The sequence below is a fragment of the Emys orbicularis genome, chromosome 7 (assembly GCF_028017835.1).
Source record: "Emys orbicularis isolate rEmyOrb1 chromosome 7, rEmyOrb1.hap1, whole genome shotgun sequence".
NCBI classification, from domain to species: Eukaryota; Metazoa; Chordata; order Testudines; family Emydidae; genus Emys; species Emys orbicularis.
The window spans coordinates 111,959,451-112,103,629 of record NC_088689.1 but is presented as its reverse complement, the minus strand read 5'-3'; the positions used below and the strand labels follow the sequence as shown (position 1 = coordinate 112,103,629).

Genomic DNA, 144,179 nt, shown 5'->3' with positions numbered 1-144,179 from the left:
ACTAGTGGCAGTCTTGACATTTCTTCTGGCATCCCCATTCTAAGCACCGGTAATGCTGCAAATACCGTGGTAAAATTAAATGTGATGCTTTAAAGCCCCTCAAAGGCAAATGCTCTGTCTTCTAGTTTCCCATTGTGGATATTATTGACATCCAAGGACCTGCGAATTAAAAATACAGCCATTGCTTCCCCTCCCCCAGATATGACATCAAATTCCTTTTAACCATGCAAGCAACAAAATGCTTTCTGCCCTTTTTCAAGGAATGAAAGTGGAGGCCTCTGCTCTTTGTCTAAAGGCGAAAGTGTTCCCCAGGTGACAACCAGTGGGTTTATCTCTGAATGGCAACTTAAATGTCACCTTGACACAACGCCAGGTACTCAGATGCTGTTGCTCCCACACAGGCACAAAGTGTGACTCTTGCTCTTACGTGCCTCTCTAGTTGCTAGCTTTGCCAGTGGTTATCTTTGGGGAGATAGATTTCTGTGTGTCTGTCATTGCCTCCTTCATGACAAGTCATATACCACCCTGGCCTAAGCTGTCAGAGATATAGATCACTTGATAAGCAGACACTTCATGAGTTTTTCTTGACAGACAGTACAGATAGCGGATTACTAGTATATCTACAAAACAACAGCTCATTGGCCTGTGTGCATCAGGCTAATAACTAGCGGAGGGCCGAGGAGGCCATGTTTTAGCCCAGTGTAGAAACGAGCTACAAAGTTCAGAGCCAAAGCTGAACCTCCCAGAAGTCTGTGGTCACTAAGATTTAGTGATTTGGTTCAGGCCCATCCATCATAAGAAGTGCTCAGGGCAGTGACCAGAGACTGCTGAGCCCAGTTACCTGTGATTGATGCAGACATACTATTATTCCACTTTCACGACCAGAGGTCCTAGTCTGTTACAGAAAGGCAAAGTCGGCCAGAGAGAGGCAGTAGAGAGAGTACAGGTGCTTTTCCGGCGCTAGGCCAATTTTCTACAGGGCACCTGAAAGCTTAAAATGACATGGAGGAACAGAAAGGGAGAGCCTGATTAGATCAAGTATATAAACCAGCCGCATGTTGGCCCTATCAGTAAGCTGTCCTGCATTAGCAAGGCCAACAAATTGAAATTCAGTTACCATATGGATTGTTTGCTTAATAAACAGATTTAATGTACTTTGGGGGGACACCATCTATGGTACGCCGGGCCATGAACACAGTGCGCTAGTGAATCTATCTTCCAGATGCCCTGTGCTGGGGTCTCACCACATGGAGTAGCCTATCACAATAATTACAAAGCAGCAACACCATTAACCAAGGTCCAAATGCCCAGATACCTTTGCTAAGAATGGTCCCTGTACAGGTGATTTAACAGGCTGCTGTGGAAGTAAACTACACTCCATAGTACCATTGTTTTAGGCTGACCAGGCACTAAGGTGATTACAAAAGCACAGAGTAAGTTGTTCAATCAAATAAGGCTCCAAACACTGGGGTCTATTGCCAGGTTGAAATACCATACAGCCATCAAGTGATGGGGCAGTGTAATAAGCTCACAATAAAGCATAGTTTATTCAACAGCACTCTGCTGTAAATCCCTGGCATTGGCAAGCTGCCACACCTATTGTATCTCCCATCTGAACCCATATGAGCACACTCCAGCAGCCGTTGTTTAATTTACAGGCAGCCGGTCACTCCTGCACTGTCCATTACCAGCAAGGAAATCCTCATTATTTGTACTAAATATTCCAACGCCCCCTCTTTTTGACCTTATTGCCTTTAATCTTCCATGCATCTGTTCCCAATCCTCTCAGCACAACATACCCGCGGACATGCCGGCAGTTATGTCCCCCACCCCAGCACTTACTCCTGAAAACACTTTCTAAAGGCCACATGCTGAGGGCCTCACCCAGGCCAAACTCCCCTTCAAGTCAATGGGTCAACGCGAGAGATTTGTAATTCCCAGAGACTTAATGATGCTCGACACCAATCGGAGTTTGGGCTTGTGTGAGTTTTGCCTGAACAAGGGCTTCGGGGTTTGTCCCTGAATCTGTCATTTTCATATTAACAAAAGTGGGGGATTAATAGCCTGGAACGGAGCTGAGCTGTGAACATATCCGGCGCTTCATTCTGCCAATGCTCCTCAACTCTGACCTGCAGCGCAGCCTTCCCGCCCAAACCGACCTCACACCCAGCTTTGTGAGTGTAACTTCATTCTGACCTACAGCACCCCAACTGTTCTAACGTGGGGCTTCTCCTGAACAGAGACTTCAGACTGCCTCAGAAAAGATGGTGGTTTTGTGATGTGTACAAATGTAGACCAATTATTGTCATTTGAGATCTACACCGGGAGCACAGCTCTCGAGATGTGCAGGGATTACTGATTAAAACACAGGGTTAGAAATCAGAAGAGGTAGGTTCTGTTCTAGCTTTGCCACTGATTTCCTGCCTGACTGTAGCAGGGTGGACACCTGCTCCTGCCTGGAAGGGCCTGGGATAGCCCAGGGAGCAGGCAGCGTGAAGGCTGAGCTGATTGGGGGAAGTGGCTGCAGCTGGGGCCATGCCCCAATCAGGCTTCAGCTGGCCGGTATAAAGAGGCTGGGAGCCAGGAGCCCAAGAGTCTCTCTCTGCCTTCAGAGAGAGAAGGGCCTGGCTGTAGGGAGCTAGACACAGGGTACCTGTAGTGGAGCAGGGCTGGGGAAGGGCTGAGGAGCTGGGGAGCTCCAGCCTGGAAAGCCCCAGGCTGTGGCCTAGTATTAGGTCAAGGAGTACTGGGGGTTGCAGAGGGCAGACCAGGGCTAGGCCAAGGCAACCTTGCCGATGATGAGTGGCCTATACTGCAGTCTGCCCCAGAGAGTGGGGGCTAGATGGGGACTGGCAGTGGCCTAGTGCTGAGGCAAGGTGGGGATAGTGGGTGGGGGTTCCCCAGGGAGAGGAGACCTAGCGTGTGGGTACTGCCAGGGGGCAGCACCCAGAGCAAAGGGCACCGGGGTCCTGGGAGGGACACGGGAGCCGAGAAGGAGAGAACAAGTCGGATCACCGGCCTGCAGAGGGCGCTCCAGAGGCTGGTGAGCTAAATCCCTGGACGACCAGCAGGAGGCGCCGCAGGGGTGAGTCCGGGACCTCCTACACTGACTATGAAACCAACTCCCTGCCTCAGTTTCCTCATCTGTAAAATGGGAATAACACCACCAGTCTCACAAAGGGCCTATAAGGCTTACGAAGGTTTGCAAAGTGCCTTGGAACTCTTGGATGGCAATGCTATAGAAGGGCAAAGTATTGTGTTAACTCACTATGCCACATATAGCTCTCAACCATTTAAAAAAAAACCAGGCCCAGATTTTCAAAATTGCATGGGCAGAAAAGCCAAAGCATGCAAGCCTGGTCACTGCATCTGCCAATGGCCAACGGCTCAGCTGCTTGCACATAATTTGAGTGCACTTTTGAGCATGCAACTGTGCTCCCATTTTTTTGACTGTCAGGGCCATGCAGTATATAAACCAGTGGGCGCAATGGTACATTATGCTCACAAATTACAGGCTTGCACATCATTATCATGACTGCCAAGGCCATGGGTATATTAGTAAGCGATAAGCGTCAGTGAGGGAAGATGAATGCATGTGTGTCTCAGCAGCAACGATGGGGGGAGGGATAGCTCAGTGGTTTGAGCATTGGCCTGCTAAACCTAGGGTTGTGAGTTCAATCCTTGAGGGGGCCACTTAGGGATCTGGGGCAAAATCAGTACTTGGTCCTGCTAGTGAAAGCAGGGGGGTGGACTTGATGACCTTTCAAGGTCCCTTCCAGTTCTAGGAGATGGGATATCTCTATTTATTTATTTACATTTCCAGTTCCCATCCAGTCTTTTTGAGCAGTGGCAATTCTATTTCTGGAAGTCCACAGCCAAATTAAGCCGTCTCACTCTAAACCCACTGATAGCAGAAATGTGTGTGTCCTAAAATGTATTCTAGATGTTGATATTTACTGGATATCAGAAGAAACGTCCTGTGCAGCTACAATAGACTCACATCCATAATACATACACACGTCAGGATGGGGAGTCAGATGGGATTGGTATCTACTATAATAATGTTGGGGATACCAGCAATGTTTTCTCTAGTTAGCAGAGGTGAATGTGAGCTGGTACGCCGTGCCGTACCGTACCGGCTTCCCCAGGCGGCAATTTAAAGGGCCTCGGGCTCCCAGCAGCAGCTGGAGCCCCGGGCCCTTTAAATTGCCACCAGAACCCCGCTGCCAGAGCTCCCGGGTAGTGGAGGTGGCCGGGACCCCCGGGGGTTTGGTGGCGATTTAAAGGGCCCAGGGCTCCGGCCGCCACTACTGCCCCGGGCCCTTTAAATCGCCGCCCGAGCCCCACTGCCAGAGCCCTGGCGTAATGGCAGTGGCGCTCTGGCGGCGATTTAAAGGGCCCAGGGCTCCAGCCACCGCTACCGCCTGAGGCCCTTTAAATTACCACCAGAGCCCCGCTGCAGCTTTAAATGGCCCCTAAGCCCTGGGGGTCCCAGCTGCCTCTGCAGCTGGTAGCTCCAGTGGTGATTTAAAGGGTCCGGGGCTCCTAGCTGCCACTACTGCAGACGGAGCCCCGGGCCCTTTAAATTGAGATTTAAAGGGCCTGGGGGCTCTAAAGGCCCCGCCTCTTCTGGTTGAGGCCCCGCCCCCTGCTCAGGACTCCGGCGTATCGGTAAGTCCTTTAAGTTACTTTCACCCCTGCTAATTAGAAACATTGTAAAGATCTTTTTAGACTCTGGCTTCATTGTGTATTGCCTGGGAGGCACAGAAACTGAATAGAGTGATTCATTTTGTGTGTGTGTGTGTGTGCGCGCACCAGAGATTCAACATGTTTGGTTCCTGTGGGTGTGCTCTGGCGAGGTGAATGGTTCGGAAGTAAAGATTTGTGGTCCCTGAGTCAGATGTTCAGGTTGTGACCTGATGGAGACAGCACCCAGAGGAATGCAAATAAAATGATTTATCAGGGAAATGTACAAGCAACTCACGGCTTAATAAAATCTCTTTCCTAATGGATATACCTGCCCAAACGTTAAGGGCTAGATTGGGCTTAAGCCTGCATGGGTGAGAGAGGGAGTGTGGGTCTTCCCAGCTTTGTGCTCCTGAGTCGGCACTAGTGACAGTCTTGGCCTTTGAACCCCTTGCGGAGGAGGCTGGAGCTATGGCTAAGCACCAGGCAGTGGAGCTAAGCTGTGCAGGGTAGGGAACTATATGCTACCCCTTCTCAAAGCGAGTAGCAGGGCTGCTTTGGCCCATGCTTCCCCTCAGATGCCCCCAAGTCAGGCCCAGTGACTCTGGGAGCTTCCGCTGGGCTCGTGTACCTGTAGAGCGCACCCTTCCTGGCACAGGGGCTGTGACGTTGTAGCTACAATTTACCCCCTAGTTGTCTCTAGAGCTCTGTATTTTCTACTGTAGTTTCTTTGGAGTCCCCTCTGTGTGCCAGTTGGGGGATGACCTGTCCCAGTGAGTGGCTCATCTGAGCTGGAGATACATTTTTTAACCTTTATGGGGTGTTCTAGCAGCACGGAGTAGCATCTGCTTGGGTTTAAGGGTCTGTCAGCATTTCCATTATAAACTCTGTTTTACAAGAGTTTATAATTTAATTGTAAAAATGTGCTCCAGGCTGCAACTTGGAACATGCGGTTAGAGTTCAGCAGCAGAGAGCTGTGAAAACATTTCATAAAGGCACCTTGTCTGTCCCTATGAGACAAAAGGAAAGAAGGAAGGGCATTCAGATTGGCTATCCCTCTGCCCCAACCCACTCCTAGCAATGCCATGGGAAAGACTAACCTTGAACCTCAAACCTGATTGAACTGAGCCATGGATTCAGTGTTCCACGTGTTAGGGAACCTCGGTACTGAGTGGGTCGTTGGCAGGAGAGATTGAACTTGGGACCTTGGGATTTTAGCACACGAGCTTCTACTGCTTGAGCTAAAAGAGCAGTGTCTGTCGGCCCAGGCACTAGCAGGCTCATTGAGCTCTATGTGGCCCAGCCACCATTAGAGAGGGACAGAGTGCCACACTCTGGCATGGATTATAGTATTCTTGCCAGCAAGTTAAAGAAGCAGGGGCTGGATGAATGGACTATAAGGTGGATAGAAAGCTGGCTAGATCATCGGGCTCAACGGGTAGTGATCAATGGCTCCATGTCTAGTTGGCAGCCAGTATCAAGCGGAGTGCCCCAAGGGTCGGTCCTGGGGCCGGTTTTGTTCAATATCTTCATTAATGGTCTGGAGGATGGCATGGATTGCACCCTCAGCAAGTTTGCAGATGACACTAAACTGGGAGGAGTGATAGATACACTGGAGGGTAGGGATAGGATACAGAGGGACCTAGACAAATTAGAGGATTGGGCCAAAAGAAATCTGATGAGGCTCAACAAGGACAAGTGCAGAGTCCTGCACTTAGGACGGAAGAATCCCATGCACTGCTACAAACTAGGGACCAAGTGACTAGGCAGCAGTTCTGCAGAAAAGGACTTGGGGGTTATGGTGGATGAGAAGCTGGATATGAGTCAACAGTGTGCCCTTGTTGCCAAGAAGGCTAACGGAATTTTGGGCTGTATAAGTAGGAGCATTGCCAGCAGATCGAGGGACGTGCTCATTCCCCTCTATTCGGCATTGGTGAGGCCTCATCTGGAGTATTGTGTCCAGTTTTGGGCCCCACACTACAAGAAGGATGTAGAAAAATTGGAAAGAGTCCAGCAGTGGAAAACAAAAATGATTAGGGGGATGGAGCACATGACTTATGAGGAGAGGCTGAGGGAACTGGGATTATTTAGTCTGCAGAAGAGAAGAATGAGGGGGGATTTGATAGCTGCTTTCAACTAACTGAAAGGGGGTTCCAAAGAGGATGGATCTAGACTGTTCTCAGTGGTACCAGATGGCAGAACAAGGAGTAATGGTCTCAAGTTGCAGTGGGGGAGGTTTAGGTTGGATATTAGGAAAACTTTTTCACTAGGAGGGTGGTGAAGCACTGGAATGGGCTACCTAGGGAGGTGGTGGAATCTCCTTCCTTAGAGATTTTTAAGGTCAGGCTTGACAAAGCCCTGGCTAGGATGATTTAGTTGGGGATTAGGTCGTGCTTTGAGCAGGGGGTTGGACTAGATGACTTCCTGAGATCCCTTCCAACCCTGATATTCTATGATTACACGAAGAGAGGCTGACAACGCTCACTCAGATCTCCCTATCCCTGTCATAAACTCTCTCTCCCCAATTCCTGGATCCTCCTACTTCCCTGGTAGTCACTGAAATGGTGGTGGTCTATTCCCTTCTCCTACTCTGTTCTAGGGCTAGGTGGGAAGTTAGCTCTTTTGCATTTCTGTTTGTCTATATGAGTAGAAAGGAATAGCTGAAAATGGCAATTAATTAGTCCTCCGCTGTATGCTTCGGTGGCTGCTGCATCCATCCCTTTTTCTTCTGAACAAAAGGTGCTGTGGAGACTTCAGTCATTGAAAATGCTCTCACCTAACTTAAATATTTCATCCATCCCCATTTCTCCATGCTGTTTTCAAGACAAAGGTAATCTGGCCAGCTTCCCAGACTCCATGTAGCCCCTCCTGTCCAGCCTTGTGATGTTAACGGGGTTCGATCGACTCCATAAAGATCTCTCGAGGCAACCGCTCAAGGGGTGAGTCCATCTACATAATCTGCAGCCTAAGCACTGAAGGTATCAGATGGCTTTAACATTGTGAAGATGAACATTCCTGGGGATTTGCGTTAGACCAGACAGGAAAACCGAGTGCCTAAGGCGGTCAGAACCTAGTTTGTTTATGGCAGGAGCCTTCAGACTTAAGCCAGACATGGATTGCTCTGGCAACTTGCTATGGAACCTGAGGGCTATACATAATTTATATAAAATAGAATCGAGTGCATCAGCCTTGGTCTTTTCTATATCTCTGGATGGAGTATTGTATGGTGGGCCCTGTAGTATCGGTGGGCCATACCTGTTTATTGAAGATGAGGACTACTGAAACCTACTTTATTATACAAATAAGAGACACTCTTCTGGAATCCCGTCTCACCCAAAGTTTGGATGCCTCTGACATAAATAAAAGCAGGATTTCAACTAACCCAAGTCAACATATGCCGAACAGCTTGAATGGAGATAACTTGGATCACAATGGAACCTTGCATGCTAGGATCTGTAGTTGCTGTGAGTTACAGGTTGGCATCAATGTAGGGTAGCTGCACTCTGTCTTGTGGCACTACATAGTCTGCAGGCTGCCTTTAGCCACCTTTGTTCTGTAAAAATTCCTTCACTGTTCATATTCAAGGGAATTCATGTGTTCTGCCCACCAAACATAAGAGGAAAGAGAAAACACACATGACAATTACAGGGGGAAGGGGAGCCAAACAGTCCAAGCAACAATAACTGTGATGGGTTTTCTCATTTTGCAGATCTGAATCTATGTGCATTTGGTCTCATTCCTAACTGCTTTATGAGGCATCTCAAGCTGTGTAAACAGTAATGCAATAATGGCAGCTCACAATGCACTTATCACAGCCGATGAAGAATGGCCTACCAGCCAAGCAATATGCTCGCTCTAAACGATATAATGCTTCTTGCAGACAGGAATATTAATCACCCTGGGAACTGACAGGATCTGATGGAACAGACTGTTATTAATACTATCTCCCCTGGAAGCATTTGCAATGGTAATAGTAATTTTAATAATGCCTGGACAAAATAAGCTGGGTTGGGCTGTTTCACAGCAAATGGGAATTATGAGAGCGAGAGAGAGGCAATACATAAATACAATGACTAATTCATGAAGGGGCTGGGCCAGATGTCCCTGCTTGACAGTTCAGACATGGCTAGGAGGAGGGAAACCTTTTTTTTTTTTTTTTTAAAGGCAGTATTTGTTTCATCAATCGTTGAAATCTCGTTAAAAGTATAATTCAGTTATCATGTTCTTGTTGCTGTCCAGAGACTGAATGTATTAGAGAGACTTTATATACAAATTCTGCCACGGGCAATTTGCTATTATTTTATTATTCTAATCTGGCCGGTTCCCATGGAGCCTCTGAAACCAAATCATATCAGAGGAAGATGAATATTAATGACGCTTCTAAACCCTCTCGCTCTCCCAGGAGGCCTAATAAAGGAATGGAAGCATGTGCCTTAGGTCAGCAGAGAGCACTAGGAAGTGTCCTCCATGGTGATAGCATTGGTTAGCGTGATTACTCTTTTATTTATTTAGTGGCGTTGCTGAGCACGGGGCTTTCTAGACAAGTGCCCTGACCCAAAGAGATTACAGTGTAAATAATGAATTTATGAGCTAAATAATGAGGTACACCACGGGAGGGGAAGATGGATGGTCTCCTAGTTAAGTCAAAGATTGGGGCCAGGAAAACGGGATTCAATTCCTGCCTCTTCCTCATACTCCCCAGGTTTTATGGTTAGTTGTTTTACGTCCCTGACTGGATGAGCATAACTGTTTTAATCAGCCATTGGACCCTTGAATCTCTCAGGAAAAGGGGGAAAATAAACAGGGTTATGGATAATTAGACATTTTAAAAACTTTACCTGTCTGTGCCACACTGCTTTTGACTGAAGAGACATCATTCCTAGAAAAATTCAGCTCGTGTAAAATGTATGTTAGATGCACAGAAAATAATTGCACACACATGTGCTGTCCTTGCTGCAAAAGGTAAGATCCTTATTTAATCGTCTCTGTGCACAGGCTCTGGAACGGTGTTCCAAAAACCCATATGCCCCTCTGGCTTGTCAAGCAGCATCACAGCCCATAAAAAATATTCCAGATATGTAACTGTCTCATCACAGTTGCCCACACAAAGCCAGCTGTGTGTTACTGTGTGAACTTAGTGCTATGATTCTTGTCATCTAATGGTTTCTGTACCAGGGCTCTGTTGTGGGGTTTCTCCTCATGCCTTGTTAACCAGGATCCCATTCACAAGGAGAGCTGGCAGGAAAAAAATTGTTGAAAGAGTTTTCGAATGGTATTTTCCAATAAACAAAACTGAATTCTTTTTGTGAAATCGTATAGAGTTCGACAACACTTTGTTGAGAAAAAGCACTGGGGGAAAAGTTTGGAAAATGTCTAACTGTCCCATTTTGACCTTTTCTGAATCAAGAAAATTTAGATTTTTTTCATTTCGAAACAGCTTTCATTTTGAACTGTATTTTATGTAAAACATTTTAAGAAGAACAAAAAAACCTTTTGACTGACCCCAAATTAATTTTGAGGGGGGGATTTCAAAATGTTGGTTTTTTGTCCCATTTCAGGGTTAAAAAAAAATTCAAAATACCTACGTTTTTCAAACAGTTCTTTTCACAAGTACACCGAAGTGCTAGCTTTTTGTGAGCTGATCACTAGAATGCTCTTGGGACGCACACATGAAAGGGGCACAAACTTGGACAGAGTGTGAATATTTCTGCACAGTATTTGGTGGTGGCTGCACAGTTTATAGATACAGAATTCTGAAGACTTGGAAGATACCACTCCCCACCCCCTTTGCTTTGCTCAGATGCTCAGCCTTCCACTGAGCTGTGGTTTTGCAGTGCCACCGTGCAGAACATTCGGCAACTTTCCACCACTGCTCTGTGTAGCACAGTCAAGGCTGATCACCTTGTAGATAGAGCCCGACTCACGTGATGGGTTCTGAAATTAGGGTGACCAGATGTCCCGATTTTATAGGGACAGTCCCGATATTTGGGACTTCGTCTTATATAGGCTCCTATTACCCCCCCCCACCCCCTGGCCCGATTTTTCACACTTGCTGTCTGGTCACCCTATCTGAAATCAACCTCAGCGAGCCGTCTTTTCCAATAGAATAATAGTGTGATCATATTGATCAAAAAATAAAATGGATAATGGATTGTGCTGGCTCTGTGTACTCAAAATATCCTTCTAGTCAATACATTAAAGATGCAGACTAAATGCAGTGTGTTCTTGCCAGTTACACAGCCAATTCAATATGCTACCACGTCTTTCATTAGCCTTCATCACTATGTCTAGCAAAGCACAGGCACAAGGGGTGCTGTTCTCAGCACTCGGTAGCTGAGCATTTTTTTCTCCTTTAGTATACGAGACTAGTGTTATTAATGGATCTGAGTTAAGGTGACATTGCAAAGTGCAAGGCTAGTAATTAAAGAAAAGGACAAGTGCAGGCTTATCTCTCAAATGTCCCTTTTTCAGGCCCAACTGTTCCCACCTTCTGCACAAATGTGGCTTATCCTCAGTTTTAATGCTGGAAATTGTTTATATCGGGCATAAAGAATCATGGCACTGAGGTTTTAGAAGGAGCTGTCCACACCAATGGTAGGAATCATGCAGCATTGTAAGTTTCCGGCATGACATTTTTTTGTTTCGTCTGTTTGGGGTGTTTGTCATGCATTGCACCCCATATTTGGGACTTAGCAGGTATAGAGGCAAGTACAGAGATAGGAAAAAAAGAAGTCAGTAGAGAGAAATGCTTGATCAGCAGCATGTTACATATTAGTTAAGGTTGCCATTCCAGCATCCCTTCCAGTCTTTTTCAGGTCTGAAAGTAGCCATTTGTTCTTTTGCAATATTCATCATTTCACTTGGTGCTTCCTCATTTGGTTTTGCCACTCTTGAAACTTTCCCATATTTCAGCATGAGGGTGGATTTTCATCAGCATTGAATTTTGAAGATTTCTCTCAAAACCAGGACCATTTTGGTATTAGAAAAGGCTCATTTTCACTTGGAAATGGGCCTGTTTTGGACTGAAAAATCTCAGCATTTCACACTTTTCCCGGAGGTCGTCAATTTCGCAAAATGGAAACAAAACACAAAAATCCCAAATGTCAGGGTTTTCAACTTTCATTACAAATATTTTATTCAGTCCTCATTTCATGTTGCCTGTTGTTCAAGACCACACTGAGAGACAACAGAGAGGCAGTTTTGGGAGGTTTCATATATGAGGGGGTGTGGTCTCTGATGGATTCTCCCCATCTGTAAACATGCAGGGAAAAGCAGAATAAGTTATGGCAGACTCAGGCCTGATTCTCAGCTCACAACAGCTTTACATTGGTGTCACTCGGCCGGGCTGCCTTGGACTTCCTCTGACTTACATGAACATAGAGCGAGAGCACAATCAAATCCTAACTCTGCACTAACTTACATTGCTCTTCCCTCTGCGCCATGGCGCACCCTCTGTCCCTGAGGGCCGGGGCTGTGCTGGGGCCTCAGGGATCTGAAGGAGCCAGACAGCAACGTGGAGATAAGCTGCCTCCTTGCAGATGCCTCTTGCCCATAGCAGGTCCCCTGAGGCCTGCAGGTCAGTGACGGAGGTTGACTCCGTGTCACTGCCCTGGGATGAAGTGAAGGGAGGAGAAAACTGCCTCGCCTCTCCCTATCCATGGAAGAATTAAAAGCAAACCCTGAGAAATTTGCCCTGCCCAGGTGGAAATATTCCCTGGAGGGGGGAATGGGGCTTGTAGATTGTAAAGTGCAAGACAATATTAATGAGATAAAAAGAGCAGAGTGTCTGCGGCACTTACACCCTGTGCAAACCCGTTGTCTTCCAGCCAGACCTGCGCTGGTGTTGGAGCCAGGCACTGTTCACAAACATTTGTCTCCCCATACATCCCCCTTCTGAAATGTACATATGCCTTCTGAATAATAAATGTGAATGCCTGCAATCTGAAGCCAGTGCATGCCAGAGCCAGTAGCTCCCCTCCAACCCGGTGAATGAGTCTCAGATAAATTACTGGCACTTAGAGACTAGGGGGTGCTGGAAACATGTCAGAATTGACTCCCCTGACCCCATGTTCACTGTGCTCAACTTTTAAGTAAACTTGTAGTGGCCTCATAGTCCCAACGGGGGAGTGTATAGATGAGATGGATGGGCATCCACCTTGCCTCCTTCACCACTGTATTTGAGCACCACAAACATTCATGTATGTATTCTCACTCCACCCCCGGAGAGGTTGGGAGATTTTATCGATGGGAAACTAAGGTGCAGAGTTTCTAAGTGACGTGTCTACGGTCCCACAGGAAGGGCTCCCAAATACCAGTCCAATGTCTCATCACAAGTCTATCCTGCACCTCTCTACAGGATGTACGCAAAGTCCCTACTTCACATTCTTTATCCCTGGGTAACAGAAAGTGACTAGTTTAAACAGGGATTGGAAAAGCAGCACACTTGGCAGAAAAGAAGGAGAACATTTTACTTATTGATCTGCCGTAATGTATTTTCCCCCCTGCCTGTTAAGCACAATTGCCTCACAGGGAGTTTCTGTCTTCTAAATGAGAGAGGCAGTTTAATTAGTGATTCCAGCCTACCACAGCCCTTTGCACATCGTCTGCTGGCACCAGGGGGAATAAAAGCAAGTGTGTTGAACTGAAATTAATTGAAACACATAACCCATGCCCCAAACACCGATAGTGCCCAGGAAGGTGCATTCGTCCTGCTCCAGTGGGTTCACTTATGATCTACCTGGAAGAAGCAAGAAAAAGAGACTCCCACAGACCTGTGAGCTTTCTGAGGAATTTCAAGTGGTGACAACTTTGATACACGTTAAGAAATGTGGCTAGGTCGCATATGCAAGAATTTATCTGCTACCTGATCTACCCCCAGTTCCTACTCTGATCAAATAGAGGATAATCACATATGCTAGTAGAAACAAGGCAATTAAAAGTCACAGCTGGCCAGATTTTGTTCCATCAAAGGCCACTGTGACACCTCCCCACGAGCCAACTCGATGCACCTGTTTTGCAAAATTGTGTCTGGATATAAAAGCATAAAGTCATAAAATCTACAGAGACAAAGAGGTGAGGTAATATCTTTTATTGGAGCAAATTCTGTTGGTGGAAGAGAAAAGTTTTTGAGCTCTTCTTCTACACAGAGTTCTTCTTCAGGTCCTGAAGGTTATAATGGTTGTAGATTTGATGTTTGCAGTATTGCTGTAGCTGTATTGGTCCCAGGATATTATAGAGACAAGGTGGGTGAGGTCATATCTTTTATTGGACCAACTTCTGCTGGTGAAAGAGTCACCAGCAGAAGTTGGTCCAGTAAAAGATATGACCTCACCCACCTTGTCTCTATAATATCCTGCGGACAACAGTTACAACAGCTCTGCAAACATCAAAGTGGCAACCATTATAACCTCTATTGAACAGTGGGTTTTTAATCAAAGTGAATTTTATCTTACATTTTTCACATGATGTCGAGTGGTGGTACAATCCCACAAAGCAAGACATCTTGGATGTGGGGTTCAGCGATCACTCAGCACTTAAGGTGCTTGCAAGCTCTGAGCTTTATTCTGTGCCTGCCTGGTTCCAACTACCTGGGCATAACAGCAACTAGCGCTTCATAGCCCTCCATGCAGACTCTGCCAAGGAAACTTGGCCCTTAAAGGCCAAGTCCCTGATACCATACTGGGGTCTGCGGCCCCATGCTGATATGCACCCCAATAGTGCAATACAACAGGATCCAACTCCCAGTGGCTCAATGGGAGTGTCTCCATTGACCTCAGTAGAACCAGATTTGGCCCTTGAGGCGAGAGGGCAAAACTCTTCAGGTTGCACTGTGATCACTCTTATGTTAAGCAAAGCTAAGCCCATGCTATGAAATTCAGACCCAGATCTGCCCTTGTCTCTAGTTCAAGAGTATTTGGATTTGAGATTCTGGTTTGGGAACATTACTGGGATAGGCTGTATAAAGAAGGTATGTTATGCAGAGAGTCAGCTGATTAGACAGATAGAAGCCAGGTATGAATTACCTTTCTCCAAGTCTAATGGGTTCAGATCCAGGGCTCTGGGCACTCCTCTTAAGTGCGAAACCTTCAGACTGTGAAGAACACCATTTAGATTTCACTTAGACAAATGTGGAATCACTAGTCACTCCCCCTTTGTTGGTCACACAAGCAATAGACTGTCTTCTCCTCCAATGGAACCTCCCCAGTGTCCCCTCTGCCAATCTCAAAAGATCTGGAACTGCATCCTTGAACTTCAGTCTGGGTTACCTACTCAGCCTGTATCATCAAATGAGGGCTCAAAGAAATAGAGATAGGGAACACCGCTATCACACTGATTGGAACAAGCCCATCCCCTAAGCACCAAGCAGAGTGTCCTGTATCTATGCATCTCTCAACACCAGCCAGGCATCGTTGACAACTTATTACACAATGTATTAAGATATTGTTGCTTCATAAATAAGAGCGATAAGTCTACGGAGCTGAGAGTTTCTTTACCTTGCAGTAATTTATTATCCTATTATCACTCCTTGCAAATGGTCTGCACTCAGCACTTCCTTTCTTGTAGCCCTGAAATACTGCAGTGCTTTTGCAAAGCTTAACCATCGGCTATAAACTCGATAAACTGCTGCGTGCACTAACATGGAATTAAAGCCTTTATTTGGGTGATTTATTTTAGCCACAGATGTGACAGAGGAGGCCATAAAAATTATCATCAGCTTGTTTTTATTTTCTTCTCATACTGTAACACTTGCGATGATTAGTTGGGATATTAAATAGAGGGGGTTTATGATTTTTGACCCTCAACTAAACACAGGTGACCCAATAAAACTGATACACTAAATAGTGACTGTGGCAGTTTTTACAGCCGGCATTTAAGCCACTGCTCAGTTTAATTGGCCAGCTGCGTGCCTGTACCATACGCCTGATGTAATGAGGATAAACGGGTGGACCCACAATGTTTCTGTGCAAAAGATTAGCAAAGGGATGGGAAGAAATAGAAAAGTAGTATGCAGTCTGGGTTGGCAGCATTAGAGCAGGAAGTATAGCACAGGGAAAACAGGGAGTGATCATACAACTCAGAGCCCGTCGGGCTTAAAATTCCAGTTCAAATCCAGTAGCTATCAACAATGACCAGTTGCTGGCTGGGAAGGAAAGCAGAAGGAGAGAAGTCAGACCATGAGTTTTAAACCACCCAGAACTATTCAGTGAATGACTTTGAAATGTCCTGTGAGTTTGGGAGGCTTGGAGAAAAGATACTTCGTTTGGCTTTTAACACCCATCATTAGTGGCAAGAATTACACAGCGTTCCAGGTCTTAGAAAAATCAGGGATCCATTTTACCCTGTTACACCAATGTAACCCCATTAGTAGCAATGGGGTAGTGCACATATTAGCTAGGGCAGAATTTGGCTTCGTGTGTTCCATTGTGTTCCAGGTCACTGAGAACCGTTAGTTAAGATTTGAGTTGGGTTCAAGCAACAAAATGTGGAGCTTGATTTGGATTTCACAGACCTTAAAAGTTTGTGGCCCTATGGTCTGGTCCCATATTGTTACTACAGCTCAGAATTAGATTTCAAAGGTGTTTACTGGTCACAGTCAGTATGGCTGGCCACCTACCTGTAACTAGCCACAGTCCTCCAGAGGGTCACCCATGCATGCACTGGTTTTCATTTTAATCATGGGGTGAATTATGTGAGGGCTCTTCTTCAGTCAGTCCAATGTGCTGGTCCTGAACATACATGTGGCTCTTTCCTTGCTTTACATAACAAACAGCAATTTTTATTTGTCCTTCCTTGCAGGGGAAAAGTCATGTAGCCAACTTCTAGAGCATAAAATATAAACTTTCCCTGAACATTCTCTAATGAAGGAGAGACTTTTAATAGTCAGGGCCAGTAGCAGTTAGTTTGTTCCCTGTGAGCTGACCTCAGTTTTCATCATGTAATGGGTTAGCATTGATATATGAATGTGTTTATGCCTTGGAATAATGGCTGAAGGCCTTGAAGGACAATAATAATATAACCAAGCATTATAAATAATAAAGGGACATTGTAAATAAATCTGAAAGTTTGAATGAAATTCCCAGAAGTCTACAAGATTCAAGAGGCCTCCACATAATGTCGTGCTTTGCTCCGAGAGATCAAACTGAATATGAATTAAAGAGACAGAGCTGTGTACATAGATGCAGGCAAAGCTGAAAATTCCAGATCCAAATCTGTATTTTGAACTTCTCTGAGTTTGTGGGGGGGATTTGCATCAAGGGTTTTAGCTTGACTCATTTTGAAGATGGGAACCAGCTGAAAAATTAGATCTAGAAGCAGATTTGATTCCCAAAAGTTCTCAAAGTTCAATTGTTCAGATTTGGGGGTGTCTGAGTGGGTGGTGACAGGTTCTTTTCTAAATGAAGTCAGATCCAAACCTGATGACTCACTTACATGTTCCATGTGATACTTAGGGCCAAAGAGATGTTACTTTGGTGATACAACCTACTTACTATGGGCTTGCTCACATTAGTGATGTGTCAACCTCCCAAGGTTCAGTTCAAATAAGCATCCAATAATCTGGATGCAGTTGTGAATGCCTTGAGTTTGGAAAATTAAAATCACTTTCTTACAAGCCTAGCTGGCGGCATTCCCAGAAAAGTGGCCATTATGATACATAATTTTTTTAAACACGGGACCAAAACCTTTTTGCAAATGTAAAGAAATCACACATAAGGAAAATAATGGTTGAAGTAAAATTAAGAGCCTCCAAAATCCTACGGCTTGAATTTTTCATACAGTCTTGGTGGTTCCATAGGTGGGCTATTTCTAAGTCAATACTTGGGTAATGCCCCAGAGCACAGTGCTGCTGGAGGGGCCAAGTATTAGATACAATTTATAGCCAAGCCGCTGACAGCTTGGGGTCATTAAAGATCTCACCGCAGGTTCTGCAAAGATTGGCATGTTAACGACAGTCTCTTGGCCAAATTTTCACCTAATTCTGCCTAATTCCCTCCCCCTTGCCATTTCCGCTGGATGCAGTATTCTTCTTCACTTCTTGTCTGTAAGGGGGCAGACTCACCCTGCGGCGCCTCCTGCTGGTTACTCCGGGGAATCAGCTCAATCCAGCCCAGAGCACCCTCTGCAGGCCAGTGATCCACCTTGTCACTACTGGCTCCCGTATCCCTCCCGGGACCCCAGTGCCCCTTTCTCTGGGTGCTGCCCCCTGGCAGTACCCACACACACTGGGTCTCCCCTCCCAGGGGAACCCCCACCCACTAACCCCACCTCACCTCAGAATAAGGCTACTGCCAGTCACCATCTAGCCCCACTCCCTGGGGCAGACTGCAGTATCAGCCACTCATCATAGGCAAGGTTGGGTTTGGACCTGCTGCCTTGGCATACCTCTGGGCTGCCCTCTGCGTGGCCCAGCTGCAGCTGCTTCCCCCAATCAGCCCAGGCCTTTCCTTCCCCAGCCCCAGCCCTCAGCAAGCTTTAACCCTTCCCAGGCAGGAGCGGGTGACCGCCCCGCTACACTGTCCTAAACGCTTGTGTAGTGTTAAACAGCTTCTGTGTTCCACCTCAGGAGTCCTTACATTTCAGTGCTGGATGATCCTTCTTGTATCATTACTTTTCTCTGTTCCCAATATTTCCTCCATTATCCACAATTATTTTTCTTAAGCTAATCTCCTTCCTCAGGGCCCCTTCCTGAACAGACAATTTTTCTTAGCTTGTAACAACCAAGCTATTCCTCCTCTATTGCCAGCTTCTACCATAAGGCACATTTAATAAAGGCACTTTGTAGAAGAGTGTCTGATATGCCGTGTATCGTCAATAAATTCAAACATAACTCAGACTGTAAAGGTTGCTTAGTGTTTCTGGGAAGGCTGCTAGTGCACCAGACAGTAACATAAATCCTGTTATCATTTTGCATAGCAGGACAAATGAATTCCTTTTGCTTTGCAAATTAGCCAAGGACGGTATATCCTGGTAATTGACATTTATTTAGTAAGCCCTCCCAGAATGTCTATTGTTTAATCACTATGCAAATCACACACTTAGAAATGACAATTACATTTCATACTCCTCATTTGCCCCGTCTGTTTACATAAAGGTCTTTTACAGACTCATTCCTACCTATTCATAATGCAGAGTCAGCATCTGTCTCCAGTATCAAACTATAGATTTCTGGGTTTGCTATCTCAGCCCTTTCAATTTGCATTGGTCAAGGAATCATAGCAATCATAGTACATTATGATGATGATGATTATTATTGCACCGTAGGTAAGGAAGGCAATCTGCAGACATATTGAAAATGATTGGTCCCTGCCTAGAAGGGTTTACAGGCTTAGATCCTGATTGAGTGCTTGCTGAAGTCAATGGAAAGACACTTATAGAGGTCAGTGGGCATTGGATCAGGACCAAATAATGATTGGTAGGGCCCTACCAAATTCACGGTCCATTTTGATCAATTTCATGGTCGTAGGATTTTAAAAATTGTAAATTTCATGATTTCTATTTAAATCTGAAATTTCACGGTGTTGTAACTGTAGGGGTCCTGACTCAAAAAGGAGTTGTGGGGGGGTCTCAAGGTTGGTTGTGGTACTGCTAGCCTTACTTCTACGCTGCTGCTGGTGGCGGCACTGCCTTGGGAGCGGGGCAGCCAGAGAGTGGGGGCTGCTGGCTGGGAGCCGAGCTCTGAAGGCAGAGCCGTCGCCAGCAGCAGCATAGAAGTAAGGATGGCCTGGTATGATATTGCCACCCTTAGTTCTGCACTGCCGCCTGCAGAGCTGGGCCATCAGTCAGCAGCCACCACTTTCTGGCCACGCAGACGGAAGCGTGGCAATACTGTGACCCACCCCTAAAATAATCTTGTGACCCCCCGCAACTCCCTTTTGGGTCAGGACCCCAATTTGAGAAAGGCTGGTCTCCCTATGAAATCTGTATAGTATAGGGTAAAAAGCACACAAAAGTCCAGATTTCATGGGGGGAGACAAGATTTCATAGTCCGAGACGTGTTTTTCATGGTCATGAATTTGGTAGGGCCCTAATGATTGGGTATGGGGAGAGGATTGTTTCTTCGAGCTCTGGACACAGAGAGGAACCTCCACATGCTGATCTCATCCCTTCCAGATGCAGGAGGAATTCATCTGTCCCCATGGCATTGTCCCCATCCGTCACAGACCCTGCTTGTGACCCTCCACAAGTCTGGGACTCCTCGTGTTGGGAGAGAGTGGGATTGGGGGTGGGCTGGTTGTGTGTGGGACATGAATTGTTCCCCCACCAACTGGGCAGGGAACACTGAAGTAAACAAATCTTGCCAAAGGTTTCATTAGCCTTCTTGTGGATTCTTTTCTGAACTGGGTGCCCCTCCTCCCCACGCCCTGGGGGGAGGGGATGGGTGCAATTCCAAAGGCAGTGACTAGCAGAGGGAGTCTTGGAAGCAAGGTTCCATTAGGGCCATGTTCTCAGGGCCATGGGAAGAGATGCGGGGGGGCACCAGCCGAGGTGGAGGCACAGATACGGCCCTAGAGTCTGGTGGATCTCCCTATATAGCCACAGATATCCACATACCCCCAAGGAAGAATTTGAAGGAAACTCCACAAAGTGAACTCAGCAGACTGCTTCTTTCCTGTGGTTTTCCTGTGGTAGGATACAGTGAGGTCCACACTGAGTGAGCTGGATTCATTCAGCTCAGTGGTTTGACTCCAGATTACACCAGAGTAACTGAGAGTAGGCTCTAGGCCAATGTGTCTTTTCAGATAAAAAATGTTTTTAAACAAAAAGATTCAGTAAGAGCCATTTTTGATGTATTAAAGCAGCAAAAACTAACCTTTGCCATTTCACATGCCTTAGCTATTAAGTAAAATGTATCAGGCAATTCCTCAGGAGCAAGAATGTTAATTATTGAGCTATTATGTTATTAACTTGTTTTATTTCACTCTATCCAAATGGATCAAAATATGAACCTATGGCAGTCTAGTAACTGATATTACAGTGAACAGTGGATTACAAATATGATAGACTAATATATAGATGGAGAGATAATACTTGAATCTGTACAGTTTTGTCCAGGGCTGGCTCCAGCTTTTCTGCCGCCCCAAGAGGCAAAAAAAAAAAAGCCGATCGGCGGCAGCTCAGTCGTGTCGCTCCATTTTTCGGCGGCACTTCGGCGGCGGCTCAAAGAGGAAGAGAGGGACTGAGGGACCTGCCGCCGAATTCCCGCTGAAGACCCGGACGTGCCGCCCCGATACCGGACGGAGTGCCGCCCCTTTCCATTGGCCGCCCACAGCACCTGCTTCCTTTGCTGGTGCCTGGAGCCAGCCCTGGTTTTGTCTATAAATGGGAATTTCTCTATGGCTACGTTTGACTCTCTGGATGCCAATTAAGCAGCATGTACCATCAGCTACTTAGTTGTACCGGGCAGATGTGGTCATCTTTTGGAAATTTCTTGAATTCATTAAGAAATAAGTAGGTGCCTCCTAAAGGTTCTGCAAAGTGACACTGGTACCAGGACTTCCCAGTGTGTGAAGGTGTTTGAGCAAAGCTTTCGTCCTTCTAGCAACTCAACGGTGGTGAAAAAGCAATGTAATGAGGAGCATGTCTGCACAGTGCTGCTGGGGACAACGCTCCTCTTTATTTGCCTTTTACTAGTCGACAGTCAGCAGGTTACATAGAATGAGGATGTAAAGCCCACAAGTTTCAACATGATTAAAGGATCGAAATATTTACGTAAAGCAAAATCTAGATAAAAGTTCCTGCAGAGTCCATTAAATCAGATTATTTTTTTTATCAATGATTTGAAAGTGATAGTACTTCCAGGGTATGGATTTCTACAATTATTGCTCAACTGGTAAAAACAGAATTCTGACATATACTAACAAGGCAAGACACAAGTTCTTTTGAGCTGTGGCATCGTGTTTCCCCTGGAGAAATGTGACACTTTATTATTGCATTACATAATCTCTGCTATAAGGAAAACTCTCTTTAGTATTTATATATCAAGTTAAGTGTGGGCAGCACACAGGATCAGGGTCCAGGAATTTCTCGTTTTAATCCCAGCTCTGGTGGGATGTTCAGATGATGGGTCTTTGGCCAATGATAAAGATAACTATAACTTAACTCACAACTGTTCACTTCATAAGGATTTGTAGTTATTCACCAAATGTCAATAAACTTTGATCACATGTAAAATAACATTGTACGAAGAGCAACTGCCAGCACTGCCTGGCTCCTATCTGCTCAGCCAGAGAAAAGGTTCCTTCTTGCTCACTGTCAGAGCAGTTTCTGTATGGACCACAAGACGCCCTGTGTGAATATGAGTTTGACTCTGGATGAGTTCACAGCTTGGGCTGGTGCAACTGCAGTTCCATTTTTTAAAGCAATAGCATAGATCCATAGGGTTAGAATGGACCGCAAGGGTCCTCTAGTCTAACCCCCTGCCAAGATGCAACATTTCAGAGCCATTTGCAAATAAAATAAAATAAAATAAAAATGAAATCATAGGATTGTAAGAAAAACAAACAACTCCTCCCTTCCCCCCAGAACAACAAGCAACTCATTTGGAAATAAATATCTGCATTGCCATGAATGACTGAGGCTTATGTAATTGCTTCTTCACAAAAGCTGCTTAGCAATCTTTAAATTAAATCCCTGTTCTTCTTCCAAAAGACATCAAAGCTTCTGACTCCCGCCTAGCTCACAGTGAGGTGTGTATTATTGGCTTTCCTCCATGGCCTCGACCATGTAAAAGCTGACACTAACATCAGCTACACTAGTTCATTTACAGTTGATATTTCATGCATCAGCAAAGCCATTTTTTCACAGCCTTGACTCTCTGTCCAGGTGGATTTATGACATGCTTTAAGTTAGGTTTGTCTGCATTTTTAAGTACCACATCTGAGTGATAAAAAGCTAACATTGCTGTAATTAGTTTGTCTGTTTGCATGGAGGGGAGAACTGTGCGAACCGCCTTCGGCAAACCACCCTTAATTTATCTTTAAATATTGACTCGTGCTCTTGCGAGGCTTGTGTCATCCCAGAAACAGTGGCCCCATGTGCAGCATTTTGTGGCCTAGTGGGGCTACTTCAGAGATTGCAAGGCTGGGACAGGGAAGGCGGGGCATTGAGGGAGAGAGCCAGAGGCACCCTTGAGCTTTGCATCGAGTGCAGTAGTTGGGTTTCTCTGTAATAATTTTGCCCTATGCAGACTCTGGCGTGAGGCATAAAAAATTCAGTAGCTGAATAGTTAACTTCCTTCTGAGCTGTCCCTGGAAAGGTCATTCGCTGCATAACTGCTTACTTCTCTGGATCTGCTGGATGGTCGCCAGCCCTCCCGCACCGCCACTAACATACACATTGACCAGATGCTGTCTTCAACCAGAACACACACAGCCTCCTATGAAATTTGAATGAGCACGAACCACTGATATGTAGTGGTAGTGGTGCAGAAATAAACATGGATTCTCCCTCGCTGGTGGTTTTCTTTTCTTTCCTCTCCCTTCTGCTGTTGTGATTCGGAGATGCCAAGAAACCCATCCACACCGGGGTTGATTGGGTGTATGCACGATGCAGTTCCCATATCAAAAGAGACATTCATGAGGGATATGGAGTGCAATCTGAAGCTTGTATTCATTTAATTCCCCCTCCATTGCTGATGCTATTGGTTGACCTTTAAGTCAAGATGGGCCTCAGCTCTAAACTTCAAAGTTTTGGGGGGGAGTTTCAGATCCAGGATGTGGGTTTGCATCCATCTTTCTCTCTAACCATCACAGTCATCAAAGGCACTTATTCCTTTGTCTTGCTGTGCTGCTCTCTTCTACCCTTGGCTTTCAGATGCACAGAGGTGATGGTAGTAATAACAAATAATTAATTAATAATACATCCGACATTTATAGAACACTTTCTATCCCTAAATTTCCCATGGCACGTCACCAGCTGTATATCATATATATATACCACCAATGAAATGCAGCCAGCTCTGGGTTGGAGGGCAGCCGCTGAATGGATAATCAGGGAACAGCACACTGTTGGAGTGGAGGAGAGGGAGAAAATAATACCGTGGTAGAGTAGATCAGCTTTCCATGCTCCAGGCTTTCTCCTTCTGCTGTGCCAATTTAGCCATTTTGCATGGTGACTAGCCCACTTGATTCTCTCTGCAATGATGGAGAATCTTGCCTCAAAACTGGATCCATTCACAGAGTTTTCTCTGTGCAGGGAACATGAACCTATCGATGAGCCTGATTCTCAGAGCTATGTAGAAGACATCCTAGAAGGTGTGACTCAATGGAAATAAAGCCATGTTGGCTTATGCTCAGTGAGAAACAGGACAAGAAAAACCACCCAGTGCTTCCCTAATGGGGAAGGACCAAACCAGGGGGGAAGGAAATATCACAACTCTAAATGGGTGTTACAGATATGTACTCTTCTCATTGCTGAATAGGGAGCATGGCATCTCGCCACCCACAGGCAAAGAGTCCTGGCTCCTCACACCATATATATGGATATTCTTTTTTTTTTGGCCACCAGTGGGTGAGGCACTAGAAAAGACATAGACAATTAACAGCCCTATATCTGGTGATCACACTTTACCATGTGTACATCCAACATGTTACTGCTGCTGAGACTTGAACCAGGACCTTCACAAACTAGGGATAGCAACTCTACCAGATGGCCAAGCCACAAGTGAGCCTCTGCCTGGCTGACGTGGTGGCAGCTGTGCTGAACTTGTCTGAGCTGGATGTTGCTGTGTGTCTTACACCTCTTTGTCCAGGAAACCAAACTGGCCGATGAGTTAATTTACATTGTACATTTCCTGCCACACAGGTGATATACGGTGTATGTAGCGGGTTCCCAACCATGAGGATTTCAGGGAGAGGACAGTGCTCATGCAAGAATAATAGGGTAAAACAGAGGGGATCTTTTGCATCATTCTCTCCTGAGTAGAACCCTAAGTAGGATGAAAGCTTTGTTTGCTCCAGGAGGGGGTTGTCAATAAGAATGAATAGCAAATCTGACATTATGGACTATAGATTTCTACTTCCTGCATTAGACTTAATATAGGTCAGAGTTCTTGTGGAGCTGACCATCAGCCATGCCAATGATTCCCAAGGCAGCTTTTGTAGAAATTGAATCAATTCTGTTTACTCATTTCTATAGTGTCTTTGTGAAGAAGTTATCCTCTTCCTGGAAACCAGGGCACCAGGATGGGACCACTGCCTAGCAAAGTGAGGGGGAGGAGACTATGGGCTACATCCCCACGGGCATGGTTCCAATGGAGACGCACTATTGGCATCAGCTGAGCATCTCACCCTGCTTCATATTTTGACTGAAGTGAATGAGCAGTGAGCAGAACGACACTGGATTCTTCACTCAAGGAAACTCACAAACATGTTTCTGTTCCAGCAGCTTGCTAGTTTCTTATCTTCTTCCTTATCCTCTCTCATGCAGTCTGTCTGCCTGATACACCAGGGCCTCCTGAGTTCTAATCCCGTGGCCATCCCTTGTGCTTTTGGGATGCATTCCACAGTGGAATCTACATTCCCTCCCTAGGCTCTGTAAAGGATTCACAGATTCGTATCTCATTTACTTTACAATACTATTCACTATTCAGCTACCATTAGACACCACACTACAGCATGCACAGTGGCACACAATGCTAACTGCATAGAAATGTGCCAAGGATGGTTTCCCAGGCTTCAGGAGAGGCAGGGCCAGCAACAGGGGAAAGTGTCAGGTACAGTCCCACAGGTTCCCTGTGGGTGTCCTGATGTCAGGGGAAGAGGCAGGAGCGCCGCCAGCTTTTCTGCCGCCCTAGGCGGCGGAACCGCCGAAATACCGCTGCGGTCGCCGCCCCCCAAATTGTAGTGCCCTAGGCGACCGCCTAGGTCGCCGGCCCTGGGAAGAGGGGGTCAGCAGCAGGGAACTAGAGACAGCCTCAAAGAGAGGGAAAGGACAGAACAGGGACAAGAGGAGTGGAAAGAGGCAGAGGAGAAGAGTCAGACTGAAAGGTCAGGGAACGACAACTGAAACACTACTAAACGACAACTGAAAAACTACTAAACGTGGCAACCAAGTAACATTCATGCTTGGCACTACCCCTCCTACAGATCAGTGTCCTTTCAGGTACCTCCTCACGGATATGCCCCAAAACCAGATTCAGGATGCTGCTGTTTGAAGACTGGCATAATAACGTGGTTATAACAAATACATGTGTAGAATGATACTTTGTTGGAGGACAGCTTGTTTGTTGCAAAGTTAATTTTCGTAGGGCATGTCAAAGGTGCATCTTGCTTACTCTGGGTAGCCTTTGCCTGGGCTGGAGGCATCCATCTTTCAGAAAATAGATCTCAAATCAATAGTCTTCTAACCTTTGGAGGATGATCCAGGGATGTTGATGAATTTGGAACAATTGTCGACGCATAAGAAAGCTCTAATTACACTGCACTAACTGTGCAACTAAGGTGGAAATGTTTGCATAATAAGGCCCGCTTCTTGTGACTCCTTACCCAGTAATGTGAAGGTCCCGCCCCGATGTGGAATTTCATATTCATAAGCATGCCGTTATGCCAAGGAATTCAATATGCCTGTCAAGAGCTGTGATTTCAGTCCTGTCCTCATCCTGGTGTTGTTTATCCCTTCAAAGAATGGCTATTTCTCAGCTGGTTTATATGGCTCTCTGAGCTCAGGGCAGATCACACATTAATAACACTTTGCAGGTATGCAGCACCTATGTCTGAAGATGCCAAAGCATTTTAAAAACACTAATTAAGCCTCACCACACCATTGTGAGATAGACATTATTATACCTGTTTTGCAAATGGGCAAACTGAGGTATAGAGACGCTAAACTGCAAAGTTTTCCAAATGCCAACTGATCTGGGGTATCTCCATTTTTGAGTGCCCAAGTTAGACTCCAAGGTGTCTTGGAGTGGACGCTCCAAAGCACTGCCTGCTTTTGAGAATTTTGGTCCATGTGACTTGCCCAGTATTATAGAGTGAGTCAGTTTCAGAGGCAGGGATAGAAACCAGGAGTTCTACCTTGCAGGATGTTGTGAGGCTCCATTAACTAAGGGCCAGGAAGCATATTGATAGACTGAAAAGTGCTACAGAAATTGCCAAAGCTTATTTATTACAAAAATGACAAGATCAATGTCAGTGTATATTGGATTTCTGTGGGATGCAGGTAAACTCGGCCCTTTAAATCCGGTGACCTGACAGGTATAACTTCAAGGACACACGATTGGTCCCACCGAGTGCTACTCAGGCAATGTGTCATACTTGACCCTCCTCAGTCCCTGGAGATATGTACCAGCTCTACTCCCTACAGAATTTTTCACCGCACCCTCCACCTTTGTGTCCCAACATTGGTCAGGTTATTAAAAAACAAAATGAAAGGAGAGAATTGAGTCACATATGAAAGTTTGGACCCCCTGGCTCAGAAATAAACCCACATGACATCAATTTAAAGGGAACTCCTGCCACAGCTCCTAGAATTATTATAGCAGCTTAAACATTTCACTGATTTGTTGCTCTGTTTTATTTGGCTTCCAGCAGAAAGGGTCAGCCTAGATTTTGCCCCTGCAATGTGCTGCAGCTTCTGCAAGATGTCTTGAGCCTTTCATTTCTGATCTGATATTTATGAGGGGGATAATGCAGTGGCTATGTTCACTGAGGAAAGATGTATCGTGTTAAGAATGCGCAAAGGAGATTATTGAGCAAGGGAAAAAAACGGCACAAAAAACTCAGCAGGAAGAGAGAATTATGCTGTTTGCTACTTCACTATACCAGTCCTCACAGAAGACCTCTCCCTGCCCCCACCAAGAAATCCCCACATCTCTTTGATCTTGCCTAGCAGAGGAGGCTGGAGACATAAGTATTTTACTCTTCTCGAAACTATAGCCTAATCCCTCTAGTACATTAGATTTGACAGCTATCGTTAACCAACCAAACTGGCTTAGCTGCAAAACTGTCCTCCACCAAGATGCACTTGACAACGATCTGCCAATATGACCCCAAAAAATAAGATCTAGGAAAAGAAATAACCATTGCGGAATGAAAGGGTGAAGGACCAGGAGTCATTAAAATTCACAGACACCTCACAGCCAATTTCATGTGGCCTCCATCATCATTATATATATACTGCTGCTGTTGGGGCTGTTTCATTTCCTACCGCCTGATCTACTGGGAGATGAAGTGATTATCAACAGATAGAGAAACATGCTGACACCTTGGTTGTTTTAAATGCTCCATATGAAGCGGAGCCAGGGCTGAGCACTTTAACCCTTGGTGAGGATGGCAAGAGCTGGGAAAACATACTGGGACAACAACCATAATAATACCTAGTTCTCGCATGGTGCTTTTCATCCATTGATCTCAAAGCACTTTTCAAAGGAGGGAGAAATTGAGGCACATAGGTGAAGTGTCTTGCTACAGGTCATCCAGCAGGCCAATGGCAGAGCTGGAAATAGTTCCTAGCGCTTTTGAGCTCCAGTCCAGTGCCCCACCCACTGGAGACACACATTGGGATTGGCAGAAATGGCGGACCAGAGAATGTGCATTTTATTTTCTAAATGAATGACTTATTGTTTTCCAGTGATGTGCAGTTCCATCATGCATTGTAATTAATAGATAGGGCAAACTGAGGTGGGTGATTGCTAAAAGATGGTCTGGAGTCAGATGCTGAACCTCTGTGACATTATCTAGTTATCAAATGCAAAACTGCTATGACTATTACCTTGATCATTGTATGTCCAGGAGATGATTTGAGATTGATACACAAAGTCCCTAAGTAGTTTCAAGCATTACTATTATGTAATTTTCAGTTTCTTGGTCATCTTAATTTCTATGTCAGAAGACAGGAATAGGTTATATCATTTTGCACTCATCTAGCATCTGAAGGTCTCAAAGTGCTTTGTGAAGGTTGCATTATTATTTGCATTTTACAGCTGGAGAAAGGGAGGCACAGAGAGTTAAGTGACCTGCTTAGCATCACACAGTGAGTCAGTGGGGCAGGGTCAAGCTTCCTGACTCAGTATTTGCCTAAACAAAAAAGTTGCATCAGTGTTTGAAAACAGATTTAGTTAAACTGGTGCAAACCCTCTGCAGACCTCTTTTTGATTGAAACCTGATTTATTTTGATTGCGCTTAAGTTGCTAAGGAATCAATTAATTGATAGAAACCATTCTTAAACCAGAATAAGAGTGTCTACACACAATGAGTTTAAAAACACACCTTTATTTAAACTGAGGCAAGTTTTTATGTAGGCCACATCATGGGTCTCCTGACTCCTACTCTAACCACAAAATATGCTGCCTCTAGGATTACCAGACAGCAAGTGTGAAAACTCGAGACAGGGGGTGGGCACTGGAGGGTAATAGGAGCCTATTTAAGAAAAAGACCCCAAAATTGGGACTGTCCCTATAAAATCGGGACATCTGGTCACCCTAGCTGCCTCCCACACTGCACCTCAGAATTATGCTGCTTTCATGTCCATGTAATGTTTTAATTTAACCCTTGTGACTTGAATTCACAAGGGGGTCATGTTTATTTGTAAAAGACTCAGCTTGAATATCTGATGTCTTTTTTTGGGAGCTTAACCCTCCCCTAGCAGGGGGACACAAGCTATGATCTAATAGGTTTTATCCATCTCTTAACGTCTGTAACCCTAAAATACAGGTCATTTTCCAGAGTATGATGATTAGACAGGATGAGGTGTTAGATTCAGCTCCTGAGAAAATGCCATTTAGTGGTGCTTGGGAGAAGCAACGCATAATCAGGAGTTTATGCATAAGAGAACAGAAAAGCAATAGATTGTAGTTACACTTGGGACCATAAAGGACACCCTGGCTTCAGGAAACGGGATCTGTATATAAGCATCAGGTGAAAATGAGCAGCAAGGAATGGCTCTGCCCTGAGACGTGAAGTCTCATTGTGGCATTAGCATTATCAGCGAGGCTTCAAAGAGAAAACATCTCCATGGAGCGAATTGGGTTTTAATGGATGTCCCCTGGATAAAGCATTTCCATTTCTTGTGGAGTTCTCTCAGTAAAAAAAGGGAACATGAATACAAATGGGCAATGCAGCGTGGAAACATTTTGCTTCTGGTTTCAGAGGCTCATCATCAAGGAGTGATGGACAGCCACAAATCAACCATGCATGCCTCGTATAACTACAGTCTACGTGACAGGCACACGGGCGTTGGCAGAGAACAGCTGCATTGGTTATACATGTAATTCACCTGGCTATGTCTCATATAGTGATCAGGGACTTGTCCAAATATCACAGTACAAATCCCCTTAGTTTAGGAAGTTGAATGCAGTGTTTCATATCTAAGTACTGGGCATGATCTGAAAACAGTCGGTCTTTTTATAATAATACTCCCCATTAGAGAGAGAATTGATATACCCCACATGTGTTATGAACAGCGGGAATGTTTTTTCTGTGAAGTGTGTTACTAACAAATCTCTGTTATACCAGTGCAATGTTTCAGAATCCATGGGTTTGTACCAGTGGCTCGGAGAGGAGAATTTAGACCCCCATTGTTTACTTTCTATGAGAGAAGACACTATTTTTGCGATTTCTTTGCTATTATTCATAGATTTGCATTACTTCTATGGGTTGCTTTTTTATGCAACACATAGAAAATCGATCACATATTTCTTGATGCTTATTGGCAAACTTCAACAAATGTGGGGTGGGAGACTTCCTCACAAGCTTGGCCTCTGTATACTGCTGCCTGAGCAAATGCAGGAAGGATGGCCCAATAGTTAGGACATTCACCTAGGCCTCAGGAGACCTGCGTTCAATTCCCTGTACTGCCAGACTTCCTGTACGACCTTGGGCAAGTCACTTAGCCTATCTGTGCCTCAGTTCCCCATCTGTTAAATGAGGATAATAGCACTGCCCTACCTCAGAGGGATGTTGGGAGGATAAATATTTTAATGATTGCAAAGTGCTCGGATACTCTAGTGATGAATACTGTATATGTACCTAAAGGCATGTCTACACTTACCTCTGGAGTGATTGATCCAGCGGGGGTTGATTTATTGTGTCTAGTGAAGACGCAATAAATCGAGCGCTCTCACGTCGACTCCGGTACTCCACCAGAGTGAGAAGCATAGGCGGAGGCGACAGGGGAGTGGCAGCAGTCGACCTACTGCAGTGAAGACACCGGTAAGTAGATCTAAGTACGTTGACTTCAACTATGTTATTCACGTAGCTGAAGTTGCGTAACTTAGATCGATCACTCACCTAGTGTAGACCAGGCCTTAGAGAGCTATAGGGATTGTGGCAGTCTTGCATCTGTGTCCAGGGTGGAGCTGAGAGGGGGCTTTCAGGGAGCAGTGCCTGAGCTAAATTATGGAGGGGCTGTTTCAGCCTCCAGAGTAGCCTGAATATCTCTGGCAAAATTTTGTGAAGCTCCCTTTGCCCTTCCTCCCCCAAAGATGCAGCCCAGAATCTTAGCCAGCAGGAGTGGTTGGTTTTTAAAGAAAAATTCTCATTCATTTTACAACAATGTTTTTTTCAGGTTGCCTCCTGACACAATAAATAAAAAAGGAAGCACCTAAAGAGGAGACAGAGAAGAAATTCAGCCAATCTCTAGATTCAAGTGGACATATCAAGTGCTTGATGGGACTAGCCTATGAAAGAAAATTGCCTCGTCTTAGGCTACAGATGAAACAAGTTTGGTGGTTTCAGCTCAAAGGACTTTATTGCTCATTCCCAAACCACCCGACTACAGCTGGACATGAGCGGGGGGCTTTTTAGGACCTGAACATCATGGTGAATTGCAGGTGAGGAGAGAGCATTGCAGAGTTGCTTTGCAAGCCCGGGCAGCTCTCTCTGAGCTTGTAGGCAAAATCCTCAATGTGCTGGTTTTTGGAACACCCAGTCACAATAGATGGATGCAATAGACTGTGACATTGGGAGATCCTGAGCCATTATAATCAAATATACCAGAGTGGTTAGTTGGATTATTGTAATCCATTTCTGTATTCTGAAATAGAAGGGAACTTGGGGTAACTTCTAATAATCCATCCTCCAAACCATTTCCTCTTGTATATGATTAGCCAATTTGTCAGCCGTGTGACTCCTGGCTATTGCCTATCAAATCAAATTAGAAAGTGGCACTTTGTAAAGCAAAATGCTTTCCTACCTCCTGAGTGGTGAGAGCCTCTAATGTGTGCAGTTCACTTAGCATAGGCTTGGTGCATTGCTAGAGAAAAAATGTATTTGTTTGTTATGAATGGATGCAACGTGCACCATTAACTCAGAACTGGCTAACCAAATGAGTAACATTAATGAATGTACAAAGGTGGATGCCTGTAATATCCAGGAAAAAGAACAGGAGTACTTGTGGCACCTTAGGCCTGGTCTACACTAGGAGTTTATGTCGAATTTAGCGCCGTTACATCGAATTAAGTCTGCACCCGTCCACACCACGAAGCTATTTAGTTCGACATAGAGGTCTCTTAAATTCGACTTCTGTACTCCTCCCCAACGAGGGGAGTAGCGCTAAATTCGACATGGCCATGTCGAATTAGGCTAGGTGTGGATGGAAATCGACGCTAATAGCTCCAGGAGCTATCCCACAGTGCACCACTCTGTTGACGCTCTGGACAGCAGTCCGAGCTCGGATGCTCTGACCAGCCATACAGGAAAAGCCCCGGGAAAATTTGAATTCCTTTTCCTGTCTGGGCAGTTTGAATCTCATTTCCTGTTTGGACATCGTGGCGAGCTCAGCAGCACTGGCAACGATGCAGAGCTCTCCAGCAGAGATGGCCGTGCAATCTCAGAATAGAAAGAGGGCCCCAGCATGGACTGATCGGGAAGTGTTGGATCTGATCGCTGTGTGGGGCGATGAGTCCGTGCTTTCCGAGCTGTGCTCCAAAAGACGGAATGCAAAGATCTATGAGAAGATCTCTAAAGCCATGGCAGAGAGAGGATACAGCCGGGATGCAACGCAGTGCCGCGTGAAAATCAAGGAGCTGAGACAAGGCTACCAGAAGACCAAAGAGGCAAACGGATGCTCCGGATCCCAGCCCCAGACATCCCGTTTCTACGAGGCACTGCATTCCATCCTAGGTGCGGCCGCCACCACTACCCCACCACTGACCGTGGACTCTGAGGATGGGATATTGTCAACGGCCCTTCCTCGGACATGTTAGCGGACGGGGAAGATGAGGAAGAAGATTAGGAGGACGAGGCAGTCGACAGCGCTTACAAGGCTGATTTCCCTGACAGCCAGGATCTCTTCATCACCCTTACAGAGATCCCCTACCAACCGTCCCCAGCCGTTAACCCAGACACAGACTCAGGGGAAGGATCAGTCAGTAAGTGTTTAAAACATCTAAACATTTATTTTTTACAGAACAGGAATATTAACAATATTAACAATGGGTTTTGCATGATTACTTTGCCCTAGGCGCTTAACGGTTCAGTCCCTGGCAGTGCAACTACTAAAAAAAATCTAACAATGTCCGGTTTAGCATGATTGTTCTGCCCAAGCCGCTCTACTGTTTAGTCCCTGCCAGTGCAGCTACAGTAAAATCCTGTCTATATGTCCGGGGATAGAGCAGAAATCCTCCATGGACATCTCCACGAAGCTCTCCTGGAGGTAATTGGAAAGCCTTTGCATCAGGTTCCTGGGGAGAGCGGCCTTATTGGGTCCTCCGTAGTAGCAAACATTTCCACGCCAGGAGACAAGCAAGTTCTCCGGGATCATTGCCCTGCAGAGCATGGCGGCATACGGCCCTGGTCTTTGCAGGCTTTCCCGAAGCATCCTTTCTTTCTCCGTCTCTGAAATCCTCATCAGAGTGATGTTGCTCATGGTGACCTGCTTTGAATTAGGTAGGGGAATGTTAGTATTGGGACTGCTTGCCTGTTCCTTTACAGAACTGTAACCGGCGGTTTACAGCCACGCGGTGGAGGCGGGAGAGGGGCAGCATACAGGGATCTTTCCCTGGGACAGCCGCGAGGGGGTGGGACAGGGCCAGAGTTCATGCTTGGCCGATTGCTGGCAGCAGAGACTGGCATTGCTTTCAATGTGAAAGGAGGCCAGTGGTACTACTAAAGTTTTAAGCAGCCACAAGTCTACGGCTTACCATGTCGGCCTGCTACACAAATTCCGGTGTCCTGCCCCGCTTCTCTGATGTGCACTGCAAGACCCCAGGCACTGAATGCGAAGGCCGAAAATTCGACCTTGTCCTGAGTGCGCATGTGATAGGTGCTGTGCATGGTCTTGTTCACAGAGAAAGACTATGTTCTTTGTTCACAACGAAATTTATCTTTCTGAGGAATTCACTCCCTTTTTCCGATTCCCACAGCTGCGACTGTCTCCCAACCCATCCTGGCATCACACTCCCAGAGGCTAGCGCAGATTAGGCGTAGGAAGAAGAGGACACGGGAGGACATGTTCTCGGAACTTATGGGCTGCTCCCGAGCCCAGGCAGCCCAGCAGACCCAGTGGAGGGAGAACTTGTCCCAAATGCACCGATCACACATGGAACGGGAGGAGAGGTGGCGGCAGGAAGACCAGCAGGCGACTCAAACGCTGCTTGGACTAATGAGGGAGCAAACGGACACGCTCCGGCGCCTTGTGGATGTTCTGCAGGACCGGAGGCAGGAGGACAGAGCCCCGCTGCAGTCTATCTCTAACCGCCCTCCCCCGCCACCAAGTCCCATACCCCCCGCACCCAAAGTCCAAAGAAGGAGGGGCAGCAGAGTCCGTGAAAACTCTCACTCCACCCCTGCAGACTGCTCTACTACTAGAAGGCTCTCATTCCCCAAAATTTGACAAGTCCTTTCCTTCCCGCCTCACCCAAGCCCCCGTCCAAGTTTCAACCCCCAGTTTCATGTGTAGTTGCTAATAAAAAATACGTTTCTGTTAATTACTGTTTCCATCATGTTCTTTTAGAGGAGAGTCTGTCTGAAGGGGGGGAAGGGGGTTGGTAATTGGACAGGACAGTCACCTTTACCAGGGTACAGAGGCGGGGGCAGGTTCAGCAGCAGGGCACACACACATTGCAGTCACTAGTTACCCTGGTCAGTCTGGGAGGTGGTTTTAGTGTTCTGTGGTGGGTGCGGGGTGCTCTGTGACTTTGTGGCGGGGGAGGGCAGTTACAGATCTTATGCAGCGGTCCTTATCCTGGATCACAGAGCCACGCAGCAGGGGATCTGTAACCGTCCTCCCCCTGCCACAAAGTCACATAGCCCCCCCACACACAGAGTCCCGAACAGGAGGGGTGGCAGGCTCTGTTGAAACCACCAGTCCACCACTGCGGAGCCTGTCATTCCTGGAGTTTAGAAGCGTCATTTGCATCACTACACTACACCCGCTCCCCACCACAGTCTGCGTCCCAGTTTCAACACTTTCCCACGAAAACAGTAATAAAGAAAACGGTGTTCATTAACAAAATTTAAGTGATTTTATTTTTAAATGTGTGTTGTAAGGGGGGGAACGGGGTATGTAACTGGAGAGGATACTGAACATTTAGTGGGTAAAGAAACGGGGGCAGGTTCAGCTTCTCTGTACACAAACTGAAAAGTCACAGGTTACCCTGCTCACTCAGGAACCTAGCTTTCAAAGCCTCCCGGATGCACAGCGCGTCCCGCTGGGCTCTTCTAATCGCCCGGCTGTCTGGCTGGGCGTAATCAGCAGCCAGGCTATTTGCCTCAACCTCCCACCCCGCCATAAAGGTCTCCCCCTTGCTCTCACAGAGATTGTGGAGCACACAGCAAGCTGCAATAACAATGGGGATATTGGTTTCGCTGAGATCACAGCGAGTCAGTAAGCTTCTCCATCTCCCCTTGAGACGGCCAAAAGCACACTCCACCACCATTCTGCACTTGCTCAGCCGGTAGTTGAAGAGTTCTTTTTCAGTGTCCAGGGCGCCAGTATAGGGCTTCATGAGCCAGGGCATTAGCGGGTAGGCTGGGTCCCCGAGGATGACTATAGGCATCTCCACATCCCCAAGAGTTATTTTGTGGTCCGGGAAGTAAATACCTTCCTGCAGCCGTCTAAACAGATCTGAGTTCCTGAAAACACGAGCGTCATGAACCTTGCCCGGCCATCCGACGTTGATGTTTGTAAAACGTCCCCTATGGTCCACCAGTGCTTGCAGCACCATTGAAAAGTAGCCCTTTCGGTTGATGTACTGGCTGGCCTGGTGGTCCGGTCCCAGGATAGGGATGTGAGTTCCATCTATAGCCCCACCGCAGTTTGGGAATCCCATCGCGGCAAAGCCATCTATGATGACCTGCGCGTTTCCCAGGGTCACTACCTTTGAGAGCAGTACCTCAACGATTGCGTTGGCTACTTGCATCACAACAACCCCCACGGTAGATTTGCCCACGCCAAAGTGGTTCGCGACTGACCGGTAGCTGTCTGGCGTTGCAAGCTTCCAGAGGGCTATGGCTACTCGCTTCTGGACAGTCAGGGCTGCTCGCATCTGGGTGTCATTGCGCTTCAGGGCAGGGGACAGCAACTCACAAAGTTCCATGAAAGTCCCCTTCCGCATGCGAAAGTTTCGCAGCCACTGTGATTCATCCCAGACCTGCAGCACTATGCGGTCCCACCAGTCCGTGCTTGTTTCCCGGGCCCAGAATCGCCGTTCCACAACATCAACATGACCCATTGCCACCGTGATGTCCTCGGCGCTGGGTCCCGTGCTTTCTGACAGGTCTGTGCTACTCTCAGACTTCAGGTCCTCACCGCGGTGCCGTAGCCTCCTCGCCTGATTTCTCTGCATCTGCCTCTGGGAAAGGTGGATGATAAGCTGCGAGGTGTTGACAACGGCCACAACTGCAGCGATGGTCGCAGCGGGCTCCATGCTCGCAGTGCTGTGGCATCCGCGCTGTCACTGACCAGAAAAGTGCGCGAACTGATTTCCCGCCGGCGCTTTCAGGGAGGGAGGGCGGTAGTGACGGACGGATGACGACAGTTACCCAAAAGCACCCTCGACACATTTTTTTACCCAGAAGGCATTGGCGGCTCGACCCAGAATTCCAATGGGCAGCGGGGACTGCGGGAACTGTGGGATAGCTGCCCACAGTGCACCGCTTCCAATGTCGACGCTTTCCCCGTTAGTGTGGACTCACAAACACATTTATTTGAGCATAAGCTTTCGTGGGCTACAGCCCACTTCATCAGATGCATAGAATGGAACATATAGTAAGAAATATATATATACATACAGAGAACATGAAAAAGTGGAAGTAGCCAGACCAACTGTAAACGGCTAATTAATTAAGATGAGGTATTATCAGCAGGAGAAAAAAAAACTTTTGTAGTGATAATCAAGATGGCCCATTTTAGACAGTTGACAAGAAGGTGTGAGGATATTTAACATGGGAAATAGATTCAATATGTGTAATGACCCAGCCATTCCCAGTCTCTCTATTCAAACCCAAGTTAATCTATTTCCCCATGTTAACTAACACGGCTGCTACTCTGAAACCTGTAATATCCAGGGAAGCTGCCCTTCATGTTTCGCAAACAGTCCATCCCCACCCACTTGAAATGGATCTTGTGTGAAACTTGGCATATATTCTTCAAGGAGAAGGCTCTATTTTTTAGAGTTTAATCAGTTTGATGGTGACATCCAGCTCTATGGTTTGTACTCGGTGAACCTGCAACTTCTTTCCCTAAATGCTGCAAATTAGTGTATTCATTCAAGGCTCCCAATGACCAAGGTGCAACACTATCTGTGAACCAGGATGGCTTCCCACCGTTGTGTTATACTCTCTTTTTAATGGTCTCAGTCCTTGCTGAGCTTCAACCTGCTCATGGCAATAACGAGATGGGCGGTAACTCATCTCAAGAAGGCATGGGAAGTAAATCCAGATACAGAGGGCTAATCAATGGTGGATGGGAGGGTGGTCAGGTTAAAGTGCAGGACTGGGTTTCAGGACCTGTGAGGACCAGTTCTGCAACCCTTACTCACACTTATCTTCCTTACTTAGGGTGTTTAGTTCCACTGAGCAATCAATAGGACTACTCAAGTGGATAAAGGTTATATGATCAGGCACCTGGCTCTGCCATAGACTTCCTGTGTGACCATTGGCAGGACCTCTGTGCCTCAGCTTTCCTATCTGTGAAATGGGAATAAAAATATCTCTCTCTCGCTAGAGGTGGGGGGAGTTATAAGACTTAATTTTGTCCTGTTTGCAAAGCACTTTGAGATCCTTGGATGAAGGGCATTCTGAAATTGGCCAGTAGTAATGTTTATAAACCCAGCAGAGGATGGACTTTTCATCTTGCATCTCTATGGTGGCCTTAAATGGACACCCCGTTACACTATATAGTGGCCACTGAGTGACATAGCACTACTACATGTAAACACAATCAAAACCAGCAGTGGGCTGTGGGGGAGGTACCCAGCCTCAGCTAGAGGAAGAGGAGCCAGTAGATGATCTCAACATTTATTCTCACATATGGAGATGAGCTTGGGGGCTTTGTTTCCTTTAGCGAGCAGCATAACATTGCTGGGGGAAGAAGAGAAAAAATACTCCAAATGCAGATCAAAAGATTTGAGCGTGGAGTTTATTTCCTGCAAAGCAATCAGATAACGTGTATTTTGTCCAGATGGTTATGAATATTAACCATTGCTTTTGTCAGATATGAGCAATTCCACCTTTGCTTTGCATTCCTTATACGATCGGAAGAACCACTGTGACTCATAAACCAAAGACGTGTCACTGATTAATTTCCCCTCTTGTCGAATGTACTGTATGAATTTTTGAAATGTGCTATAAGATGTCACCAGGCATGAAGTGTGGCTGAGGCCTGGAAGGATCTTGTGCCCTTTGTTACAATGTTTATGGGTGATGAAAAATACAAGAGCCTTGATGTGATTATCATTAGACAGACAGAGCAATTAATTGTTTCATGCATTAGCGCAAACATCCAAACGAAATAACCCGACTTCAGAATTAATGTTGTTTTTGTTATGGTTTGAGGTGGAATATTTGTTTGTTTTTGTAATCGTGCTATAATAATAAGATTGGCTACAATTTATATTATGAGATTTGCATAACTGCTTCCAGTGCTTCGTTTTCATGTTAGAAAAACCCTTTCCTGGCTTTTCTAATCTTTGCTGTACATTGGAAACAGGGAAATCCAGAACAATTAATCCTTCAAATCTGGGAGATCAGATAAAATTGGATTCAGATCTGCACTGCCTTGGGTTTTGCAAAAATAAAAGCACCATTGATTTCCCCCTTTTCCGTTGCATACCTACCCAACAAATAAACTGGCCAGCTGTGTTTTCATTTGTCTAGCGAATGGAAGGTACATCTATATGGCAGTTGTAGGTGTGATTGCAGCGTACCTGTGCTAGCTTTAATCTAGCTAGGATGAGTTCCAATAGCAGTGAAAACATGGCAGTGTGGGCTTCCGTGCAGGCTGTATAACCCTTAGTAAGTTCTCATATTCCTAACCCGCACAGGGATCTGTGCTGCTGTGTCTTTTTGCCCCTGCAGGTATGCCTACATGAGCTACAATCGCACGTCCGATAGCAGTGCAGTCATACCCTCCATGGTGGTGAAAGGTCCTGAGGCTGACAGCATGGGGTACTGAATACTTTTGGGGCAAGTACAGCATTCAAGTGTCTTCTCCACCATCCTGCCCATGTGCCTCTCCCCTGTCCTGAAATGACTCCTTCCAAACTTGGGGAGGGTTCATCTCCATTCAGTCCCTGATCTCTCTATTGTCCAATTGAGAGGGAGGTAGTGAGCTAGTATTGTAAAGCATATACTTGTTTATAGGATGTGGACTGAAATCACTCATTTATTGTATGTGTATTGCCAAACAGCCCTCAGATGGTAATGGCATTTGCTCACTGCTGACCTGGCTGGATTTCAACCTAAAGGTGAAAGGCTCTATATGCCATTATCAACCCTGAGCTATCCTGTCCCCTCTACGCATTAATCTCTGTGACATATCCAAGCGTACACTTAGCAGTACTGCCTATTTCACAGGGCAATGTACATCTCCATCACCTATTGGTATATTCAGTTAAATACAGTTGGTTGGGTATGGGAAGCGTGTATGGGTTGTAGCAATCCCAAAGAAAGGTTAATTGTATCTAGGACCTAGACATTAATCTCCATTGGGCTATAAAAATGAAATACAATGGAGACTGTTTCAAACTTTCCTGTTCCTGTTGGTATATGAAGCAGTGAGACAATGCATTGTAATGTGGGTTCCACTGATTTGTGCCCAAGAAACTTTTGAATGAACTGTAAGATTAATGAACTTGGTGTCATGCTGGACAAGGGATCATAACAAAATTTAAATACTTTAGTGTTCACATAAGGTATTGTGAGTTTCATGCATTGCTTACACACAATCAATAGAGCAGACCAGGAAACCTAATGCAGTTTATTACTATGGACATACCAGAACTATCCAACAAAATTAGTAGCATTAATGTAATAAATGAAGATGGATCTGAACTACAATCTCAGTCTCAGACACCCTAGAACTTTGGGGATATTAAAAATCCAGATCCAAACCATCCAGATCCAGCAGAAATATGGCTGCTTGAAATCATGTCTAATAATAATACATTGAGAATAATAATTACATGGTTATATTTAGACTGTGGTTGACCTCACAGGAGCCCAGAATTAACTGTGGGCCCCATTTTCAGACTTTGGCTGTCAACTGGAAATACAAATCCTGCAGCTGGATTGCAAATCAACACTCAGGCATGTAAACTACGAATTTCCACACCTAACCCCTGAAGTGAGCATCAAAATGTGGGACATGGATGTCCAAAAGAATATATATGAAAATGGAGCTTTCCACATACAATATAGGGATCATCCACTCACCAGTGAAATTGTAGCCACCTCTAGGATGGAACATAGCAGCCTTTCTGCACACCATGGTGCAGCCTTTATATTTTTAAAAGAGGGAGAGTGGAAGAACTTCTCCAACTGAAAGGACTGGGGCAGATTACTTTTTACATAGGTGGAAGATGTAAGGGGTTAACTTCTTTTGCACTCTTAGCACTGCCCTGGTGGGCTGAAGAGAAGGTGGAGAGGACAAGCAGAAGGAGAAGCCAGTGGTTTGCGTTTGCCGAGCAGCACACAGAGCCCTGGTTTTAATACTGTAAATCTCCAACACCTCATAAATACTAAATTAATCCCTACAAATTAAGAGCACATGCCACAGCAGGATTCATTGCTGTGCTACTCAGTAGCAACTGTATTTAAGACTATGTAACTATAAGTGAAAATCCTGAGCTGGCACAGCCTGCCAGCATCATGGTCCCTTGACATGTTTTCTGTACTCCCAGTAACTTTTGTAAGAACTAATCTCAGATGCTAAATTCTCCCCTCATGTAACCAAGAGGGGAATTTGGCCCTAGATATCTATTAACAACTTTCAGGCTGCTTTTAAATCAGGGTGGCTTGAAAACAATTATTGCTTTGGTTAATTATATAATACAGCTGGGGTGGGAGAGAAACTTTTCTCCTTGATACTGGTAAGGGACACTTTCAAACCAACCCTCAGATCCAAACACACATAAATTAAGGGAAATTTTAGAATGAGATGGGAATTTGTCTCCCTGTCTCCTGAACAAAAAAACAAAACAGAAAAACAACCAAAATTAAAATCTCATCTTTTTGTGGATGTTCAAATCTGGGTCAGTATCTAGATCCAAACGTGTGTGTGTGTGTGTGTGTGTGTGTGTATTCATTCATTGTTACATCAGCATAAAGTTCTTTGGGTTTATTCAGTGTTCGGACATATAGAATCCAGCCTGCAAATCAGAAACCTCGGCTATTTTTTATATCCTGCATTCTTTAGTAAACAAGTCCCTGCTCTCTCTGTTCAACTCTAAATTCTGAAAGCAACTGGTGTGTGGGTCATCTGAATGTTCTCAATGGATTCCCTCAAATTTACAGTCTAAGGAAGCTCCATACAGTAGACTTCCACTTGGCACTAGGGTAAACGCCAGGAACTGTCATTCAACTTTAAATGGTGTGATCTTAATCTTTATGGACTGAATGATAGTAAAGTATAGCTGTGTATATTTCTAGCATATTTGTTTAGTGGAAAGGGGAAACTGCACAGTCCCAGTCACATGTCAGGAAAGTAGACATCAGGGAGTTATATAATCAAACAATGTGAAAACTAACTGCCATTCTTTCCCACTCTAGGCTCCCCTCCCCCATTTTGTCCTCATCCACACAAATTGCCATCTCCTGTGTGTAAAAGCCAAAAGCAAGAGAAAAGCCATCAGAATCCATGTCTAATTGTGAACACACGCTTACCTTAACCAAGCAAATGCAGTTATTAACCAGCCCTTAAACGATAAGTGGTGTCTATTGGAGAGACTGCCCTGCAGTCATTATGACTCTAGGGTATTAATAAAATAGTCTGCCTGTTACTCCAATCTCCTGGTTTCCATACACTGTAATTTTCACTTTATATTGAACTCCTCCCCAGAGCAGTAAAATTCCACATTGCTTTAAATGTTGTCTTTCTCTCATCAGAGTGTGAAAGAAGTGAAGCCTGTAATAAAAATCAAGATATATTAGCTTTTCTCCCCGTCCCCAAGGCTTGAGAGAGAAGCTTATTGGAATTACCACGTCAGATAGTCCAACGTTCGTGCAACAGTCATAAAACTTCTATTAGATGCAGGGGGCGGGTGTAGATATTTACTTCTGATGCAGCAGCAACCGCTGCCAAGACCTGCAGTAAAACCCAGATATTGGTTCCCTTCGCAGCACTTTGAGTCTGACTGTGTGTGAAATAAATAATGGAGAATTAAAGTGAATCCCAATAAAAAAAAGAGGATATTAATGACCCTGTTTCTTAAATGGCAGGGTTATTGAACGTGAACAGTCAAACACACACAAAGAAAATGCCTTTGGATTTTTTTGAGGGGGGCGGGGTGGGTTACTTGCACAGACCCGATGTCTTCAGGCAGAGAAGAAGGTGATAAGTTATTTGTCTGGCTTATTATCTAAACAGCAGGGTCCTCACACCTGCTTGCTCACCCTAAGATAAACTTGTGCATTTTGGCACCCGCTCCCACTCCTATGGTCGACAACGAGAGCTTGGCCATTGATATAAATGAAGTGGAATCCGCCCTTTAATAGGCACATGCTGCAAGATAATAGTAATGAATACTTGGTCCCAATTCCAAACTGCTGTAAGTAGGGACAACTCCATTCATTTGAATGGAATTGCAGCTGCTCAGTCCAGATCTAAGTTTGACTGGATGAGAAAAATCTACCATTCAGCAGCTTCTCCAAGTACATTTCCCTTAGGGTGCTGCTCCCCAGGACATTGTACTTGACCCTCTTTATCATTCCATAGCTGGGGATATGGCAAAGAAGGAAATTACTATAGGTGGGTTTGAGCCACTGAATTTGGCTCTGGATTTGGAACACCCCAAAGTGGGGCTGAGAGTCAGGCCCGTCTAGAGATATGGTCTTGCTGCAAAATGTGGCTGTGGATCAGGATTCAGATTCTAGCCCTCCTCCGCCATGAAATTTGTTGGGATATCTTGTTCTGAGCTCAATTGTAGCAATTGAGTGCAGGCGTGCACCCACACACCCATCCCTCTTTCTCTCCCAGAGACAGACAGGCAGCCAGGCAGCCATAGCCACTGTCATGCTGTCTGGAGTGGCTCACGACCGTGAATGCCAACCTCAGGGCAGACTGTCAAAAAAGCAGGGCAGACACCCCAAGTTGGTGGATGTTCTTTAATTAGCTTTCACCACCCAGTAACAAGCGTGAACTCCTAAATAACAGTCTTACCATGGAGTCACTGACAGTTCTCTTGGGCATCCCAGACTATCTTGCCACCCAGGCAAGCTGGACTATGCGACAGATGGTCCCTTACACCAAAAATCACAACAATATTCAGGTTACTCCTTGTCCCAAAGGACCAGTCACTTACCCCAGGTCAACTGGACGCAGATCTCACACGAAAGGCAGTGCCTGTAGCCAATCCTGTATCAAACTAACTAAAGATTTACTAATCACGAAAAAGAAATTTGAATTGGTTACAAGGTTAAAACAGGAAATATACACACACAAATGAATTACAGTCTTAGATTTAAAAAGGTAATATCAGCTTCTGTAATAAGCAGCTCTATACGTCCTCGAGGGCTGACCCACGCCAATCAGCATGGGGATCTCCTGCTTATGTTTAGGAATCTTTGTCCCTCAGAGCTCAGACAGCATAGATCCACCCAGTTTCTCCATGTCAGGGACTTTTATCCCCTCACCCCAGAGTCCAAGCTGATGGGTGAGTTCATGTGTGGGCTTTTCCTTCCTTAAGGGAGTTAGGGATGCAAATAAGGTCTTTGTCCTCTGATGCTACCCAATGCCTCATCTGCCTTCAGCGGGCCATCTTGTGTGCAGGACCAAGCACTTTACCTTAATTAATGCCTTTCCCCCCGTTTGGTGAGTTACACAATTACAGAGGTTTACAATGCAAACACTCAACATAACTTCATACCATGTGGTACAGATGTTATAAGCAGGATTAATACATGCAGCCTCCTACAAGCATTCCATAAAGTCTATACACTAAATGCACTCTTATAACACTACTATCTATTTTAACTACACTAACCCACAGATGATTTGCAGCTATGTATTTGTCAGTGTTCAGCAAGGCCCTGGGCCTTGCATGAGCTGGCACATGGTCTGCCAGCGTCAGCCATATTGACTGCCCTGGAGAATGAAAAAACACTCTTTATCCACACCTAAGACAGTGGCAGTGCAAGATCTACCCTTTTCTGAACTTCCCAGTGTGCCCCAGCCTTCCTGGATGGGACTGCCTTAAGGGACAAAAGAAATATAAGGTTATTTCTTCTGCTGCTGCACTGGCTTATCTTTTTATACAAGCATAGCTACTTAGCACCAGAGGTGTGCATGGTGCTGTGCATATGAATAAAACACATGGTCACTGCCCCAAGGAGTTTGTAATTTGAAATATAGTCATAACATGACAAATGATAACACACCTAGGGATCAGTAAGGGAATAAAGGAGGGTGGTTACCATAAAGTAGTTGCATCTTTGTTGACACATGTTTCTAGCCTAGTGACAGATAAGGATATTTGGAGCAAGGACAATGGGGAAGAACTTTTTACCATTTTGACCTTGTTTCAAGGTCATCCCCAAAATGCCATGAATCTTAATTAACGGAGTGACTTTCAAATACCTACTGGACAGTAGCACACATGGAAAATGCTACCCCCACACATTCACTTGCATTCAGACTCCTCTAGGTGAGGACTGAGCGAAGGTGGTTGCACTGGACCAAGAAAGCCAGTGGCAGAGAGATATAAAAGCAGATTAATACGACTCCTTTATAGGTCTGTTTAAGATACAGGGCCAGATTAATCAGAATGCTCTGGTTGTTTTGAGCCTCTCCAGTGACGCAGAGCAGCCATAAACTCAGTTTAACTTGCCAATTAAGTTGATTTTACTGTTGCTTTATAGTGTCAGAACAGCAGAAAGCCGTGGGAATTTCACAATGAATGAGGACCACAGATTATAGGTAGAAAGGCTAGAATTGGACCATGCTGTGATTTTGCAGGACTCCTCACTATATTAACATAGCATATAGATGTCATACTCCCTCCTCATCTGAGCTTTGTCTAAACCTTTACGTTGCAGTTAGTTACAAGAGTTATAATTATTTTACTGACATTTTTAACATCTAATTTGCCTCTAGCTTGGTGTATGTGGAGATAAGAATAAATGCAAAATCAAAGGAAGATCTAAAAGTCACATTGAAGCAATTGTGAGAACCTCACCTGAGAACTGGAGACCCTCAAACAGCTTAAAGGTTCAGGTCAGGTGACCACCTATAAGTTTGGGTTTTTATCCCAACTATCTGCATCTCCTGCATTTGCAAAACTGGGCTGGAAATCTCTTGAGACCAGATATTGAGAGAGTCACTTTGTTCCAACTACCATTGCACATTGAATTCAGAAGAGTGATTGCATAATTGGGATTAGTTAGTTGACTACAAACTTTTTCAGGAACCCCGCCCCCACTTTTTTTCTGTTGAAATTTGAGATTTCAATTTTAAAAATTCAGCAACATTAGAATTGTTTTTACCATTTCTAGTTGGGATTTAGAGATGGCAAGTGTGAGGGAAAGAGGACTTGTTCATTCAGTATTGCAGGGTTGTAGTGAGGTCTCTAATGTTAACTTTCAGTGCCCACCAGCACAACAGAATTCTGTAGTCTCTTTCAGTGACTCCAAATCAAATTTGCTCATTTTGCAAGTCAAAACATGATTTTTCTAATTGCTACCATAGCAATCTCCACCAGGGATCTGAAAACCAAGCTGGGTTCTTTCTGTTTCCCACGCTATTAGTAGTTAACGTTCCTCAGTCTGGAATTTAACAGGCGTTCTTGACAATGCCGAATGGAATCTAACTTGCTCTCCAGAAGCTGTATTGGCTCCTGGAGAACAGTATAAACTGCTTTTCTCCCAGTAATCAGATGTGACTTTAAGACACCCAGGGAAGGATGTATGTAAATTGAGTAAGATGGTGCCATTTTTACACTATCACTATTCTGACCATAACACACGTTAATTCTTGACATTACCAAATACATGCTACAAACACATGATCTAAAGGATGTAGGATTTCCTCTGCAGAATGGCCATCTTTTGTATATATTTATATTTCCAGCACTTGAATACCAAGGTTATAGGTGCTTTGCAAATATGATAGATATTGAAGTAAAGAATCACTGATGGTAGCTTTTCTGCAGAGCAACAATGTCCCTCACTAGAATACCTGACAGAAATAGGTCTGAGCCACCATATTCAGACCTTGAGCAAAGTTTGGGCTTTTGCTTCAGGCTAATCACTAATCTCGGACATGTTGACACCCCATATATTGTTACAGGTAGCTGAAGGGGTGAGAGAGGATGGAGGGGTCCAGTATTTTTGCTTGAGGTTATCATTGATCCTGATACAGGCTCTGAAAAGAAAGCAGGAACTTTTTCTGCCTGCTGCATTGGCAAGCTTTGTGCGTATGGAAATTAGCATTCTTGCCAGGTACATGCAACTGTTTGTCAGGGGCATATCTCATTAATCACCCAATTATCCAGACAGGCAGTGAAGCCTTCCCTGCAGAAGTCTCCATGGCTGGAGGCTGCTGTGCTCCTGCCTGGATCAGGAACACCAGTCCCACCAAGCAACATGTTCAACACCATTAGTTTAATGGATTTTCAGAAGAGCAGCAAGAATCACCTGAGGAGGCGTCTGTCTCCTTACCCCACTACTCCATCTGGCCTCACACTGTGAGTCTCCTCCCGAGGAGGTTCCTGTTCTTCCATCTTGCTATTTAAAAGAGAAGCACACATTTTCACAGCTGCTGCTTCTGGCCTGGGCTTCAGCCACTGAGGCGGGCTGTCTGTCATAGGATGCCATTTTCATATATCCTCTGCACTGGAAGAAGTTGTAGGCACAGGGGTAATATTGTTTCCTTTGTGCTGGACTGGGAACCAACAGACATGCTGTTATAGCCGATAGAGACTTCCGCTTTCTGTGACAGCTACAGATGGGCTTGAGCACCTTGGATTCCCCAAAATTATGGGACGTTTGGATCCAGAATTTTGGTTCAGGCCCATCTTTTTAGTGACAATGTAACTCACACTAAGAGGATGGCTCTTTGTATCCCTCTGGTGGCTGGACCACAGAAGAGTTTATGAATCTCATCCAACTTGTAGCTACTAAACCTGTTATCGGTCCAAATTTGGGTTGACCAGAATCAAAACTGGTTGAGGATCGGCTCAGGAATAGGACAAGCATTTCAGTTCATCTCAGCACCCACCGAGGGCCAGAGCACTCCATTAGCTGAACGCTGTTTTTTCAAACAAAGACATCTCCACCTAGTGAATGTTCTGCGGCTATAGTTGATGGGGGGTGTGTGGTTATTTAATTATTTGTTTTTAACCACAGAGTGTTTAGGCTGACGAATATAAAGCCTCATTAAGTATGTAATAATATGGTCCTGAGGACATCTGTCATATTAGCCTACTGCCCCACTCTCAGATCACGTGAGAGCCACCCATTCTCTCTCTGAAAATATTGAGGTTTCTTTGGGTTGCCAGCAACCCTCTAAGAGAAGATATTGTTGGGTCTATAACTACATTAACACAAGTATCAGAGGGGTAGCCGTGTTAGTCTGGATCTGTAAAAAGCGACAAAGAGTCCTGTGGCACCTTCTAAACTAACAGAAGTATTGGAGCATAAGCTTTCATGGGTGAATACCCACTTCGTCAGACACATCACATTAACACACTTACAACAATTAATCTATAGATGAGGTTAGATGATACTTTCACTATTAGGCCTCTGCTTTAAATCTAAGGGTATGTCTTCACTACCGGCCGGATCGGCGGGCAGTGATCGATCCAGCAGGGATCGATTCATCGTGTCTAGTCTAGATGCGATAAATCGATCCCTGAGCGCTCTCCCGTCGACTCCTGTACTGCAGCTCAGCGAGAGGCGCAGGTAGAGTCAAGGGGGGAGCGGCAGCAGTCGACTCACCGTAGTGAAGACACCGCGGTGAGTAGGTCTAAGTAGGTCGACTTCAGCTACGTTATTCACATAGCTGAAGTTGCGTAACTTAGATTGATCCCCCACCCCACCCCAGTGTAGACCAGGCCTAAGCCAGGAGACCAATCACTGAGAGTCATGACTATATGATGGCCAAGGCATGAGCTATGTCACATGAGCTCTAAGCCCAGCTCCTAGTGTGGACAGGTACCCATTTTGCAAAACCCACCAGTACTATATCTGGTTTCTTTGTCTTAGCAGAAGAGTGAGTGGGCCTGGAAAAACCAAACCACCCTCTAACCCCTAGAGGTGATTCCTCTAGCACAGAGCTGAGGCATGAGTGGGTCAAAGTAGGGGAGGTTTTCCTGCCCTTGTGCTTGCTTCCCCTGTTCTGTGGATGAGTAGAAGACTTCGTTTCCCTGTCAATCTGGTGCTTTTCACCAGCACTAATTAAATAAATTCAATTAAATAGAAAAAAAATGAAGATGGGTTGAAAAATACAACAGGAAAGTGAAATCCATACAAAGCAACCAAAAAGCCTCAGCAATTAGTTGTTTGAGATTAATATATTCCTTTGTTCTAACACAACAACAACAAGACGCTTACTATCCCCTCCAATATATCACAATACCCAAGAAGACGGTTACCACTGACAAACCAAACAACGTTGTAGAAAGAATAACAGGGACTCCTGAAGTGTTTGCTTTGTTGGGAGAGCAAATGAAATGAACGTTTCCTTAATAGAGAAAAATAGGTAACATTTTAATATAATGAGCTAATCATTATTCACTCCTATGGTATATTCATTATGCCTTATGAAGTCCTGTCATTATAATCTAGGAGCCAGGAATCCTTGTATCGGATTTCCACTGTAACTTAGCATTCATTAGCGTCACCATTATTTTAAAGTGTTACAGACATGGGACTCCAAATTTATGTTCTTTCTGCATTTTTGGCCTTTTTTTTTTAAAGGGGACACTGCCGATTTAAGTCACATAACAAATGATTTTACCTATGTAACCAACTGCAAAAATTTTAAAAATCCAATTTACTTTTCACTGTTTGTGCCTGTTGTTTGCTTTGTATACTTCTCTCAGTGCGGCAAAGGAAACACAATGAAGTCAGCTTCACTTTAGTGTATACTCCAGTTCACTTTCAGGTTCTCAGTCCTGAAAAATGTTTGTTGCACACAGAGCAGGGGAATAAAAAAATGGTTATTTAAAATCAGTTATTTTGATTGGAGTTTTAAAATATTAACAGAAACATTTCCATTGGGCTTAGAGTTATATGGCTATTTATTGGGTATTATGAGAGGTGCCGACTTCCTCTCTATCCGGGGGTGCTCAACCCCGCCTCTGCCCCAGGCACCGCCTCCACTCCACCCCTTCTTCCAAGCCCCTGCCCCTGCCCCTGTCTCTTCCCTCCCCGCCTGTTCCTGCCCCCTCCCCCTCCTAATGTCTCCTGCATGCCGCAGAACAGCTGATCCGTGGTGGGCAGGAGGTGCTGGGAGGGAGGGGGAGGTGCTGATCAGCGAGGCCATCAGTGGGTGGGAGGCACTGGGGGGAGGGGTAGGCACTGACCCACAGGGCTGCCAGTGGGTGCTGAGCACCCACTATTTTTTTTCCGTGGGTGCTCTAGCCCTGGAGCACCCACAGAGTTAGTGCCTATGTTATGAGATGGGTGTGGTGTGACTGGAAGGCAGTTAGAAAACTCCACTGATGTTCAGAATTCTAAGAATTCTGTTTTGTTTGGCATGAATAAAATATCTCACCAACTTTGTCTTACAGTTGATTCTCTCCGCCCTCCCCCCCCCCATAATACAGTATGTCAGGAATGACTTAGGTGATCTTTCAACAAAGCATTTACACACATGCTAATATTAAGCTCTTTGGGGGCTGTCCGTTCTGTATTTGTACAACGCCTGGCACAAGGGGTCCTGGTCCATGACTAGCACACTACTAGGCGTTATTGCCATACCAATAATAATAATTAAAATTAATGTGCTTAACTCTAGCCCTATTCAAAAGACATTTAAACACAGGCTTAAAGCCCACTGACTTCAATGGGACAGAAACACACTTTTCAAGTAAAGCAAGTGCGTAGATACTTTGCTGAGTCGGGGCCTTAGTGGTGGTGGTCAAAAGTGTCAGTCTTCAGACTAAGCAACAGCAATAAAAACGTCCCCACAGCGCCCCAGCAATGTGCCTCCCTGCCAGACTGGGAGGGACCCCTTGCTGGGCTGAAATAATAATTGAGTCTTTGTGTCCCATCGATCTTTGGCCTCTCAGCTTAGGGCACTTTGTGCCAATTGCAATGGTGGCCTTTAGGATAACATTACAATCTATAAATTCTAACAGATAGTTTCCTCCACTGAGGCTAAGAGAACCATGTGCTTGTGATTAATGAATCTTCTTTAACTGTCCACTATTAATTGGGGTTTTTTTTAGCCTTATTACAGCCAGTAAATCTAAGGGGGTTTAGCCCGTTATTTCTTCCACACATCTCCTCCATCCCTCCACTTTCTCCATCCTGCCTTATTGCATCCAGTAAATCTGCTTGTTTTTTTCCTAAACTCGTTACATGATTTTACATACATAGATGAGATTTCATTGTGCACCAAACCTCTTCTATTGGATTAGTGTCCTGGACCTCTCTGGGAACATCCAGTAATTGGGTGTTATTGTCCTTGAACCACCACTTTCTTTGCTTTTTTGAACATGTATGAATAATTAGCTTTCGTCAGTCATCTGGAAGGTACTCCTTTATACTGTACAGCAAGAATCAGTCAAGTCTAGTGTCATGGTATGGGAAGTCATAATTCTTAACACAACACGTACACAGGAGTCCCTCTAACAGAAGTCCTCTAGATGTGCTGTATCTTTGATGGTAGGAACTCCATTAGCCTTACCCTGGTTATTTCACTTCTTCAAATGGCTATTCCTGGCCTCCCAACGTTGCTGTTACATTGCAGGGGTGGTTGACAGCTTTCTTCACAGCTGTCACGAGGTACTATGTATCGCAATGCTTCTGGTGTAAATGAATGGCTATAAATGGGGGTGTGTATATGGTATAGGAGATGACCTATAGCCTCAAGCACAGATATGAGAGGCAAACCTTGACTCATTCTGGCACCTCAATAATGGACTAGAAGAGTATACCCAGGAAGCTATGCAGAAAAGAGTGCATCCACTGTCTGAGCTGTTCAGATTTTCTCTCAGGTGTTAGCCTTTGGAATTCTCTGCATTCTGTTTAAAAGTGGCTGGAAAGCCAGTTCTTTGTTATCTTTTAATCAGGAGAGTGGGTGTACAGCATGGCTCTTGTTTCTCTAGTGCCTTTCATTGAGCATATCAAAGTGCTTTAGAAGCATTAATTATTGAGCCTTGCAACACCCCTGTGAAATGGGTTCTTATCATCCCTGTTTTGTAGATTGGGAAACTGAGGCCCAGGGATGTTAAGTGACTTGCCCAAGTTCACATGGAGTGAATGCAGGGCTCTGGTTTTTTTAGTGCTATACATATGCATTATTTATGTCTGCAATTGCATGGCCAGTTATGGTAACTGCACGTGCAAATTATGCCTGTGTACAATTTTAAAAATCTGAGATTAGTCCTCTTGGTCCCTGGTCCTGTGCTTTAATTAGCAGACACCATTACTACAGATTCCCACAATGGTTGCAGAGCATATCAGTTGTCTGTGATTGTGGCAGATCAGGTGTCCGCTCTTGCCAAGGCTTTAGGCCTCAGCTGAGCACTGACAAATTCATTGCTGGAAATCAGTCTGTTTCACCTGTTTGTTAGTCTGGTTAAGATGGGTATTGAATTTATAAAAATGTGTTACGACTTGTAAATTACTGCATGCACTAATCTCACTTATAATATTGTTATCACGTGCTGTAAGGTAATAGTTACTTTTTTTCTTTAGGCCTGTAAAAATGTTTGTTCTGAAACTGTGAACCCAGTCAGGAGGGATTGTCTTGTAACCATCAAGAAGGCCTATCAAAACTAACTGGGCCATTGTGGGACATCACAATACAAAAATGTTGTTAATTGCCTCTTAACACCTATGAAGAGGGTAGTGCAACAGGGATTGTCCCACTATCTTGAATTCTGGACGAAGGAAATAAAAACAAGAAAAATGTTCATCTCTCTTTGCTGTTTGGACTGTCACAAGGCCAGAGCTACAAAACAGAATCAGAGATTCCCCAGGTCAACCTGGGTTAGTCCAAAAAGCCATTCAGAGCTGACAGGTTACTAGAACTCTGTCACCTTTTAAAACCATAGACTATGGTTTTAACCATAGAGATTAAAGAGCCTAGGACTTTTCAGCTTGGAAAAGAAGAGACTAAGGGGGGATATGATCGAGGTATATAAAATCATGAGTGGTGTGAAGAAAGTGAATAAGGAAAAGTTATTTACTTGTTCCCATAATATAAGAACTAGGGGCCACCAAATGAAATTAATGGGCAGCAGGTTTAAAACAAATAAAAGGAAGTTCTTCTTCATACAGCGCACAGTCAACCTGTGGAACTCCTTGCCTGAGGATGTTGTGAAGGCTAGGACTATAACAGGGTTTAAAAGAGAACTAGATAAATTCATGGAGGTTAAGTCCATTAATGGCTACTATCCAGGATGGGTAAGGAATGGTGGTCCCTAGCCCAGGGGTCGGCAACCTTTCAGAAGTGGTGTGCCACGTCTTCATTTATTCACTCTAATTTAAGGTTTTGCATGCCAGTAATACATATCAACGTTTTTAGAAGGTCTCTTTCTATGTCTATAATATATAACCAAACTACTGTTGAATTTAAAGTAAATAAGGTCTTTAAAATGTTTAAGAAGCTTCATTTAAAATTAAATTAAAATGCAGAGCCCCCCTGGACCGGTGGCGAGGACCCAGGCAGTGTGAGTGCCACTGAAAATCAGCTCGCGTGCCGCCTTTGGCACGTGTGTCATAGGTTGCCTACCCCTGCCCTAGCCTCTGTTTGTCAGAGTGTGGAGATGGATGGCAGGAGAGAGATTATGACTCATTTGTGTATATGTGTTTGCTTGCTTTAACTTTATAATAATCCTCTCATTTATTTTTCCTAGTTAATAAATCTTTAGTTAGTTTATTATAGGATTGGCTACAAGCATTGTCTTTAGTGAGAGATGGGGTACAAATTGACATGAGGTAAGTGACTGGTCCCTTGAGACAGGAAGTAACCTGAATCTTTTTAGATCATTGGTGTATAGCAACCAACTATAATTAAGTCCAGCTTGCTTGGGTGGCAAGATAGACTGGAGTGTCCAAGGGGACTGGCTGTGACGCTGTGGTAAGACTGTTATAGGGTGTCAGGAGTTCACATTTCTTACTGGGTTGGTAAAATCTAATTATAGAACATACAACCAGTCTGGGGGGGTCTCTGCCCTGCTTCTTGACAGCCAGCCCTGAGGTTGGCACTCATGGTTGAGCGCATACCACTCGCTAAATATATTGATTTTTATGCTGTTGTACTAAATGGAGGCTTGAATTTGTTACACATCAAAGATTTTCAGTATAAATAATCCAGGCTGTCTACAGAATATATGGCTGGGAGGTGTTCCACGTGGATTTGGGCTGCTGAGATGAGTTACATTTTCCCAGCTGGCATTGGTTTCTCTTACCAGAGCGCATCACTGAGTTGCACAGATTGTAAGTGTCTCTGGTAGGGAGATGCGGTGCAGCATGTCTTCATCATGGCTGATGATATCCCTTTCTCAGGGCAGCTGGCTGTGGCAGACCCAAAAGCTCTCTTGTTTCAGTCCTTGTGATTCAGGAAGCCGCTAAGAAACTATACAACACAATTCACTTGAAATCACCCTGATGAGAGGGCGGTTTTTCTTCAAGTGAAAGATGATTCTATGGGAAATTGCGTGGCTTCAGCTTTAAGGCTAACCCAAGGGGTGGTGGGTGAGAGTCTGCCTCATTTTACTTCCTGGACGCATAGTCGCAGTCCGGGTTGAGGCTCTGCTGTTAGTTTCCAGATGGAGGGAGATGCCTGGAGATAGGGTGACCAGACAGCAAGTGTGAAAAATTGTGACAGGGGGTGGGGGATAGTAGGAGCCTATATAAGAAAAAGACCCCAAAATCGGGACTGTCCCTATAAAATCGGGACATCTGGTCACCCTACCTGGAGATGACAATCCAGACAGCTGTTGGTCCTGCTGAAGCTGGGTGTACACTGCGGAATTACCCATGTCCAATGTGCACCAGAGCAGCACTCTAGATAAGCTGGAACAAAGTGTGGCTGTGGGAGGTTGCGTCACAAATTCAGAGGATCCAGAGGATCTGTGACTATATAGATCCAGTAGTCAAAACCTCCTTGAAGGGGGTACAGAGGGGAAGGGGCATTAGTTGTTATTCCAGCCCAGGAGCTTGCAGAGGGGCTGTGCTGTATTGGGGAATTCCATTCCCTTGATGTCTGCCTAGTTCCTTGCCTGAAGTCTGATTACCTGGGCTTTGCGAGGGGAAGAGATTAATTTCACCCTTCGGGAGTGTAGTTCCTTGATAAATAATTGGGCTATTGTTTAAAGGTCTGGGGATGCTGGGTTCTCCTCTCACACCAGTTTTACCCCAGTGTAACTCCACGGAATTAAATGGAGTTAAATTGATTTTACATCACTGCACGTGAGACATGAATCAGGCCTAATATCTTCATGCTCACTGCTTTAGAAAGATTACATCTTAGGGCTGAGTTTAGTAGTAGCAATCCAGTATTTTATATTCTCCGAGAGCATGGTGGGGTAGATTGTTTCCCTTTGGTCTATTGTGATTATACTGCCTAGATACCATGGTGAGTGACTCAAAAATATCATAGATAGATGATAAACAAAAGGATAATTATTCCCTCGTGATCTTAGCTATTCATCTAGATTCCTTTCTGTCCTCCTCTGCCCCACAGGATTAATCCAGGCATCAGTTGTGTAAAATCACGCAGCGTCTCTTAGATAATATGGTGAAGAAATAGACAGCTACAGCAATAAAATGTTGTTTTAATGATGGCAATTTTCTGGCCCATATTAATTTATCACACGCTCCAGAGGGCACTTTGTTATGAAGCTATTGCATCCAACACTTGCCTGCTTTATTGAAAGGTGAAGAACAAAAAAGCTCCAAGAGCTGGCAGAGGAATTTTATAACTGTTCTCACAATCTTGATAACTTGCTATCTGTATTGAATGGATACGGAAGCAGCCGCTAAAGATCACCAATGGGAGCATCAGGAGGAGTAACTCTGGCCCATTCCAAAAACAAGGAAAGGGCTCAAACTTCTGCTCCCTGAAAGGGCCCAGGAGCTGAGGTAGGTGAAGAGGGGACCTGAGCCTCTTTCTCTCAGCCGCTTCCCCCCCACATCAATTTCTCCAGCTCAGCAACATAACGAGTCCCCGCCAAGTGTCATTTCCCTCACAAAGACATCCCTGTTTCTATTCCAGTCATGTTCACCTGGTCCCCAGAATCCTTTGCATTGGCTCTAAGGAACTCCACAAATTATTCTGAGATGTAGCTGAGAATCAAGGCCTCAGATGCACATGATGCCATTTTGGGCAAGCAGAAGCTCTACAGCTGAAGAAGGGAGGTTTGGGTCTGTGTGACTCTGGTGGTCCCAGTACTACATCCCTCAGATAGGCAACCCTACTTAACTTATGCCTAAAGCCACCTGTGGCGTCTTCTCCTCAGTAGTTGTGCCCTTGGGTAAAAATGTCCAATTTTCAGAATCTGCAGTCAGAAAATTACAGGTATAATCTTTCCCATTGATACCTATTAAATACCCACTAACATCCATAGGAGTCCCCTGTAGCATTTGTTTGAACAATTATGCCTCACTCACCCCTTGTAACCAATGCTGGCTCATAAGGCTGCATCACCAAAACAGAGTCAAATGATGTTTCATCCAAGTCTGCCTCCTGGCCCTGGCTCTGGTATGAGGAAGGCCAAGAAGAAATGAAAGCTTAGCTCACTCCGCACTATTAGGTCACATTTACATATCTAACTTCTGGAAACTATTCATTGACCCCTGGAGAGCCCCAAGGAACCTGTAGGGCTGGAGACACAATTCAAAGGGCAAATTTCACATAACAATTGTCCTGAATCATAAAACTACAGCACAGTACCAGGGGAGACTAAAACTCTTAGCACACAGAAAATGTAAGATCAGTCACCACCGTTTTGTTGCCTCTGTTTACAGCCAGCATCTTCCTTACAGTATTTCCCTCTTCCTATTGGGAATGCACTGAAACAGAAGTCACCGTGCTTCTCAAGGTTCCATTTGGGAACCTTATGGTGTGGAAAAAAAATCCAGATGTTTACATTATTATTGTCATCTGTTGCTGAGGTCAAAGTTAAGAGAGGAAGCGGAGACAGAAGAAAGTGACGGAGGAAACGTTCACATTGATTTTATCTGCTTTTCCAACTGTAAATGTTTTTTCAAGCAAATCTGTCACACTGTGGGAGTGGGAGATGGTATGAAAGGAGCCATCAAAGTGAATTGTGTATGGAGAAAAGCAGACAAAAGCCCCATTCAAAGAGACTGAGGAACAGAAGAGGAGCCAACAGATACAGTTTGGGATGGAGCAGGGACGTACGAACTTTTGATGCTTATCTGAAACTCCAAAGCTGTTGAGGTTCACTCTCTCCTATTGCTAGCCAGAGAAGTAGCATTGCTATGTAATTATAGCAAGTGACTTGGAGTCAGGCTTCAAATCTCACCTTTGTCTTGATGGCTGTGTCTATGCACACTATGTCCAGGCTCTGACTCAGGTTTGAGCCCAAGCCTGTGCTTCGGTCCACACACAAATCAGTCCGACTCAGGTCAGCAAGCACTCAGGACCTGGGTCCTAGAACCCCGCTAGGGGGGTGGATCACAGCTTGAGTCCTGCTGTAACTAGGGTCCAAATCCTGTCATTCTGCAGTATGGATGTAGATCAAACTGCAGACCTGTATCAGAAGGTCTTTGTAGTGCATTATGGCCGCGTTAGCATGTCTGTGACACCCGAGTCCAGCAATTGTAAGACCAGGTTTACCATGCAATGTGGACAGACCCTGGGTGTCTTTGCGCAGAGCATTTGAATCTCTGTTTACTTCATTTTCTCCACCTGTAAAATGGGGCTAATAATTATTTCTAAATTGCTTTGCAATCCTCGGCGGAAAGGTGCTATATTAGCGCAACGCATTATTATATGCTACATAATAAGGAACAATAATGGTAATACAGCCCTGACATCCAAGCTGTACATCATGCTAGGCAGATAGAATATTATCATTTAAAAGGTCAGCACTCTAATCCAGGATCACTATGGTTGCAATGTGCGCTCTTCACATGAGCTCTTTTGGCAAGCACATTTCTCATGGCAGGGGCTTTTTATTTGTACCCTGTGTTCTATTTAAAGATCCATGTTTTGCTCCCAAGGTAACTTTATTCCTAGAGTAGAAAAAAAAATTAACAAAGGAATAAAGGTCACAGCACATTTCAGACAATGGCTTAGTACATCTCACTCTCGTGCCCATCTGCACTGTCAATCCACACAGGATACATGTAGCAGCTGGATAATAATTAGGAATTATGGCTTGGAGGGCAACTTGTAAGGCTGATGGATAGTTCGTGGCACTGATTTGCTTCCTTGCTGACACTAACAAAACACGACAGGGAAATAATCAAATGAAGTCAAGAATAAAATCAACGCAACAAGCAGCCGGCAGGGGAGACTCTTCCGCCCTGCACTCCCCTTCAATTACTGAAACACAGAGGTGTCCCCAGATACTCAAGGTTGGGTCCCCATCCTGTGCGGATCTGCGCATTCTCAACTCCCCATGGCACTTGAGGGTATTCAGCACCTTCCAGGAGGTGCTCAGCACTGGTAAGGATGGGGCCCTTCCTGGGGAGCACATAACCCTCTCCCCACACATCTGTGCTTTAGCAATGCACTCACACCCAGGACTAGTCATTTGCTTGTTTCAGTTACCTTAAGTGAACAAATTAAAGGGACTTCGTGAAAACAGAAATGACAATTTCAGAGTAGCAGCCGTGTAAGTCTGTATCCGCAAAAAGAACAGGAGTACTTGTGGCACCTTAGAGACTAACAAATTTATTTGAGCATAAGCTTTCATGGGCTACAGCCCACTTCATCGGCAGTCTCCTTATAGTATGTATGGTAACACCCATTGTTTCATGTTCTCTGTGTATATATATATATCTTCCTACTGTATTTTCCACTACATGCATCCAAAGAAGTGGGCTGTAGCCCACGAAAGCTTTTGCTCAAATAAATTTGTTAGTCTCTAAGGTGCCACAAGTACTCCTCGTTCTTTTTGCAGAAATGACAATGTAAGTCAGGGCAAATTCTAGACCTAGAAATGTAACAGAAAAAGCTTTATCTGTGATACCAATAACAGAAAGAGGAAAGAATTTTTAAAATTCTAATTTGTTTTCTTCACTATTATTGTTTCCTTCCTGCACCTCCCCCCCTTACACTTCATATAACTTGGACAGTAAAACTAAGTGGATCAATTTCATTTCCCAATCGTAATCAGTTTCACTTTTGGGTTTTTCAGCAGCCCTAAGACAATTCTGATACTCTTTTGAGTTGCAAACGATGTGTGCGAATGTTTAAATGAAATAGAAATGTTCTAAGTGTATTACGTCTTAGTAAACTACATTAGATGAGAATATTTACTACTTACACAGTTCTTCAGAGATATCCAAATTGCTTTATGTTAGCCAATTTGTATAAAACACTTTTTAAAAATCCAAAATCTGAATTGTGGTTATGTCCCTTTAAATATGATGACATATGTCCTTAATGGTCTACAGAAAAATGTTACACTAAAAAATGTGATGAAACAAAGAAATACTATAATACTCTGTGTGGGTGTATGAATGAATGAGAAATATTGATCTCCAGTGTCTGCTTCAGAGAGAAGATAAGAGTTCTGCTACTACTACTAGTTGAAGGAGATCTAAAGTGGCAGAGGGCTGTGTTTTTTGGCTAAGGTTCTGGGCTCAGTTCCCCACATGTATGGGTGTGCAGTTTATACAGTAATTGTAGCTGCTGTCTGCAGCACATGCATTCATTGCAAGATGATTTTCAATATTTGCTATTCAGCTAGGTTCATTAATCAGGCTGACCCAAAAATACAATATCTGTTCAAGATTTCTGAAATCTAAATCCCTTAGCTTGTGAAAATCTTAACCTCTTTTACTTTTCTTATAATTAGACAGTGATCACATCCATTTTGCTTCACCCATTCCTTCTTTTAAAGTAGATGCGCCTCCCACTGCTTGAGGATACCCTCTTACTCCTTTGGCTCCTAGACAAATGGACAATAGTTGGGAGCCCTGAAGGGACACTTTAATACAAGAGGAAAATCCAAATCTGTGTAATTGGTGATGATCTACTGGACAATTCAAGTCCAATAAGACAAGAGCTCATGGGATGGCAAAGAGAGAGGACACCCATAAAAATATGTATCATCTCAAAAGGATGTGACAGGATGAGATTAGGGTGGATTTTTTGATATATATATACAAAGCCAATCACTGAAGTGCCATGCCAGATTGTGTGCTTAAATGAAAGAGCCAAGATTTTTCTATCACCCCTTGTCTGGACAGATGTTCATAACAAATGTATCAATAAAAATCAAACAACAAATATTGCTAAAGAAACATTGGCATCTACAGACATTGCAGTGGCTGACTCTGAACTGGCTTCTTTGAACTGCTGTGCCCCTGGAAGCCGAGTGAATTTGATGAAATGTGCTAGAGAAAAGCCTACCTATAGGTTCTGATGAGGAAAGAAGCCTGCCTTAAATGCCACTGCAGTTGTGTTGTAGCTGGGTCAGTCCCAGGGTATTAGAGAGACTCTTCTTCAGGTCCGTGTAAGCTCAGAAGCTTGTCTCCCTGACTAACAGAAGTTGGTCCAATGAAAGATATTCTCTCACCCACCTTTTCTCTTTAAATACCGTTGTAAGGTAGCTCTCCATATGTATTTAAAAACCAGGGCACTATGCCAGTGCAGTTTGTTATGTGTTTAACCTTAAACTCCACCTCCAATCAGCTGGGAGCTCTTCCCTGATGTCCTTCCTCTTTTATCCACAGACGATGGGGCAGATTCACTTCTGCTGGCAAAGGGATGTGAAATGTCCTCCTGACAGACACAGAGGCTGTTGCACTGGATAGGAATTCTATTTCAGGGGATGGGCGGCAGCTTTAAATTCTGACCAGAGCGCCACATGGCAGGAGCCCACTGGTTGGGGTTGCCAGGAGATGCACTGAAGTATCTCTGCCAATGTGCCTTCATCCTGACCTGTATCAAACTCAGTTCTTTTCCAGTTGTGGGGTCACCCCCACAGCTCTGTCAAAATCCCTCTATCCCGACCTGCTTTATTCCTAGTTATTTTGGAGAGTCCCCTTCTCACAACTCTGCCAGGGCACCTCAGTACTGCTCGCCAGCATCTCTTGTTTATGCCAGTCCTGGGCCTCTCCAGTCATATAGAACTGAGTGTACTATCACACTGGTTGCCGGAGTATTATCTAAACAGGCTGTTATCCTCTCCTTTTTGCTTCTTGCACCTTTACGGCAAGCCCTCGGAAATGCAGATACTCAAACCAGCTTACTGCAGAGATTCCTCTATGTTCCTGAGTCACCTGGACTTGTTCAGTGTCAGCCCATTCCCCTACCTCCATTGCAAAGACATTCTAGGATGTCTTTGGACACTGGTTAAAGCAGACACGTAGTTCACATAAATCCTCAATGATTTGGTTTCTCACTGGTTCTTCCGTCAAGCTGGAATTCTCCAAGCATTGTGCAATCACCGGGGCCAGTGTACATCGGGAGGAACCTTCTTTAAGTGAGGAAAACAAGACCAAGCAAACCAAGAAGCATTTGGTGACTGCAATTTTATATTGAGATTTGAAAAGTAAATACTTCCTGTGACTAATAATCAAAATAGAACAGATTGGACAAAATGGCAGAGTAGGTTTAGAAAGATGTAGCTATGTCTATATCTCTGTACAAAGTAGATGCCTGGGGTGTCTATTTACTAGTGTCACTATTTTTTCCGCTGTCTTTTGCTTGTGCTATCTGAGGTTTTTGGTTTTTCTTCTGCTTTTGCTGCTGCTGCTCTTGCATTGAAAAGATGCACTTCATGGCTGTCAGTGTCTTTAATCTAATAAGGAAAATACAGAGAGGGTAAAGGGGGTTGAGCTGTCTTGTAGTTTGAGGGAAGGTATCTATAAATCAGATCCTAAATATTTCATATGGGAAAAATAAAGCCGTGATAGGAAAAGCACAGTTCAGCAATATAAAGATATGATACCTATTAATACAGCCTCCTTAGAAATGAACTAACTCATTTAAATGCCCAAGACAGTCCTAATTGTGTCTTATTTGACTTGACCCCACACTCCTACTCCACCCACTGGGGCTCTGATTAGAAAATAGGAGAAGACTAGATTAGTCTTACCTCTGAGGGTTGGAGCAAAGTGCACACAAACCAAATGAAAGCGGCAACATAAGGTTGACTTTAGCTCTCCGTTATACCAGAGAAACTCCTATCAAATCAATTAGTCCCATTTGAGGAGGAGTACATTAGCGTGAACTAGGGATGTGTACATTTGAGCCCACAGCATCCACATGGGGGAGTTACAGCGCAGCATTTTGGTGCATGCTGCTATTCACACCCTCATAGTCCAAACTGCGGGGCAGTGTAGACATGCCCTTAGAGCAGAATTCAGCCTCTAAAGTCTCATTTTAGGCTTTGATAGGCTCTGTGGGCTAAATTCTGTCCTTATGTATATTCATGGGCAGATTCCCATTGTGTCCAGTGGGAGATTCACAGGCATATGTCAGTGTGGAATCTGACAGAAATTTAGAGTTGGGAGAGGTCTACTGTGCGTTAGTATTCACCTATTCATCCAGAACCATTCTCTGGAGTGTACAGTCAATCGCTTTATCTAGGCTAGTTCTAAATGACTCGAGGGATGGAGTTTCTATCCCTGGCAGATTATCCTACAGTCTGAGACCTCACTGTGAGGACATTTTTACTAATAATCACCCTACACGTTATTTTTTCAGTTTCTTCCCACTGCTCCTCGTTAAATCCTATGGGCCACTCTAAACAATTTCTCACCCTTACCAAGGATTATGATGATTGCAAAAGTTCTACATATTTAGGGTGCCTAAAAGTTTAGACAACACCCCTCTAAAACTAAGATCTGCCATCTTGAACTCTACAGATGAGGGGGACGTTTCTCTAGACACACCACTTAACTTATTAAGGGCTTCAGAGGCACAAAATCAGATTCCCTTCTCCTCCTTATTGTGGAAACACTAAAAAAACTGTGTCATTAATTTAAAAATAATTAATTTGCAAGTGGCTTTTCACAAGAAAATGCAATTTTACTCCTTTTAGAAAAGCATGTTTTTTAATTCCCCAGGAGTGAATGTCCAGTCTGTTTGTCAGTCCTGTTTTAATACTGACTACCATAACATGACTGATGTAATCAGTACTGACTCATCAGAACAAGAAGATCTAAGGGTCCAACATCTAAGAGGTGATGTACCGGTCAGCTGAACTACAGGACCAAGTGGGCTCCTCCACTTCTGTGCAGGCTTTCCTCACCCACCCATAGCTTGGTAAATGCATCTCAACATCATGGCACATAGCCCCACATAGCCCTTGTTGCAATCTTCAGATCTCTACACAGGTCTGGCAGTGTGCCTCATACCTGACCTGTTTTACCCCTTGTTAAGCCACTGCTGGGCCTCTCCTAAGCAGAACATATCATTTATGCTAAATGTTGAGGCAGTTGAATGATGGACAGATATGGAAATTATGATGAGACTGCAAATAAAACAAATTTTGGGTTGACTTGAATTTGGGAAATCATAGTTATGGAAGCCACTGATGGAAAATTAATTTGGAACAGCAAGATAGCTCATCAGACCATCTAGCACCTTTTAAATAGTGGGGGGAAATTCATCAGCCATAACTGATCCCCACATCCATCCTGCCATCAGTACCAACCATCATAATTCTAGGGTGCTCATCATCATAGTATCTGAGATAATGCACTGGCCTAATGCACAAAATAATGTCTCCCTCCACTGGTTAGTTCTAGTGATTATGGAGCCTCCTACTATTTCACAGCTAGAAGGGTTCTCCTTTAGCTAACATGGTGGAAGCCCATGTTTAGGTGCTGAAAGTACCATGAAATCAATGAACCCAGTTCTTTGTGCAACGCAACCCCATTGACTTCAATGGGAGCAAGTGAGGGCATAATTGGGCCCAGTGGCAGAATACAGCTCTGTCCTTCCAAAGCTCTCATATGTATATGATGCCTCTCACAAGCAAATCTTCTACTGACTTGAGGTCAGTTTTACAGTCACTATGCTAAAGTCAACATCTACCAAGAGGTATCACACGGTGGCATGAGATCCAAATGGAATCAGTGGGTGAAGGGTGAGGCAGAGGAGAGACCCTCATCTAGTCCCTCTTCAGTCCAAACAAGGAGTGTTTAAAAGTTCATCTTCACTAACATAGCGGTGCAGGCAGAAAAAAACAAATGGCATGTTTTCCTGAGAATCTCTGTGCATCACCACATTCCCTACAGCACTTTTAAGGAAAGGTCAGATTACACAGAGTCACCTTTTCCATTAAGCTCGCCACTCCCGCTGTAGCAAATTGTCTCCTGAGTGGAGAGCGAGAAATGGCATCCTAAGCTAAAAAGACACCAATCCTTCCCTTAGCTTCTCCCTGCACCAATTTTAAAAAAAAGATGTAGTTTACAATCAGGGTTAGAGAGGAACTACCAGAAACCCCAGGAGGCCTGCAAAATAAGTCACTCCCATGCCTCTTCTTTCTCCAAAGACCAAGCCTTTGGTTTAAAAAAAGTCTTTAACAGAGGGCAGCTAATAGGGAACACCTGCAGATGTTTCAGCTAATTCCTGGCTTTTTAGGGGGCAGCCTTCCCTGGGACAGCTACTTACATCTTTAGCTTTGAGCGGGGAGCGTCTTTCCTCTTGGGCACCAAGGAAGGCTCTTCACTAGTTGTCTCCACTGAATCTTGTTGGCTCTTCAATTTGTCCTGGTCAGGGTCCTCCACAGGGATAGCACTGCAGAGACAAAAAGAATTGCATTTGGCACTGCTGACTAGCATTTCAAGAGCATGTTTGGCATTGCCAGTGGAGGGCCAGAACCAGATGTCCAGACCTGAACACAGGAAGTCTAGGGAAAAGCCAGGAGCAGAATCCAGAGTCTGCTGCCTTGACCACAAGATCGTCATCTTACATCCTGAAGAATGAGATTTTATAACTGTTATTACCTAAGCCTAAACAGCCACCAAATATTGGATCTAAAATTATCTAGCCCTTTTTTGAATTCCATCAATAGCCAAATGGAGAGGGGCAAGATGTTCTAGTAGACAGGACACTGGACTGGAAGTCAGGAGAGCTGAATTTTATTCCCAGCTCTATCACTGACTAGCTGTGTGATCTCGGGCAAGTCACGTCACCTCTCTCTGAGTCTGTTTCCCATCCCACCCTTTGTCTGTCTTGTCTATTTGGACTGTAAGCAACTTGGGACAGGGATTATGTCTTACTCTGTGTTGGTACAACACCTAGCACAATGGGACCCTGGTCTCAGTTGGGGCCTGCAGATAAACGGTAGCAGTAAAATTCAGAGTTAGTGTGTCCACGTACACACCATTTACTCCAGCGTTGTTCTTGTTGCACCCAGTTGCACCAGTTCTGAATCTTGCCCACTCTCTATCTGGTTTCTATAAAAGTGAGGGAGACTAAATCCCTGCCAGTTGGTTAAACAAAACTGGGCTTCACCATGGAAAATGGCAAAAATTTGCTGCGTCGAATCGAACGGGGGAAAAGAAAGCTTTTGCCCAAGTTGATTTTGCTTTGTTCCCAGTGAAGCACTGGTGGAAATGATCCAAAGTTTGTCCTGAATGCCCACACAGCTCTGAGTGGAATCATGCCTCAGAATAAACGTATGGTCTTTAAATGCGACATTATTTAAAACAAAGCCAAACACAGTTCCTTATCATCACTCCTTGCAAGCTGGAACTAAAACCTTACCACCCATTTCTAATTCCCTCCAGAAGCTCACAGAGGCTTGTGAGCGAGGTACCATCGTTCTGTGGATAGTGCACACAGTGCCTGAAGATTTGGGTCCTATTCCCAGCTGTGCCACTACCTCACCGTATTAGCAAAGGTAAACCTCTCTGAACACCTGTAAAATGGAGACAGTTATGTTTATTCATCCTTGTAAGGCACCTTCAGATCTGTGCTGATAAGGAGATCTGCTTATAAGTGCTAGACTTTAGTTCATTTTTGCAGCGTGACTCATGAGAACTAAGCCAGGGCCAGTAGTTTGTGGTCAGAGGGCTACTGAGGTGTGGTGTAGATTTTAGGACTGGGTAACTGGCACTGTTTATAGAAAAGAGAGCATTGGGAGGTGGGGGCAGGAAATCACATGCAAGAATCAAAGAGAACAAGGTGAGACAAAAGTCAAGTTTGGGGCTCAGTGAGCTTAACAATTTCCCTTCAAAATGCATTTTTCCTAACTAGTTCTTTATACCCTTCCTAGCCCCCAGATAAAGCAGCACTTGCTTTACAAGAAACCGAATTTCCAGAGGGCTGCTAAAGGGTGAAGTGAATAGTGAAACTTCATTACACTAAATGGGGCTGATAGCTTTTGTGTAATGAAGTGATGAGCAGAGTCCATTATGAAATCCACCTGTGATCACATTCTCTTGTTAAGGGAGAATGCATACCTGCAATTCCCTTCTAATAGTTTCTTACTTTGTGTCGTTTATTTTTCCTAGCTAAATTAATTCATAAGCCTTATTACTCACAATCCCAGCAGGTTCCTGATGTACAATTTAGCACTAGTACTTGAAACAGACCATCTGGATCAGAGGCATCAAACTTTGCTCAAGTAAAGACTGCACGGACAACTCCTCGTAGGCAGCACCCCTGTATCAGCAATTAGGTTGGCTGCACTACAGGCCTTCACAGGTCTTAGTTCTGTTGTCCATGATCTGGACACTCGCTGTAGCTTACCCAAACCATTTGTAGCTAAACACAAACCATTAAAAAATATGCTATGGTAAATATGGACAGTCACAGACCCATGCACACGTGAACCCTCTTTATAGGGTGAAATCATCAGGAATTTTAAATGGGTGCATAACGGCCTAAAACAGTGGAAACAATGTGTTTCCATTGGCTGGAGGTGGGGGAAGGGGAGCAAAGCAGCAGAGAACCTATCTGGGAAACAGTACGCCCACCTTGCATGCTGGGAAAGTGATAGCCATGGTGTCTCCTTCCAGGGAAATGGAGGCAGGGTTGGGGAAGGAGAAATGAATGAGAAATGGCCACATGGTCCAAAGACAATATGGATCTACCTTATGGAGGGGACAGATGAGAACTGCACCCATGCCTATGTAGAGTATAATCTTCGCAGGGCAGGAAATGGAGTGATTTGCATCTCTAAAGTATCACACTCTCAGTATTAGCCTCCCATAGCCCTAACACCCAGCACCAGCCATCGGCGAGCTGGCTGGACACATATACCAGGCCCTATGGTCGACATTGGGCTGAGGATCCACCCCTTCAGCTCTGCTGCGCTTTAGCACATTTCACTTTAACTGGGGTTTGCTCGGTTTTTCAGGATAGGGCTCACAGAGAAGTAATTTTTTATCCCCACAGAAGACTTACATGGTAGGCAGAGGTCTCATTCAGCTATAAGTAGATGTCTGTACACTGTAATGCATTGAAATAAGTCAGGGCTTTCATACTACTTTGCTACAAGTGGAGTTTCGCTTTACCCAAGGTCACAGAGACCCATCTAGCTGAGGTTTTTCTAAGACACCTGTCACCCTGGTATCATCTCAGCCCATATATAGACAGATTCTGGTGTATGGAGCAAGAGAGAGGGACTGCAGAGTTGCAACTGAAATTGATGAGGAAAACATGTCAAAGGAGACTCTATATCACATTTGGAGAGCTAGACGCTAGCAAAGCGCCCTCAGTATATAACATCATATCAATGGCTGCAGCTGTATAATACAATAGCAGTGCCAAGGGAGACACTGCTGTCCAAGTTGGAAGCTGGAATCTCGCTATGTCATGCCGGGTCAGAACCTGCATCGGCACTGAATGAAGGAATGCAGAGTGACCCTGCAACACAGACGACAGCAGGAGTCACTGCATCCCTCAGCTGGATGCACGTCCTTTGAGAGGCATCCCAATCAGCCTGCTTTATGAGATCCTTGGGAGGAAGATATTGAAAGTTTAGTCCCATTTTGCAGTGACCTGATATAGTTATCACATGCTGTTTTGCAGGATAGATTGTGGAAAATCACAGCTTGGTGGAGGATCTCTGACATTAAGGGTGGAAATGCTTTGGGCTTTATTTTTCACTACTTGCCTCATTTTATCTTGGCTTGTTCCTGTTAAAAAAAATGAGATTTCTCGTTGAAGTATCCATAAAGGGACTTGCAGCTCAAGCAACAGAAATTGCTGCTATCCAAGAAGAGCCAGCAGTCCACAGGTGAGACCATGCCTTGGAGCTGCTGCCCTTTCCGATCAAGAGCTAACAGCTTCAATTTCCAGTGCTCCAGCTGCCATGGCCTGTTATTTAGATACTGATGGTATCTTGGGCATAATGTAACGAGATGCTTAGCCGTGGCGATTCCTGTCAACATGGGCATGGTTAAACTGAGTCCCAGGCTGGGGAAAATGTATTCACAGGGGCTTTAGGGTTTTGTTGTCATCTTCCTGTGCAACAGGGGTGTAGGTGGGTATACGTCATGGATACCACCATAGAATAAAACCTCTAATTTCCCAGAAGAACAATATTTTGTATTGCAACTGGCAGGTTTTTCATTATTCTTGTCAGAATTTTTATTAACATTAGTATTGGGTCTTTCCAGCTAACTGCACCGACTGTGTCAATGATCATATTATGTGTGAGGCAGACTGTACCTCGGGAGACTTATGGGGATAGTGCAAAGAGAAGGTTGATGGATCAGCAAGTCTGATACACATTTTAAATGGTCAGCTGTAACCCTGCTTTCAGAGCACTGGACAGAGGCTGCCCATTTGGCTCAGACAGGCACATTCTATATGACCTGTTTATTACCAATGCCAGAGTGCATGGAGCAATTAGAAGTCTTTTACAGCTTCTTTTTCTGTTCCTTCTAACAATGTCCACATTATTCCGAAGTTGGAGGCACTGTGATTGAGAGGCGAAGACAAAGGACTGGGAGACAGAAGATCTAGGCTTTGTTCACAGATTTGCCCCTGACTGGGCTTGGGAAAGTCACTTGATAATAGAACTGGTTGGAAATATTGGAGGGGGGGGGCAGTTCTGCTGAAATGTTGAATTTTTGGCCAAAAATCATAAACCGAAATCTTTCAGATGAAAAATGAAATATTCAGTGTGGAAATGCAGCTGCTGTGTCTCATGGGAGTTATAGTTTGGGTGTTCCATGCTCCCATTCTCCTCTATAGGCCAGGCTTCCTGATCAAACTCCATCTCTCACGGTGAATCACACCCTTCACTCGAGGGAAGGCAGTACATGCAGTAAGGCCCATGGCCACAGTGCATCACAGAAGACGAAGTTTAGCTGAAGAGTTCAGCCCATGGAGGAGAACAGGGACATGTTGCAACTAAACTCCATTCAGTTTTCAGCCAAAAACAACACACTTTTCAGTTTTGGGGCACCTGTTTGATGAAAAAAATCAAACATTTCCAGAGAAAGGTGACACTTCACCAAAAGGTTCATTCTGTCAAAAACCAAATTTTCCTTTTAAAAAACAGTTTTGACAGAACATTTTTGACCAGCCATACTTAATCTCTTTACACTGCAGTTTCCCTGAAGAATGGAGATGACACTTTCCCACTGTAGTAAATTGCTTTGAAAGTCATGAATGAAAAGCATCCTATAAAGTGTTATAAAGCTGAGGAAATCCTTCATGCCAGCATAGACTCTTGCCATCTGGTATTTGCCTGAGCAAGAAATTGCTCTGTGGTTGCATACTATGGGAGAGGATTTCCTGTGGTTTTAAGCACTAAGATCAGTCAGAACTCAAGTTCTCTGAAGACCTGGATTCAGTTTTCAGTGGGCTGTGCTTTTCAGGGAAAATTCCCTTAAAATTAATGCTTGAAGTAACATCATTCTCAGGATTCTCGTGCATGGTGCTTTGAAAGTTTCCTCCAGAACACTGAAGAATGGAAGCACCAGGAAAGAAATGCAATACGAAAATGAATGTCAGAAGAAAAGAAAAGCTGGGATCAAATCAACATTGGCTTTATCCAAGAGCCTTTAAAAAGCAGAAGTTGTTTTGGTTTGATTTTGGGGGATGTCAGAAAGTTTCACCCCAATGTATCTGGAGGGCTAGTCAAACTTCCAACAACAAGAACAAAGCTCCAAATGACCCGCCTATGGACATGATTTTCAGTCAGTTTCCTTTGTTCCCTCCATTACTTGCTTTAATTTGAAAGCATTTTAACTATTAGCAAAGTTCCAGCCTGTGTCACCGCACTCAATTATTCACAGCAATGGACAGAGACATTGACGGACTGCACAGGCATTAATGCAGTTTAGGACTGGGGGCGCCTGGCTCTTTGATAATTTATTACAGCCGATTATGCAGACCAGCAGAAACTCAGGGACTTTACTTACGATAAATGTGCAATGCATAATCCATCACTACCTGAAACATTAACTGGATAACCCAGTTCCTTAGTCTCGGTGGGATTTAAGGCGCCAGTGGTTGCCTGAGACACAGTCTTGTACTGTTTTCTGCATACCCTCTCCTGGGATAAATTTCACTGTAGATGCATTCAATGCAATAGCAACACTATTGCAATATTATTAGTGCTAATAAAAAATAATAGCAATCGCACTGAGAAACAGCAGGGACCTCAGACTCTTAAAGCAGCTGAGCAAATCTTATGACTTCTGCATATTTTGCTGCTGTCATGTTGAGCCTTTAAAATATATACTACAAAATGGGCAGTACTCTAGGAAGCTCAATTCTGTCTTAGATTGTCTATTTGTCTTATGACAAAGCCATTATGTATCCACCTTCCTCTTACTTCCACTCTTTGACTTGTTTCAACAAGAAAAATATTGCTCACTTGCTATGACTTCTTAGGAATCCAAGCGGGTGGGGTGGGATATGGACCTGTCTTTAAATGTTTCATAAACAGTTCGGCTACCTTTGACCTTTCCTGAAAACTCAGTGCCAGAGATTTGTCTCACTGACCTTCAGACTGACAGGTTTTCTTTTTTTTTTGCCACTTTCTAGCATTCCTTTTCTATGTTGAATGCATCCTATTATACAAGCCTTCAGCTTATTTTCCTGCCCACTCCCCAGGCAATTCACAATGGCACGCACAGAAGAGAACACAGCTGTGGTAATTTCCTGTTACTGGCTGAACTTGGTAGCATGGTTCTGTTTTCTTGTTTGTTTTTTAAAACTACACCACCACTAACCTGCGTTAAATCCTTGGTAGACTCCAGCCATTGACTGCAGCCCTTGTTCTCTTCTTGTCTATGACAAGTCATCTTATGTTCATGTAAAACTTGATGGCCCTGACCTCTCCCCTTCTGCACGGTCCCACATCTCCAATTACTCCCACTCCCAAGTCAACTTCAGCACAACTGGAACTGAACTCCTCCACTGTCTCCTTTCTCCATCACCAAATGTGCCATTCTCCTCATTACCCATGTTTGGAAGGGCACTGCTGTCAGACTTAGCCCTGTTCATCTCCCTCGCACCTCTAGGCTGTCGCCAAACCCTATTCGTTCTTCCACTGCAGCATCTAGCCAAGCTGTGCTTTCTTCTCCAGTCCGACAGCTAAAAGACTTGCCATTTACTGAGCCCTCCTCCCTGTCTCACCTGCACCTGCTGTAGTCTCTAGGGGTCCACAGCTGAGGCAGGAGGGAACAATTGTGCCTTACATTTATACATTTTCCACACTACAGATTACTGGCTTCAGACCAGCAGAAGGGAAGGTGGAAGCCCTTAGGAACAAACAGTTGATCCTCATTCCCGTTTTTGTGAGCCAATATATTTATGACCATGGGAGGGGTTGGGTGAGGAGGAGCCACATTCCACCTCACTCTCCCACCCGTCCTTCCTCCCCATTCAGCACGTTCTGCAGGGAGAATGAATGCTTGCAGCCCCGACGCAATGTTTCTCTGCTTCCTCCCTTATCTCGGCCTCATCCGTCAGTCCGAGTGTAAGATCACGGACAAGCCCCGGTGACGTAAAATGGCTTCCTGATTCCTAAAGCTCTGCCGTCCCCGTCACACGGAGACATCTTGTTATCAGCATGCTACTGCCCCACTCCAAGAGGATGCGTGCTGAAACATGGGGCTGTCTGGGGCTCTGTAGCGTTCTGCCCCGGGGCTGTGTGAAACACTGTACAGTCTGAAATACACCAAACATCGCTACTGTGGGTCACTCCCTGGGACACAACAGCCCCCAGATATACCTGAGTCTTGTGCCATCATTGTGCCTTCTGCACAGACCCCACCCCGCAGACATCTGAGTCTCATCGCACTTGGTTAGTGCCTGGCTGTGATCTAAAAGTCCGTCCAGATGATGTTCCTCTACCATCTTTTTAATCCAATTTAATCTATCCTGTGCCTTTATTTTAAGACTACCGGGATGGCCCCCCATTTCCCTCCACAGTGCGCACAGCCTCACATGTAAGCTCCCAAATCCATTCCAAATGCACAAGGGCTGGGAGCACACTCAGTCCCGGAGGAGAAATGGGGCCAAATCTATCCCAGGTTTAGGTCCGTTGACATTAATGGAAATGCAGCAGGGACGGATTTGGGACCCGAGTGCTTTGTGTTACTCTTGACTGACCATCACCCACACCCCCAAGTCATATAGCCAAGCAGCATGGACTGGCTCCAAAGTTGGCTGCACTGAGCTCTCCTCCTTTAGAGAGGGGGTTTGCAGAATGTGTATGCTTTGGGCCAGCACCTTTCCTCACGGCTCTGAGAATGCATTTTATTAAACCAATGGGAATTTTGCTTGGAGCAAGGACTGAATAAAATATCTGGCCCTCAAATTTTAGTACAGATCAGAAATATAAGATGCCAAGAAAGAAGATGAACAACAAAGAAAGAGAAAGAAAGAGAGCACATGCACTGACCTTTTCAGTGTCTTAAAGGGAACCTGCAGTTATAGAGGTTTCAGTTACCTTAGCCCTTCAAAGGCATACATTTCCTGCAAGCAAACCACTAGTGCCCAGCAGTGAAAGGGTCAACCACCCTTGCTGTATCCATCCACTACACTGAGACAGGTTCCAGTACACAGTGTAGTCTGTGTTTCCTGTCCAAGAGCAGCAAGATTAAAGTGAAAAAGAAAACAAGTTAACACTGTTCCTGGATATTTTTGCTACCCATATTACAGACACATTAAAAATAACTTCGGCCTCCGTGGACATGACGGCAGAGAACGTTACATACCACAGGAACGAACAGGCATTAGTCAGCGGTGAGGAAGGGTTACTGTAAGAGACTGCAAATGAGCTCATACCCTTCCTATATAATACGTGCAGCTAAGGATTTTCTCATCTGGCCTAATAAACTTCCAACACCCAACACCAATTAACCCTTTGGATGCTAGATGTGCTCTTTGGGACACACAGTTTAGCATAGTGCAGCGATTGTGGATGGATCTGGGCACGTACCTCTCATTGCTAGTTTACAGACCAATGCCCGCTGCATGCACAACATGAGATATTCCCTTGAAGCACTGGAAAGAAATTTATTTGGAGTTACCTATTTTAAATAACAGCTAATGTTTAATGGTTTTCCTCTGGGATCTGTAAGTGCTTTACAAAGGTGATTCAGCATTATTGTCCTCATTTTACACATGGGGAGGTCTAAGGGATTTTATGGAGCAGAACTCTCACTGAAAGGAATTGGGCACCTAAATCCATTAGGTGCTTTTGAAAATCTACCTGGTGACTTGCCCAGGGTCACACATCAAGATAGTGGCAGAGTGGGAAATAATATTGATATCTCTGCACTGCCAATATAGGTCCTATCCGTTGGGCCATGCTGGCTCCCAGTTCAAGCAGGCTGTTACCTTTTGAATACTGTGTTTATTTGATTCATTTGTATATTTATTTCTTTATTGTATATTTCATTTATTTTATTTTACTTATAGCCGAGCTGTGGTTTTGATTTGCCTAGTGCACCTTTTGTGCATCCATTTAATTGGATTTAGAATGGGATTTTCAAAAGTATCCATGTGCACCCTGTAATCAGAGGTGTGACTGCAGCATGTGTAGACATTCACTTTGGAAGTGAATTCAGATAAACTGAATTAAGGCCACTTTAATTTGGAATAACAGCATCCACACAAGAACTTAATGCGGTTTGACTAGCCCACTTCAAATTCACACCTTTAGTTGATCTGGATTAACTTCCTTGGATGTCCCCCTGTAGACAAACCCTGACTCAGGAGCACAAATCTCATTGAAAATCAGATTGAGAGCTGCTTGAGTACATAGCCAGGGTCCTAGGCAGGCTTGTGCAGCCCGTGTTGCCCTGGCTTCACTGCTATTGTTTGCTAGATTAAAGTGACCTCTGGATTTTTCTATGCCTGTGGGCGGGGCCAGCTCCAGCTTTTTTGCTGTCCCAAGGGGCGAAGCGGCAAAAAAAAAAAGATAGAGCTGACCGGCGGCACTTCGGCGGCAGCTCAATCGTGCCACTCCATTCTTCTTCTCTCCCTCTTCGGCGGCACTTCAGCGGCAGCTCAAAGAGGAAGAGAGGGACTGAGGGACCCGCCGCCGAATTGCCGCTGAAGACCCGGACATGCTGCCCCTTTCCATTGGCCGCCACAAGCACCTGCTTCCTTCGCTGGTGCCTGGAGCCGGCCCTGCCTGTGGGGTGGGAGAAAGGGAGCAGGATTTGCCTCTAAAATCAAAGGGGCTCAGAGTGGGGAAATCCTTCCATGCGCCTGGCTTGTAGACACTGAAGTCAAGATACTCAATAGCATAACCCAAACCTTTGAGTCAGGTCCTGGAGCTCAGACTCCAGCCTTGCTATAAAACAGAGGAGAAGAGTGTTGATACTGAAGCACCCTCAAAGGCCTGGACTGTGCTTGAGGTGGAGGGGGAGGGAAGTAGGTTCCCATCCTGCCTGTATAACTGGCTTTGAATTGTAAGTGATAAAACTGCCATTTCCTTGGCATCTAATATGTCATGTAAATTGGCCAAACAAGCACACACCTGATGCAGCTTGCATGTGCCAGGCAGTTCCCTTGGGACCTCTGTGGACCACTAAAACACCATGGCTAGAGCACAGAGGCCGGAGTGGTGCAGTGAAGTATATAACTGCCTGCTGGTTACAATTTAAGGGCTACATTAAAAATATATATATATATATATTCTTCAGATATAAAGGGGGAAAAACCTGTGAAATGAATGTGAAAATATATGCATAGTAGTAAATGTCTCAAGGTGACTCCAATGAATGCATCTCCCTACCTAAGGCTAGGTCTACACTACGGGGGGGGGGGGGGGGGGGTCGACCTAAGATACGCAACTTCAGCTACGTGAATAGCGTAGCTGAAGTTGCGTATTTTAGGTCGACTTACCTGGCTGTGAGGACAGCGGCGAGTCGACCGCTGCCGCTCCCCCGCCGACTCCGCTTCCGCCTCTCGCTGCGGTGGAGTTCCAGAGTCGACGGCAGAGTGATCGGGGATCGATTTTATCGCGTCTACACTAGACGCGATAAATCGATCCCCAATAGATCGATCGCTACCCGCCGATCCGGCGGGTAGTGAAGACGTGCCCTAAGAGATACAGCCTAAAGTATGGGAGAGTTTAAGGGTTTGTCTACACAGGGAATTATTTGGGAATATCCATTCCTGAATAACTCCTTGTGTGGATGCTCTTATTCTGGAACAAGAGTGCCTTATTCCAAATCAGTTTAATTCAGAATACTTCTGGAATAAGGGCATCCACACATGGAGTTAATCCGGAATAATTATTTTGCTTTAAATTCACACCCTACCTTAATGTGAATTAAATTCTCACTGTAGACATGCCCTACCTGTGGTATAGTTCAGCTATGTCTCTGAACTGCAAGGGGGATACGATTTATCTCCCAGCGGAATAGTGGCGGGCCATTAAAAACTGCAGTTTGACTCCCAGCAGTAACTAAATTGAACAGATTCCCATTCCAAAGATAAGAAAACCCGCAAATACCAGAATAAAGGTGAACACCTCAGTGTGGCAAAAGATCCATGTCTCGATGGCAGGCGTAGCAGAGTAAGGGGTTGTTGAAATCTCGGGCAGTCGAGATGGAGATGTTCAGTTGTGGTTAAATTCTCAAATTGGCTTTGAAAAGCTCAACCCAAATTTGTAAGGCAGCCCACTGACTTCGTTAACTGAAATGTAACAACATGGCGGCATCTCCTCCACATTCCTCAACAGCATCCTTCCCAGTACATGCTAGGCCAGACCTTAGGGAGTTGTGTCTGAGCTCTGGGCATGCCCACACAGTAGGGGTGATCGATAAAGCTCTTAGTTATGCCTCTGTCTATCAAGTCACAGTGCTCTGAATTAAGGAGCTTCCAGGAACACATGAGGGAACAATATCCCACTTGGTCTTACTTTTTTTCTTCCATTATTTTTTCCGTTTAGGCTGTTTATTAACTGGAATGGCTGATAATGACTTTATCAACGCGCCCACGCTCCTTTTCACAGCCCCCTCGATTTCTCCTAGTTAGCCAGGTTCATGTCACAAACAGACCTCAGTGTGACATGGGGCCCCCTTCCCCGCACTTCCTGCTTTACCTAAATTTGAAACTCTCTGGCAGGAAGTGACCCATCTTGCAGTCGAGGCGAGCTTGGCCGATCTGCTTCAGCAGGTCCTTCTTGCTGCAGCCATATCCGTTGAAAACACAGCCCCCAAAGAGCAGCTTCCCTCCAGCGTACATCTGTTGACAAACAGGCAGGAAGAAGAAAGAGGGGGAAAAAATGCTTTGCTATAAAAAAAAAATAAAACCAAGCGTGAAAGCTTGGGCCAAATGGCTTCCCTTTCCTGTTTTGCACAGGACTCTTAGATGTTTTCACCCAGTGGTTAGGGGCTCTGAATGCTGCAAACACACTTTCTGCCTTCAGAGCAGTTAACACCATCAGTACTGACTAGAATTCAACTTACTTTTGGAGTGGAAAAGTATGGGACTGTCCTCCACACTGTGAAAGCACTTTTGCCAGCAAGGTCTCTGTGAAACCGCTCGACATTAGTGACAGCTAGATACTACACTGTACTTTAGGAATAGTGTAGGGTAGATTGGATGAGATTGTAACATACGTATGGCTGCATGAATTCTGGAGCTATTCAAGATCGGAGAGCTGTGCAGTTTGGTGATTTCCCTTCTCAGGAGTTTTTTGGGGAAAAATATTGTAGGTTCTGATTTGTGGTAGGTTTACACCCCATGAGTTTTGTTTGAGCCAATCTCAAATCTCAAAGCATTCCCTCTTCTTCCTCTGGAATAACTGTTGTAAGCATCACAGAGGCTGGAGGACAGGATGTCTGAGCAATTAATAGACGTGTGCATGGGACAAATGTGAAGCTGGTGATGTGAGTGTGTCAATACAGGACAACTTTTTTCCATTTGCATGCCTCACTTTACTTATAAGTGCTGGTTAGGAATAGAAACAGAAGCATGAAAATTCAAGATGGATGCTGTTTATATGATATCAGGTGCCTCCTAGGCCCTGTTTTCTTGAGACCTCAAGCCTAATCTTGCAGATCAGAGGCTCAAGGAAGCACTAGAGTAGTGCAAAAATTAAGGGCTATTTACATTTTCTTTTGATCATTTGTTTCAGTCTGTGTGGGTTTATTAACCCCCTTCCCCTGGAATTTAAGGCCAAGTGAACCCAAATTCTCAAAATGATACCCACTGGAAATAGCTGTGTTTTTCCTGGGTTGGGATGAAAACTGCGGCCAGCTGAAAAATAGGAAGTTTTTTTGTGAAAACTTTTGCAAAAATTCATCAATTTAACTGGGGAGGGGGATCAAAATTTGAATGTTTTCAAGCATCTCTTGAAAAATGGGATGTATTTTTCACAACAAATATTCATGAACATTTCACCCTTTTTAATCAATGACAAGTTAACTCTGAAACGTAACTTGTTTCACTGCTGACCATTTTAACTTAAACCTCCAGGTAACTGGGGATTGTGGGCAACCTTTTTAGTAATGGGTACCTCTGCTTACATTCCATGGTCTGATCCCTAGTTAGAAACCATTTGAATCCAGAGCTTCCTAGTTTTTCTACTCTAGCCCAGAAATCAGTCCAAAGCTGGGCCCAGATTTGCAACTTTCTGCAAATCTGGGTTCTAAATTCTTGGGTAAAACCCAAGCTGAACCTCTGAGTCTGCTGAGATTCATCAGTCTCTACTACGGGGAGTCTTCTAGCCCTCTCTGCAGTTTCTTCATACCACTCCAGTGATGTATATGTGTCAAAAAGGTTGAAATGGGCCTAGGGTGACCAGATGTCCCGATTTTATAGGGACAGTCCTGATATTTGGGGCTTTTTCTTATATATGTGCCAATTACCCCCCACCCCCTGTCCTGATTTTTCACACTTGCTATCTGGTCACCCTAAGATGGGCCTGTGGAAAATTCCCTCAGGAAGGGATGACATAGATAGTCCTACAGCACCACCTGTGCAACCCTGAGCACAAGGGGCTGGCTGGGTGCAGGAAGAGAGGAGTGTCTAGAGCAGGGGTAGGCAACTATGGCACGTGTGCCAAAGGCAGCACGCGAGCTGATTTTCAGTGGCACTCACACTGCCCGGGTCCTGGCCACCGGTCCGAGGGGCTCTGCATTTTAATTTAATTTTAAATGAAGCTTCTTAAACATTTAAAAAACCTTATTTACTTTACATACAACAATAGTTTAGTTATATATTATAGACTTATAGAAAGAGACCTTCTAAAAATGTTAAAATGTATGACCGGCACGCGAAACCTTAAATTAGAGTGAATAAATGAAGACTCGGCACACCACTTCTGAAAGGTTGCCGACCCCTGGTCTAGAGTATGGAGTACTTCATTTGTTGTGGAATACAGAACAGCATAGCGCTGGCTGACGGCAACTGCCATCAGTTAGAGCAGCCTTAGGATCTGCTCTAATTTACACTGGGGGCCAAATCCCTATCCTCAAAGTAGCCTGGAATATCAGAGGTGCAAAGTTATCACAAAGCTACCTTTGCACCCACCTCTCCTGGGCTGAGCATCCTGCTAGGCACAGCACGGTATCAGGCCCTTCAACTTCCACTTTCTACTTACAGCAGGATACATTCTGCAGCAGCTTTTGTGTAGTTCAGGATTTGCAATGAATAGATATATACCTGATCCATATAATATAATATATATATAATATAATATAGCCTTCACAGCCCTAGAAACTCTGTTCCCTGATTGGGGCAGTGCAGAAGAAGCAGCATTACAATTCAATACTGTGCATTCTTAATGGAGGAGAAGTGATTCTGTGGAACACAGCCCAGGGGGTAGCACAAATGAAGGAGCCACCCTGCTCCAGCTGTAGACCACCCTGGGGAGGAGATTTGGAATGAAGGTGGCAAAGACGGGTGGAGAAGTGAGATGGCAAGTGGATGTGGGGGACAACAGGTGTGGAGACCTGTAGGGTAGAGTGAGTCAGTGGATATGAGATCAGAGCAGCAGGGTGGAGACTGAAGGAGCACAATGATTAGGCAGGGGGAACGGGGTGGAGTAGGAAGACATGAAGTCAGAGCAATAGGGTGGAGGCAGGGAGTAGGTGGATATATGCAGGGTGGGATAAAAGGAGTGGAGTGAATGGGTGGAGGGTGGGGAGGGGGGAGTAGAAGGATGAGAGATCAGGATGGTGGGGCACAGAATGAAGGGAGATATGGAACGTGCATGGGCAATTGTCAGTGGTGGTTACTGAATACCACATGCTCGCTCTATTTGTACATCTGTGGGAGGAAGAAAAGGGTTGTTTCAAAGCTGAAGCTCACTGATTGCCTCACAAGTTAATTTCTCTTCTGTTCAAAGTGCAGTGTGTGGGCAGCTGGCCTGAGTTCTGAATGCCAGCAGCTCCCTCTGGCGTTCTCCGATGAAGCTCTCTGAACTGTGAGGAGCAGCAGCAGAGGGTGTAGAAAGGCACTGAAAGCCAGCGCTGATGTTAGGATTCCTACCAGCACTTTCATATCTTCTCACAAAAGGAAAGCCAGAAGGGCTCCGTGTTTAGAAAACCAAAGACATCGGGCATCTAACTACAGTATCTGGAAAAGGAGCAGGTGTATCTGAAACCAATATACCCATTTACTTGAAAAACTTTCAAGCTGAATTGCAGTGTTCCTATCCTGCCTACCCACACTTTACAATATTGGGTAGATGTTTCCATGTCCATTTGAACAAAGCTAATGTGCCACTCAATGTCTCCTGAGATAGTTATAGGCACATATCCTGATTTGTCACTGTAGATCTACCCTCAGTGTGAAAGAGGTGGGAGACATAGGGGGGTTGGGAGTTGAAATATCTTCCTCATTGCAGGGTGGTCTTTCTAAATTGGAATGAGTCTCAAAGTGCTCAAGTATTCTGCATCTCTGGCTGCTGTATTCATCAACCCCTGGAGCACGGGGGTCTGCAGGCACTGAGGGAATGCAGTAGTGTTGAATGAATTAGCTTATTACCTTGAGGCTTGAGCAACTCTGTTTAATTTGGCCTGTCCCAGGTGGCCACCTGCAAGTTACAGATGGGTGAACATGCAGCATCCTGTCTGCTAAAAGGAGCAAGCCAACCAGAGTGCTTAATGTCCCCAATGTATGATCTACATTGGCTGCCCATCAGACCCTGCACAATGTTCAAGCGTCTGTTGCTTAGCTTCTAAGCCCTGGAAAGGGGAAGGACCATGTTATCCCAGGCACCATCTCCTTTTCCACTTTTAATTGCAACAACTGCGTTCCACAGGAATGTTATGGATGATAGAGTCCAGGTTCACCATCGCAGGAGGCAACAGCAGGGCCTTGTTGTTGGAGGGCTCATAGCAAACAACCTAATTTTCACCAGGTATCAGGTTAAGCCCAACTCTTTGCATCTACAGATCCCGCAGCAAACCTCAGCTAGTTTGGCAGACATTCAGTTGACAGCTTTGTTGAAGCAGCCCCAACAACAGTCTGGTAGCTTCAACAGGGGATGGAGGACCAGGCCTCCTGGATTCTATTCCTAGCTCATTCTGTGACATTGTGTGTGCTTCTGCCAGAAGGGACTTAGCAGGAAAAACAACTAACAGGAAGGTGGTAAGAAAAATAATCAAGATTCCCTAAAAAGCAACAGAGAGTCCTGTGGCTCCTTTAAGACTAACAGATGTATTGGAGCATAATCTTTCGTGGGTGAATACCCACTTCGTCATACGCATGTAATGGAAATTTCCAGAGGCAGGTATAAATATGCAGGCAAGAATCAGTCTGGAATTAGATTCCCTAATTCATTTTATATGTTATGTGACAGTTCCTCAGCGAGTATAAAGCTGGGTAGCTCCATGTAAGTTAAAGAAGGCAATGAAGCTACACCAATGTACACCTGCTGAGGATCTGACCCTATCAATCTATTTACTCATAAGCCCCTTTCAGGGAGATACTTAATTTCCCAGCCCACCTGCAGGCAAAGCAACAGTTCAGTAAAATGACTGCAGCTATTAGACTTTTAAAAGTCCCTTCCTGTGGAGACATCACGATCTGAGGAGGGTTTGTCAGGGCTTTTGGAGCGGCCACACTCTTATTGTCCAGCCAGGACTGCATTCCTTACAAGTGTGTTGGCTATTAAGAAACAAAATTCCAGCACACCGTTTGTTCAGGAAATCTTCAGTGTAAGAATTCTTCTAAGTACGGGATAGTCACAATATGATAATCACACTATAGAATTGGTCACCTAAATTGCATGGCCCTGTTTCTACCCCCGACAGACATTTCAAGATGGCCACCTGAGCACTCCTATAGTGAACCTTCATGCAAACACACAGTCACACAGGTGTCAGCAGGTAAACCCTCTTTACCCCCAAATCTGTACTTGGGGCATTACCTGAGTGCTTTTGCTGTGCACAAACAGGAAAAGAAATGGCTTGCAGGAGTGTTTGTGGGAAAGGGCTGTGCATGATGTGAAAGGGAACTTGATTTAGATGTCACCAAATTATTTACAAAAGACTCAGAGCAGTGTTTGTTTGGCTCTGCTCCGTCTGATATTTCTTTGCTGTGGGCCTAGGCTGGAGAATTCTTCAAGTGATTAGCAAATTATTAAGCTCAGTGCTAATTACACTGGGGGTACAAGCAATGTTTAATTTATGCCAAGGGTTGCCAGGACTGAGCCCCAAAACCTCTAGGCTTGGCTGTTCATAGCCCCGGCACCTCTGGGCTTGGCTGTTCATAGCCTCGGCACCTCTGGGCTTGCTGCGTCAGTTTTGAAAGTAAAAAAAAATTACTTGAGCCTTGGCACCTAATTGCTTGAGTCCCGACACCTCTTTCGTTACCCATTAAGTACTGGGTACAAGGGTCAGGAGGCCTACCCTCAAGGAGAACGAAGGAGATGTCAGGCAGTATCTGCATCTCAGGACCAAACTCATTTCTGCTTTTAATAATGCAGCAGAAAGATAGAAACTGCAAACGTCACAAAAGGCAATTGCGTGGTTCCCATCACACTAGTACCTATTAGAGCACATGTCCACAAGCAGCCCTGTGCAAGAGGTTTGGTAAGGTGAAGCACCATTATCAGTCCATAAGAGTCAGTCTCTCTGTGACTGTCATGGAAGAGGAAGGGGAATCAGGAAGGGTCATTTAGAGTGGAATGGCCAACGTCAACTTCATCTGTTCAAATACTCCTAGATAAAGAACTCCTCCCTGCTTTCTACTCCAGCTCCAGCATTAGCTCAGCTCAGTTATTCAGCACAGCACATGATACCCACCAATGCAGTTGCTGTCAAGAGGCATTTACACATTTTCAAATGGTGGCATTTGTCCAGGAAGAAAACCAGCCAAGCAGACCAATTGACCTTTCCTAGACACTCCTCTCCCCTTTCCTGCCACCACCCACACAGGGCTTTTTAAATCCTCCCAAGGGATTTGGTGAATTTCATGGGGTCAGACATGGGCATGTGTGGGATCTGTTTACTGCTGTCAGCAAAGATAAAAAAAATTGTGGGGCAGGGACAAGGGTGTGGGAGCTGGACTTAGTGGCATGATGAGAATTGGTGCAATGTGTCACATGGAAGGGAGATTAAACAGGCATACCAAGAGCTATTGAACATCTGCCTACTAAAGCACAATTGGAATAACTGGCACTTATTCAGCAGCTATCATTCCGGGCTATCAAAGCACTTTACACAGTGGCAAAATAATATTATTGTGTCCATTTTACAGATGGAGAAACTGAGGCACAGAGAAGTTAAGTGACTTGCCCAAAGACATACAGTGAGTCGGTAGCAAAGCTGCAATGAGAATCTAGGTTGCCTAATTTTCATGCTGTTTTCTTGGCCCGGCTCAGTTTTTCTATATTTCGGTCTCCCCTAACCAGCCCTAGTTTTCTTTTCAAAACTGTAATCTTCCCCCCTCCCTTGTGCTTTAAAGTTTCTCATGTCAGACAATGATCAAAACCTTATTTTAATAATTACACTTAAACAATTCTGTCATTAAAATTTCATCCCTTCATCTAGGTCCTTACTTTGGAAAAACTTTAGCAGTAAACTCTTGGTTACACAAATCAAAGTCCTTTCATGCAAAACCATTTTGTGAAGTTCAAATGCTTCTGCAATGACCTCTGTTTTGACCATAAAATCTTATTTGCCTGTACATCCAGACTGTATGTTAACAATAAGCTTAACTGTGTTGAGGAGGTCAGCCAGTGGATTCTGGTTGCTAAAGGGAATGAATAATAGCCTTATAACCATTCTAATCCCTGGTCTTGTCTGTCCAATGAAACAAGAGTGTTACACTTCCACAGTCAGAGATTTACAAGGCTGTAAAAGAGCCATTCTAGAACACAGTAGGGCATTCATTAAAAGGCTGTCTTATACAGTCTTATCTGACTTGGCGCCTCTTTCAGTGAACCCAAATAAAAACCTGTGCGAGCCAGGACTCCCAAGAAGGGAACTGTACTTCCATGTAAATGGCCCTTCCCAAAGCAGTGGAATGTCGAGCCGTTCAATATCACGGTGTTTCTTCTGAACAAAACATGGGCCTTTGGCAAGTGAGTTCTAGTCCCAGCTCTGTCGCTGACTCAGTGTGCAATACGGGCAAAGCCCTTAATTTCTTCCTGCCTCTGTTTCCCAAGCTGCTAAATGGAGATGGTGCTTATTTCACAGGGCAGCTTGAGAGACTGGATTCATTGTAAATTGTGTGATCTTTGGATAGATGGTGCCATGTAACAGCAGAGACTGGGTGAGGGCAGGGTTTTGGCTGGATATTAGAGAGGGCTGGTGAAATTATTCACAGTCATCAGCTGATTAGGAATAGCCAACATACTAACACTGACTGGTACATTTTTGGAGTAGAACAGCTGAAGAGTCTATACTAACAGAAATTCATTGAGTGCTTAAATATTGAAGGCAAAATCCTGAAGTCCTTATTTGGTTAAAACTCTCATTGACATGAACAAGAGATTTGACCCACAGGGATTATCTAGAATATCTGATGAATACTTATTTATTCGGTGAGGTAGCAGTTACTGGTAGTGTTGAGATGGTCATGTCTATTATTTGTAGGGCGTTTTAATTGTAAGTGAGTGCTCTTTAGGGTTACTTATTTCACTTTTAGCATGTGCTTAAATGTTAGGCTAGATGAGGGCTATAAAGGCACAAAATTACCCTACAACAAAATTACCCTTGACCCTGCAACACTGGATGGGAGTTTTGCCGTTGGCTTCAGTGGGAGAAGAATCAGAATGAGTATTTCACAATAAAATCCATTACTTAGGTGAGACACGGCCACTTGTGGTCATTAAAAGCCCTTTAGGAACTTTTCATAATATAAGGATGCCAACCCCAGTGTCCTAGCCAAATTCCAGTGTGGGTAACATTCTGCCACCCTAAATTGCTACTGCAGTTTCATCCAAATATGTTATTCTTCAGTTCCTATCCTAAAGTGTTCAGTGGTCTTGCTGGGCTGTGTAGTCTTGTTCTGGTGCAAACCACCACAGAAGTGGCTTCATTTCAGGGAGGGGTAAAGTGAGTCCTGACATAGATTGTACGTCACTGTAGGTTTGTGCTCAGACAGACTAGGACAAAAGGTGCTGGATGAAGCTGAATAGCTATTGTATTGGTAAAAACAAAATAAGGAAGACTTCTACAGCCGAACAGGAATGTAACTGGTGACCAAACAGAAAAGTGCCTGCTGTTCTTCAATTGTAGACACTCTCCTGTCACACATTCACCTCCTGATTTGGTAATGTATATGGATAATAAAAGAAGACAAAATGTGCACTGGAGGAACATATACAGCATGGCCTTGGGTTCCTCTTAGAGGCATTGGATTCAGCCTTCTTGAAATTTTGGGGGAAATTCATGGTGTTGGCCCATCTTTATAAGATGGATTTGGACTGTGTGACATTAAATCTGAATCCACACAAATGTGGGGAAGTTTGGATCAGGATCCATATCGAAATATTGCAGCTTTGGCCCATCTCAACTTTTTGTAAAGGAACTTCCCTCCTGCCTTAAACCACCATCCTTCCTAGGGTTAATGTGATTCATAGCCAACAAACAGATGTTTTAATGAGTCAGTGACTCTCTCTCCTTCCGCTCATGCTGGTACTCAGCCTCATTTACAATGGAGCTGGCTGGCAGGCAGCACTATGTATAATGTAGTCACCCATGAGTACCATACATCATAGAGACATAGTGTTCTGACTGAGTCACTGAGTCAAAGGTTCAGGGTCCTTCCAAGCAGCAAAACTTCCAGACTTACCAGCACCATTCCCGGAGTGACAGCATGCTTCCGCACAAGCAGAGGTGGCAGGGGGGGCTTTCGTCTTGTGACACTGTCCATGTCATACCTCAGCAAGCGGTAAGGGTCACACCTGCACTAGAGATGGACAAACACATTCATTCTTTCCAGGTGACAGATGCACTAATGGAAGGGGCTAATACTACAGTGATGAGCACGGTATAAAAACTTGAATAGAATAAAATAGGTCTTTGGGAACTCTAGTGCGGGTCTCAGCTAAAAAATAAAGCTCTAGTGTTTGTTATTGTCATTTAAAAATGGACAGTGTTAGAATCACTGAAATTGACGATGGAGAAGAATGTAAGTGATTTTTGTCAGCCCCTCTCAATCCCACCGATGAAAAGGTATTGCTCCCTACTAGTATTTGTGAGGGACGTAGCCAGTCTAGTTTTAGATGATACAAGTGACATAACACTAGTTAACAGGGGTCACCAAAATATTTTATCTGTGAAGGTTTCGATAGAAATGAGTTGCCGCACTGCATTTGTTCCAGCAGAAGAGGTTGACATCTGTCTATTTTAGAAAAAAGAACGAGGAATCCTTGTGGCACCTTAGAGACTAACAAATTTATTTGGGCATAAGCTTTCGTGGGCTAAAACCCACTTCATCAGATGCATGGAGTGGAAAATACAGTAGAGAGGTATAAATACACAGCATATGAAAAGATGGGAGTTGCCTCTACTGTATTTTCCACTCCATGCATCTGATGAAGTGGGTTTTAGCCCACAAAAGCTTATACCCAAATAAATTTGTTAGTCTCTAAGGTGCCACAAGGACTCCTTGTTGTTTTTGCTGTGGAAGCAGAGAAAGAACTGACAGGAAGGGGATGCAATGCATGACAGTTCGTTAGCAAGAGTCAGGCTAACTGTAACCCTAATAACGTGAGATTTGTAGAAGCGAGGATTGTGTGAGGCGAGTGGGAAAGAACTGTGTGAGAAGTTGTTGCGACCCTGTGTAGATAATGTGTAGAAAATATTGTATGTAGACTAGAGTCAAAACAAGTGAGAAAAATAAGATATCAAGATGGCCTATGTATAAACAAAATGCAGCTGTTGTTTATTATTGTCTGTAATGAAAGGTATAAAGGTTTGCTGTAATTGTTTACCTGTAGAGAGACCTGTTTAGCTCTCTCCCTCTAAGCAATTGTTAGAGAAAATAAAGAATCTGACTTGCTGTACCCAAACAAAAAGTGAGAACTCTGTTATTCTCCGACATTGCTGATACAGACTAACATGGCTACCCCTCTGAAACCTGTCTATTTTAGGGTTTTCTACTGCTGCACATCACCATAGTATTTGAGCGCCTTCCATATAAAATCAATAGCAACAATCAGAGGCCCGACTGGACTTCCTGGAGTCTCTGGCACTTCTCCCTTTTCAAGGTAGGGGGAGGGGTTGGGGTTTTGATTTTTTTGGGGGGGAGTCGGGTTTAGGAGTACAGTCTTATGAAATTACAGTCTAATTACTCTGCCACATTTGGGGCCAGATGCAAGGTTGTTTTGGATCAGGCCCTTGAAGCACTGCAGCAAAAGATATGTCATTTAGATAGCCTTAGCGGTCCACAAAATGCTCTTTGATTGTATCATTTATTTCTTCTCACTGAGTGTGACACTTTGCCAGATAAGCTAAAGAATGTTGGGAGGTTCAGTCTTGACACAGTCATGTATATACAGGACTGTAGCCTCTCATGTCACCATGTCTGGAATTCAGGCCAGCATTTAATGACTCCCTTTAAATCGTAGGGCTGTGTGTAAAAATGGTTGGAAATACAATTCTCGAATCCTTACATATATGCTGGCTCTGAGATCTGACACTGCTATACCATTTCACTGTCACTGTCGAATGAAAACTTGCTTGGTTTTATTATTAATCCAGTCTGGAATGACATTCACCATAAAGTGTTAACTCAGTAATTAATCTGATACTCTCATTTGAGTAGAACCTATCTTCTGAATATGTATAATATGGATGTAGCAACATCCTCAATATTTGAACTGGACTGAAGACGGATAGACAGTTTGAGTTTCTCTCTTTAAGGGCTGTTTTTCTTATAAGTGCACATGCAGCTGGTTCTGAGACATCAGTAGTGACCCCGACTGAAATTAAGATAATGGCACTTGCAATTGTTTCTACTAGAACAGCAGCACATCCTGGTGGCTAGTTTGCAAAATGTGGCTGCAGCCCTTATGAAGCTTTATCTTTTAATAGTAGCAATCAGAATGACAGCTTGTGTGGGTTAGACATCTCTTCCGCCTGGTCTCGGCATGTTATCACACCAGTGACATTCTGCAGCTCAGTGGTAAGCAAAAAGCCCCATATTTATCGTTTCACGGGGAAATGACCAAGTAGTTTAGGGACAAATTTTATAACTTAACGGTGACTTAATGAACGTGGAGTCTGAACTCCCCCACTCATTGCTAGTAATGGTTCCCCCCCACCCCAGGTCAAAGCTGGAGCACATTAGTGGACAGCATGAGAAAACTTGAACTGCTGCGTGTTGTAGCTGCTCCACGAAGAGTTCTTCCATCTCAGATTCATAGAGTCCAAGGCCAGAAGGGGCCACTGTGACCATCCCGTCTGACCTCCTGCATAACACAGGCCATAGATCTTCCCCAAAATAATCCCCAAGACTGTCAGTCTAATACCATTCACTAGTGTCACTCACTCTGCATTTTATGTTTCTTGAAAAGCACTAGGAAGTCCCCCTTTGCTGTGGGTCACCTACATGCATTTCCTGTCCTCCAATCCTTAACCCTGACCACAATTTACCTGAATGCAAGGGGATGGGCGGCCATGCTGTTTTTCCATGTACAGGCTTTGTAACATCCACTCCAAGAAGGGAGAATAGGAAGGGTTTTGGGATGACAGGACAAAGATCACCAGGATCTGATCGGACTTTCTGGGGGCTGAAATAAACTTGTCAAACTCCAAGTCGGTAACAAATGGAATTTTCACGACGCACTTGCAACCCAGACCAGCGTCCTGTTTTGATAGCAGCCTCCGGAGCACAATTGGGCAGTCAGCAATAGACGATGCCCAGGTCCTGGCAGGGCGTGCAACTGCAGCTGAAACGGTTTTAACTCTGCAAGGCATATGAAGTTCAGTTTAGATACATACATACCAGAAGTACATAATATACAGTAGATATTTATGTCATCCAAGAAAGCAGTTAAATACAGGTCACTTTGTTACCATGATTTCAGGCAGAGGCTCCAGTATGTCTAAGACATGGAAATCTGACCCTTTAAAAAGTTGAGTGGGCTCGCATGTAAAATAGAGAGAGGCTTTAAAAAAAAAACACCAAAAATACATTCAATTGAACCTCCAAAATTTTGCAGAAGGCTTTGAACCTGCATCCAGAGCCTGATTTTGCATCTTGGGGCATCTCAACTTAAAAAGCATCATATTCCCTAACATCAAAGGAATGTGGCTCTTTGAGAGGCAGAAGATGCAAAACTTCTCTCCCACTAACAGTTGTGTTCATTCAGGAATGTGTGGCAGAGGGGAAGAATCCTCCAACAGATGCAGACAAACCCTTGGAAACTAATACTAGGGCATCAGGTCAGATTGAGCTGGTTCACTGTGGTTCACTAAGGCTTGATCCTACATGCTTTGAAGTCAGTGGTGAAGCTCCCATTGGTTCTACTGATGCAGGATCAGGGCCTATACCGCACTCTTTTGATGTCCCTTTATCAGTTCTTGTAGAACCAAAGCTTTATCTTACAGGAACATTCAATTTCTAGGGCTTGTGGTGGTGAAGATATTCTGACTCGGCAAACAAACTGGGCAACTGTTGTTAAATGCTTTCTGTAGGATGTGATCCTAAAACTCTCTTCGGTCTTCCTGTGTATAGAGATTTATGGGGATTTCATCTACCCACTGATATAAATGTACTATGCACTTAGGAATTCTAGCGGGAACTGCAGCAGGAATAGTGGAGCAGGTTGAAAAAGAAGGCAAGATGTAAAGGGCTGGCTCCTCAGTTAGTGTATGTCAGCAGAGTTCCATTGAGCCCATTAGAGCTATGCTGATGAACACCAACTAAGGATCTGTCTCAAAGAATCCAGTTTAATCCTGCCAGTTGCCTGCTTACCTCATTTGCCACACAACCATTTCCTCTATGATCAAAATAAACTGTGAACCCAACATTTCAGTGACACTGTGTCCTCTACCCAATCAGGAAGAGTGCGTGCATCTCCAAGCAAACCTTGGTGCAGGCTTTGGTTGGGTCACGGGATCCACGGGTCTGCGAGAAGGCTTGGGAGGAATCCTTTGGGCAATTGGTCTGCTAGGAGGTTTTTGAGGCCTTTTCGTTTCTGAAGCTATTAGAGCACGTTCTTCTTTCACTCTTTTAGCCCAGGCCTGAGATGACGGTTCCTTCCTTTTAAATTTGACATACCTTGCTCCTTCTAGGATTGGATATTCTATAGGAATCATACCTGACAAATAAAAAACAACAGTTAAGGATGTGCTTGTTAGAGAATTTTCTTTAGCTCAAGTTGAAGGGGATGGTTTGGGCTTTTGGTTTGAAAGGCCCGTTTTACCCCTGCAGAAATCCATACAACTACAGTGACCTATGAAATCTAAACAACCCTGGAAGCACTATGCCTGCACTCCCCTCTTTCTGACAGGTTGTGCATGATTGGCCTTGCCCCGGCTGCACATATTGGATGTTCTTAATTCACTTTTTAAAATTAGTTCATGTTGTTCACTCAGCCTTGAGTTCCATGATAGTTTGAAGAAGCAAAAATGGGATATGTTCACTCGGGTCCGGAAGAGAACTTGAACAAGGTTCCCAAGGGTGAATGGGACACTGAGTGACTTGTTGATTCATGTACCTTCCCAAGTGTATGTAGGTATTCTGGAGTTACTCAGTCCACCTCTAACTTGTATGGCTTTATTCAAATTTTCTATTAGGTCTTCTAGTTCACCCCCTTGAAGTCTGCTGTTCAACATATCCATTAATATTTCAGTATTAAATGACTTCAAATATTTTAATCAAAGTAACTTCAGCTCTAGTGCTGGTTGAAATTTTCTGGATGAAAAAAATAATTCCTTGAAAAATTCAGTGTCAATCGAATGTATTCACGAATTCAGGTCAAATCTGGATAATAGTTTTGGCTCCAAAAAATAAAAGTTGTTCAAAAAAATCAAAACATTTTGATACGTTATGTTTTGAAAATGTAACTTGGTTTTGAAACAATATTTGGTTAGAAATTTAACAGATTAAAAAAGGATAAAAACACACAGAAGCAAAGAACTGGGGGGGGGGGGGATGGGAAATCATTTCAGGTCAAACAAAACATTTCATTTGACCCAAAACAAGATTTTTTCAGGTTTTTTGTTTCAGTAAAACCCCCCCAAAACATTTCCATTTGGGGTCAATCCAATATGATTTCCCCCCCCTGATTTGTTTGGTTCAGCCACTGAACCAGAAATCAATTATTTGCTCCACTCTATTCAGTACCCACATCATTCTTTCCCTTCAACGCATTCCTTTGAGCCCATTTCTTCCAGAAAGCCTTTCCGCAATTCTTTCTCCCAGCCTCTCCAGTACTTTGACCTTACATCATCATCCTTGCATTAATATGTGCCAGAGCTAAACTGTAAGTCCCTTGGCGGAGACACCAGAACTTATTATACATATGTATAGCACTAATCACTTCGTTGGCATGCAGCACAAAATACTATACCTGAAGCTATCAAAATGGCATTTATAAATTGTTTCACTGTCTTCTGAAATCGCTTCTTAATCTCTTCCAAGGCTCTCTCCAGTTGCTGCTCCTTCTCCTCACTGTCACTTGCTTTTGCAAGTATCTTTAAAGAGTGAAAGGAGAAACCCAACCATTGTTAGTTAAGATTAGAATCAGGTTTCCAGCACTGCAAACTTTGAATGACATCATGACTGAGGGGACGCTGGTGCAGTCCTGTTAGAGACCTGTTCAGTTGATAACAGTCTTACTTCCTAGCCATGATCCAAGGTCCTGTGTTCAAGTCTCACAGAAAGAGTGGATCTTTTACCCACTTAACTAGTAGCCCATCCCAGGATGAGGAAGACTGGGTGATGATTTCACTTTCCCTCATCTTCTCTTTTAATCCCTGTCCTCTGCTGATAATAGTTCATTATTAGGTAGCAGGAATATGATATCGGAGATAAATCACCTAATCACATTCCTCCTGTGTTATTCCTCTTTCCTTTCCTATCCAATGGAAACGTGACATCAAAAATAAGTTAGCCAAATAATCAATCTCCCTCTTTTCTCCAATGCCTTTGCATCTTGAAACCCTATGGATGGAAATGCCTTCAAATTCTTGCAGCTCTTTAGAATTTATAAACTACATTTTTGATTCAGTTTCATTTTAGGGCTACGAACAGCTAGAGAAAAATGCAGTTTGAAAGGCCACTGTCTCCTGCAGATTGGTTGAGAATGGTAGAAGGACCTTTCTGCACACAAGTGCAGACAGATAACTGATTACCATTAAACAACAGTGGTTCTCAAACTACGGTCCCAGAACCAAAAATAGTCCACAGAAGGAAACTTTCTGTGATGCAAGTGTTGGGAAAATGGATGGAGAGGTAGACCCATAAGAAGGTCTCTCTCTATGAAGTGATCCAGAGGATTTAAAAAAAAAAGAACCACAGCCACACATGACACCATTGCACACCAAAGGTGAAGGAAATTGCATGGTCATAGATGCCATCTTCCAGATGAGACAGTCAGCGTAGAGTTTTTCTGACTATCCAGAATGACTGTCCTGGAGGAAATAAAAGATCTCTTGGTACTATTTGAAAAATAGAAGGGGGTAACTGGTATCACAGCCAAAATTCCCTCTCTCACTAAAGCAGATTCTGATGTCCAGTATTACATTTATATGGAGCTTTTTAACCTAAGGCATTCCAAAGCTCTTTAGAACCTAGATATACAGGAAATGCAGCTATATCTACTATGCAACACATTAGTTGTTTAACAACAGTCAGCGATATCACGTGACAGGTTAGGTCAGGAAGCACAGAAGAATAACATCTCCAATTGAAACTGCAGGGGGAGTTTAGGAAGGCAAAGCAGAATATGGCTGTCACCAGGGCTAACAAACCTGCTGATTTTACTTCTCATCTGAAAGATGATGACCTCAAACTCAAAAAAGAGTCATACAGAAAGTGGAAATTAGGTTAAATTACAAAGGATTAATATAAACTACAAGCATGTAGGAACAAAATTAGAAAGGCCAAGGAAAAAAAACAAGATTAAATAACTAGCTGGGGACGTAAAGGATAACAAGAAAACATTTCACAAATACATGAGAAGCAAGAGGAAGACCAAAGACAGGGTACATCCATTCCTCAATGAGGAGGGGAAAATAAATAACAGAAAACACTGCAGTGGCTGTAGTGTTAAATGACCTTTTTGTTTTAGTTTTCACCAAAAAAGTTAGCAGTGACTGGACAACTAACATCTGAGTAAATGGGATAGGATCTGAGGCTAAAATAGGAAAAGAACAAGTTAAGAATCTTAGACAGGTTAGAGTTCTTCAAGTTGACAGGGCCTGATGAAATGCATCCTAGAATTCTTAAGGAACTGGCTGCAGATATCTCTGAACCACTAGTGATTATCTTTGAAAACCCGCAGAGGATGGGAGAGATCACAGCAGACTGGAAAAGGGCAAACAGGGCCGGCTTTAAGCCGATTCGGCCAATTCCCCGGAATGGGGCCCTGCGTCTAAGAGGGCCCCGCAACGTCCGCGGCTGCCGGCGGAGCGAAAAAAAAAAAAAAAGCCACGTCCTGCTTCTCCCCCCTCCCTCCAGCGCTTGCGCCGCCATACAGCTGATCAGCGCAAGCCTGGGAGGGAGGGGTGAGGAGGAGGAATGCGGCGTGCTTGGGGAAGAGGCGGGGCCAGGGCGGGGATTTGGGGAGGGATCCAATGGGGCAGGGAGGGGTGGGGCTGGGGGCGGGGCCAGGGCGGGGATTTGGGGAGGGGTCCAATGGGGCAGGGAGGGGGCGGAGTCGGGGCGGGGGGGGGCGCGAGACAATTCGCGTCCCGACGTGGGGCCCCGCACCTGCTAAAGCCGGCCCTGAGGGCAAATATAGTAATTCTCTATAAAAAGGGGAATAAGGACAACCCAGGGACTTATTGACCAGTCACCTGAATTTCAGCACCTGGAAAGATAATGGAGCAAATAAACAATCAATTTGTAAGCACCTACAAAAAAATAAGGTGATAATTAACAGTTGTCAAGAGCAAATCGTGTCAATCTACCTAATATCCTTCTTTGACAAGGTAACAAGCCTGTAGGAAGCAGTAGATGTGATATATCTCGACTTTAGTAATGCTTTTGATATTGTCTTTCATGACCGTCTCATAAATAAACTAGAGAAACATAGCCTAGATGAACCTAATATAAAGTGGGTGCACAACTGGTTGAGAAAGAGTACCCAGAGCATAGTTATCAATGGTTCACAATCAAGTGGAAGGACATATCGAATGGGGTTTCTACGGGGATCGAGTTCTATTCAATATCTTCATACATGATTTGGATAATCATGGTCAATAAGGTCAATAAGTCAATAAGTCCCTGGGTTGTCCTTATTCCCCTTTTTATAGAGAATTACTATTGATTTAGAGTACACTTCTAAAGTTTGCAGACAATACCAAGCTGGGAGGGGTTGCAAGCACTTTGGAAGACAGGATTAAAATTCAAAATGACTTGACAAACTGGAGAAATAGTCTGAAATAAATAGGATGAAATTTGATAAGGACAAAGGAGGGAATAATCAGTTGCTAAAATACAAAATGGGAAATGACTGCCTAGGAAGGAGTTTGCAGACAATACCAAGCTGGGAGGGGTTGCAAGCACTTTGGAAGACAGGATTAAAATTCAAAATGACTTGACAAACTGGAGAAATAGTCTGAAATAAATAGGATGAAATTTGATAAGGACAAAGGAGGGAATAATCAGTTGCTAAAATACAAAATGGGAAATGACTGCCTAGGAAGGAGTACTGCAGAAAAGGATCTGGGGGTTACAGTTGATCACAAACTAAGTACAGTCAACAACGCAATTCTGTTGCAAAAAAAGCAAACATCATTCTGGGATGTATTAGCAGGAGTGTTGTAAGCAAGACATGAGAAGTAATTCTTCCACTCTACTCAGCATTGGTAAGGCTCAACTGGAGTATTGTGTCCAGTTCTGGGCACCACACTTTGGGAAAGATGTGGACAAATTGGAGAAAGTCTGGAGAGCAACAAAAATGACTGAAGGTCTAGAAAACATCACCTATAAGGGAAGATTGAAAAAACTGGGTTTGTTTAGTCAGGAGAAGAGAAGACTGAGGGGGGACAGTCTTCAAATACTTAAAGGGTTATTATAAAAAGGAGGGTGATCAATTGTTTTCCTTAACTACTCAGGACAGGACAAGAAGTAAGGGTCTTAAATTGCAGCAAGGGAGGGTAGACATTAGGAAAAACTTCCTATCTGTCAGGGTAGTTAAGCACTGGAACAAATTGTCTAGGGAGGTTGTGGAATCTACGTCACTGGAGGTTTTTAAGAACAGGTTAGACAAACACCTGTCAGGGATGGTCTAGATAATACTTAGTCCTGCCTCAGTGGAGGGGGCTGGACGAGATGACCTATTGAGGTCCCTTCCGGTCCTACATTCAGGGCCGGCTCTGGCTTTTTTGCCGCCCCAGCGCGGCAGGGGAGGGCGCGGGGGGGAGGGCGGCCGGAGCCCCGGGGGGAGGGCGGCGAGCCCCGACCGGGGCTCCACTCTCCCCGGCGGCCGGGGGGAGGGCGCCGGGGGGGGGAGGGCGGCCGGAGCCCTGGGAGGAGGGTGGAGTGCCCGGCCGGGGCTCCGCTCTCCCCGGCGGCCAGAGCGCCGGGGGGAGAGCGGCGAGCCCCGGCTGGGGCTCCGCTCTCCCCGGCGGCCGGGGGGGAGGGCGCCGGGGGGGAGGGCGGCCGGAGCCCTGGGAGGAGGGAGGAGGGCGGAGTGCCCGGCCGGGGCTCCGCTCTCCCCGGCGGCCAGAGCGCCGGGGGGAGGGCGGCGAGCCCCGGCTGGGGCTCCGCTCTCCCCGGCGGCCGGGGGGAGGGCGCCGGGGGGGAGGGCGGCCGGAGCCCTGGGAGGAGGGCGGAGTGCCCGGCCGTGGCCCCGCTCTCCCCGGCGGCCGGAGCCCCCGCCGCGCCGCCCCCCTCCAGGTGCCGCCCCAAGCACAAGCTTGGTGGGCTGGTGCCTGGAGCCGGCCCTGCCTACATTTCTATGATTCTATGAAATGAAAAGGACAAATCCAGCGTCCAGGTTTCAGTGTTGAGCAAATGATGTTATGAGGCTGTGAAGGCTCCTCCTGGCTACTGCTGTTCTCTATCTCAGAGGTGAGAAGGCCCTGGTTAATCACTTCACACCTGACTGTATCTCCTACTCACTGCTTTGAGGCAGGAGCCTTGAAAGTCTGGGGATTTCTGTAGTCTTCCTGTCTGAGCTTCTCCTGGCTTCTACTACTACAGGGAAACTGGAGTCTACAGGTGTTACAGGTGCGTCCTCTGGGTACACAGTAAGAGGGATGAGCTGTACCTGATGCTCGGTGCTTTGGGGAAGGAGCCCTTAGCATCTAGGATTTCCATAATTCACCGATATGAACACTCTCTGGTTGTTTCCATGTGAAAGATGGAAGGGGTGGTCTCTGGGTCTAGTGGGAAGGGAGCTCGGTTTATTGTTGGATTTTATTAATTAACATATATTAGTTAAGACACATAATGATGTGTGTCTGAGATTGTTAGTTATTACTGTTTTGCATAAAATAGTTTATTTAGAACACTAAACCAAAAACTCTAAAATAATAATCATAATAAAAAAATAGAGGCACTAAACATACAGCATAAATTTGTATATACTTTCTTTCCTACCAAGTATCAAGCACTACAGTGAGAGGTGAAATAGAAAAATTTGACAGAGTTGGATACAGAGAAAAAGAAAGTGATGTACAAAACTGAAAGAGTGATTTTGTTTTAAACAGAAATTTAAATGGGATAAAAGATGGAGGTAAATATTCCTACAGGCAGATTATTGTATTTATTTGTAGTGAGAGATATCTTGAAGGATGTAATTATAGAAAGGGAAAGTTGAGTAGAAATGTGTCCATTTTAAACAAAGTTAAATGACGTTTTAAGGTGAGCTTTAGAGAGGATTTAACTCACACAGAGGGCATTGAAGTTACTGTATAGTGCTGTACAAAGTGAGAATGACCACTAACTATGAAGAGTTTGAGGTATATAAAAGAAGAGACCAAGTCCACAGAGACTCAAATAAGTGGAAGGATTAGTTTTGAGAGAGAGCTGGACAAATGTACGAGTGGGATTGTATGACAGTGTCGCTTGTGATGGTGGAGGGCAGGGCTTGGCAGCCCTGAGGGTCCCTTCTGGTTCATGTGGGATGTTCCTAAAATTTCCTGCTTCAAGGCTTCAGCCAGTCACCTGCAGAGATCAGGAAGGGATCTTGCCCTCCTGCCCCCCAATGTATTCTGGGGTTTTTGTCTCCTTCCTCCAAAGCATCAGAGATGGTTACAGCTGGAGATGAAACCTTGGACAGGGTGGGCCAGTGCTCTGAGGTGGCACCGTGCATTCTCTCTCTCTCTCTCATGCTTCCCTGGCTTGTTCTTGCTCACATGCTAAGGGTCTAATGATTGCCATATATGCATTTGGGAAGGGATTCCCCCCCCCAGGTCAGATTGGCAGTGACATTGGGGGTTTTTTGCCTTCCCCTGCAGTGTGTGGATGTTGCTTGCTTGCCAGGATCCTTTGGGTACATCTCACGTAAACAATTTGCTGCCATTGAGGGGCCTCAGGCATTGGTGCACCTGTCCCTCCTGTTCTCTGTCTGTGACACATAATAGTCCAGTCTGCTGTGGGCTGTAATACTTTGGTCTAATTTCAGTTGTTGGGTTTAGTGAGCGGGTGCTGCGTGATGTTGGTGGCCTGTGATATACAGAAGGTCAGACTAGATGATCTGGTGGTCCCTTCTGGCCTTAAATTCTATGACCTCCTACAGCATAACAGTTCCATATTGGCTCAGCACTGACCTACAAAGAATGTTTCCTACTGAATGCGAACTCTCCTTGACAATAGTGAGAATAGATTTTTAAATATTTAATAGATATTTATATATTTCAGTGAAACTTGCATTTTCAAACATGGAGAGCAAGAACATTTTGAAAGCTATCCAGAATGTCTAGCATCTACATATATGTGATTTAAATTGGCCAGATCCCCAATTAGTGTAAAACTGAAGTCAACGGAGTGACACTAATTTACACCTGAAGATCTGGCCCATTCTCAGACACCAGAACAATGAATCTAGCTTTCCACACCAAATATAAAGTTCTTAAAGGACACTATAATCAGGCCCAAAATGTAGACAAGCTTTTACAAATCTATCACCACTAAAAATGCTTCCAAGATTTGACCCTCTTAATTCAATGGTAACATTCGTTTCCCCATCAAATAAACATTCCCCTGCAGTCCTGCCTTTTCAGCATTGAAAACCTGAAAATGAAGTTGACCATAAACAAAAATGTCACCGAGAGAGAAATGCAAAAAGCAAAGAAAAGATTGAAAAAGGAAATGGGATTTCAAACATTATTTCAGCTTAAATTGGCTAAGAGGTTAGCAGCAAGTAAAGACGTATTTATTTGCCACATACTGTTTGGTTTTGAAGTTGACAGATTTCCTCTCTGTATGATGAATAAACCTTTTTATTTTATCTGTCTTCTAAAAGTGAAAACAGTAAAAACAAAAATGCCAGCTGGGAGGATGATGAATTCTAAGTATAAAGTCTGGCCCAATTAACACCAAATGGTGGAGAAATATGTCACTCAGGCAGCCTATGAGGCAGCCTCTGGGCTAATAAAGCATTTTAATTGAAAGATTGTCTTTCTATAAAAGTGCATCCACAATATAAATATTTAGGGAAGGACCTGTGAATGATTCTTAAGAGAGGGTTGTCGTTAAGGCAGGTTTCAATGTGGTTCCTAGGGGTTACTTTTCAAAGGTCAATGGAAGCCTTGGGAAGCAATTTAAAAACATCCAGTCTTAAAACGGGGATGTATTGTTTATCTACTTTCCTTAAATGTAATATTTGCTTTTGCTGATAAGTCAAAACCTGAGGTAAAAGCATCTGCAAGCAAAACAGCACTGTACTCTAATCCTGAGGCTCAGGGGGCAATTCACTCCAGTACAGAGGTCCTGTGCAAGGTTTATTCCTGCTGACTACCTACTCATGTACCATAAAAAGCCCCACTCAGACAGACCCTTAACACAGGATTTCAAGTGCATAAGGCTTGGCACTAGCCCCCTTGTCCTGGGGTAAATTTCACCACTAGGGCATAGGAAGGGTGGGTGAAACATAGCCCACAGTTTAGCTACACCCCCTCAGATCAGGAAATAGGCCGGAAATTGGAAGACAACTGCCCTTTCATATGAATTCTAGCATTTCTGGTTGCAAGTCAGTGGGAAATATTGCTGATTATTATTAGTATAGTAATGCCACAGTGCAATAAGTACCTTCCCTGCCTGAAGAGCTCACAGTCTAAGAATTACAAATGCAAAGGATGTCTCTAACACCCCGTAGTTTAGAAATAGGTCATCTATGCCTCACTGTGGGCTTAATCCTGCATTTTTTGCACACCCAAGGCCAGATCTTCAGCTCCCTCCTGCAGTCCCTCCCTCTGCTCCTTTGCACTGCTTCAGCAGCACATTGTAACCAGAAAGCCAGGGTAAGGAGAACCCATGGGTGGAACAGAACTGGTACAATGATTCTATACTCATCCTCTTCACAATCCCTGCGTAGAGAGCAGGAAGGTCAGGGAAAGATGGTGGCCAAAGTTCTTGCAGACACTGGCCAACAGTGGGTGCAAGAACAACTCTAGGGGGCTCTGTTGTAGTTGACCACAACTTGGTGTGGCCATGAAGCATCAGATACCAGGTCAGTCACTGGATCGGGGGGACAGAGGTAGCAAAAAGTTATCTTTGCCCCTTTCTCAGTTGCACCAGGTGCAGCACAAGTACAGTCTGACAGTTCATTGGGCGTTTGGGGTATACAAGGAATGTAGGATCAGGCCTGATACTGAATCGTTTCTGCTTCTGGTCCACTTCAAAATCAAGAAATGCAAAGTCACATGCAAAACAATAGTTCAAAATATTAACTGAACTTATCTAAAACTAGAGTAGACACCATTAAAACCTCAACATTTGCCTCTAGTCCCCTGCAATGACTATGGTACCTTCCTATTCTTAGAAGAGGAGATAGCTCCTTAGTAATTGCACTGTGTCTCATGGTGACATGCACCTTTGAAAAGCCTGAGAGAGGGAGAGATGAACAAACACTGAGAGTTTTAATGGCTTCCATTATACAAAACAAGTTTTATGTTTGGTTCAAGTTTAGGATCTGTCCTTATTTTATCACTCTAGTAAATAGGCTTGACTAGGTCAGTGAAAACAGCAATATTTTAGCCATATTTCACATAATATGGCTGGTTAATTAATTTAAAACTGGTTAGCAATTAGTTGGGCACCCAACAGCCATCCTCCCGGATGTAATTCATACATACATTACTGCTGCTTACCCGTTTGTCAGCTTTGGGTGTGTGTGCACATGGAGCTCTTGACAAAGACATAGTGACGGTCTCATTCAAACAGGAAAAAGAAAGAGTAATGGAATTTTGACCAAGTACCTTCAGTTTTAGCTGTTCATTTATCTGAGGAAGATAATGGACAGGGTAAATTATGCCTTAGTTTTTGCTGCCACTATTTTCCTACTACATGCTACTCCAGGAGATTTTTATCCATCTCTTCACCTGACAGCTTCCCAGGTCTGTGAAATGCCTCTAACACATTTTGCCAGGGTTTATGCCTCCTTAGAGCAAAACTGAGTTCATTTGTTAATCAAGGGCAGGTTCCTATATTGAAAACATGCAGAAATTCAAATGATTTTGATGGGAAAATCTCTCTTCTGTCAAAACTGTGACTAAAAAGAAATGCAGAGGGTTCTGTAAAATGAAATGAAGTATGAGAAACTCCTCAAAGTTAAATTATGTGAATTTGTCACAGCCCCACAGGGTTGTGATTTCCGACATGTATGGTTGTTTCATTCAGACCAGAAGTTGAGGGTGCTCAGAACAACATCTCACAGGATTTGGGCTTTAGTCTGCAGTCAAACAGAAACAAATTAGAATCATGGGGTAATTAATTCTTGGGAGATAGCCTAGCGTCAGCTACATTTTCTTCGGTGAGCACAAACCAATGAAGCTTCTGGTTCGCAAATCTTCAGTCCATTCAACCTGTCCTATCTGAGTTAACGTTAAACAATTCAGCTGAGATAAGTGATTTGGATGCCAAATTTCATAGAATCATAGAATATTAGAGTTGGAAGGGACCTCAGGAGGTCATCTAGTCCAACCCCCTGCTCAAAGCAGGACCAATCCCCAACTTCCATTAACAGTAATCAGAATTAGGCACCCATATCCCTTAGGAGGCTTTGAAAATTTCAGCTGAATTTATGAAGGTCTCCTCAGTCTGGTGGCACACAGCTTCTTTTCGAACTAATAATGCTGCAGATCCATCTTTTTCAAGAAGCTATAGCCGGAAACTGAAATTTCAAGTTACATCTTTCCAAGGCCATATTATTGCAGGTTTGATAAACTAGAAATAATCTGCAAGTTAAGACTGGGTGCAGAAGTAGTATCAAAGGGAATAGGCAGAAATAAAACACAATGCATCTACCATCATCACATCGAACAGAAGAACTCAGACAGGATCACAGGTGTTCCTGATGCAAAACCACACTAAACAGAGAGCTATTCTATAGTCTGGGAATGTTCCTAATTTTTGACTCTGTTAGGTCTGTGAATATTGGCACTTAGCAAGAGTTCAGTTTTGTACCTGAAATTCTAAAGACTGTAAAGTCTGGGTCTTTGAAGCCCAACTCCACTTGTGAGTCAAATATCCATCTCTGTCCCTGACTGCTCCTCCTTCAAGATCCATCATCAGTGCAAGTGAACAGCTGGGCAGGACAGAAGGGGAAATACTTGTTAGACTTTGTGTTGATTGGATGGAATGATAATAATAAACATCCAACACTCAGGGGAGAATTCTCAACAAAGAGCTTTACACTCTTATGGAGAATCACATAAAACCAGTGCAACCCTGGGCTTCACTACTCAACGGCTTTGCTCTGTTCTGCTCCCCTCCCCTTTCATACACATTGCTCAGCTCTCTGATGACCTTTTCTATCTGAGTTATGGCATGCATTGTAACCATCAGTTACACCCACTGGGATTAAACTCTTACATGCACCATTAATAAGCACCAGTACCATTCTGTGCACAGACTAAGGGTAATGAGAATTAATTATCTTTCTTAAAGAAAGAATGATGGGGATGATAATCATAAACAATAAGTAATAGGTCAAGTTAAGATTCTATCATGGATATTTTTAGTAAAAGTCAGGGGCAGGTTGTGAGCACTAAATTAAACTGCATGGAAGCCCGTGACCTGTCCCTGACTTTTACTAAAAATACCCTGTGGGTACAAATAGAGCACTGCAGCTGCTCCAGCTCCACCACTGCTCCTGTGCCAGGGCTGACCGCTGCTGCTTCAGCCCCAGATGGGCTGACCCAACCCCAGCCACTGGTCCGCAGGCTGGGGACTGCTGCTCTGCCAGCCTCAGGACTGACCGCTGCCGCTGTTCTGGCGGTGGCTGTTCGGCGGCCCCGGGGCTGACCACTGGCCAGCTGTTCAGTGACCCCACGGCTGACCGTCGGCCAGCAATTCGGCGTGACCTCCGTGACAGAATCCTATCCTTAGTAATAGGAGACTCTTTTTATAGTATATTCAGTTATTATTAACGAGAAGGAACCATTTGATTGGAGTTGAGACCTCTGGGTTGTGTTCCTTTGTTCGCCATCAACTAGCTATGTGACCTCAGGCAAATCATTTAACTTCTCTGTGCCTTCAGTCTACTCATCTGTAAAATAGAGATGATAATGACTACTTCACAGGGTTCAGAGGCTTGCTTAGGTAATATTTGTAAAGTATGCTGGTGTCCTCAGATGGGAAAGCACTCCAGGAGTGTAGAGTCTTATGCACAAGACAAATGGAAGCAATACAGAATTACCAAGAACCCAGGCTTGCAAACACTTGAGCACATGAGTAAATTTATGCATGAGCTGTCACTGGGATTGTTGCACATGTGCATAAGGTTACTTGGATGCTTAAGTGTTTGCAGGATTGAGGCCTAAACTGACGAGAACCCACCAAAATAACCTACTAATTAATTAAAATGTCCTTGCACACCTCTTCTTGAACTGATATGGCAACATTGTCTAATGAATGTCCAGAGCAGAAGATGGGGAAAGGCCTGTGTGATAAATGAAGGGGGGGTAGCCCCCATTTATGCACAGCCAGCCAGCCAGTTAGCTGTAAAATCCCTCTTGGTGTCTGTTCTCTGCTTGCTTTACCTGTAAAGGGTTAACAAGCCCACAGGTAAAAGGAAAGGAGTGGGCACCTGATCAAAAGAGCCAATGGGAAGGCTAGAACTTTTAAATTTGGGAAAGAAACTTTCCCTTTGTCTGTTGTTCTCTGGGCTGCAGGGACAGAGCAGCAATGCTGTGTAAGGCTTGAACCAGGTATGAAAATTCATCTTTCAGACCTATAAGAAATTATTTGGATAGGGAATGTTTAGTTAGACACTATCAGGTTTATTTTTTATTTTGGCTTGTGGATCTCCTCTGTGCTAACCCCAGATGCTTTTGTTTGCTTGTAACCTTTAAGCTGAAGCCCCAAGAAAGCTATTTTGGGTGCTTAATTTTTGTAATTGTTTCTTTTAAGATCTAGCAAAAAGCCTAAGTTCCATATGTACTTTTTCCCTTTTTGTTTTTAATAAAATTTACCTTTTTTAAGAACAGGATTGGATTTTTGGTGTCCTAATAGGTTTGTGCATATGCTGTTTGATTAGCTGATAGACAACAAAGGACATTAGCCTTCTCAGCTCTTTCCCGGAGGGGAGGGTGTGAAAGGGCTTGAGGGTACCCGACAGGAAGGAATTCCCATGTGCTCCTTCCTGAGTTCAAAGAGGTTTTTTTGCATTTGGGTGATGGCAGCGTTTACCAAGCCAAGGTCAGAGAGAAGCTGTAACCTTGGGAGTTTAATACAAGCCGGAAATGGCAAGTATTAATTTTTAAAATCCTTGCGGGCCCCCACTTCCTGCACTTGGAATGACAGAGTGGGGATTCAGCCTTGACAGCCTGCAAGGGCCTTGAAAGTAAAGACAAGCAGCATCTGTTTGATACACTAGAGAAGGGGGTCCTGATCCAAGTCTGGGGCTGCTAGGTGCTATGGTAATACAAACAAATAAATAATCATAAAGTATTAAAAACCAAAATCCGAGAGCACTGGCAAGTACTCAGACCATGAAATGTTACAGTTTAGAAAGACTTCTCCCCCCAGCCCCATTGCCATCACCCCTCTGGATGCTTTAAAACCCCTGGGGTTGCCATGTGTCAGCTCTGTGCTCTGACAGGATTGCACCTGTAACAGAAAGTCATTGCATCCACTAGGCATCAATAGGCTTTCTCCCTTTATGTCAAGCACGGGTTACAATGCTAGCTGCAATTATTTTCAGTTCTCTCACGAAATATGCTCTTCTGTTTTAGAGCTATGGTTCTTGTTTCTTTCAGTCTGTTTTTGATACATGCCACTGTATCATTTACTGCTCCGTCCACTGTTTCCACCACCATCTATACCAGTGCAATAAGCCACCATTTCCGGTTGTAGGGGACTCAGTCAATTACTTACATTAGATCCCCCTGGCCTGATTTTCAGAGGTGTTGAATTCCCACATTTCCCAGGATTCAATGGAAGCTGCTCAACAGCTCTGGAAAATGGGCATCAGTATTCCGGCCCTCCCACCCCCGCATACATATTATCTACGCTATAGAAGGAGGTTAAAATCCACTCACCTGGCTTTGAAGGAATAACGCACACATGCCTGGTGGTCAGCTATAAAAGAGGCCAGAAGAGCTAGACTTGGAGCATTATTAAAGAGAAGGGTGATTGTTTTTCCCACACAGCACATGGGGAACTGGCAAGCAGCAATATTTCCTGTTGGGTAACTTATACATACTGTTAAGTACTATCAACACTTATATATAAGAGACCTTCTGGGATGCTCTGTCCAACTGCATCTTGCCACATTATAAGTAGCACCAACTCCAGTTCTTGCATTTGGACCTCACAGTAGCCAAGACATTTTTGGCCTCCCAAGGCAATCATATTTGTTTTGTTCCCCTCCTCCCCTCACCACCAGACTAGCCCCATTTCCTGAAGCTCACAGTACCTAACAGGACCCTGGCAGAAGCATAAGTTCTGTACCACATAATAGCCTCTAAGTGAATACCTTTGCCCTACATCTCTGGAACCAGCTCCATTCACATGTCCACTAGAACCAGAGTTTGACAATATTCAGGGCACAGTATGAGATCTATGATTTTGGGCTATACTTTTGATCAAACTTTTGTAATATTAAGGAACAAGGGAATTTTCTTAGCGAGCAAGGAGTTTGTTAAAATGTCTTTTGTAATTGACAGCTTTATTGATGAACAACACCAATATCTATTACTAAAATAAATAATGAGTGTGGTGTCTGTAGTTAGGAAACTGTAATGCCTTTTCTCATGTACTTCAAAGGACTTTGCTTATATGTAGAGACAGTAGCCATTGTGTTCTCATGGTTGAGGCAGATGAGAGCTAGATGAAGATCTCAAAACTATTTTTCGACAGAAAATTGACTACGTGAAAATTTTTGCAGAGAGTGTCTGCGTCCTTGAAAATGGTTGATTTTTCATCAGAAAACAAAACACCTGAAAATTTCCAGTCAAAAATCTACACGTTTTCGGTCCTGAATATTTTTGGGTGTTTGGGTGGTGTGTTTTCCAAATAATGTGGGGGTTTTAGTTTTTAAAAAAAGTCAAAATTTTGAAATGACAATTTTGACCAGAATGATTTTTTTTAAATGTTAATGAAAATCATGTATGTTTTTAAAAAAATCATTTTCCAACCAGTTCTGCTGCAGACTGTCACAAAGAGGGTGACATACACCATGTTCTTGCATGGAAACTTTACTTTTGTTCTTTCTTGCTGCTTTTCTGATGCTAAAATAAGTCACTCAGCCTGAAAGGTAATTGGGTGGGTCTTTGTGTGCAGAAAAACATAAGAGCAATTTCTCCATCTAGAAATAACTATCAGCTACAAAGTTACTGCCATGCTACCAATTACTCCCATTATATAGCACCTTGGCATAGTGGCAAACACCGGATCCTGGCTGTGAATACTTCCAAAGCGCCTTTCCATCCTTAGTACTGATGATATGTGCATTTTGCTAAACTATTAGAGATTAGGCTGAATCACAGACAACTGAATAAAGATTGTCTGACTGAGCACAGGGTCTGTCTCTCGCTTGAGCACCAGTTCTTTAAGGGCTTAATTCACTGACGTCTTCACAACCAACACTGCAGCAATTGATTCTATTAACCAAAGTGAGGAGCTAGAAACAGAATAAAAAAAGGAAGCATGTCACCAAATGAGCCCTTTGTGTTTTATATACGATATTAGAAAGCAGCGACTGGATAAAACGTGATGAATGGATTCATTTAAACTAGAGAAATGATATGAATTTTTTGACTAGGAGCTTTAAATGCTTAATTCCCAGTTCAGTCAAAAGGTCAAACTGAGCATGAGCTCTTGTGAAACAACCACAAATTGAACTACAAAGGAGCTGAAAGGTAGTGGGCAGAAATTGCCTCAGAGATGGAGTGAGGGATTCAGTGGTAGTTCAGACAGTACTCTTCTCCCTCCTTGCCTCTTAACAGTCTGTGAACTCCCTGAAGGACTGGAACTGAAAGTTTAATTTATGAAAATTAAATTATGCTGGGCAAGAAGCTGCATTTCTCCCCACTATCCCCAACAATTTCAGGGTCTTTTGGGGGATGGACGGGGTTATTAATTATGAATGACAGCTGACTGCCAATGTTTCCAGCTATGCTCTGCAAAGGGGTTTTCAGTGAAAATCACCGGCCTACAATTAGCATTGGGAAAACTTGCTTGGGTAGCACAAAAATGGATCCAAAACTTGGTGTGTTCTTTGAACCTGAACTGGAATTATCTGGGGATTCAAAACACCCTGGTCACATTTCTAAACGTACTAAAGCGCATTGTTAGCACTTTCGGGCAGAGACCATCTTTTTGTTCTGAGTTTGTACAGCACCGAGCACAAAGGGGTCCTCCATGCCTGGGGCTCCCAGGTGCTACTACCATATGAATAATAATACCTTAAATGTCTTTGAGCTGCCTGATCATAATTAGGACCAGAAGCAAACGGGACAAAATCTAATTTAATCTATTCCATCTATCTAACCTAAATGTTTACACTACCCCAATCATCCCGGCATCTGAGCGCCACCAGTGGTTGCGCTTTCTACCAGTTTGAGAGATTCTACCAGTTATAATAGAAATCTCTCTCTGGCCAGTAAAATCTTTCAAATGAATAGAAACATTTTAAGTGTGACCGTTGTAAATGTCGCAAAAGGGGCTTTTCTTATGGTCTTTCCAGCCCAGGAAAAAGCCCTAGAAATCACCTGCTCGCATGAGATTCACATCACAGTTTGGCAGGCCAATGATATCTGGATGCCTTAGGTGAGGTTTGGCTGAGTATCTGAGCTTCTTAGTGCCTGGTAAACCTGGCGTTCACCCATCCCTAGCTGTTAGCAATGGTTCATGTAAGGACCAGATGGGTGACAGGGGATGGATCACTTGCTGATTACCTGTTCTGTTCACTCCCTCTGAAGCACCTGGCACTGGCCACTGCCGGAAGACAGGATACTGGGCTAGATGGATCATTGGTCTGACCCAGCATAGCCGTTCTTATGTTCACATGGAAAAGGCAAATTACCTTCTCCAATTCCCACTGACTTCAATCAGAGGGAGATTAGGTCCTAAACGTGGGACTTCATCCAGCAGTCAGGAGAGAACCAAAGCAAATGCTATACAATGCTTTTATAGACCATGCTTCCACCAACATGGCTTGAGCACACCTCTTGTTAGAACCCATTAGGCTCTCCAATCTCTTGGATCAATGCAGTAGGCTGTATTGGAAGGGTGGCACAATTTAGTTTCAATTGAGGGAATAGGAAAGGTTAATCTGTCATTGGGTGCTTACAGGAAATCAGATCAAAGTAGCCTGCAGGAATCCACTGAGCCTCAAAGCACCTGGAGAACTCATCTTCTCTCTCAACTATGTTATCCTGGGTTGTTATGTAATACAAGGGTGTGTAATAGTCAGAAATGTATGTGTGTGTGTGCGCCTGACTAAATCTGATCACTTTCCAGTCTGAATTTTCTCTTAGACCCATGAAAAAGCACTGTTCTCCTTCCATTTCAAGACACACTGGAAGGCAGTCGCCCTTAGCTTCTATTAATCTTGCCACTATAAATCCTCCCCTCCTAATCCCTCACCAAAAAAATATCTAAATCATGGATGAACACTATTTTCCTCTATGATATACCAGGGGTTGATTTCTCCTTAGTATGAGCATTCAGTAACTATCTACAATATTTTGTTCCTCTTTGGACATCCATAGAGAACTAATCTGAAAGCCTGGCTCCCTCAGCAACTCGTTCTTTATACTGTGTACTGTACATTTTGACACTTCACAAAGGAAAGGCAATGGTACTTGTGCTGCTACTATGTGGTTCAGGGGGATTAGTGTCGGGAGAGCCTGGGCCAGATACTAAGTGACTAGTTCGTGGCTGTGGAGTGGCACAGAAGAAGCATCTCCCTGTAAATCCTGTTATAACTCACCCTTCTCCCTTGGTTTCAATAGAAGGATACAAAATAAATGCTGTCCCATCAGGAAAGGCAAAATAGAGCTTTGGTGGTTTAGGCTTGCGTTCTGTTGGCAGTGGGACCATCTGCCCACCTTTCCTAGAGGAGATGGACGGTGACCCGAGCACAGTGGCATAGTTTCGCACTATTAGGGGCTTGGTATGGCCCTTTGCTTTCATTGCAGCCTTCTCTTGCTCTCTAAAGTGAATAGGAATAAACGAATTGTCTGTCTCTGAAACATTCCAAATTCATGAGGCCAGGGGGCGAAGCCCTCAGCTGGCATGAACAGGTGTGGCTCTATTGATTTCATTGATTTATACCAGCTGAGGGTCTGGCCCTCTGCATTTATTTTGAAATTACTACTGTACAAGTCAGGCTTTTTAAAAAAAAAATTTTGACACCTGTGTCAAGAAAGGGCCCTGCCCACTTTTCTTTTTAGAGAATCTTACTAATTTTTTTCCCTCTCTCTCTCTCTGTTTTAAAGTAGTGAGTTTACTGCTTCTGAAAGGTACCGGATGAAAAGAAATGCATCCACAAAACAAATAACACACAATGAGATACAGTGCAAGCTGCTGCCAAGCCTCTTCACTCGCTAACGTGCTTCATCCCTGACCTGGGGGGGGGGGGGGGGGACAGCTCTAGAAGTGAGAGGGATGTTCAATCACAAGGGCTCTTTCAGTCAGTTCTTGGCCTCTCTATTGGGACTACCACAAAGGGCATCCTTCAGTGCCAATTTTCTGTCATGTGGATATCTAGCCAATGGGAACCAGATGAGAGACTGGTCACCAACTAGCCATCCGATGGTAACAACTACCAGCCTGGCAATATAGACATGAAAAGTTCATTCCTCACTAGCAATTCTCTGAACCACCCATTCCTTCTTTTTATAGCACTCTATTGGCTATAGTTTTAATTTTCTTTTTGGCCCTCAGTGATGTAATACTCTATACTCTTGAAGGTAATATTCTATTCCCCTACTGAATTCATCCCCTTCCATTTTCTAATACTGATCATTTCCCCCCACCCTCCCTTTTCATTTCTAATAGGGTCTAAAAACAACTATCTTCTTGTGGTCAGGAAAGATCAAAGGGAACATTTCTCACAAATAGAAGCCTTAACCATAGTATCCTCAATCAATTCCAATTTGGGTAATTACAGATTGTGTCATCATAAATTCCCCCTGCAGTTTCAATTTAAAAAACTAGCCTTTTGCTTCCCCTCCTCTGACACTGTTGTGGGACGCAGATTGGAAATTATGTTCTATTCCAGAGATGGCTGAAATCTCTGTGGTCTTTAAAGCATTCTCAGGATGACAGGCACTAATTATATTATAAATTGTTGTGAAAAGTTATCTTCCAGAGAACCTTGCTGGCATTCTAGTCTTTCAATTCAAGTCAGCTACCTGGGAGGGAGGCCCTATAGCCCATGGCCAATACAGAGTGTTATGACAGATAAACAAACACAACTCTTTAAAATGCATATTTCCTTGAAACCTGAAGTTAATCAGACAAGAGAAACCTATCAGCCAAAAACAGTTTTAGAGATATGAGCCCTCATGCTTCAATGTAAACCAGCCACTAGCTGAGATGGATTAGGAAGAAACTTCTCCTGTGTGTAGATTATTCCATAATTGTCCCTTATGGGGTTGCCTTCCTATAAAAAAATCTATTGCTGGCCACTGCTGGAGACATGATATTGAACAAGACTGACCATAGATCTGATCTGGCATGGACTTTTCTATGTTCCTATCCCACCACTTAGTCCTTTTCCCACCCATGCCTTAGGCTTTAGCCTTGGTCATTGGAGATGCTTACATATGTCTGCACATTTCTCTCAGCTTCTGCCTGGCTTCAGGGCATGGGTCATGCTGATGGTCAACATTTATCACTTCCTGCATAGGTTTGAATTTAGGGGAACCTGCAAAAGTAAATGTTGAGACAAAGCAGCCAGTCTCCTAAACAGTCCTTCTAATTGCCCTTGCCCTGAGCAAAGGGATGGGGGAGCTGAGATTACATTAACCCCCTTTTCACCATGGACAAGTTGTACCTATCTGAAAGCTATATTAATTCCACCCCAAAAAATAATAATAAAAGCTTGTCTCTGAATGGCCATAGTACCCTTTTCAGCCCCTGCTCCATCACATCTACACGCTACTGTAATTAAAGCCATCTGAAAAATGGGAATATTTTTCATGAAAATATTCTCTCCTTTTTCATCAGAAAATTTATGAGCAGTTGTACCTGTAATGGAATAAAGCAGAAGTCAGTATATGCAATACACACATGGGAACACTAGAAAGGGTTCCGGGAAGAAGCCTTGAAGGGAAAAAAGTAGAATACCAAAATGGAACACAATGCTACATTCATTTGAATAAAAAGATCCTGACGATTGCTTGTTTAGATGGGGGGAGAAAAGATGATCCAGGAGTTAGGATGCTAGCCGGGAAATCAGGAGATGTGGGATCAGTTCCTTGCTCTGCTACAGATCTCCTGTATGAGCTTGGACAAGTCACTTAGCCTTTCTGTGCCTTACTTCTCCATCCGTAAAATGGAGAGAATAGCACTGACCTATCTCACAGGGGCATTGGGTGGGTAAATAAATATGTTAAAAAAGATTGTAAGGCACTTAGTATAGTCATGGGAGCCATATATGTACCTAAGATAGATAGTTCAGGGCAAAACTTCACCCAGGCTGTATAGCATCTCCCATTGTTTGCTGGTATATTTGCCTATGTAGACTGTAGTCAGGAGTGAAGCTGATATTAATAATGCAGATGAGGGATCCCCCACCCTGGCTATTACAAACTCCTATATGGGCCTTTCTTTTGGCTGAGGGTAAAGCACTTGCTATTCATGGTGAGGGTGAGACGTTCCCTAGGCATCGCGCTTACCTGGGGCCTTTGGTAGTTTGTTTTCCTTTGATGCGAGTGAGAAGGTGAGGCAGGACACAGAGACTTGGTGGATTAGTTGGATGGTGGAGGAAATAGGGATGGGCTTGCAGGTGCTGTGTGACACTGGGATTAAGCAGAAACCAGGGTTTAGAAGTTAAAACCAACCAACCAAGAACTTTCAAATGAAAATAGCTATGGAAATAATGACAGATGCCTCAGGTGTGTCACAATTCTTGTCAGCCTGATTCATAAACCCGGGGCTGGAGGAAGAAAGGAAAGATGTTCCCGGGGTTAAAGCACTGGACTGGGCCTCAGGAGATCTGGGCTCAATTCCCCACTTTTCATAGCCTTTTGCATGAGCTTGGGCAAGTCACTCAATCTCTCTTTGCCTCATCTGTAAAAAGGGGTTATGGTTATACTTTCTTCTCCATGCCCTTTGCATGTCTTGTCTATGTAGCCTGGGAGCTCTTCTTTGTTCATAGCTTAGCACAGTAGGATCCCACACTTGGTTGGAGCCCTTAATGATAATGAATTTAGTACAGTGCATAGTACTAAAGAGGTGGGAAATCTATTTACTGTGGACAGAGGAGGGCACTAGGACTGAGGAATCCTGGGTTCTGTTCCTAGCTCTGCCATTAATTTTCTGTCAGGTAATTTCTCAGTGCCTCAGTTCCCCCTCTCTGTAACATGGATACCTTCATGGAATATTGTGAGAATTCATTAGCATGTGTAAAGCCCCTTTGAGATCCTTGTAAGAAAAGGCACACTTATACAGGCAAACTATTATGCTTATTTATTTTATTTCCCATAGGGAGGATACAATTGTATCACAGCCTTCAAAAACCTGGATACCATTTTCTATCCCCACCTCTTTTTTTGGGTGCTTGTGCCATTAATTCAGCAGCCTCCTCCTGGTTCTTGGGACATAGCAGCTGACCTGCCTCCAAAAACTTTCTGGTAACCTCATCGGAACTACATCCTGAGGGGGAAAAAATCAGGTAGAAAAAAATTAGAGGTCTCTTCCTGTTAATGCCGTCTTCCATCAATAAATCAGAGTTTCTCCCTAAGATAACAAGTGCATAGAAGCGTTAATATCCTTTCTCCTCTAGCGCTGATAATGATGTGATTTGAAAAGTTTGACATATCGGATCAGTTTAACTGAGGCACTACAGAGAATTGTCTCTCTCAGATGCTTAGCTGGTGGGTCTTGCTCACATGCTCGGGATCACCATTTTAGGGAGTGGGAATGAAGTTTTCCCCAGGTCAGATTGGCAGGGACCTTGGAGAGGGGGGTTTCACCTTCCTCTAGCATGCGGATGAGGGGAGTGTTTGCTTACTAGGCTCATCTGGGTACACTCACCATATCGGTTCTCTGCCATTGCAGGGGCCTCGGGCATTGATGCATCTAGCTCCCTCCCATTCTCTGCCTGTGGCACACAATAGTTTACTCTCCAGAGGGCTGTAAGACTTCAGTCTAATCCAGGTGATTGGGCTCAGTGCAAGAGTAACTAGGTGTGGGTAGTGGTCTGATGTGCAGGAGGTCAGATTAGATGATCTGTGGATCCCTTCTGGCCTTAAACTCTATGACTGACAACTATGTAGAAAGTATCAGAAGGGTAGCCGTGTTAGTCTGAATCTGTAAAAAGCAACAGAGGGTCCTGTGGCACCTTTAAGACTAACAGAAGTATTGGGAGCATAAGCTTTTGTGGGTAAGAACCTCACTTCTTCAGATGCGACTTGCATCTGAAGAAGTGAGGTTCTTACCCACGAAAGCTTATGCTCCCAATACTTCTGTTAGTCTTAAAGGTGCCACAGGACCCTCTGTTGCTTTTTACAACTATGTAGAAAGTTACCTGAATTGCCGTATCTGCTCAAAGGCATTGAACAGATGTAGAGATAACTGGGTTGAATGAATATCTAAGGGCGTCTCCATGCTAGGGTCACAGGCACACTTGCTACAATCATATTTTAACATGGTTAATGGGAGCAAGGGGTTACCATAAAGGTTCTAGCACAGTTTCCCAGACGAGGGGCAGGTTCCATTGTGGTGACTGCTGTGTTCTATCGATGTAGCGAAAGAAAACTAAAGGTAACTGCGGTGTCCTTACCAGTAACAGAATCAATCATCGCCTTCATCTTCAGCTTGAGGAGTTCGCTCAGCAGGTGGACTGACCTTCGCTGGAACTTGAGGAGTATTTGCTGATTTTCTGCTGAAGGAGACAGATAGCTAGGCTCTGACATTGTGCCTTTGGGGATAGATTTCCTCCCTGTATGGCTCTTGTAGGTAGTGCTAGAGAAAGATGATTCCATGGTGGAGACTAAATGGACAACAGGACAGTACTCTCCAGTGATGGCTTTCCTCTGTGTCGTTACTGTTAGCTCCTCCCATGTGAACTCGAAGAGGTTCTTGACCCCTCGTGGCACATGGATGTCCAGTTTATGGCATAATGCAAGCACCTGGATGATTTGGGCCAGCATTTCCGGTGCTGTCACTTTAAACTTTTCATATAACTTGGCTTCACTCCTTTTGGCACTCATATCACCCATGTAGCTATTTCACTTGTGGGTATTTCATTTGATGTGATCTATGGGAAAACAGATGATGAAACAAAATCGATCTTCCATCATAGGCCTATGCTGCAGACAAGGAGACCAAAAGGAATATGTTTCACTGGAATAATAGTAAAAAGTGCTAGTAATGGTTAAATTTGAATAATAATAATAGTTTACTGTTGAAGGTATTAATTGATCCTGGTGGACTGCGAAGTGGATTAGCTTTGCAAATGGATCGCTTCCCCCAGTACTGAAATGAAGCTACCCCTGTTGGAATGTGGCAGTTGTTTAACCCCACACAGGAATTTCAGACTGTTTTCTTGTTGTTTCAAGCATGCCCCGGGTGTGCATGAGTTTACAGTTTAAGTTGGACACATCAAAACAAGGGATGGGGTAAAGCATGGGAGAGAACAAAGAGTAGAAAGGTGAAAGATAATAAAAGATATCTATAATTGCTATGTACTTGTCTTATTTTGACTTTTTAAAATTAATGTATTCAAATTTATGGACAGTGGGCCAAATCCTGATGCACTAGATCTACTCTGGATTTGGCATCTAAAAGTTAATGTTTTGCATGCTCCAAGTATCTTAGATAAATCAGCTTGACTTACATTAGTATTAATGAGAACAGAATCTAGTGCAATGTCTCAGCTGAAGGACAAAGTGAACGGGAATATCATATGCAGCTGAAACAGCAAAGGGAATTTAAATGTATATGAGATATAAAAACAGTTCTCTGAATACGTGTCATTGGTGGTACCAGGTCTCAGAGGCTGTCAAACTGCAATGCTTGTCATAAACATACAGACTACTTCTATAGGTGATTTTGACAACCCCTGTTCTGTATACATGAGGCTACACCAGGTTCTCTTGAGTATATGAGTATTTGTTTGGCCAGTACTATGTATTTGATGCCCGATCTAACTCTCTGTGCATATTTAGATCAACTGAAAAATAGGGTTTGATTTTCATAGTTGAGGTATGCAACTGTAGATGCAAAATGCATGCACAGCTGTATCCCTAATTTGCATAGACAGTTGCTATACCTGTATGCAGAAAGCATATAGCTGTTGCATGCACATGTATTTAATTAGCTAATTGCATGCACAAATATTTGTGTAATCATAGTACTGGCATTTGAAATATTGGGTGCACAATTGGATGCTAAACTATCTGATGCACTGAATATCATTGATTTATTTTTAGGCCTGCTTTTCACAGTTATTACCTTCTGACAGCTTTTTGGCGGTATAGGAAGTAAGCTGGCTGCTGTAGTTCCTGCTGCACAGATATGCACCTCAGAGAATCAGTTCCCAAAGTTAGGTACTCTTGTTGGCAGCCCCAGCAGAGATGCTGAGAACTGTATGGGTCCTGGAGATTGAATTACAGATACAGAAGCGGGCAAGGAGGCAAAGAATACTAGAAGAGGAGAAGAAGATGATAAAGACTTTAGGCCATTAAGAAGCAAGGAGGTGAGCACACCTCTTCAACATGAACATGCCGACCTTACCACGTTGATGACAGTGGAGTCCAGGGCAAAGACTGGGTTTCAAGAGACCAAAATGCAACTGATTATAAGGCCACCATCACCTTGCACTTTCCCATTAATTAATTAGTGAATTTATAAAGGTGGCTATTGCAAGGTATATCTGTGCCACAAATTAAGCCATTGAGTGAGTTAGTGGCAGAGCACAAGTCTGGTCTCCTGTCTAGACCAGACTACCATCATGGAACTAAAGATATTTTAAACTTTCCAGAGTGGTAGTGGTTACTTTTATCCCAAATATAGTTGCAGGTGCCTCAGTGTGAAAGATCAATTATATTTGGGTTAATTAGGAAAAGGAAGCAAATTTTCTTAATTACAAAAGTAAACTTTCAGCTGGAACTAATGAAGTGTCAGTCTGATTTTTATGAAAGTTCAAATTTCTATGGCTGGCTAGGGGCTAGCCAATCCAGACATCGGCATGCAAATTGACTCCTGATGAATTTTTACATTCATTTTAATTTCTGTTCTGCCATTTTTAACTATATAAGATGGGAAATCTGTACCCTTTGCCTTCAGTTATTCTCCTTTATTCCAAGTCTAGCTTTTCAGGCAAGTTTTCAGAACCAAACCCAGGACATCACAGTTCCCAAGTCACATATACCCAAGAATCAGAAAGGTCCAGAAAACAGGAAGCCTGAGTGGAATGGGGAGGGTGGAAAGCTTTATGTCAGTGATTAAAATGGGAGGCAAAATAGGAACATGGAACAGGAACAGATGTGAATGTAGTTCAAAGGAAACAATAACAAACAACTTGTTATTCAAGTTGAGGCCAACATTTAAAACATTCTGGCTGCTGTTTTGCAGGAATCTACTCAAATCCAATTAAATCTCTGCTTCTACTCCAAATTATGATTTACATTTGCTGATTTACATAGTGCCTTTAAAGGAAGCATTGTCTAGTAGTGGATTAAGCTCAGACCTGGGAGACAAGAGACCTGAGTTCAAGTCTCTGCTCTGCCACAGACTCTTTGTGCGACTTTGAATGATAGACACAGTGTGCTACAATTTCACCTCATCTGTAAAGTAGGGACAGCAACACTCCGCTACTTCAGAACAGTGATGAGAGTCTTGATTTGTGAATATTTGCAAAGTGTGGAGACCCTAGGAGGAAAGTAGTAGTGCAAACATATTACTCAGAAAGATTAAAAAAAAATCTGCATGCAGGAATTGCTTCACCCACTGCAGCAATGCAGCCACTTCTGGTGTGGAATCCAATAGCAGTGTAAAAGTGTATAGCAACACTGCACACCAGCGTAGGACAATAAATATATACCAGTGTGGTGTTTAAACTACACGGGCCGGCTCCTGCTGGAATTTGAGTAAGATTAACACCCTAATAAGCTACGTTGCTTGGGTCATTTAAAACTGAATTGGACAAAGCACCGAAGTCTGGGCTGGAGGAGACACTCCTACCGTGGATGATGAATGGACTAGATGGCATACTACTGCAGATCTATTACAGCACTCACATCTGCTTTTCCACTTTAAAAGAATGTTAAATGTCCAACACATGAGGCATTTTGCTACTTTCTAGCTGCCATATCTTTATGTGGGCTCACCTTATACCTTTAGGCTAGGATTTTTAAAGAGGCCCAAGGGAGTTAGGTACCTAAATCCCATTAAAATTTAGCAAGAGTTGGGTGCCTGGCCCCTTTAAGCTCCTTTATAAACCCACCCTTTATACCTAACTGCACAAGATATTTAGGGTCAGATTGTGATAGATATGCAGAAATATCCACTAGTGAGCTCACATGCACAACTCCAATACCAAATTATTCAAGCCATTCAGACAAGGAAATCTGCATTGGGCCTCTAAACATCATGTTTATTAGCTCTAATTGTGTCTTGTGTTTTAACCATGACATAACCCTTTTCCAACCTGGGTGATTTGCTCACTTAGCTGCAACCAACTGTTGGTTTTACTAACCTTTTTTTTTTTTTTGTACTCTGGATGTGGGTTTGATCCAATTTTGATCAGAACACAAGTCTACTACAAATACTAAGTACAATTTAGCATCTAGTTAATGAACACCAGAGATTTTATTTTTCAGTAAGTAATGACAAAACACAGCTTCAAAATGGGAACCAATAGTAGATTAGAACTTTTTGCAGTAAAATATCTTGAATTTCTTACCTTGATCATTTAAGATGCATCAAACCCACAGCTTTAAATGCAGCCTACTCTTGATTAAAAAAAAACAACCCACTAAAAAGTATTCTAAACACAAATGTTGCTATTATAAGCTATATTAGTTGTCAAAGAGAACAGAACACGCGAGTTGCTCCAAGTTCTACATTCTAAAACTTGAACATTTCCATGTCACAATAGGTCAGAACCCTACAGTATAAACCACTTGGTTGGTACAGAGCATTGCTCACCTACATTTCAAAACTACTCTGGCCTAAAATTTAAGAGGAATTTAAGAATGTGCACAATGGGCTTACGCTTCAAATGATTCTGTGAGAGGAGAAGAGTTCTCCCCATATCTTGATTGGTAAATTGACAAGCAGTAAATTAGGGGGAAAGAGAGCCTCAGAATTATATAGGAGTACAGTATTAGTATGGCTTAGTGGCCAGAACATAGGACTGGGAATCAGGAACTCCCAAATCCTCATCCTCCTCAGCTGGTGGTTCTTTGTGGCCTTGAACATGTCACGTAACTGGTCTCAATTTCCCTTCTCAGAAAATGGAGATGGTAATATTTACTTCTCTACCTCCTGAGAGTTAATATTTGTAAAGGACTTTGTTAATATTTGTAAAGGACTTTGACACCTGAATCTCTGATCAAAAGTCAATTGTTTTTTTCAACAGATTCCATTACCATACTTTCTAGCTACCATTACATTCTTTAAATGATATGTTAACATTTCTAGGCTAGCAAACCATTCTCCCCTCCCTCATACACTGAAGCTGTTTGTTTATAAGAGGAATCTAGGTTATTTATTCCAGGGGCACAGTGCTGGGGACATTGTATAGCTGAGCTATTTGCTACACAAGTTCAACCATGCGTTAGTTCTAAAGTTTGCAAGATTTAACTTCAGCCTGATGTCTGCTAATTCCACAACTGATGGCACTCCATTGAGACTACCCTGCCCGTTTCACGTTCAGCTCTGGGTTCCATCTGCAGGTGTCGTTGAATGCAGCTGCCTAAAGGTAGAAACGGCTGTGTGGTAGCCCAAAGATCCTGAGCTTATACATTGTTCAGTGTACCATTTGGGATAATTGTTATGGGTTCTGTAATAGTCTGTCAATGTACTGCAGATACATATGGATAATTCCTCAATGCTACTGGGAAGGGAATGGTACATAAATTGCCCACACATGGATGAAAGCAATTGCAGTGAGTTGTTACTAGCAAGTAAGTACTAGGCTGCCATCTAGTGGACATTAACTTTGACACAAACCAGAGAGATCAGAGCTGAAAAACATTCATTTTTGTTGTGCCACCTATCACTATAAAGAATTAAACTTTGACAGTCAGTAAAAGTGGCCAGATTTAGAACATTTTCCTCTCATTTTACTTCAGGGTAAACTGGCTAATTGTTTTGAGGTCTTTAAAAAGAAATCCATGGTTATATGTTTTTGTTTTGCACGAAGGAGAGGTGATTGGATGGCCCAAACAATTATTATCAAAGAACTGTTTGCTTCTAGTTTCCTGCTTCAAATTCATTCACATTGGGAGAAACTCAGAGGATGAAAGGGATATGTGAATCGACGTCCCCTCTCAACCCTTAAAAATTGGTCCAGGTGAGGGTTGAAACATCAGTGAGGAAGGCACAGAAGTTTGCACTGTTAGCTGAGCTGTACACACTGGGTGGATTAAACTTTTCATTCTGCAGCACCTTTTACAAGCACTAAATCTATTAAATAGAAATATGAAACTAAAGTTACTTTGGCACTCCTGACCCTATTGGTAAAATAGGGATACTATTACTTACCAACCTTTGCAAAGCACTCTGAGACCCTAGGATGAAAAGCACTATTACAAGAGTAAAACACTGACAGTCTCCATGCCCACTTCAGTGTTTGCTGCCATGCTTATCACTTTGATAGTATTTACAAGGTTAAGTGACAGTAGCAATCTGGGAAATTTCATTTCAAATTTACTCTTCTATCTTGGTGTCCTTGGATAAGCTTTCAAAATACCAACTCCAACCATCCAAATTGCCCCCTGAAATCAGAATTTATTTTTTCTAAATATCAAATACCACCCACTGTCTATTTAGCTAACTGAAGTGTAGTAGTAGCGTGCAAATCAATTTGGTTATACTACAATTATTGCAATAGCATATAGAAGTAATGTCAGTATGTTGGTAAATGGGTTAAACATAAAATAAAGCCACATACACCTAGCAAGAAAAATTGTATTTTGGAAACACTGATATATCAGATCTGTTTAAGCTATTAAGATGCCAAGGCTTCTGCTTGAACCGTGTGTTTATGATTGGTCTACCCCTTCATGTGGATATTATATATTGATTTATGCAGTGCCTCTCAAGCTTTGAAGTGCTTTACAGAATTACAGATTATATACACATCTCCAGAATGCAGCAGGCATAACAACAACATGAGGAACCCCACACAACTATTTAGGGATAGGAAGTGAACTACCCTAGCCAGTAAAGTCAACAGGTGACATTAGGTAGGCAAATAAGTTTCTCATAAAAAAAAAAATAAAGGTTTTGTATTTAACACCAGACGGTTTAATTAGCAAATAGGAGTAACTGGCTGAATGTTGTTTCTTTAGAAGTATTTGACCATATTATCATTGGATTTGATTTTCAGTTTGTCAGCGTAGTCTCAATTTGACACTTCTTAGAAGTTAGCTCTTATAACAACGTCCCTTTCGGGGGGGGGGGGGTGTGCCATTGAAAAAAAGACTAAAACAAGCTTTATGTATTTAAAATAACATCTCTATTCATAAATTTCAAAACAGGGGCAAAATGCAGGAAAATGACAAAGAATAGGGTTATAGGGTAAAGAATAAAGTGTCAAATACCACAATCAAATACCACCATCAAAACTTATCCTTCAGGGGGGGAGGGGTGCCATTGAAAAAAAGACTAAAACAAGCTTTATGTATTTAAAATAACATCTCTATTCATAAATTTCAAAACAGGGGCAAAATGCAGGAAAATGACAAAGAATAGGGTTATAGGGTAAAGAATAAAGTGTCAAATACCACAATCAAATACCACCATCAAAACTTATCCTTTTAATACAATACAGCACTGATGAAGCAAATGTGTGGCTGTTGTGTGATACAGTTCAGACAGCATTACTTCACATGACAGATTTCTTTAATTAATAAGGTATCTACTTACAGGAACCTTATTTCCCCAAAATCTGGGAAAAACAATAGGTGAATGCTAAGAACATAATTCTATTTCACTTATTTAAGTTAAGATATTTGCTTATGCTTTTGATAAGCTCAAGTCATTTGTTTGTAGTAAGACAACATGTCATCTAGACTTTGGTAAACTGGTTGCTGATCCTCCGAACTGTTGCGGTTATTCTGCATCGACGGAAACTGCTTGTTCTGTGTTGACTCCTGTTCCAGTTTCTCATGAGAGGATCCAAGCTTGTTCCAACTCTGGCTTTGGTAGTTATTGGCTCTCTTTTGACAAACAAAGTAATTGGAAGGTGGTGCAAATTCCGGATCTCGTTCATCTGCACATTTCTTTGACCATTGTCCAAAAGTAAATTCTATTAGATAGGAAAAACATGGTAACTTGAAAATAAATTTTACTGTACAAAGATCATTTATGTTCCCTTCCTGTGAAGGAATTTATTCTTCAATGTTTAACAGAAATGGAAAACTGAATTGCTTGAAGTAATCTGCAATAGAGCCTTTCATTTAATTTCATCAGTATTAAGCTGACACTCCACTTGCTTCAAACCTCAGGAAATAAATCTCTTAAAAAAAAAATTTAAGACAACTTTTACCCCTTATATTAAAGAATGTTGGTTATTTTAAGAAGACAGTTGATAATTATAAGGGGAAGCCCACTTTCTAAATGAGATCATAGCAGTAAGAACCCAAAGATATTAAAAAATGACAATTATGCTAGGGTAGTCAACAAGGTCAGAATGTGCTATAATTTGCGATGGTGCTTATTTCTTTACAATGATAGGCATTTTAACTTCTATTACAGTCAATCAGTTCCCATGACAAATTTTTAAAAGTAGCTATGAAATGATGCGACGACGCTCAAGTTCACGATAAATACGTTTTACTTTGAAGATGACCTGAACAGCTTTTTACCCCATGTACAGTGGTACAGGAACCTATCAACTGATTATAAGCTCCTGGGGGCAGGTGCTGTGGATTTGTACAATGTATAGCAAAAAGGGGCTCTAGTTCTGAAGACGGCTTTTTTACACTATTCCAATACAAATGTTAACTGTAGCAAACAAAAGTTTCTAAACAGAGCAAGGAACTGCACATCTTACAGTGCTTTTGGTGCTACAAATTGATTTACAAATCACTGACTTGTAACTATCTTTTCAAATTTTATTTGTAATTTAGGTCTACACACTATTTGTAGAGCAGCGGTTCTCAACCAGGGGGCCATGAGCAGGTTTCAGGGGATCCCCAAAATAAACCAGAGTGCAGGGTCGGCATTAGTCTCGCTGGGGATCAGGACAGAAAGCAAGAACCCAAGCAGGACTAAAGCCAAAGCCTGAGCAACTTAGCTTTGTGGAGCTCCCTGTGGTGTGGGGCCATAGACAATTGCCCTGCTTGCTACCTCCTAATGCCAGCCCTGGCTTTTAATCTACTGGATATGCAGAAAAACAGTTGTTGTGGCACAGGTAGGCCGTGGAGGTTTTTTATAGCATGTTGGGGGGGGCCTCAGAAAGAAAAAGGTTGAGAACCCCCTGTTGTAGAGTACCATTTATATTAGTAGTACACCTCTACCTCGATATAACACGACCCGATATAACACGAATTTGGATATAATGCGGTAAAGCAGTGCTCCGGGGGGGCGGGGCTGCGCACTCTGGTGGATCAAAGTAAGTTCGATATAACGCGGTTTCACCTATAATGCGGTAAGATTTTTTGGCTCCCGAGGACAGCGTTATATCGAGGTAGAAGTGTATTGCGATAGTATAGAATCATAGAAATGCAGGACTGGAATGGACCTTGATAAGTCATCTAGTCTAATCCCCTTCACTGAGGCAGGAATAAGTATTATCTATTCCAGTGGTTCTCAACCAGGGGTCCGAGACCCCCTGGGGGGGCAGTGAGCAGGTTTCAGGGGGTCCGCCATGCAGGACTAGCATTAAACTTGCTGGGGCCCAGGGTAGAAAGCTGAAGCTCCACCACCTGGGACTGAAGCCAAAGCCTGAGCAACTTAGCTTCGCAGGGCCCCCTGTGGCATGAGGCCCCGAGCAATTGCCTGCTTGCTACCCCCCAACGCTGGCCCTGGCTTTTATATGCAGAAAAAACAGTTGTTGTGACACAGGTGGGCAGTGGAGTTTTTATAGCATGCTGTGGGGGCTTCAAAAGAAAAAGGTTGAGAACCCCTGAGCTATACCATCCCTGACAGGTGTTTTGCCTAACCTGTTCCTAAAAACCTCCACTGACAGAGATTCCTCAACCTCCCAAGGTAATTTTTTCCAGTGCTTAACTGTCCTGACACTTAATGTCTAATCTAAATCTCCCTTACTGCAATTTAAGCCCATTACTTCTTGCATCTAGGAGTCCCAGTCATAGCCCATGTCCCCATTGTAGTAGGTGATGTACAAACACAGACTAAAAAAAGATACCCCCACAAGTATGAGCGCAGGAGGCTTAACTAACTCCCCCTCCCCCACCCCCCCAAGTTATAGAAGGGGACAAAGTTTTTGTCAGAATGCCAGAGGTCCTTACAATCTAACCACAAAGACAGCCCAAAGACTAATGACAAGAGATCATGTTGGCTAAGGGCAGGAAGACAGGGAAGGTGGGAGACGCACAAGTAATCAATAGGCGGGGAATACTGTAGACTGCACATTTATATGATTAATATATGTCTTGTTTATTTTTATTTATTTAAACAACCAGGTGCCAGAATGTGAAGCGAGAGGCCTGAATGCTCAGGTGCCTAATTCCCTATTTTAGGTACCTAAGACCTAGTTTTGGCTCCAATGCGATGCACAAAACTGCTGCCTAAACCCCCGTGACAGGATGTATAAATGCTGAACCAGTACCTAAAGGGTTAAAGAGCTGCTGTGGGCAAGGCTGGCCCCACTCCTCCGGCCCCATCAATCATGTCAAGGGTGGAATAAAGGGCTTAAAAACATGAAGTTCCCAACAGTTGCTGGGCAGGCCTGGGAGAGAGCAGATGGCAGCTCTACAGCTCCTAAAGAAGCCTTCTGGAAGCCTCTGGGAATGGCTCAGGGAGCCCCCCACCCTGTGCCTACAAGGAGACGACAACCTAAGGTGCCTCTCTCTCCCCATTCATTGTATATGAGCCTAAGTGCCTAACTCAGACTTTGTAAATCCCAGTGTTGTTCCAGTGGTTTTCTAGCGCCTAGAGGTCAGGTGTTGTGTCACAATGCTCCTTTGGTGCACTCTGGCCAGAGTGCCTGAGATTAGATTAATGGCAGGGAGTGAGATGAAAGGAGTGAGTTTTGAGAAAGGATTTGAAGGACAGCAAAGTCACTTGGCATTCAGGAAAAGGAAGATGCTTCCAAGTGTAACCACAGCATGAATAAAGGCAAGGGCAGAGCGGAGGCACACATACATTAAACATTGAGATATAAAGTTAGTTACTTTCTTCAGAGCACTTCTGTTCACTTCTAAGAAAAAGTTTGGCCAGTTAAACTAAGTTTACCCCTATGTGCTGTAGTAGGGTTGATGTTACCTCGTAACCAGAAGGCCAAAAGTCAAATATTTTTATTGAGTATAAATTAATATGGTGGTCCTAACTACATCACTTAACTCTTGACAATTTGATACAAATTGCTGTAGCCACATATTTAACTATACCTCATTATGAGGGAGGGCCCGCTCTTCAGTTCCAAATTTACTACTTTCTACTACACACACACACACACACACACACACACACACACACACATACCTCTTGCATTAAGTTCAAACTACTTGTCCACACCTTCAAGGATCTGCCCAACGTTGCCTACATCTCTCTCACTGTTTCCTCTCTTTTTCCCCTTTTCCTATCTTCTTACATGCACCATCCTTCACAAGAATCATGGAACAGCCTCCACTCAGTGTGTGCCAACAGCCTTTCTGCTTTTCCTTCAAATCCTTCCCTCAAAATTCACTTCTACCATGAAGCATTTTAGGGAAAGTGATCTCGCACTACTCCATTTGCCTCCATGGTGTCTGTTTATGTAATTTGGTGCAATACTCTACCTACTCAAGCATTTAGAGCTTAGGCTCTTCTGTGTGACACATCCTGCCCATCCATACCACATAGTGTAAAGTTACAGCAATTATTTTTGCGTATCAGGATAGGTTATAAACTAAAAAAATTCACACTTCAACCTTCCTCCATCAGTATCTTTGTATGGAACGCAATAACCTGCGTGAAGACTATGTTATGTTACAGCAGCTGCTCATGTCATGGTCAAGGCTGTCAATCTCTTTCTAGGGCTCACCATAAAGTAATGACAATGTAAATTTAAAAGGGAAGGGGAAAGGGAAAATATATTACTTTACTTCTCAGCTTCATCATGTATAAAAATGACAGTAGTTCTGATCCCATTAATAAACGGTGTTTTTGACTATACCATGCTATGTTCATAGTTCAGTTTTCTTACCTTTCCCTTTATCCCACTCTCGAACATAGGGCACACCAGCCTTCGTATCTTTTCTCTCCTGAATGATGACCTCCACTTTTCTACTTTCTGCAACTCTTGGGGCCACAGGGGCTTCTGGTTCAGCTGGTAGTGGCCCAATAACTTCTTCCTCTTCTTTTGAAAAAGGGAAAAGAAATTTGTTATTAACAGGATATAGGTTTATTTTTCAAATATTATAGGATGAATACATGACAAGAGCTACTCCACATTCAGACTGATAACATCTACAGCAGTTATCTAATTAGAATGAAATGCATCTGACTGGGGAGGTGTTTTTTGTTGATTTGTTTTTAATTTACTGTGTATTAGTTCAGAAGCCATAGTGGATAAGCCAGATAATCTAGAAATGAATCTACGACCCTTCATTAGCTTTTCAGTGTAAAAGAAGAGACTGCTGAAAATGTATTGCCTAATAACATAGGAATAGGTTGAGTGTTCTACTGACGATGGGAAATTAGGAAAGAGTGAAAACATTACTCGCACGTATCTCCACTTCAGTGATCTTATTCTGCTCTGCAAGAATAATACTTAACATTGATATACTACTGTTCTGCATTTCCAAAGCACTTTACATTTAAGCACTCTCTCATTACTGGGAGGTGGAAAGTACTAATTCTATTTTACAGATGAGGAAGCAGATTGTGTGACTCAATACCATAGATGGCGCCAGTGTAGAGCTGGGATTAGAACTCAAAAATTCATATCTGCAAGTTGTAAAATGAGGCCACATTCCCTTTATATGATTTCTGACATTCACCTTTTTCAGAGCTTGTAATTTGAGTGTTGCCTCTAATTTGAGTTTCATCCACACAAAAACCCTTAATTTGAGTGTGGTTGCTGACCCATAGAATATCAGGGTTGGAAGGGACCTCAGGAGGTCACCTAGTCCAACCCCCTGCTCAAAGCAGGACCAATTCCCAACTAAATCATCCCAGCCAGGGCTTTGTCAAGCCTGACCTTAAAAACCTCTAAGGAAGGAGATTCCACCACCTCCCTAGGTAACCCATTCCAGTGCTTCACCACCCTCCTAGTGAAAAAGTTTTTCCTAATATCCAACCTAAACCTCCCCCACTGCAACTTGAGACCATTACTCCTTGTTCTGTCATCTAGTACCACTGAGAACAGTCTAGATCCATCCTCTTTAGAACCCCCTTTCAGGTAGTTGAAAGCAGCTATCAAATCCCCCCTCATTCTTCTCTTCTGCAGACTAAACAATCTCAGTTCCCTCAGCCTCTCCTCATAAGTCATGTGCTCCAGCCCCCTAATCATTTTTGTTGCCCCCCGCTGGATTCTTTCCAATTTTTCCACATCCTTCTTGTAGTGTGGGGCCCAAAACTGGACACCGTACTCCAGATGAGGCCTCACCAATGTCGAATAGAGGGGAACGATCACGTCCCTCGATCTGCTGGCAATGCCCCTACTTATACAGCCCAAAATGCCGTTAGCCTTCTCCGCAACAAGGGCACACTGTTGACTCATATCCAGCTTCTTGTCCACTGTAACCCCTGGGTCCTTTTCTGCAGAACTGCTTCCTAGCCATTCGGTCCCTAGTCTGTAACAGTGAATGGGATTCTTCCGTCCTAAGTGCAGGACTCTGCACTTGTCTTTGTTGAACCTCATCAGGTTTCTTTTGGTCCAATCCTCTAATTTGTCTAGGTCCCTCTGTATCCTATCCCTACCCTCCAGCGTATCTACCACTCCTCCCAGTTTAGTGTCATCTGCAAAGTTGCTGAGAGTGCAGTCCACGCCATCCTCCAGATCATTAATGAAGATATTGAACAAAACCGGCCCCAGGACTGACCCTTGGGGCACTCTGCTTGATACTGACTGCCAACTAGACATGGAGCCATTGATCACTACCCGTTGAGCCCAACCATCTAGCCAGCTTTCTATCCACCTTACAGTCCATTCATCCAGCCCATACTTCTTTAACTTGCCGGCAAGAATACTGTGAGAGACCGTATCAAAAGCTTTGCTAAAGTCAAGGAATAACACATCCACTGCTTTCCCCTCATCCACAGACCCAGTTATCTCCTCATAGAAGGCAATTAGGTTAGTCAGGCATGACTTGCCCTTGGTGAATCCACGCTGACTGTTCCTGATCACTTTCCTCTCCTCTAAGTGCTTCAGAATTGATTCCTTGAGGACCTGCTCCATGATTTTTCCAGGGACTGAGGTGAGGCTGACTGGCCTATAGTTCCCCGGATCCTCCTCCTTCCCTTTTTTAAAGATGGGCACTACATTAGCCTTTTTCCAGTCATCCGGGACCTCCCCCGATCGCCATGAGTTTTCAAAGATAATGGCCAATGGCTCTGCAATCACATCCGCCATCAGAGGGTCTAGGCTAAAGGTTGAGTTGGCACAACTTAGCCACGAACACAACCACTCTGTGTAGCTTGAGTGTGATTTCACAGTGTGGGGGAGGGATAGCTCAGTGGTTTGAGCATTGGCCTGCTAAACCCAGGGTTGTGAGTTCAATCCTTGAGGGGGCCATTTAGGGATTGAGTTGGGGATTGGTCCTGCTTTGAGCAGGGGGTTGGACTAGATGACCACCTGAGGTCCCTTCCAACTCTGATATTCTGTGATTCTGTGTGGCCACTCTCACTCAAGTGGATTAATTTAAGTATAGATACCTCAAGTTAACTCTGCAGTGAAGACATACATTCAGTTGTGTAGCATTATTTAATCCCATCATGCTCACCCACAGACTGCTGTTACTAGAGAGTATTCTTTTTTGTACCACCAAGTTACAAATAAGCTTTCAAATGTGTCCATTTGTACATACTGAACCTTTTACTTAAAAACTCTCACAAAAGTCACATGGCAGAAGGGGTTTTTCTCTATACATAAATTAAGCTATAGGCTTAATGGCAAATGTATGCCTCCGATAGCTGTGCACAGTCATCTGAATACAGATTCTGGCCCTTAATTGCCAGCTGCAATCATTTTAATTTTATGAATATACAGTATCTGACATTCCCTACAAGACAGCTCTACACAAATTGCTTGTATTTCTTCATACCTCAATTAATTGGCTATCATTTTTATCCTCGCTCATTAAAAAAAATCATTCCAAGCTAGAATTGCATATATTTAAATGGTGACCTGCATAATTCTTCTTGGCAGGTGTGAACCTAAAAGGCAGTACAATGCACACAACACAACACTTTCCTCTCCACGGAAAGAACTATTTTTAGTATATATGATTTTATACCTATGTGCAATTAATTTCAACTGTTAATTTTTTCAAAGCCACATAATTTAATATATTCAAAATATATAATGTTGATATTCAAACACAGATATTCAAGTTGAGCAGAATACTTTTTCCACGATACTGAGGGAGAATGATTGTTTTAAAACAAAGATACTTGTTACAGACCATACCTTCATTTTCCAGTTTGTTTGCTTCTTCCTCTAGTCCATCTTCTCTTAGTCTCTTTATCTTTCTTGCTTTAAGTTTAGAAAGCCTTGTTTTCAGAACTGCCTTTCGTTTTTCCTTTAAATGTTCACGTTTAGTCCTTTGGTCTGTGGTCTTAACAGTAATCGAAAATGTTCATTAGTTAATCCTGTATTTGGTTATAATCAACTGTGCATCTCCTTCAATTATATCCAGAAATGAACTGATTATCAGCTGCATTGTCTCAATGGGGAGGAAAATGACCCCATTCCTTGAATCCAAACTTGCACACACTACCAGGCCTAATACTTAGTACCATTGGTTTAAGCTGTGAACATGGTACAGTAAAATTTGGCTAAGTATGCCAAACAAAACATATCTCTGTTCTAAATAGCTTGCTTTAGAGAGGCATGTGGAAGAGGTGTAAAGATACTTATTTCACATACAAGATGAAAACTTCCAGAGAGTAGAAGAAACAGGTTTTTCACTGAAGTTACACCTAATCTCGACTCAAAAGAAATCCATGAATGATAAGCAAAAATGAGGGAAGGGGTTTATTTTAGGATTTCAACATTTATTTTATGCATTTAACTTTGTACCTGTTCCAGCAACCCTTTCCCTATATTGATGGGATAAAAACCTTTTTAACATTTTATTATACTCAGAAATTAATACAAAAATGTAATAATTGAAAAGTAGTTCCTCAACTTTAAGGGCCAAATTCCAGTGGGTAGGAGCCATGGCTGTGTATTTATCAAGACTGCACATGTACAATTATTGCAACTGTGCATGCAAGAGGCTTTCTGAAGTCTAAATATCCATTAATTGACACAACTACAGTAAATACATGTATAAGGGAACACTTTCTTGCATGCAGACTTCAGGTTACTTCCATTGAAAAATTATTTCGAAATATTTTGCCTTTCAGCATCAAAGATCATGAGTGGACAATTACAGGTGTCGATGCTCTGCAGTTCAACATCTTACACAAGTAGTTTTGGTTTTGCTACTATTTTCCAACACATTTACTACATGGTATACAGTGCAAGGTTCCAAAATAATATATAAAGATGGGGAGCCAAGGCTGTTCCCAGCACAGGCTACGGATCTACTTTGAGCTTCATACCTGCTCTCTTAGCATTTCCAAAGTCTCCATTTGCTTATTTCTCTGTGCTCTATCACGAGCAAAGGCAAAGTAGCCAACACCAAGTTGTCTGGCCTCTGAAAGGAAGAATTGTCAACAGTTAGATTTCATCAGATTTACAGCTACAGCGGCCTTGAAATCACCAGGGTATAAGTTATTGGAGAAAGACTCATTAGGTCATCTTGCCCATTGCCCTTCCTGACAATAGCATTAGAGTGTTATGTCCAGTCTAGTTTTAATTGACTCATGTGATGACGCTTCCCAGCAACTTCTCTTAGGAGACCAGGAGGTTTTTTCCTGATTTATTTTTTTCTGTCAGTAGATGAATGCATGCTATCCCTTTGTAAATTAAGGGGCTATTTCTAACATAGTTTAACAAGGTGAGAATATATTTCTACTGGAGTAGTTTTTATACTTCATGTTAAATTACACCTTTTTCCTCTAAAAAACATCTTACAGTGAAGATAAACCATACAAAGGAATGAATATAAACCGTTTTCTCTAATGTCCTCATAATGTATGGGTCCCACAGGTTCCTTTAGGGCCTCTTCTTCCTCTCTTTCCCATTGCTGCCGCTGAAGTTCTCGTCTCATATCTTCAGACAATAGAGTCTTCTCCTCAATGACGTGACTAGTAAAAAACAAAACCCAAACAACAAGTGTAAAGGTTCTTTGGTATTGAACAATGAAAGTATGACAACAGCTAAGCCATTTTTAATTACTCATCAGAAGTGTGGACTTGATTTGCAGAACACTAACGGAAGGCGCCAAGATACTACAGTCGTGAGCACAGTATGAGAATTCATAGTACATTACAGAATAGAGGAGGGAGGAAAGGATATGATACCACATCTGGCACAGCACAATAAAATAATTCTAATTAAAGATCCTTAAGAAGAAGTTGAGACCATTTTCACAGGCATTGTGAAGTCACTAATAACTGAAAATAGAAGAGAAGTGGGAGATGACCAGTGCTCAATAGAATAGTCACCAAAAGTAGAATAACAGCAACACTTTCACTAAAGTGAAGTGGATACAAAAACGTGAACAGCATTTATTTGTTTAATGTAAAATAATGAAACATTTAAATGAGGAACATCAGCAGCTGAGGGAGAAAATACTTTTATGTTTTCCCTTGGGAGGCAGAAACAGTTCTCGCCCTCATAATCTAGCTATGCTAGAGCAAAATATGATTGCAGACCACTTATCTAGGTGAATACAGAGAATGTACTTCCCATGCAATTTTATATTCTTCATTCTGTTTTGAATTATAAAGAACAGGCTGCAGAATTTTCAAGGAGGAAAGCTTACAATTCAATAATATAAGTGCTCAATTATGGCACATTTCATTCCAATATAATTTTCACTTCTGCCATTAGTTTTATCAGAATAGCTGTAATTAACTATACAACTGGAGTTTTAACAAATTCACTCAGAACGTCATGTATTTGACTTTATTAAAAGCCTTGAAATCAGATCATCCAAGACAAATATATATATATATATATATATATATATATATATATATATATATATATATATATATATATATATATATATATATATCTGCTGGGATTCTTTAGGTTTAGGGCACATTAAAATACAACTTCTATAGAAGGACCATAGTTTTAAAAAAAAATAAGTCAAGTACCTGATAGGCTGCTAAATTAATTTAATAAACCTTTGTTTGTAGGGCAAATATGAGCCAATGCTCTACAGTGAAGTTTTTGGATTTCATTAGCATTTTCCATCAGAATCTGAGCTTTAGTAGTTTATAAAAATTCTGTGTATTTAAGTTTGGCATACATGGCCTCAACTCAGGCACCATTTAAAACGTGAATATGCCACACACTTTTCAGAGGATTAATTCAGTTGCCAGTGAAATAAAATAGCTTAGGACAAATGCATGTGTTCACAGAGGAAGTTTTGATAAAACCACCACCACACAAAAGATTATAACATTCTAAACACACTGGATAAGGGTGAGTAGAAGTTGATAAATTAAAGAAATATTTTATTTTTTTAAATCAAATTAAATACAGGTTTATTTTTTAAAAACAAACATTTAAAATTAAATTTGATTTTTAAAAAAATTGCCAATCTAATGTTAAGGCCCACACTTATTTTAAACTATTAAAATCATTTAGATTAAATACAAAAAATAATATTAAGCAGCACATGTTTGCTGCTAAATTTTAAAGAAAGTCAGACTATGGAACTGGACCCAGAGTTTGCTGAAGTGCTAAACTAGTTTTTGACATCAGTATACTCTTCTACAGGTGCAGAGAGAATAGTTCCTTTATTTCAGTTTTTTCAAACTAGTTTCAGTTCAATGACTAGCTAATTCAAAAATAAAGAAACCAATTGGAGTTGAAAAAGCAGGAAAGCTTGTTTTTCTCTTCCAATCTATGAATAAAAACTTTATGTGAGAGGATGAGATCTCCTAGTTCTAAAATCTTGAAGGACATGGCAACTAGAAACAATTAGTTCAATACATTAACTATAAATACTACTTACTTTGTTTACTAAAGCAGCTAGTTTTAAATACAAGACATGTTTTAATAAGCTTACTTTGTTTCTTATGTATCCAGAATTTTTAAGGTAGAATTCTGAAAATGCTGTTTTGGATGGAAACTGAATTCCAATTTCCATCCAAATGCAACTGACACAAATCAGAAGTAGAAAATTAATTTAGTAATTAAGAAATGCATTATTCAGCATTTTCTAACATAATACAAATGTAAAAATAAATCTGAATAAATAAGTTTGGCTATGTAATTGCTTAAATAAAGGTGTACAGATGGTGTATCTTCCTAGTTACCAAACAGTAGCTCCAAAATCAGTGTAAAGGCTGATTTGCAAAGCATCATGTTTTAATGGTTACCAACAGTGATGCTGATGGGTGGGTGGGTGTGTGTGTGTGTCCTTCCTGCTGCCTTTTAACATAATCTAAAAGTACAAATGCAAAACCATGACTCAAATTGGTGATTTAAATCAAGGTTTCCTGCTTGTTGATTTAAATCATGATAGAATTAGTGATTTATATCAATCCACCATGCACTGAATATTCTCTTCTTTTTTTTTGATACATTGAACCAAATTCTGCAGTTACACCAATGTCAAAAGACTCTGATGGCTTCAATGACGTTAATCTGGTTATACCACTCTGCCAAGTGTGTGTACAAACTCTTTTCCTGCCATAAAACACATCTATGAAATCGTGGGGGAGAAAATACTTTCTTTAGAGAAGCCATACCTTTTCCCCTGAAGTTCTTTATCCATTTTAAGAAGATTTGGCAAATCCTTCTTCATACAGCGTCTAGATCGGCCTAAGGAATCCACATAATCAACCCTGCAATGTAAGTAAAAAGAATTTCACACAATCTATATTCTCAGATTTATAGAACTCTTATCCAAAGGATAAAAAAATTATCTGAATACTTTCCATAGAGAATATTCACATTCAAGGTGCTAAAGTTACCTCCATCCTAACAGTTAACAGGCCCAGTTTAACAATTAAAAGGACATATTTTTAAACAGGGTTTCTGACAGATTGATCACATTGATATATTTTATTCAATCTCATTTTGAGCCAACTGTCTTCCTTCATGATAAGACAGTTTGAAAACGGTTTACAAGTTACAATGTCACATAGCTCCCAAGTCAAAATAACATTGCAAGCATAATATTTGCTTCCTGTGGTGAAAATAATGATGCAGCACTGACTTCTCACACAAATATTAAATTGCTAAAGTATAATGCAATTATCAGTCTACGGCTCATTTACTAAGAGCTTCAGTGATATTCAACTGGTTTAACAAAAGCCTAGGAAATCAAGCAGAACGTTGGTTCCTTTGAAGCTCCCTTTACATAGTGTGCTTTATGTAAAGCTATTTATCATAGTGAATGCTCCACTTAAAACTGTGGGGAGAATAAGAAACAGAGGTACTTATTGTCCACAAATGCTACAAAGAGTTCTTTAGCATCAAGCAGTTCTAGTTATACTGTTTTAGGAAACTCAAGACACACAGCCGACAAAGTATCGCTGAACCAGAGTACAAAATAGTCCCAAGATACTAAACTTTTAAAGATTTATTCTTTCATTAAGTTATGCTTTTTAAATAAATGTTAAGGGCACTGAGGGTATGTCTGCACTACAATTAGATACCCATGGCTGGCCCATGCCAGCTGACACAGGTTTGCAGGGCTTGGGCCAATGAGCTGTTTAACTGTGGTGCAGACGTTCAGGCTCGGGCTGGAGCCTGTGCTCTAGGACCCTGCAAGGGGAGAGGGTTCCCGAGCACGGGCTCCAACTCGAGCCCAAACTCCCTGCACTGCAATTAAACGGCCTCTTAGCCCAAGCCCAAGTCAGCTGCCATGGACCAGCTGTGGGTCTAAGTGTAGTGTAGACATACCCTTAGAGCTTAGTATTAGTGCCATTTAACGATAATCTATCTGTGACCTCTGGTCCAAGAGTATACACGTGGCTGGAGAATAATTAGTAGTATATATTAATCCTATGGTACTGCCCAAAGGCCTCCAATGAGATTGGAGCCCCATTGTGCAGGGTGTTGAGACAATGTTCCTGGAGGCTTATCAGTAAATAATTAGAATTGTCTTTTTCATTTTCTTGAGGTGGGACGAAGACAAGTATTGAAAAAGTATATGGAAGGTGAACACATTGGCTTACATTTCTGATATTTAAACTCAATAAGGGCACAGAATAACTTGACAGTTTCACCTCAGACCTAGTAGTATACAAGTTCCACATATTTCTATCTGTTCAGGTTTACAGCTTTCTGATTCTTCACTATGGGCCCACTATCCCCATACGCTGTAAGAAACAAAATGACATTATCTCCTATCCTCCTAAATTGAAAAACCCAGCCTCCCCCACACACAGAAACTCCTAGAATTCCCAAGTCCAGCTGCACTAAGCAAGTCAATGTCGTTGAGAGATGAGACAAAGTAAGGGGAAATAATGTGCTCCGTAAGGCATATAAATTATGTATTCTAATACCTATTGCATTCTCCTCTTTTATATAATGGCAATACAAGAAAAATAACTGGTAGATTACCTAGTTTAACATTTTGTCTCAGTGATCTCAAGTGTAAAAAAAAAAAAAAAAAAAAAAAAAAAACAACCAAGAACCCTATGAAGCTAATTTTTAACTATTTGATTTTCAAACGGCTGCATAGGTACCAGACCCCAAAATCTTATTTGTGAATAGGACTGGCGTCTAAACATCCCATTCCTCACTTTGAAAATGTAACCCTATTTTAGAAAGGAGGTCAATCTACATAATCTGGTCTATATAATGGAAGTCTTTCCCTGAACTAGTTCATAAAGATCAATAATGCCTGCATGGTTATCCATCCAAAGGAAAGAGTTGGATTTGAGGAGGTATCTTCACACGATTACATGCTCTTAGTTTTGACATAAGAAGAGAGACTATAATTGCACTTAGATAAAACAACTGAAAATTTTATATAGATTTAAAAAACAAATTAATCTGAAACTATACACAAATAACCTATTCTACCTGGAGTCACCTGCAGGGTGAGAAGACAAATGTGAAAAAATGCTTCTTAAAGGGAAAGAATGTTATAAGCACAAGTGATGGACTCGTATCAGCCAGAATGATTCCTTATTCAAGATGTTTTAGAAACTAGACTAAATGCACATGAGATTATCAAAAAAATAAAAACAGATTTGTCAGACTTGTTCTGTCCATACGGTATTACCAACCATTCTTCATTTGGGTCCTGTGGGGGTGGTATTTCTATTTCAGGTAGTGTCTTCTCTTCATCTTCCTCCTGTTCTGATGCCTTTCTAGCAGCTTCACTCTCACACAGATCTTGTATTTCTCTCCGTTTGTCTATGATCTTCTGAGTGAAATCCACAAGGTACAAATCCTCAGTTTCTTCATCTAGGGCAGAAAAAATCAATTCTTAGATAACAGGCATCAAAAGAACACAACTGAGCAAGGAATCAATATGGAATAACCACAATCAGTTTCACAGCTGCCAACAATGCCCTTGACTATACTATCAGACAATGCTTTAATCTCATCTAGTGTCAAGAAAATTCAGCTATATGGGACGAGTCGTATTTCTGTATGTAAACTTTCTTTATTTAAAGCAATTAATTATATATACACCCCAGAAAAAAGTTCACAGCAACTGTGCTGATACCATCTTTAAAAAAATATATCTTTATGCTAATTAACAGTTACAATACTAATTCAAGTCCTAACATGAAAATGAAACTGGCAGTAACAGATTTAAAATTGCTAATTTTATTAAAGAGAGAGAATAAAATAGTTCTTTGACAAGTAAACTGTGAATATGAAAGAGATGAATGGGTACAGCACGCTACTACATTCAATAGTTCAGTTTCCAATGATGGTGTTCATAGAGGACAATTACTTAAGACTGAATTTAACATAAAGATGCACTTTGCATGTAGAACGCACCTAAGCAGTGACTTGAGTTCTCTTTCCAAAAGGGAGAAGAATGATGAGACTACATTTTATATGATGGAGCTTGCCCATAGAAACTAGTGAAAGCGATAGCACTGAAGGATTAAATTGAATGTGAGCCTTTTTACTATTAACTGTCATATCACACAAAGGATGGATGTGTGCTGAGAGGAAAGTGGAAGTATGTATATTTATTAGAGATTGTTAAAGCTGGGAGGTGAGAAGTCAAACCCTACTAGCTACTGGCATTCACATATGGACCAGCCAGTCACCTCCTCTCTTTCCCAAGTTAAACTCTTCATATAGTGAAAAGGAAGCATGCAGAAGCATAGATAAAAGCCAAGGATGTCAAAATGATAAAGTAATTTTACTTTTCTAGAGTTCTATACTAAGAAACCAGAATATATTTCTCTCGCTTGATGATCAAGCCAAATGATTCCCACATTTCTTTCCTAGGGCAGACTGTCCTTCAAAAAGTAATATTCTTTCCTTAGCACTAGCTTTTCTCTCTCAGCAAAAATAATCTTTATCAATCAGCTTGTACACTGTGCCTCCAAAAAGCTTATTTAGTGTAAAAGCTACATTTATTGATTAACAGAAGTACTGTATTTTATAGCATAACAGCTGTCAACAATGAGACAGTTAAGGTGGCCAGCTTCTAAAGTGACCAAATAAAAGCAAGGTTTTTAAAATATATACTGGTTTTATGCAGGTTTTGTTCACCTGGAAAGTCTCCTTTTGTCATCTTCTCATACAGCTTTGCTTTCTCTTCCAGTTTCTGCCTAAAAAAAAAAAAAAGCAGATTATATTTATAGTATGATTCCAAGTGCATCACAAACAGAACAGTCTTTCAGTATTTAGACTGCAATGGAATAAATGTCAATAATGTTTGATATTTTCCCTTAGAGATGAACTGCAAGAGTTTTTACCAAACAATGGCTTGGGGACACTGCAGGAAAAGCACCATTTTTCTTATACTGCTGAAGGTATCAGTGAAGTTATCAACCATAGCAAATGGAATCGTAGAACCCAGAATTCAGATCTTAACAGCTAAGCAAAGGAGGAATTTTGTTTTAAACTGTAACTGACATTTCTACGAACATACAGATTCCTGATTAGTCTGTATTGTGAACGATTTTTAATAAAAAGTAACATAGTTCACCTTCAATGAAATGATCAAATAGGTAGCAACATATAATGTAAGTATTGTATATCTCTGTAATTACAATTATCTAGATGACAGACCAAGATAAACTGTACATCAGCCCAGAACCTCTCTATGGTAATTACTTTAAGGCAACAAGATCTGGAGCGCAGAGTACAAGGCATGAGATACTACTGCATGAGATACAAGGCATGAGATACCATTTGCCGGGAACGGCGAACTGTGGCCACTGGGAGTTGCAAGCGGCCGTGCCTGCAGACTGTTAATGTAAACATTGTCTCGCGGCCCACCAACAGATTATACTGATGGGCCGCATGTGGCCCGTGGGCCGCAGGTTGCCCACCACTGATCTAAATGGACACAGAAACCAGAGAGAATATCTTAAAACTAGCTCCTGGAATGGTTTACACCTATGTATTCGTAAGAGATGGGTAATTTATAGCAGAGAACCAGCAGATGTCACATTTTAAATGTATATTTTAATTGTACAACTAACCAACTCAGGTCATTGACCTGTAATTTTCCTCAAAAACATATATCTTATTAAATAGGTAAGAGACAGTTTTCTGCAAAAATTATAAATACGTATTCTTTGGAGCACAAAATAGTGATTGTGGTGTTTGTATCCATGCTTTTACTGAAATGGAAGAAAATGCTTTAAAAGAAAATCTATACTCTGTCAAATTTCTGTGGATACAATAATGTAAGTGTAGATGTCTCACAGTGCAGCGAGTGGAGAGACATTAACAAGCAATGAACCACTTGCATCCCAGTGAAAACTGAATAGCTGCCACTTTTACTTGCATTCTGCTATTTGCATGATTTATTTTATGCAATTTGTTACAAGTGTAAAAAAATTCTACAAAGCATTTGTTCCTCTTATTTATTTGTATTACTGTAACTTAAAAATTACCTCGCTTTCTCTAATGTTTGATCTTCTTCTATCTTCTGCTCAACATCTTTCTCAGCTCGACTTGAAACCCCCGTGTTCTGCTTATTCCAAATGCTTGGTTTCTGTGGAACATAGGTTTTTAAAACACAGGATTTCAACCTTATTTGACCACTAAAAAAAAAAAAATAATAAAAAAAGAAAGGCTCTGGAGTTATTTATCTGCTTAAACATTCTTCGTATAATCCTGCTGCTGTGATGTGGAAAGTAGCAGATGTGTCTTAAATTTATGACAGCACAGGAAGGAGAACCAACAAAGGGGTTAACATGAGTTTATGATTTTTTATTTAAAAATTTGGAACACAAATTTTATACTTGAGCAGCTATAGATAAAGATAATAGTTGCTTACTGGACAATATTACTAAAGGAAAAGCAAATCTAAGAATAATTCATATTGTTCTTGGAAGTGAAGATTATCAGGAAGAATGATGCCAAAGACTTAGTGTGAGAAGTACTGATACAAGTATAGTGTACAGTATCTCTTATATACCAAGAGAACTTGGGTTCTTAATTAGATACGGTCAACAAAAATAACTTTTATAAAGCTTCATATACCTTAGTCACTGACCTTTTCATACAGAATTACATAGCCTGTTATGGGACTGATATTTTTCAGTGTTATAACCTGACCATTTTCTTCAAAATGACACCTAATTCTGATCTGTTTGCATAATTCTTCCAGATGTCTATTTCTAGTTCTACACATAACATAGTAACAAGTCTAACTTTTAGCATGTAAAGGCAAAAATGCTGCATGGTCTTCAAACATAGCAATAATACTTCAGTCTACAACAAGATAGCCACAAGATCACACAAATTCATTTGGTCTGAATGTTAAAACTAAATCTGAACATGACTGAAAAGTCAGGTTTATGAAATATGTTATTTTAGAAAAATGAACAGAAGTTTTATTGCAGGAGAGATTGAAGTATGAGATTGCAGTGCATCTGATATTATTTTCCCCAATATAAATGAATAGGAGCTGATGGCAGGGCATTTTCCAAGAAGGTTCATTGTCTCTGGAAAGTGCTTTCCTAGTCCAACTGATCATGGATTTGTCAAAATTCAAAGCTCATTTTTTCTTGCTGGCATTTAAGGAGGTTGGGGCTCACAGGTGGGTAGAGTACATAGATTAAGAGATTATTTAAATGCAGTTTTGCAATATAATTGAATGGTGAGTTTTGTTTTTTGAGAGAGAGACTCAACTGGAAATGAGTCAATAGAAATTTGATAATAAAGCCATCACAATCTTTGTCCTACAACTGGAAATGTAACACTGTATTAACTTTTTAGATTTTCTAATGGCTTGTTCTTCAATTCTGGGAGATGCCTAGAAAAACTGAAAGAAAAACAGAAAAATAATGAGTAATTATGGATATTTTATTTCTACCTTGTTTGTTGTTTGGGGTTTTACAGAGAGTCCAGCATCTTTCAGAAGTTTTTCCTTCTTGAATTCTTCTTGCTTTCGGAAGAGTTCAGCCTTTAAATCTACCAACTACATCAGCCACAATAAAAAACAACAAAAGTCATTTTAACAAAATAATTAGGGAATTTCTAGAGTCTTATGTGAGAAATCAAGAGTTTACATCTGTAATAAAATTAACTGATTGCATTTCTGATGTAGAAAATAGGAGCAGTGATTTGAATAGGAAGAACTTTGTGATATTTGCAGCAATATGTAATCTAAAATAATGAGACAGAACATAATTTATGATTAGGTGGTTAAATAAGTTAATTAAAAGCTTCCATTTATATTACTGATCCTTCACTCCAAAATGGAAAATCTGCAGGAGCAAAATGGGCATAATCCCATACAAATACCAACCAAAGGCTATAATAAACTAACAATAGTTTGTTTTTAATTTAAAAAGTAACCCCTAAGGAGATTTGCTGGCAAGCAAAACTTTTTTTTTTTTTTTTTGTAAAAAGGAATTAGCTGATAGACAGTCTTTTTAAAAAGTACCTTCTTCCCTGCTGCTTTTAGACTTTCTTTTTTATAAATATGAATATGCAACTCCCATTGGTATTAATCATCACCACAAATGTTAGTTATCAAGGCCCACATTCTCAAAGGTATTTAGGTACCTAACACCCATTGACTTAAATGGGAGTTAGGTGTCTAAATACCTTTGAGAATCTGGGCCCAAGAAACTTCACTCAGCAGGTACATTGCTTTGGAACAATTGCCTTCAGGAGTCTGGGAGGCCCTTTTTAAAACAACCAACCAACCAACAACACATTTATGATCTGATGGCTTCTTCAGCCAGTCCAACAGTAAACTGATTTCTACAAGAAATTTAACCAGGCTGTTGGTTGCCCTTGATATTAAAATTTTCCACAAACACAATGGTGCTAACCATCCAAGCTTTTCCTGAACTGTCAGAAGTGCTAATGCAAAATTTCATTAAATGCATGTTTTGGATACAACCCTATTTATTTTAATTGCTGTGTTTCAATTAAGTTGCTAGATTATACTGAGACACAAAACACTGATGGAGCATTAATAAAAATAATGGAGTGAAACTATCAAAGACTTTAATGAATCAATGAAAGATGCTTAGACTACAAACAAAAGTATACCACAGAAAATAAATGAACAGCAAAATGCCACCTTATTTCAGGTTATGTTTAAGGTCTGACAACCTCTTAGGTATGAATGAAGTTACCTACTGCTTTCATATTTGGGACTTTTGTAGAAACTTAGCCTCCCATGAAAGTTGCTCCATAAACAAATGTTTGATAGGAATGTCTCACTTAACCAACCTTAATTCCATTTAAACATACCCTTAACAGCAAGGGAATATATCAAGCTATGGGAAATCACTTAACTGTACCCCAATGTCCACAGAAGACATTTCCAATGACAGTCAGAGACTATGCATCTTCACAAAACCTCCTTCTGCCTCCAAAAACAATCAGGAAATACATTCACATTCATCTCCTTCACAAAATACAAACCCTAAATATAGCCTGAGTAACATTAGCAAATTCAGCACTGACATAGGTGCACAGGTAAAGTGGTCAGTGTACTGTGTTTGAAGGGGAAAGTGTAAGGTCACAGGGCTACAACTGCCATGCCAAAGCACAGCAGCATCCCACAGAAAGACACACTTTGAGATATTTGGATAAAAGGTATTAAGTGCAAACTATTCATTTTTTACATTAGGATTTATTTTTTATTAATAGGGTTGAGGTGTTGGGGGTGAGGCAAGAGACAATACCCCATGTTTACTCAATGGCATTTTGTTTTCTGATGAAGGTTGGAGAAAGACTATTCTTAGATTATGTTGAACCTTCTGTATTTAGACCAACCCAAGGATTATATAACTTTGTGGGTATGTAACAGGGCACACAGACCATTTTACAGCTCTTAAGGGAACCCTCATTGTCCAGTAGCACCTCATCCCTTTTCAAACAATAAACACACTCAATAGGTAGAGGAAAATAAAGATCACCAGCTGGGATATACAAGACACAGCTGTTTCTCCAAACCTACTCTACATGGGGTATAAAGTAGCTGTGTTCTTACCAGGACCCAATCCGGGTGAAGAAATGAATGCTACAATTCTAATATGTATCCTCTCAGAAAGAGGCACTACCTGGGTAGAAGGAAAGAATTCCTAGAGGGCTCTTAAAAACTGGGTAAGTACAAGTTTTGCTTAATTTAATTTGTGTTGCACGTAAATGTGATTACCAACTACAATAAAATAGCTCAGAGATACAAAACCATTTAATTTATCTGTCATGAGCTACAAACCAACTGAATAAAACCCCAAGGGAACTTTCCAGGAGGAACTAAAACTGATGTGAATGGCCTTCTGTTGTTCTTGCATGAACCTTGAACATCTTATAAATCAGGGGCAGGCAATCTGCGGCACGCAAGCTGATTTTCAGTGGCACTCACACTGCCCAGGTCCTGGCCACCGGTCTGGGGGGCTCTGCATTTTTATTTAATTTTAAATGAAGCTTCTTAAACATTTTAAAAACCTTATTTACTTTACATATAACAATAGGTTAGTTATATATTATAGACTTATAGAAAGAGACCTTTTAAAAACGTTAAAATGTATTCCTGGCACGCGAAACCTTAAATTAGAGTGAATGAATGAAGTCCCAGCACACCACTTCTGAAAGGTTACTGACCCCTGTTATAAATGGTTCTAAAATCCTTTATTGTTGCTGTAGTACATCAGAAAGTAGGAGCTTTTTATATTTGGCCTTCTGGACACCCCACAAATGTTTGCACCTTGGTAACACCTTGTGGTGTTTAATCTATCTGTGTCTTCACCTAGCAGAATCCCTACATCTACTGACTCCAGCCAGGTGGAGGCTTGCCATTCACATACCCTGGCGAAAAGGGGATGAGCTGGAGCTGTACAGTCACAACAAGATGGCATTTCCTGCGCTGTGCAGAGCCTTAATAATAATTATAATAATTTATGGAGATATCCTATCTCCTAGAACTGGAAGGGACCCTGAAAGGTCATCGAGTCCAGCCCCCTGCCTTCACTAGCAGGACCAAGTACTGATTTTGCCCCAGATCCCTAAGTGGCCCCCTCAAGGACTGAACTCACAACCCTGGGTTTAGCAGGCCAATGCTCAAACCACTGAGCTATCCCTCCCCCTTGGCTCCGATGCGCTCACACCGCTAGGAGGAGCGAGGCCAGGCTTGTAGGGCGGTGAGCAGCTAGACCCAGCTACCCTGCTCGCCCCAGGGGGTGGGTTTCTTCAGCACCTTGGGGGAGGAGAGCGAGTATAGTCTCCCCTTCCTCTGCCCACCCCCCGCGGGTCCATTCCCCAGGTGGGGTAGGGGGAATCTGTCTAGGGAACGGAGCCGGGGGGCAGCGGGAACCAGCCTAGGACATGGGGCTATCGGGGGAAGAGGCCAGAGACCTACCCGCCCGGCTGCCCCCACCCTGGCCCGCAGCACTCACCGAGGCGACCGTGACCTCCAGTGGCTTCTTCCTACGGTCCATGGCGCCTCTGCGCCGGGGCACGGGAAACAGGTTACGGCGCACAGAGCTGGCCCGTAAACAACACACAGCCCGGCCCCGCGTTGGCCGCCATCTTGCCGTAAAGCGCAGCTGAACGGAGACAGCCGGAATGATTGTGACAGTGCCGTCAAGCGCGAATGGGCGGGTGGTGGGTTCTCCGGCGCCATGATGGGGAGGTCAGCGTGCGTAGCAGGTGCGGCGGGCGTTGCTGGGGCCTAGGCCCACGGGGTTAGGGAGCAGCCCTCGGCCCTGCCCGGCCCGGCTGTCCGCGCCGCTGCTGCCGCCTTGTGCAGGGATCCGCGACTGTCCTGTAACTCCTTCCCCCGGGCAGAGCCGCCCGAGCGCCGCAGCCTGCGCTCAGGGGGCGGGGGAGAGTGACCGGGTCCCAGTCCCGGCGCAGCGCCCTCGTTACGGTGACCGCGCCGCGGGGCCCTCCCGAGAGAGCCGCTTTCCTCAGTGCGCAGTGGCGCTGCCGGCAGCAGGCCGGGAACCGCGCGCTAAAGCCAACAGGGACAGTGCCGCAGGGAGCCGTGAGCAGCGCCCAGAAACCAGCGGACAGGGGCTGCCCACTGAGATCACGAGATTGGGTTTTTTTAAGTTGGGGTCTCTTTATTTGCCTCTGGGTTTTGAGCCCTCAGCGGTCACAGGGTCATTCCCAAGCTTTTCTCTGCAGCCTGGAAGGCAAGACGCTTACTTTAATATTAAATAATAATAATAATTAATAATAATAAAACCCCCTGAAATCTCAGATCTCAAAATCACTTAACTCCAGGGCTTGGGGTTTAGAGAAAAACAATCAAATACTGTGAGAGAGGCAATTGATAAGGGTGGGGAGGGGTTGTATGGTTTTTTTTGTGTGTGTCCCTCATTAGCTAATAATCCAGTGCCCTTTTTGCAGTGGCCACTCATTCATGTGACAAGTGTAATGATTGATATTTAACAGCCATATTTTGACTTTACCTGCCAAGTACTCTCTCTCTCTCTCTCTCGATATATATATCCCTGATCTATTCACATGGTGAAGTGCCACACACAGGAAATTACACTGCTTG

General features: G+C 43.3%; 2 protein-coding genes across 3 annotated transcripts; both read right to left on the bottom strand.

The window, feature by feature from the left end:
* Nucleotides 1-61,263: 61,263 nt before the first annotated feature.
* C7H3orf20 (chromosome 7 C3orf20 homolog) lies at nt 61,264-113,621 on the bottom strand. The gene is made up of 15 exons (XM_065408263.1): nt 113,192-113,621; nt 111,952-112,062; nt 111,084-111,206; nt 110,008-110,110; nt 108,170-108,391; nt 104,274-104,426; nt 101,197-101,317; nt 99,882-100,013; nt 90,968-91,091; nt 89,482-89,713; nt 88,044-88,356; nt 85,237-85,353; nt 76,085-76,227; nt 64,219-64,344; nt 61,264-61,396 (listed from the first exon to the last, which is right to left on the bottom strand). The coding sequence occupies exons 1-15, from the start codon at nt 113,619-113,621 to the stop codon at nt 61,264-61,266; spliced, it is 2,583 nt and encodes an 860-aa protein (XP_065264335.1).
* Nucleotides 113,622-120,263: 6,642 nt separating this feature from the next.
* On the bottom strand, nt 120,264-143,217 carry CCDC174 (coiled-coil domain containing 174). 2 transcript variants are annotated; one of them, XM_065407489.1, is made up of 11 exons: nt 143,068-143,217; nt 139,524-139,628; nt 138,097-138,197; nt 136,742-136,800; nt 135,286-135,466; nt 132,793-132,888; nt 130,031-130,167; nt 129,520-129,614; nt 128,381-128,528; nt 124,955-125,107; nt 120,264-120,889 (listed from the first exon to the last, which is right to left on the bottom strand). In XM_065407489.1, exons 1-11 carry the CDS (start codon nt 143,107-143,109, stop codon nt 120,615-120,617), a joined length of 1,392 nt encoding a protein of 463 aa, XP_065263561.1. In that variant the 5' UTR covers nt 143,110-143,217; the 3' UTR covers nt 120,264-120,614. The 2 variants fall into 2 exon arrangements, with proteins under 2 accessions (XP_065263561.1, XP_065263563.1); XM_065407491.1 differs by having other exon boundaries at nt 124,955-125,104.
* Nucleotides 143,218-144,179: the final 962 nt, after the last annotated feature.

Coding starts and splice junctions, on each gene's coding strand:
- C7H3orf20 (XM_065408263.1), bottom strand. CDS start 113,621: ATGAGTGCCAAAAGGAGTGAAGCCAAGTTATATGAAAAGTTTAAAGTG. Junction 91,092..99,881: donor CACCCAAAGCTGACAAACGG/GTAAGCAGCAGT, acceptor CACTCTTTAAAG/ATACTTGCAAAAGCAAGTGA. Junction 88,357..89,481: donor CAACCAAAGCCTGCACCAAG/GTTTGCTTGGAG, acceptor TATGCCTTGCAG/AGTTAAAACCGTTTCAGCTG.
- CCDC174 (XM_065407489.1), bottom strand. CDS start 143,109: ATGGACCGTAGGAAGAAGCCACTGGAGGTCACGGTCGCCTCG. Junction 139,629..143,067: donor TGGAGGTCACGGTCGCCTCG/GTGAGTGCTGCG, acceptor TGGCTGATGTAG/TTGGTAGATTTAAAGGCTGA. Junction 135,467..136,741: donor GACAAAAGGAGACTTTCCAG/GTGAACAAAACC, acceptor TTTCTGCCCTAG/ATGAAGAAACTGAGGATTTG.